This window comes from Trichosurus vulpecula, chromosome 4 (genome assembly GCF_011100635.1).
Source record: "Trichosurus vulpecula isolate mTriVul1 chromosome 4, mTriVul1.pri, whole genome shotgun sequence".
Classification (NCBI taxonomy): domain Eukaryota; kingdom Metazoa; phylum Chordata; class Mammalia; order Diprotodontia; family Phalangeridae; genus Trichosurus; species Trichosurus vulpecula.
The window spans coordinates 160323093-160432144 of NC_050576.1; the positions used below are offsets into that span (position 1 = coordinate 160323093).

Consider the following 109052-nt stretch of genomic DNA (forward strand, 5'->3'; position numbering starts at 1 on the left):
AATTCCTCTCTCACGTGACACCCCTTCAAGTTCTTAAAGACAGCTATCATATTCCCCTTACATTTTCTCTTCCAAGCTACCCCAGAACCTTTCACTAATCCTCATATGGCATGGCTTGCATCTTCTCACATGTTTTATGGATGAACTGCGCCCTATAGACATCTAGGTCCTACCCCAAGTTCTACTGTTCTACATACCTCTCTGGTCCCAGAGTAATAGGTAAGTCCATAATGAAGTGCTTGGAGATCCTCAGAAATAAAGGTACAAGAGCATTTTATTATTAACCCAGAGATAATTTGGTGTGTTAATCCTTCACCCTTGAGGGGCTCAGGGGACAGAAAGAGATGGGCCTTCTTCATCTTTTTTAGTCTTGAGTTCTCGAGGAAGCATTAACTCCTGGATCATGTTGTAGGTCTCACATTGTGGGGGAAAGGAATTTTTCTGATACAGAAAGGGGAGGACAAAAGATGCTAGTTAAACCTTAGTTCAGTATAGCTCCCAGGAATGAAGCCCTGCGATAGGGGAATAGCGGGGTTTGTTTATGGAAGACACCATTTCATTTTTAAAAGTGAGTAGAAATGGGGTAATCCTGCAGCAAAAATAATGGAAGCTACGTCACAAGAAGGACTTCGTGGCATGAATTGGGAGACCTTGAACCGTGCACAAGTAGCCTCTTACTTGGGGTTGGGGAAAAAAGAGAGATGGGCCCCAGTAGACCAAGACCAAGGGTAGGGTTCCAGTATGGGGGAAGTGATTCATATTCACCCCCAGCATCAGTTTTAGCAGTCCTGATGGGCCCTTTGTTGGAGTTTTGGGTTTGGTGTGCTTCACTTGATATCGGACAGCACTGAGGAAGCCTCTCAGACCCGCTTCTGTAATTCGGTTCCCTCAAAGCATAAACGAGAGGGGAATGTTACCTCTCAACGCTGCCTCGCTTGCTAACTGCTCCCTATTTAGGCCCTCACTTCGTCGCATAGGCTTCATTCATCCTCCTAGGTCATCCTTAATCCCAGAGAAATTAGATTGTTGACCGCCCGCCTGTCCCATTCCTAAGCCCCTCTCCTGATTTCCCTCCATGTCCATCCCCTGCCAGCCTCGAGTCTGGATCCAAACATTTGCTGTATCCGTGGCATGCTACCCTGGTTATTCATGAAGGCTGACTCCAGATGGGAATCAGGAGGGGTGGGGAGTGGGGAAGAAAGGATTTTTTGTTCCTCTTGGTGATGAAAGAGCTCTGAGGTGCCAGAGAAAGATGTTGAATCTCTTACTTTTTGGGAGTCAGGAGGGCTGGATATACTTACGAATAAGATTGAGGTGCATAAGGACTTTGTTTCCTGGCAAGAAAACCTTCCCATTTTTATGCTCTGTTTGCTCTAGGAGAGGATTGAGTATCTCAGTGGGCTCAGGGGTTATCTATTCAGACAGGAGGCAAAAGACAGGACCCTCAAGCAGTCCTTTTCACCCATTCCGATTGCCCTCTCTGGGCACAGTTTCATCCTTTTTACTGCTGGAGAGGACTAGAGGAAGGGAAGGTTATGGGGCCCCATCCCTGGGAAGGTTATGCATCCTTGGGAAGTTCAGATTCTACCACAAGAGACAAACACACCCAGACTCTAGAAGGAGGTTAAGGCAGGATACCTAGCCTTTCAAGACAGCTTTGCATATTGGGAATGGGAAGACACGGGGAAGTCAGAGCTGATAAAAGAAGTCAACCCAGAAAAATTTCCTGAAATTAGCGGAGGTAATAAGGAGGAGAATTAGAAAAGGGGATAGAAAAAAAGCGAGGCATTTAGGAGGGAGCCTTCAGGTAGCTAGGGCTCTTTCCATGGTCTTCCACACTCCTATGGATAGCCAGAGACAACAAACAATGGTATGCCCTCTCCGGAAACCAAGGGCAGAGTTTGGATTGTGTTAGCAGAGGTGGGGGAAGGGATTTCATTCTGGTCTTGAAGGAGAATTAACGAGATGATGGAGATCACTGTGTTCCATCTTTATCCACAGAGCAGAGCCAGAGATATGTAGCCAACAGCAAAGAAACTGGTGAAAGGGTGGGAAGATTGAAACTTGAAATGGGGTGGGGTTGGGGGGTGAAGGAGAAAATGGGAGAGTGGTAGTATCTAGTTCTTTTCTCTGCAGAAGGTGTGAGAGAAAATGGAGAGGGTTGGGGAGTAGAAACTGGTTAGTTGGAACTAGGTGCTGAGGGGAAGAAGGGAGGGGAGTTGTGACTGAGCCAGGGGGTTTCTGTTGGTGAGGTGCCAAAGGATGATTGGGTACTTATTTACATTCCTCCCTCTCCCCAATAATAGAAAGCAGTTTCCAACCTTTTTCTGAACCACTTCAGACTCAGCAAGTGTACTTCGCTTCTCCTTGGGCCCTGTCTTGGCCCCCTTCCCCCGACCAGGCTTCTGTTCCGGTATGGTTACCTCTGATGGGTGGGGAGAGGGCGTCAGAGGTGAAGTCCTAGGTCCTTGAAAGCCCCCTCTGCCCCTTTGAGAAGAAGGGGACTTAGAAGTGTCAGACTAGGTTTAGTGGAGACTGAGCTAGGTATATAGTTGAGAGAGCCGTGGAGTCTAGGCCCGGCAGAGCTGCTAAATCATGAGACTTCACAACGTGTCGATTTACCTCTTTGTAGGGAATGATACAAGATGTTCTAAGGTTTCTCCCACATCTACCATGTGCAGCTGATTAAGCCCTGACCATACAGGAAGAGAGCCCCCGACCCTTCCTTCAGGAGGTGAGGTGCTAGTGAAGGCGCCAGACCCCAGACATCCTGTATCCCAGAGAGAATGAACGGGACACTCACTCGCTTTAGAACCCTTGGTGGAATCTTCTTTCTTTGGGGCATTCTGTGTGGGGGATGTCCCAGACCCGGGCTTCTCCTCTTTCTTGGCTGCTTCCTGCTGCAGTTGGGAGATAATAATAAAAGCTTACATTTACATAGTACTTTAAGACTTCAGAATCACTTTACTCTGGACAGCCCTGGAAGGGAGATGGTGTAAGTGTTCTCATCCCCATTTTTAGAGATGAGACTAGGTCAGGAGTGAGAAGCCTTGCCCAGGATTACATTGCTATCAAATGCTGGAGTCAGGCTTCCAACCCAGGTCTCCACTGACTAGTTCAACAGTCTCCACCTACGTCGGGGGTTTCCAACCTTTCTTAGGCCCTTTACTCAGCTTTTAGTAAACATTCGGATACTTCCTATTCAATATGAAAGGAAATAGATTCTAGGACTTAACAGGGCTTACACACATAAGAAACAATTAATTAGGACAGTAGTTAATAGTAGTCCCTGTAACCTCTTGACAAGTTTTGCATCCCTCCTGGGTAGGGGTAAGAATACCCCGGCTTGGGAATCCCTAACTGGGAGGCTTTTTAGTTCCTCAAAGTCTGGGACCCCTTAACTGTGCTGATCCCCCTGAAGGCCTCTTAAAGTTCTGGGGTTTTGCCAGCACCAGGGTAGGGTACTAGGCCAAACTGCTACCTTCTCAAATTCTCTCCCCTGGGACAGACACACACACAAAAAGGCACAATTAGGAAACACCCTTCCTGTCCTCCCTAGTTTCACCCATCATGAGAGACCTTCTCCTTCTTCTTGCCCGATGCACCTTTGGTGGTCTTGGGTGCCTGAAGTTTGTCAATGGCCCCGGTACTACTAGCTCCCAAAAGAGGCCGATCGCGTTCTCCATGGCGGGAGGAAGTGGGCTGTGGGAAGGGGCAGAAAGACAGTTGGTACCCCTTAAACTACTCAGAGAAGAGGTAGCCTCCTTCCTAAGACAGGAACCAGGGCATTTTAATGGGGTCCAGTTAGGGGCTCTGAGATACTGAAGGGTGTGGGGGAGATGGCATAAAAAGGGGGACTAAAACACAAAGGAATGGATGAAGGTTTGGGGGCATAGAAAACTTCCTAAGAAAAGGAAGAATCACATTAGAATGTGAGGGAGAAGGCCCCCAGGTTGAGGCCACCCTGCCCAGAGGTTATGGGAGGCACTAATGGATGACTTAGAGATTTCTCCACCCATTTGCATCCCTCACCGAACCCCTTAATGTTCTCGATCGGTCCTGGGTCCCCTTTTCCAGCATGAGCCGCCGGCGTTCCACCACCTCTGTGTGTGTGAGTTCAAAAGGCTGCAGCACCTGAGGCAGGGGGCAGGTGGTGGGAAGGTCAGGGCTCCTCTGACACCCAACACATTCCCCCCAGGGTGGGACCCCTGCCTCTACCCACCTCAGCTATCTTCAGGGCACCCTGGTCCTGGATGCGATTGTGAGCCAGAGACAGCCAGAGCAGGGAGCGGTTTAGCCTTAGGCCCTGGGGTAGGAAGAAAGGAGCTGAAAGGGCCTCGAGGCAGTCCCCCTCCCTGGCCAGAGGGTTCACCTCTACTTTCCAGGCCCCAGCAACCTCTCTCCCCCACCTCCTGTCTTGTTCCCCACCATGTCCTAGTCCTGCTCCCTCCAGTCTCCAAGAACTCTTAACTCTACTTCCCCATTGTCCCTTCTTCCTTCCTTCTGGTCCCCTGGACCCTTCCATCCCTTCAGTTCTTTTCTTGTGGCCCTACATAAGCCTATTCTCTTTCACTGAATCCTTTTCCAGCCTCTGTTTCCCATGAAGCCCTTCCCTTCTAGTTCCTGTGGTCATTGCCTTCAGTCCTGCCCCCTCCTGCCTTTCCCAGCCCTCCTTCTCCCTGACCCCTAGGCCCCTGCCTACACCTACAACACAAACCCCTTTTCTCCCCTCCCCGTAGCTTTCTGCTCCAGTCTCTGGGTTCCCTCCTCCTGCCTGCATTCCTCATAGCCCACCAATGACTCCACCCCTCACGTCTGCTATGTAGCCAGCGCCCTCATCTCCAATATGATTGTAGCCCAGGTTGAGAGAGACCAAATTTCGGTTGCTGGTACGCAGCGTGGACAGCGCTTGGCCCAGGAGTCGTGCTCCCTGGTCATCGATGTTGTTGTTCCTCAGAGACAAGTGCGTGATACTGGTAGAAGGGGAATGTGGGAGGGTGTGGGAGGCCCAGGACCACCAGGATGAGGGACAGAAAGGCCACAGAGGAATGGGCAAATGGGGTTGGAAGTAGGAAGACCTCAGAGGTCAAGGGATTCCTGAGGAAACCAGACTTAGGGAAGTTCAGGGGATCACAGTGAGGGGAGTTGGACAACAGGGAGAGAGGTCTCTAGGGAAGGGGGCTAGGGCATTTCACTGGGGCTTGGAGGGGTGGGATGGAAGATCAGTGAATTAGGCTGAGGCTATCTGAGGTGATGGGGAACCTAGAGAAAGGGACTGTCCCTCTAGATTAGAAAGCCTGGGACAGGGCAGCATGCCAGGAATGGGAGGAAAGGGAAAAGGCTCACGTGCTTTCTGGAACCATGAGCCTGTGATAAGACTGTTCCGCTATTGGGTTTCCTTCCAGAGACACCTTCCTGATAAGGGATTGGGGAGATGAGTAAAAGATAGCAGCCCAGTGATGGACAGGAGAGACCAAGTCTAGCACTCAAAATGGGAGCAGGGGAAGGGAAAAGGGCAGAAGGAGCCCCGGAGCAGGGTGACTAAGCTGGGATCCTTGCAAGCAACCTGGAAGCACGTTGGGGCACCCTGATGGTGGGAGAGCAGGTGTCCAGCATTTTGCTGACTGATTACAACCCTGTAGTTGCAGCTAAGTGTGAGAGGCACAGATTGACTAACTAGGGCTGAGAATTGCCTAAGCCAACTATAAGAAATTTAAACAACTGTTGACAGTCTGGTCATACTTCATAGGTATGGTCACCCATCTAGGTCCAAACGGGACCTCAGAAAGCCCTCTAATCCAAGCCTCTTGTTTTGCAGATGAGATAACCGAAGTGTAGGGAGATGCCCGAGGTCACATAGGTAGTTGGTGGTATAGGCAGGATTTGAACCCTGGTCTTCCGTTCTACTGTACCACCAGTCCAGATGCAGTCTGGAGGTGGGATGAGAATGGAGCTGCCGGTGGCAAAATGGTGAGTTAAAGTGGGAGTTCCCTTTCAGCAGCTGGAGCAGATTGAACGTCTTTTGGGATTCCCTGGCTACCAGACACTGGCAAAACCCAAACTGTACTGTAACCTGGAAGCTTTAAGATCATAACTGGAGCTAAGAGGAACCTTTGAGACTGTCTAATCCAGCGCTTTATAGATAAGGAAACTTCAGGCCAGAAAGGTTAAGTGAATTGCCCCAAGATCATACAGGTAGTGACAGAGGTAGGATTTGAACCCAGCTCATCTGACTCAAACATTACTGAGACCATGTTGAAAGTGTGGCTGGCTGCCCTGCCATCAGGGCATCTGGGATCTGGCCCCCATGGGGCCTTGTGGATGATGGCGGAGAAATGCTTCTCCAAGTCTAGTGTCTCAGAATGGTTTGCTCTGGGACAGAGGTGGTGGGAGAAGAGGGGACTCCAGAAGGAACGAGACAGGGAGCAATCAGTCCCTCAGCCCGTGCTGCTGGAGGGCTGTGCTTTCCAGGGTACGCTCCTGCCTCCCTCTTCCCCTGGATATTTCTTTCCCTTGAAAGTTTGTCCTCCCAAGGTGTTAAAATTTTTGTATTTGGAGGTATGTGGTGGGGGGCGGGGGGGGAGTTCAGAGCCAGGGTATAGTTAAAACGACCAAGGTGCAATTCCCTCCCCCAGTACCGCTGTGTCCCCAAGGGAGGCCAATTGTCAGCCACTGAGGCGAAAAAGGGTTGGACTGGGAATCAGCAAAAACAGATTGGGCTTCCTACTTTCACACCGACTCCGTTTCCTCCTTTCTAAAATAGGGGTGTCAGACAATGCAGTCTCCACTGCCCCTTCCAGCTCTCAAGCCTACACATCTACACCATCTCAGGCCAGCTTCAATTTCAGTGAGATTCAGGTGAACTTCCCCTGGTGACCGTGCCATGCCCCCCCCCCCCCCGCCCCAGCTTTCTCCTCTGGATTCAGTGGTCTCTAAGGTTCCCCTGGGAGACTTAATCTAACATGATAAATTGAGGGTTGGGGGTGGTTGGCTTCAAGAACTCTTTCAGTTCCATCTATGTCTTTGATGTAAATTTTGTGACTCCCTGTAGTCACTCAGTTTCTCGGATGCCAAATGTGAAGAAACAACTGACCTTAGCATCTAGTTATCAAGGATAATTAATTTAGGGGCAGCTAGAGGTGGCAAAGTGATAGAGCATTGGTCCTGGAGTTAGGAAGACCTGAGTTCAAATTCAGCCTCAGACACTGTGACCCTGGGTAAGTCATTTAACCCCAATTGCCTCAAAAAAAAAAGTTAAGAATAATTAATTTAAATAAGAGGAGACCAAATTACCTACTTCTTCTGAGCTTTCCAGGGATGGGCAGACTCCCTAGCAGCCTTGGGGTGTCCTGAAGTCTCCATCTTCCCCTCTATAGGCTGCTGACCAGCCCCCCTTCCCCAGATGAGGGGGCCTTTCATGCTGACTGTTACAACTGTTTTGTGGTGCTCGGTCTCTGGTACAGTCATTCCCAGGTACAGCTCTCAAGTCAGGAGACTTGTCTTTGTCTTAAGTGATTTGGGAGAAGGGCCTATCACAGGTAGCTAGCCACCTATACCAGAGCCCCTAGTAAAAAGTGATGATCATTTATCAGTTCAGGACTTCTCCAGTTTCTCAAAGGCAAAGGAAGTTGAAGCAACAGAAAATTAGAGTAATAGGGTTGCCAAAGTAATAAAACTAATCTCTCCCTCACATTTTTTGTTTTTACTGTCTTAAAAAAGAAAATCTATTAAAAGACGAATTTTTATGTTTTACTTTCTGTCCTCACATTCATTTTCTCACTGTACTTGGTGAGGCAGTATGTATTGTTATTCTCGTGTTACAGATGAGAAAACTAATATCCAAAGAGGCGTCACACAGCTAGCTTATGCCAGAGCTGGGACAGAACCAAAATCTCCTGCCTCCACAGTAACGATGTTGTAGGCTCTCTTCTCTCTCTTAAATCTGTGGTCCTTAACCTGGGGTCCATGAACACTCAAGTGACCAAATCCTGGGTAGATTTCAGGGGGTCTGTGAACTTGGATGGTAAAAAAAAAAAAATTACATCTTCGTTTTCACCAGTCTCTAACCAAAAAAAAAAAAAAAAAAAAAGATTTCGTTCCATTATCATTTTTAAAAAAATTCTCAGAATGGGTCCAAAGGCTTCACCAGATTGCCACAGTGGCTCATGACATTAAAAAAAAGTTTAAGACCCCTGCTCTAGACTTCTGTGCATCTCATCATCTCCCATGAATTTTTAAGATCATAGATTTAGAGCCAGAAGGGACCTTAGCCCTCTAATCTGAATCCTTCATTTTACAGATGAAGAAACTGAGGCCCAGGTGTGTCCAGTGTCCTTTTCATCACAGTGAGTTGCCATTCTTGTCTGAAAAGAATCAGCCTTAGGTCGTCAGACAGACCACATAGAAGAGGGAAAGGGAAATGGCTGATAGCAGGGAAAGGCAAGACTCTGAGATTCCAATCTGGAAAATTCTCAAGCTGAGGGAAGGATAATTGGGCCTGGAGCCAAGGGGAGAAAACCCCGAGACCCACTCAGGCCTCTGCATGGCATGGGAAAACCAAGGAAAGGGACCTTGGGGGTGGATGAAGGAGTCTGGGATCTAGGAGGAAGTGCAGTGACTGTCTTCTGTAAACTTCCTTTTACCGCAGTTGGTATTTTCTATTTCCTCTCATCTTTTTAGTTAAAATTCTTCAGAACAAAACAAAAAACTTTCAACATCTAACCCCTCCAAGGCCTCATTTTCCTTCTCTATAAAACTGGGGATTGGACTTGAGGTTTTGGGAATTTCCTGTCTCAAAGACATGTGTTGGGGTAAAAGGAAGGAGGGATCAAGGAAGAAGCTTATTCCTTTCAGAGCTAACAGAGCAGGGCATCGACAATTATTTGGTCCAATTAGGTTTTGCACATGAGGAAACTGAAGCTCAGAGGAGAGTTAGGATTTGAACCAGATCTTCTTAGGGGGGAGGGATGAAGGAGAAGTGCCACCAACCCTCCTACCTGCCCATGAGTTCCCAGCCCTCCTTGCCCTATACCCATCCACTCAAGGCCGTGGAGGACAGAACTTCTCTGTGCTCTTTTCTACTTACTTGAGAGTGGAGGCACAAGTAGGAATGAGGGCAATGAAGGTGGTCAAGGTTTCATCCGTCAGCCCCACTTTCCACATGCTGAAGTACAAGGAGAGGCCATAGGAAGACTTAGAAGTTCAGACATTCAGCAACCTAGGACCTGAGCATGGTAGTCCCTTCCCCAGCCCTCCAGGCACAGAACTTCCAAACTACCCTCTAGATGTTCCGATCCATAACTACCCCAGTTATTCTTTCTGTGATTAACCCTCACCAGAGTTTCCCATCCCTCTATATTCCCAGAAAGTGCTCCAGTCCTACCCCCACCCCAGTCTCCTTGTCCCCTAGGAATCTCCCTTTCCTATCAACACTGGGAGGTAGGTGCTATTATGATCCCCATTTTACAGTTAAGGAAACTGAGGCAAACATATTAAGTGATTTGTCCAGGGTCATATAGCTAGGATTACAGGCAGGATTAGAACTTGGGTCTTTCTGACACCCCCTTGCCCAGAGTCTGGCTCCTTTTTTCTCCTGAGATCCATTCTCCCCTTACTCTTCAACACTTCTCCTTCAGCCCTTTCTCCCCCCTCCCAAAAATCTGTCCCTCAGGGGCCCCCCTCACTTGATGGCTTGCAGCTGGGTGAGAGAGGGCAGACACTTGCTGAGAATACCCAGAATTGGATCTGCCAGTTTCCAACCTAGAGGGAGAGAGGAGGCTGAAGCCTGAGTAGGAAGGGTTAAATCCTGGGGCAGGGAACAGAGGAGGGAGGCTTACCTCGGATGAAGATTTCCCGAACTGTCTTGGGGTCCTCTTGTTCCAGCTCCACCTGGATGGTGGGCCGGAAGAAGGCATACTTGGTCTCAATCTGGAGAAGGCTGTTTTGGCTACAGGAGGCAGAGACCCGCTGTTCCTCCACTGTGGACATGTGGGTAGGGGATCTTAATCGTCCCCTCCTCCCCTCCTGCATCTTGTCCTCCACCCCCATCTCACTCTAGCCCTTTCAGGAATGCCCAAAGGAGATGAGTCTATCAAAGAATCCTAGATTGAGGGCTGAGAGGAACCTTAGAGACAACTGAGTCCAATTCGTTTACAGATGAAGAAAACCTCATCTATACATCTGTAAGAGATGATCAAAAAAGGTCAGGTGATCTGTCTGTCTATGCAAGGTTCATACAAGTAGCAAGCATCCAATCTCCAAGCACCTTATTCCCTGGGGTTCTGAACCCCAGGATGTAGAACATTTGAAGACAGAGGGGGGAAAAAACTTAGAAGAGTTGGTAAAAGAGAGCCTAGATGTACCCATCTCCCAGTCTGCATGGGGTTGAGTGACCAGGAGAATGGGGAAATAGCAGAGGAAGAGTACTTCCCTTAGTCTTCATCATCACCAATATTTATGTAGTCCCTAGGGCCCTTGCATTTCCCTCTGGGGACTGTCTCCCGTGCACAGCCCTGGGCCCCAGGATCACTTGATAGGGAGGCTGGTGGAGCAGAGTCAAAAGGGTCCAGGCCTGTCTGAGACTGAACTAGCCAGGGACCCTGGCTACTGTTACTGTTGGGAATGGTGAGAAGGTAGAAGCGGAGTGAGTTCACTCACCCACCGGCTTTTCAGAGGTGGAGGTAGAGCGACCGTGGTTTCGGACAACAACTTTGGGGAAATCTGTGTATCCAGAACGCGTACAGAGTTCAACAAAGTCCTGTTCCAAGATCCCCACGCACTGATACTCCTCTAAGGGAGGAAGGGAGGAAGGGAGAGAAGGGAGAGGGATTAGCTTGGACCCTCTTCGATGGCACATCTTGTCCACCAGGAGGAAGCAAAGACCAGGAATCCCGACTACAGCTCCTGAGGAAACTGGAACACAGATTTGTCTTACCATTTTTTTCCCTGTTCCATTGTGTCTTCGTCTCCCTGCCCTATCCTATCCTGTGGAGCTTCCTCACCCTCTGCCCTTCTATTCCATCTCCTCATCCCTTCCCCTTCTCCCCTGTCTCCCCATCTCCTCCTGAGCCTTGTACAACCTCAGAGCCCTGCTCTGGGTGGGGACAATGCGCTGAAGAACAAAGAGCCCTGGAATAGGAGTCAGATGACCTGGTTCTAGTCCTGGTTCTGCCAGTAACTTTCTGTGGGAAAGTTATATCATCAGGCATTTACTGTGGGCATGCTATGCACCTCGCACTGTAGTGGGTAGAGAAGGAAATGCAAAGGTAACCAAGACCTCAATCAGTCCAACAGCTTTCAGTCTAGTCTAAGAAGTAAGACAAAATTCAAATAAATATGAGAGAGTACAAAGCAGAATGTGAGGTGCCCTAGGACTCCACCAACATCCACTAGGCCCTACTATATTGTACACAGAGCACAGTGCTAGGTGTTAGGGGATATAAAAAGTTTAGATACAATATGATCCCTCCCCTTACGGAGTTTACAGTTCAGTATAACAATCCAGGCTTCTCCTTACTACCTGTATGATTTTAAGCAAATAAACAACTTTGCCTTTCTGGTCCTCAGTTCCCAATCTGTAAAATCAAGGACTTGGACCAGGTAGCCTGTAAGGAAAGCCTTTTCCAGCTCTATCCACTCCATATAGGAGTTCCAAGGATCAGCCCATCTTGGATTGGGGGTAATCAAGAAAGGCTTCCTGGAAAAGATGGCATTTGAGTTGGGCCTTGAAAGATGGGTGAGATTTGGATCACTGCTGGGTGAAGGTAGAAGACAGTGCAGATGTGAGCAGATACATACCAGAGTGGGAAGGTACTAGAAGGATCTGGGAGGCAGTGAAGGAACCAGTTTGGCTGGAAGAGAGGATTCATATAAAGCAGTGATGGGAGATGAGGAAGTCACTTAACCTCTCCGGCTTTAGTTTCCACAAGAGTTTGAGCCAATTAATAGAGGACAGATGGTGAATGTGAATGTTTTGAAAAGTTAAAAGCCTTGAACAAATGGATGATGCTACAGCTGAGCTTTTAGACTCTAGAGCTGACCGTGGTCTCAGACCTCACCTAATCCGAATCCCTTCTTTTACAAAAGAGTCAATGAAGGCCTAGAGAAGTTAAGTGAGTTGTCCAAAAATACACGCCTAGCTATTTAGCGTAAGATTTAGAATTTGAACCCAGGTCCTCAGAATCCAAATCCACTGCTCTGCCCCCTACCCCACACTTCTGGTCAGGAAGCTCTGTGTGTCCTGGTACACTTTTCCTGTTTCTCTTATTTTCCTCCGCTCCCCTTTAAGTCATACCTGGATTTTTTGGTTCCTCCTCGCCCAAAGGTGGTAGGGTAGGTGGCAGCTTCTCCTTTAGCAGCCTGTCCCCTTTCTTCACCATCTTGCCTGAGACATCGGGGGTTTTGGGCACTGGGGAAATGTGGGAGAGGGGAGACCCGGTTGAACCCATCCCTCTTTATCCCTCCTAGGAGTCGAATTCCACTTTGGTCCTAGAGATTTGAGGGTTCTCTCCCCAACCCTCGTTCGCTCCAAACGCTGGTATTTCCCAGCCCCTCTCTCAGACTCTGGGTGTTGGGGGTTAAGAGAAAGGAATGACAGCCAATCTGTCGTATCCCGGTCTGAGCTGGAAGGCTCAGTCGAGAGTCACCTGAAGTGGCTGCAACAAAGCGAGATTGGAAGGAAAGGATGGAGCGGGGTCTAGAGTGGAGGGGAACAGAGTGGGGAAGGGCAGTGAGAAGAGGGGCGGCTGGAAGAGAAAGGAGCTGGGAGGAAAAGCTGAAGGGGAAGGGTCTGGGAGAAAATGGAGGGGGAAATTAGAGAATTCGGCTGGGTGAGGCTGGAGTGGACCTGGCTGGGGGAGGGTGGGGAGAGAAGCCAAGGAGGTTGGGGGAATTGAAGCTGGGGCTGGGGCAGTGGAGGTGGTGGTCGGAGAGGCGTCGGAGACCAGGGTAGAGTCAGAGAGACTGGGGGAAGTGGGACGGAGGAGTTCCTGGGGATTGGGATTTGGAGGAGGGCCACTCCTTGACTCCCGACCTGCACCCCCGGCTCCTGTGCGTCCCTTTTTCTCCAGGACAACGGGATTTGAGCCAGGAAGGGCTGGCTCGCTGTCGGGTGAGTTGGGCCAAGAGACAACTGCGAGTCGCTCGCGCGGTCTGCAGAGGGCGCTGAGGTGCCAGGAGTGCCTGTCGAGCTGCTGTCTCAGAGCGCATGCGTGTCTTTGTGTCTAGGCTTCGGGACAGGGCGGAGCTGAGCACGGGGCTCTCCAGGGTCCCCGAGGCAGCGGCGCTGCTGAGTGACAGGGACCGTGGCAGCCTTGGAGGGTCCAGCCCATGGTGTAGCTCTGAGTATCGATTGATCTCAGATCGATTGATCCATGAAGGGGCTTGGAGACTCAGTTAATTAAACAGTTAATGAGTTAATAAGGTCCCAGCCCCAGGGGACTCCGCCCTCGGGTTCGCAGCCCTCCCTCCCCCAGAGCCCAGGACCATCTCCGCCGAATTAATGACGCTCAGGACCACGAAAAATCCAACGACTTTATTTACAGACACAGGGCAGGGTTCCCCATCCGGGAAATCCAGGGCTTGGGGAGCAGTAGCAGAGCAAGAGAATAGTCATGGCGTCCTGCCATCCAGTCCCCCAAGGTCGATGGTGGTTGCCCTCACACTCCTGGGACCCAGGAATCCTGGCTCCCAGCTCCTTTTCAGCCATCCGAGGGCTTCCTCTAAGGTGAGGGGATGGGGGAGGGGCTTCAGAACCGGGCATCCCCGGACTTTTTCCCTCCAGGAACGGTTTACCCCCTGCTAACCCAAGAGCTACGGAGGGGAAAGTGTGCTGCGCGTTAGGTCCTTAGTTTCTGGGCCTGGCCATGGAAGGGGGGCTATCTCTGAATGCCCCCCATCCCTTCAACGATCCTGTCGCAGTCTCGGGGGCGAGGGGGGATGTCGGACAGGGGGCAAGTCATAGTGTCCCGGAATGTGGCTATTCTTAGGGGAGTCATAATGGCCTGGGGGAAGACTTGGTGGGATGGGGGGCAGCGTGCCCCCTGCGACGAAGTCTGGCAAAAGAAGAAGCAAGGGTTATGTACGAGAGTCCTGTAGCCCAGCTTCCCTACACCCCCCACCCCACTCCCACCCGCGCCTCATCATCCTCTCACTCTTCCTCCTTCCTTCTATTCCTTTCTATTCTCTCCTCTCTCTGCTCCCTACTGGTTCCTGTCTAGGTCGTCTGGATAGCTAATACTGGCCCCAGGGACACACACACACACACAAAACTTCCACCCCCTATCCCGGTCCTCACCCCAGTAATTACTTTTGGTGGAACCATAAAAATCTCAGAGTAAATTCTCACCTTCTTTTCTTTACAGTCTCTCCCCACCCCCTCACTTGATCCTAGGGTGGACCCTGCCTGGCTCAGTACTGTGATAGTTCTCACCAGGGGCTGGCGGGTTTGGCTGTTCATAGGTGCCACTGTCCCTCTGGTGGTCAGGGCTTCGAAATCGTTGACTCTTCCGAGGCTGGGGCACATGCCTTCGAGGTGGACTGGGCTCTCCCAGGGCTTCAGCTGTAGCACACGAAGGACCTTTCATTTCCATGTAGCTGCCCTCGCTGGCAGGGCCCAGCAGGCTGGGCAGGTCCCGGATGGTGGCATAGGGGTTCTCGCTGCACAGGGAGCTTACACTGGCCCTTAATCCCTCTTCTGGGATGGGCCCTGGGGGAGGGGGAGCAAGATCAGGGCTCAGCTGAGGTACCCCAGCCCCCACTCATGCTGCCCTCTCCCCCAAGCCTTTTCAGTTTTCAGATCAGCCCGTGTCCTTTTGTCCATCTGCCAAGTGACTCCCTACTACCCACCCCCTTCCACCTTCCCATTGCATTTACCTTTAGCGTAGGGGTGTCCTAGGCCATTGCCAGAACTGTAGCTGTAACGATCCAATAGGCTTCTCCCTGGGAAAAAGGACAGACCCACTGTTAAGGCCCTGCTTAGAATGTCATAGGAATATCATAGGATTGAGAACTGAACAAGATCATTGCTATCCAAATCTCTTCCTTTTATAGAAGAGTAAACTGAGGCCCAAAGGAAGTTACTTTTCCCTTGTATGGAATAAAGCTAAGATCATCAACCTGACTCAGGTCTTCACCCATCCCACTATCATGGGGAAGGACATCTACACTCTTCTCCTTCAGATGGTGCCAGACATACAGATATCCTTACTCCTCATTCATACTGACTGACACAGAATCCCATGGTCTCAGAATAGGATGCTTTTCCCACATCGACCCTTCCTTCTCCCCTACTTAATACCCAGATATACAAAATCCTATACCCCTTTCCCGATGCCCAGGGGGGAGCTCCTTGTGATGCTTCCAGTCAGCAGGCAGTGTGGCATGGCTGTCTTGCCCATAAGCACTAGGGCGTTCTGGGGCCTGGAGGCTGCCAAAGAGCTGAGTGCCTGGCACCTGGGAGGTGGTGAATTCAGCGTTATGAGAACAACAGAATAACCAGAGAGCAGAGTTAGGAAGGGGCCTCAAAGGTCACCTTGTCCAACCTATACATTTACAGAACTAATGGAACATCTGGGACAAGTGATCATCCAAGTCTCTACTTAAAGATACCCATGGCCCATTCCCCTTCGGGGCCCCAGGTAAGGAAAAACATTGGGCAATCAGAGCTGTCCAAATACTTCTGTCCATTGCTTCTAGTTCTGTTGGGCCAAGCGGAATATATAATCCCTCTTCTACATGACAGATCTTCAGAAACTGAAAGGCTGTAATCACCTTCCCTCTGGGTCTTTTCCAGGCTGACCACCCCTAGTTCCTTCAACGGATCCAATCCTCCCACCAGCCTAGTCTCCCTCCTCTAAGCCTGCTCCTCTTCTCCAGCTTTCCCCAAATCCCAAAGCTAATGATCCTTCCTCCCACTCCCAACTCCCTTTCCCCAGGTACTGACCTTGTTGGGGGGTGGGGGAGTGGGAGAACACTGGGAAAGTGTGTGGTAGCTCGGGTTGGAGTAATAGTGACTGTAGCTTGGCGGGACATCTGGACAAGAGAGAAGAACCAGGGTAGGGACAGGGTCAGAACCCAGGTAGGGGGATAAGGTAGCCTCTGAGGTAGGGAGGGGGCCCTTTCCCTGGGGATGGGGCAGAGGGAAAAGTGAGATCCAGGGCTGTCAGGATGGATGGCAAGTACCCAGATGGGACAAATTCCAAGATCCCATTGTCCAACCTCCCTCTTACCCATCCTTCTCACTCTGCCTTGGCATCTCATATGTAAAGAACAGCTCAATCCAGATTGGTGCAAGAGAGTCAGAGAATGTCAGAGTTGGAAGGGATCTTTGCACATGAGGAAACAGACTCAGAGAATGGAAGTAATCCATACAAAGTCACCCAGTAAGTTTATGGCCAAGACAGGACTTGAATCCAGGTCTCCTGAGCCCAGAGGCTGGCCTTTGTGCCCTCTTCTTGGGCTTCCTCCATACTCAGGACTTCCCATATTTTCCTCTGCCCTCGATTTCTAACCCTCACCTGGGATGACATATTCGGAGCCATCCAGACGCCCACTGCTGTAGGCTACGGCCAGGTGCTGGTGTGCTTTGCCTTTCTGCCAGTGTCGGTAGCCAATGAACAGTGCTACCAGTGCCACGACCAGAGCCCCCAGCACTGCAATGCCAATCACTGCACCCAGTGAGTCATAGGTCACTGGCAATGTGGGCACCATGGTGAAGGGTTGATCCTGGTTCCCTAGGCAGGAAGGGAAAGAGGAAGCAATAAGAGGGGGCACTCTGTGTACTGCTAAGAAGAGAGGGGACAGAAGAATGAACTATCCTTGAGAGCACCTAATAGTGCCTGACAAACAATTAGGTATTGAACTGAATTGGAGAGACCACCACCCATCCCCAACTTTGCCTTGGGTGAGAAAGGGAAGGCTGCCCTGAGTGATTCACCAATTTTGCAGGGGGCACCACTGTGTCCCGGTGGACATATACAGGCCCCTGTTTCAGCCTGGCACTGTCCCTCAGGTCCACACTGGCACAGCTGGGAGCAGTTGGCACCAAACATGCCTGGAGGGCAACCTAGAGGGATAAGCAAAGGGAAGGGTCAGAAGGATGCAAAGAAATGGGGGCCAGGAACACTTGGGTACTTCTTTAAGAAGAAAGAATATTTCTTCCATATCTTGGAGCAGATCCTTGAGCTCCTCAGTCTCTTTCTGAATTAAACATGGATTGGGTATGGAATAGCAAGGTCATATGGACACATCCCAAAGCACGTTCACACTTTCTCATCTGATGAAACACAGTTTGGCACAGAAGGAACTACTCTTAGAGTGGAAAAACCTGGCGTCAAACCTGCTTTACATGCTTTAGGTTTGTGACTTTAAGTAATCCAGCCTCTGAGGTTCAGCCTGTTCACTATTTGTGTTATAGTGTTGTGCAAAAAGTACTTTGGGAGCTGTAATGGGCTGTAGAAACATGGATCATGAAAACACCTTGGAATTATGCAAATAAAGTAACTAAAATGTCCATATCCTTTGACCCAGAGATTCTACTACTAGACTAATACCCCAAGCAGGCCATTGATAAAAAAGTCTCCACATACTCCAAAATATTTATAGCAGCATTTTTTGTGATAGCAAAGAATTGGAAACAAAATACATGACCATCAATTGGGGAATGGCTAAGCAAATTGTGATATGTGAATGTAATGAAATATTACTGTACCATAAATGATGAGGATAATCAATACAGAGAAATATGGAAAGATCTACATGAACTTATTCAGAATGAAGCAAAGACAAAAAAAAACCAGCATGCACAATGATTACAATATGCTGTTTTCACCACATAATCGTCACAAATTTTATGCCAGATTTTTTGCAAAAATGTGGAGCACGACCATTGTGTGAAGCTTGTGCCGGTATTACTTGTCTTTTAGTTTCTACTAGTCTCGAACCAGTTTTTCACTCACTGAAAACTCCTTCCCCAGCTCTGGTTCCATGCTGTGCAGCAAACACAATCACTTTCAGCTTGAAGCCTGCAGAATACTTTTTCTATTTACCCACGATCAGATAGAAATGCTTCCCACATTAACATATGGCTGGCAGATGTCATGTGACTTACTCATGGCAGCTTTGCCTGCCCACCCACTCCCCTTGTACCTATAGCTCTTCATTGAGTGGAGTGACAATTCGTTAGTACTGCAGAGCTCTAAACAAACCACACAGGTTGGCTTTTGGAAATATACTGACAATGCACGTGCACTGAGAATTCTAAGTACAAGGTTCCAAATACCCAAAGGATAAATGCTTATCGCCACTGGTGAATACATTGGTGCTCCCTTAACCTTGTAAGCGGCGTGAAGAACAGAGTTATACCACGTGATGATTACATGATGAAAGTTATAAACCAGGGTGCAACAATTGTGCAGTGGTGACAATTATGCAGTGAGATACGGTACACAGAAAGAACCACAAAACAGTTTAGTGTGAATGTTGCGAAATTACAAAAAAAAAAAAAAGTATGGTTCCAAAGAACAGATAAGAGAAGACATCCCTCTCCATCTCTTTGCAAAGGCAGGAGTTCCTTGGGTGGTACATTACACATATTTTTCAATGTATTCATCAGTTTTATTGGGATTTTTCTTCTTTTTCTTTAAAAAGGTTATTTGTAATAGGAGATGGTTCTTTGGGAGGGAGAGGGGAAAAGTACTTGGGGACATTTGAGAGATGTTTAAAAAAACATCAGTTAGCACATTGCTTGCCTTCTCAATGGCTATGGGAAGGGCTAGAAAGTTTGGAAACCTAGATCTAAAAAAAGAATGTTAAAAATAAATATTTTTAAGAAGAAAAAAGAGATCAATAAAGTTTTTTTTAAAAAAGAGGAAAAAAGGGAGCCATGATTATTTGACCATAACAAGTGCCCTGAGAGGCAAACAGGGCAGACGTAGGGCCCTTCAAATGGGACATAAAGATTGTGTGACCCAAATTCCTCATTTTACGGGCGAGGAAAACAAGACCTAGAGAGGATAAGTGACTTGCAGGAGGTCACACAGCAAGTTTGTGGCAGAGGCAGGTCTCATGCTCAGGTCTCCCGACTCTCAGTTTACTGCTGTCTCTTCTTCCTCACTCTTTTGGTCATTTGACCCATTGTCTGTTGGACTCCACATCCTAATAATCCTTGTTATTGATCGAATAATCCATGATATTAATGACCATGTAATCTATATGTGTTCTTTTTGCACTGCCATATCATCAATTTCCTCTACTGTTTGGTTTCAGGATTTTTCCTGGACTGGATTAGGAGTTCGCTTGAAAGTTGAGACATACACGAGATGATCTCTCCAAAATTACCTCCCTACCCTACCCTTCCATCTTCATTGTCATAGTCCTCATGATCCTAGTCATCAATTATCATCATTGCTGGCATTTACATAGTACTTAAAAGTTTACAAAATGTTTTACACATATTATCATATTTGATTCATCCTATTGGTACCTTCAGAGCAGAGGCGTCCAGTCCAGCCTGGTGGGCAGATGCAGCTTCCCTCCTGGGGTTGGCAATGCCCACCATTCTGGCATTGGCAGGGAAGGGCACAGTTGTTGCCCCAGTACCCCAATGGGCATGCTAGAAGGGAAAAAAGGAACCAGGAATCTGAGTCACACCACTTCCTCCATTAGGTCCACTCCATTGAATTTGGGACCTTTTGAGCCCCCCAGGTTCATTGTTTCTGTGTAGCCTTTGACTAAGGCCCTGAAGAGGGTTCTTTCCTCTGTTCTTCCCCCACCCTTGATTCTCACTCACGCTGGGAACAATCGGGGCCAGTCCACCCAGCATGGCAGTAGCAGCTTCCATCGATGGGGTTGCAGGAAGAGTGGTTGGCACATTTGCAGGGTGCGCAGCGTTTGCCATATCGACCAGGCTGGCAGGCTAGGGAGAAACAATGGAAAGACAGGGGATGCAGTTGGAGACAGAAATACATCCTGCCTCCCGGTGCCTTCTATATTCTATGTCTCCATTCCTCCTCTCTCCCTCTCTGCTGCTGCTTCAGTCAACATTTTGACAAGGGTAGTAGTGGGGAACCAGACTCCTGCTACCCTGACAGAACACATGTAGATTACATAGGCATCAATATCATAGATTATTCGATCAATAACAAGGATTATTAGGATGTGGAATCCAACAGATAGCTCTCATCCCAGGAGACTCCTGGTCCCCTTCTCTGCTTCTCCCTCTCTCTCTCCTCTCTCTCCCTCTCTCTCTCTCTCTCTCTCTCTCTCTCTCTCTCTCTCTCTCTCTCTCTCTCTCTCTCTCTCTCTCTCTCCTTGCCCAGAATCACACAGCTAGTGAGTTTGTACCCTGAGGTCTGATTTGAACTCAGGTCCTCCTGACTCCAGGGTTAGTGTTCTACCCATTGTGTCACCTAGCTGCCCCATGCTTCCCTCTCTTACTAGCCCCCCGCTCATCCCATCCTTCATCAGTCTTTCCCCAACCAGTCTTTCCAAACCAGAGACCCACAGAGATCTCTCTCTCTTCTGAATTCCTACAGTCCTTACAGATCAAGATGAACCTTTGAGTTGTCTCATCCATCTGCCATACAGATGAGCAAAATCATGCTGAGAAACATTAAGTGACTTTTCCAAAGTCACACGGGTATTTTCAGTGAAACATCTGAGATTCAAACCCAGATCTTTTAAATCCAAACCATTCTCTCCACTATATCAATGAGCTGATCCCACTCACTTGTCTTGGTTTGTTATATCCATTTTTCTCTTATTTATTCCTCATTTTCTGATTTGGAGTCAGAAAACATGAGTTTGAACCTATCTCTGTGTGAATGGGAGTGAGTTACTTCCCCTCAGGCTTAATTTCCTTATTAATAACACCTGGCATTCTATAGCACTTTGAGGTTCACCAATCTGTTTAAATACACTACCTCATTGGAGCCTCACAAAAATCCTCGGAGTCACGTACTACAAATATCATCACTCCAATTTTACAGATGAGAAAACTGAGGTTCAGGGAGGTTGCAATTTGCCTTTGATCACACAGCATGTCAGAGGCAGGATTTGAACTGTGGTCTTCCTGACTCTAAGTCAAGCATTCTATAGCTCTACCAGTCGTTTCCAACTCAAACAGAAATAGGGCCACTAATCCTCCATAAGTAAGGATCTCTGTGGGCCATAGATTGACTTAGTTTTAAAGTACAAAGTGAAATGTTTTTATTGTATGTTCGTTGTATCTTTGTTTATTTTTATGTTTTATTTTATCTTTATATTTTATTGTATCTTTATTTTTAAAAATGTTTCCCAACTACATTTTAATCTCATTCAAGAGTGTTCAGTCACATATTTGACACCTCGGAAATACATCACACTACTTCATGTATACTTAGGCAGTTGGATATCAAATCTAGAGATTATGCCTTAGAAGGCATTTTCCAACTAGGATTTTAGGGGTCTGCAGAGCTGGAAGTAAAGCCTCCAAGGGATGAAGGCAGAATATATTCTCCCTCCTTACCTCCACCTCTTAGTTCCCTGATTTCTTTCAGATTTATATCAAATCCCACATTCTTCCCTAGTGCCTTTCCTCTGAAATCACCTTCCACCTGCTCTGTATATCGCTTACATGTACATGGTCACCAGAGCTAGAATGTGAGCTCCATGAGGGCAGGGACAGTTTTTTGGATTTCTTTGTATCCTGAATACTTAGCATCACGTCTAGAACATAGTAAGCACTTCATAAATGTTTGTCGACTGACTAGCTGACTGACTGAATATCTAGATGGGAAGGGGGTGGAGAAATAAGGAGAGTAACTCACTTCTCTGGCAAGACGGACCCCGGTAGCCAGGCACACAGATGCAGCTCCCATTCTCAGGTATGCAGGTCCCCCCATTTTTGCAGGTACAGGAGTTATTGCAGTGGGGTCCCCAGAAGCCCTCAGGGCATGGAAGGTCACAGCGGTGTCCTGTGGATCCAGCAGAGGGTGTACAGGTTGAAAGGGATCCTTCTACCGAGCGGGGACCAATCCCCATCAGCTTTGGGGTGGGACATGGAGGCAGGAGCCCCGGGCCTGGGCGGGGGGGGGGGGAGGGGCAAGGAGAGGGACAGAGTTATTGCTTTCCAAGGACCTTCCCTAAGATCCCCAGCTGGATGGCCTGGATATTTGACTTGCTCACCTGTCCATCCAGGTCGGCATTGGCAACGCCCATGAATAGGGTCACAGCCATCTGCATGTTTGCAATCACAGTGACTGGCACAGCCTGGTCCAAACTGCCCCTTCTTAGGGAAAAAGAAAGGAAGGTCAAGTCAGCAAGGGAGGGCTCAGTTAGCAAGGAATAGGGCTTAACAATATCACCCTCCTAGACCCTTTCCTTACCACTGCCACTCACCAGGCAGGGAAGCTGGCATCTATCACCACGCCAGCCAGGGGTGCAGGAGCAGGCTCCTGTCTGTGGACTACAGGTAGCCCCATGGGCACACTGGCAGCTGGCATTGCAGCCAAATCCCCAGGTGCCCTCAGGGCAAGGCACAGAGCAGTTGCCTTTCTGCCATCCTGAAGGAGAAAGTGGTCCTAGGAATTAATGGCCTTTCCCCTTCTCATTTTTTTCTTACCAAGGACTCTAGGTATGAACTGAATCCCATCAAAGCTCTAAACCCAGGATGGTTTCCTAGAGCCCCCCCCCTCCCCCACTCAGTCATACCAACTAATCCTGAGCCCCACCCTATGACTTCTACCTCCCTTCCTTCTTCCCTCCAGGGATTCCCCCTTCTTAGAACTCTTACCGGTCTAGGCCTGGACTCCAGTCCCCTAGAACCCAATCCCACCTCAAATCTCAAACCCTGTTCCAGTTCTGGCTTCAGTCCTCAGTCCCATCGGATCTCCTCCCATGGCTCCATCTTTGACCTCCTAGCCATGCCCCCCCCCAGTCTGTCCTCAGACCCAGACCCACCCAAAGTTCTTTACAGACCTTCCTTGCAGTTGCACGTGCCATCAATTGGGGAGCAGGCAAGAGCATGCACACAGGAACAACTCTGGGAGCAGTTGACCCCGAATGTGTCCAGAGGGCAGAGGCTGGAACAGTGGGGGCCCTGGCAGAGGCCAGCCCAGAGTCCAATGAGAGAGGAGTGAAGCACCTTGTCCACACAGTACCCCTCCCCCCTTAGTCCCTCAATCTGTGTCTGGGGAAGGCGGTCAGTCAAAAGGAACACACTGTTCCTTTCCTGCCAGATCAGAGAGGTCTGCCTCCAGGAGGAGGAGGAGCATAGGCTAGCCCAGGGAAGCCAAAGAGTCAGACCTGACCAAAAAGGTAAGGGGCTGGAGACTCTAGATTCTTGAGTCTTCTAGGACATGGAAATGGAATTCCCCTTCCTCTCTCTCTCCCTGGAGACTATAAGATGAGACTCCCTGGGTATTCTAGGGGTAGGGCAGCTGGAGGTAGGGGCAGAGGGGAGTGAAGGGGACTCTGGGCTCCCTGCATCTTTTGGAGGGGAAGACAAGCTCTAGAAGATGGGGCTCAGGGTCCCTGTATCTCCTGAAACAAGGTAGTTGGGAGGTGGGGCTGGAGATAAGGCCTCTAGGGTCCCTCTCTCCCCTGCGAGTGAGGTTCAGGTTTGGGGCTTTCTAATACCAACAGGGCAGTGGGTTGGGCAGACCCTGTTGGCTGGCTCACTCACTGTGTAGCCGGGGGGACAAAGACAGTGGCCACTTTCTGCCCGGCAGGTGCCGCCATGGAGGCAGAGGCAAGGTTCTCGACAGCCAGGCCCATGGGTGCCAGGGGGACAGCTTTCGTTGCAATGCAGGCCAGCCCATCCCGGCCTACAGGAGCACTCCCCGCTCATGGGATGGCAGCTGTGAACAGAGCAAGAGGCACCAAGAGTCCTCCAGAAGGTCCAGCCCAGGAAGCTGAGATCCTCCGGGTCCTCTAACCCTGTTCGAATGGGCTCAGGGAGCCCGATCCTAGGCTCTTCCGGTGGAGAAGGGGGCCAGCCCAAGGTCGGGGAGCCGGGGAGGTCCCCGGGGCGAGGACAGGGGTGCAGGAGGCAGGTGTCTCCTTTTCTCCTTTCTTCCCTCTAGTGCTTCCCCCTTCCTGGGACCCTCCCTCTAGGACCCTCTCATGGCCATCCTGAGATTCCCCCACCTGAGGCTATGTTCTGCGTGACAGGTGCAGGACGCCTGGCAGGCGAAACCGTATCTACCGTCCTCGCAGAGGCGCTCGGTGCAGCGATCCCCGGTGAAGCCGTGCTCGCACAGACACGCTCCGTCGGCTGGGTAGCAGCGGGCCCCGGGGGCGCAGTCGCAAGTCTCTGCACAATCTTGTCCGAAACGACCCACTGGGCACTCCTCTCGGCACCTGGGCACCTAGCTCAGTGAGGACAGCCCTTCCAGGCTCCGCCTCCACCCACTGCTTCGCCTAGACTCTGCCCACGCCCCCGCCCACCGGGCATCCTAGACCCCACCCTCTTTCATCATTCACCTGTCTCCGATGTATCCTGGAGCACAGTGACACTGCCCTAGGATGGGGTCGCATTGGCCACCGTTATGACAGCGACACTCCTGGGTGCAACCCCTTCCATAGCGGCCTTCTGGGCAGGGCAGGGAACAAATGGCACCCTGAGAAGAGCAAGGTAGAGGGTATCATAAAAGTCTCCAGGAATTCCCAGAGTCCCCAGTGCTAGAAGAAGCCCTATGGAATCCATTTATTTGGGCAACTAACAAACATTTATTAAATGCCTCCTGTCACCAGGGAGTACTAGGTCCACAACTGTACTACCTCTGCCACTCACACACTCCCTCCCAGCACACTTCCTCAGGAACCTCTCCCCGGCAATAACCTTGACCCCAGCACCCCCACTGCCCTCCACTATGAATTCACCCCAATTCTAGTCTCTAGAAGCCCCCTCCAACATTCTGATAGCCCTTTCCCAGGAACTCCCAGTGTTCTCCCCACTAATTGCCCCCCATCCCTCCTACCATCCAGCCTGGGGGGCAGGTACAGTTCTGGTCAGAGTTGTAGATACCCCCATTTTGGCAGGGATGGCTTCTGGGGCAGGAGAAGCCAACTGTGTCCAGATGACAGGGTATCTCACAGCTGTGGAGGTAGATAAGGCCTGGGTCAGTGGGGAGGGAAGAGAGGAAGGGACGTCTTCACTCTTTCATTCAACCTGTGCTAGAGGGTTTAGTATGGAACAGACTTTTAAAAATACCTATGGATAAAATAGCATAAACAGAATGTTGCTGTTTTATACTTCCATCGGTAAGACCATTAGTTGACAGTAGGGATTCAATTACATTCAGCAAACATTTACTGAGAGGGAGTAGGGGAATAGGAACTCAGGAGAGGGTGTACTGAATTTCTAATCAGAAGACTCCAAATTAATTAGACAACAAATGGTAAGTCCCACACACATCTAAAAACTCAACTGCATAACTACAGGTTAAGGAAAATATGGTTGTAGATAGCTCAGATGGGGAAAAATTAGCAAGGGGTTTTTGGTAAAAATTCGAGCCAGCAATGTGGTGTTACAATGTCCAGAAAGAGGGAGATAAAAGTCACTCTAGATTGTCCAGGTTAGACTGCACTTAGATCCACTTTGTATTCCATTCTAGTCACCATATTTTAGTGGGGAGATCAACAACTGAAAAATAACAGTGGCCAGAATGATGGGGGGGGTGGGAAGCCATGTCAGAGGAAGATCAACTAAAGGAAATGCCAACATTTAGCTTGGAGAAAACTTAGGGAACATGATTGCTGCCTTCAAGAATGTGAAGGTCTGCCATGCAAATGACTAAAAAGCAGAGCAAAAAATACTGGGTAGAGTTTCCAGAAGGACATATTTTGGCTCAAAATAATAAGAGCCAGCCAGACTGGAATGGCCTGCTCCACGAGTTAGTGAGCTCCCAGTTACAGGAAGTGTTCAGATTCAGGGACGTTATATTGGGAGCTCTTCCATTGACTGAGAAATTGGACCATGCAAGGAGTTGGTTAAGTGGGTTCCCTGATCAGCTTATGGGTTCATAGGCTCAAAATTTAGAGCTAGAAGGGCCCTGAGAAGTCATTAAGTCCACTTCTATCATTTTACAGATGAGGAAACAGAGGTTCAGAGGTTAAGTGAATTACCCAAGGTCAGAAAGACAGTAGTGTGGTAGAGCTGAGATTCAAACCCTGGTACCCTAAATCTACATTCAATGCCCCATTCACTGACTAGCACAGCGTCTTATGGAGCTTGAAGGAAAATAAGGCTTTGTTTGAGGACATTTGGGAGCATCTCCCTATGGAGCCCATGGGCTTGTCCATGTATCAGCTATGGACATACTCCTGGGAACAAAAGGCTGGGGTTTGGGCTTGTCCATGACCTCTACAGGGAGACGGACACCTTGTTGAAAAGATTAAGGACAATTTCTGGTTAAGTCTCAGTGACTGGGGTTGCCCCTCTCCCCAATGAGCTACTTAAATCCCTTCCAATTCTCACTACTATAATTCTATTTGTGTGTGTTTATACATGTCTTTATGGCCATATTTGGGCATTGCCTTTGTATAAATGTCCAGGTGAATAGGTACGCGTCTCTAGGTTTATGTCAGTGTGTGTCTCAGCTCCCAAGCTGCTTACCTAGGCCCGGTGCTATTGGCAGGGCAGTGACAGGCCCCCGTCTGGAAGTCACAGGAGGCTCCATGACAATGGCATTGGGCCAGGCAGGCAGGGCCATAGAAACCAGGTGGGCAGGGCTGGAAGCATTGAGGAGGCTGGAAGCCAGGAGGGCAGACACAAGCTCCAGTCTTGGGGTCACAAGTGCTGTTGTTGCCACATTCACAGAAACGTTCGCAGTTTTTGCCCCACAAGTGCAGGGGGCAAGCTGGGGGTAGGGGTGAGGGGTGGAATCACAGGCACAGTCAGTAATCGGGAGATCGTATCCTCACTCACCTGACCTGGGGCTCATGGTTACTCTGCAATCTTCATCCCTGCCTGGGCTTCTACTTTTTCCTGTAACCTCTCCATTTCTTCATCTTTTCCCCTTTGTGTTTCTCAGTCTCTTTGTCTCTTCCTTTATCTCTGCCTCTTTGGGGCTCACTCTCCCTCCTTTCCTCCTCCTCCTTCTCCTTCTCTCTCTCTTTCTTTTCTCTGTCTCTGCCTCTCTCTGCCTCTGCCTCTGTCTCTCTCTCCTCTTCATTTACGCTGCTTTTTGTCTTCCTCTTTCTAATCCTTAGAGTTGCCCAACCCTGCTTTGGGTCCTAGTCCCAACTCCCAGATTTTCCTCACAATCCCCATCCATCACCCCCTTCCCTGCCTCCTGAATCTCCCTGGGGTTCTTCCATGATAGAAAGAGGTTCTGGGAGGGTATGGACAGGAGATGGCACAACTGGGAATACTCACAAGAAGAGCAGTCATCCCCCCTCCATCCATTCTCACATTGGCATCGATGTGGAGCGATGCATCGGCCATGGACACACTCCTGAGAACACAGGGCTGTGGTGGGGAAAGAGTGGTGAAGGGGACAGACTTGCCCCTTGTTCCCCAAAGGTACCAAAGGCCAGCCCCATCTCTAGCTACCTCAGAGAATCAGAATAACCCATTTCTATGCCACTTTCCTCACAATAACCTTGTGACAATGTTGGGCAGGCATCTTTATCCCCATTTAAGGAGCGAAGGAAATGAGCACCAGAGAAGTAATGTGTCTTTTACAAAGCCTCACAGCCAGTGTGTGTCAGAGCCAGGAGAAAGGAGGCCTCCTGACTCTGAGACCTGGGTCATTTCCACTACTACCTCTCATTACTAAGAACTCAGCCAGCATGGGGCTTAGAGAATTGCAGCAATTCAGAGTGAGAACTTGGAAAGACTCCAGGATTTGGACCTTCCCAGTCTTCCCTTGACTCCCCAAGCAGTGGTCTAGAGAACACCTTGCTGAGTGCTTAGGGCAGGGAACACCACTTTTGGGATCTAGTTTGGAGGCTGATGTTGTTCAAGCTGGGCTTGGGGAGAAAAGGGAGAGGCTCTGGAAGTAGAAGAAAGGTGAAGCTGGAGAAAGGAAAAGCAGGACAGGGATCCTTGGGGAGGCTGAGGAACGAGGAAGTGAGGGAGAGATAGTACAAAAATGAGGAGAAAGACAGAGAAAGGGAGACAAAGATGGAGACAGAGAGAGAGGTACACGTGGATAAAAACAGCACATGAAAGAGATACAGAGACAGAAACAGAACAAAAATAGAAAGACAATAATAACAGCCCATAATTGTAAGCTTTCTAAAGTGCTTTTCTCACAACAACCCAAAGAAGTGGACAGTACAAGTAATATTCCCATTTTGCACATGGGAAAAGAGAGTCACAGAGAGGCTAAGCCTCAATGTCATATGTGGCAGAGCCAAGATCTGGCCCTACTCTATCAAAGGATAGAGAGTAAGAGAGAGAGAGGTCAAGAGGGAGGTAAAGGAGAGAGAGATAGAGGCAGAGAGGAAAGAAGGAAGGGGGAGGAAGACAGACAGAGAAAGAGAGAAAGATGGAAGGATGGAGGGAGAGAGAGAAAGGGTAGGGAGAGACAGAGAGAGGGGGAGAGAGAGAAAGGAAGGAAGAAAGGAAGGAAAGAAAGAAAGAAGGAGAGAAATGAAGGAAAGTAAAGAAGGAAGGAAGCAGAGGAAGGAAGGAAGGAAGAGGGAGAGAGGAAGGAAGGATGGAAGGAAGGAAGGAAGAGGGAGAGAGGAAAGAAAGAAGGGAAGGAGAGAGGGAGGGAGAGAAGGAGGGAAGGAAAAAAGAAGAGATGGATGGCCAGAGAAAGTAAAAAAAGGAATCCAGAAAGAAGGATGGAGTGACAGAGGCACCCATACTATGTGCTGGGGAAGGCAGTGGAACTTAGGGTCAACAAGTTAGGCCCCACTGAAGGGCTGGGGCCAAACTTTGCTCACATTCCATAAGTCAATATTTCCCTGTTGCCTTGAACCTCCCACCTCCCTGGCCCATTGCCTGCTAACTCAGCACATCTGGGGATGGTTGGGGGCCAGATGTGGTAGGCAAGGCCAAAATTCTGGGGTGTGTAGGAGGGGGTGGGGTCTGGCTGGACTCACGGACACAAGTTCCACTGCTCTCATAGTAGCCTTGGCAGCACCGAAGGCGCCTCCGGTGATCCACCTTCACCGCCTGTCGATAAGCTATGCGGTACACAATCCTAGGATCAGAAGGAAGAGAGTGAGGAGGCGGGGGAGACCTCCCTGCATCCACAGAGTTTGTAGGATGAAGAAACGCATTCAGACTGCAGTAAGAGCAATTGGAGTTTGATTTGAAAGAGGACTTCCCAACTGTCTGATCCAAGAAGTAACAAAAGGGTAAATGAATCCTTCTCTCTTTCTGGGGGCTAGTTGGAAACTAGGAGAACTGCACCCTGCATCTCCTAATACCAGAATCACAAACAATGTCACAGTTAGACCACACATATCCTTCCCCTCCCAGAATCTTTCTGTCATAAGACAGACTGGGAGTGGTCTTTTCCTAAGGCAGACTGCTAGATGTTATGACTACTAAGGTGAAAGTATTACATTTGGGGTAAAAAAAAATCGACAGCACAAGGACAGGATGGCGAGGAAGATGACTAACTAATAGTTCATGTGATAAAGATCTGACCATTTTAATGGACTGCAAGTTCCTTATGTCAACATATTGAAAGGTTGTATGGATTTAGAATCAGAGGATTCAAGTTTGAATCTTGTCTCTGCCACTTAACTACTTGTGAGACCTTGGGCAAGTCATCTCCCTGGGCCTCAGCTTCCTCAGCTGTAAAATGGGGTGAGGTGGGGGGATGAGACTAGATCAATGGATGAATCATCAAGTATTTCTTAAGTGCCTATTATATGCTAGTCACTAGCCTAGGTATAAGGTCCCTTCCAATCCTGAAGCTATGGTCTTATGATTCTCAGATCTACGCATCTAGCCCCAATCTCTCTCTTCAACTCACCAACCGCCTGCTAGATGTCTCTCCTAGTCATCTTGTTGGAATCTCAAACTTGGCATGTTCAAAAGAGGACTCATCATCTTTACCTTCACCCTTCACTCTCTTGCAAACTTCCCTATTTCTGTCAAAGGTAATATCATCCTTCTGATCACCCAGGAATCTTGACTCTTCTCTCTTCCCCATTGAATGCATTTAATTAGTTGCCAAGGCTTGTCCAGTCTATCTCCCTGGCATCTCTCTCATCCAACCCCTTTTCTTCATATAACCACCACCCTAATTCAGGCCCCCCGTGCCCCTTGCCTGAACTATTAAGATAGCCCCCAGTCTCCCCTACCTCTCCAACCCATCCTCCATACAACTGCCAAAATAACTCTCCTAAATCATAATTATGATCATTCCACTCAATCTCAAAAGTCTTCAATGGCTACTTATTACCTATACAATAGCTTGCTGTTAAAACTCTTCACAACAGGCAGATTTCAGAAAAACCTAGAAAGACTTGTACAAACTGATGCAAAGTGAAATGAGCAGAACCAGTAAAACATTGTATACAGTATCAGCAACATTGTGTGATGATCAACTATAAATGCCTTAGCTCTTCTCAGCAATACAATGATCCAGACAAGTACAAAGGATTCATGATGGAAAATGCCATCCACATCCAGATAAAGAATTGATGGACCTTGAATGCAGATTGAAGAATACTTTTTTCACCTTATTTTTTCATGTTTTTTCCTTTTGATCTTTTTTCACAATTGTGACTAATATGGAAATATGTTGCACATATATAACCTATATCAGATTGCCTACCATTTGAGGAAGAGAGGAGAGTAGGGGAAGGAGGGAGAAAAGTTTGGAATTCAAAATCTTGTAAAAATGAAGCAATAGCACTTCTAGGTCTCTATTGAAAAGAGATCATACAAATGGGAAAAGGACCCACATGTACAAAAATATTTTTAGCAGCTCTTTTTGTGGTGGCAAAGAATTGGAAATTGAGGGAATGCCCATCAGTTGGGGAATGGCTGAGCAAGTTGTGGTATATGAATGTAATGGAATACTACTGTGTGCTATAAGAAATGATGAGCAGGCAGACCTCAGAAAAACCTGGAAAGACTTGAATGAACTGATACTGAGTGAAGTGAGCAGAACCAGGAGGGCATTGTATACAATAACAGTAACATTGTGTGATGACTAATTTTGATAAACCATTCTCTTCTTAGCAATGCAAGGATCCAAGACAACTCCAAAGGACTCATGATGGAAAATGCTATTGACAGCCAGAAAAAGAACCATAGAGTCTGAATGCAGATTGAAGCATATTTGTTCTCTTTCCTTTTTTGTTTGTTTCTTTCTTGTGGTTTCTCCCATTGGTTCTAATTCTTCTTTACAACATGACTACTGTGAAAATAGGATCAATATGAATGTATATGTAGAGCCTATATCAAATTACATGCTGTCTTGGGCTGGAAGGAGGGGAGAGATGGGGAGAAAATTTGGAACTCAAAATCCTATGGAAGTGAGTGTTGAAAACAAAAATAAATAAATAAACAAGAAATTGGAAAAAAATGAATGCTAAAACTTGTCTTGACATATAATTGGGGAAAAAATGAAATAATGTTTAAAAATTTCAATATATATATAATGGATATATATGTCTCCTCACAATCTGGCTCTAGCCTACCTTTCTAGACTTACTTCACTATATTCTTCTTTAAGATCTATAAACTTCAGCTAAAGCGGCCTACTAAATATTTTCCTGGAATTTGGCATTCCATCTCCCACCTCAGGGCTTTTGCATAGGCTGTCTCCAATGTCTGGAATGCTTTCCCTCTTTAGCTCTTCATCTTAGAATTGTAAGTTTCCTTCAAGGCTCACCTTAGGTACCACCTCTCTCTTGAAGCCTTTCTTCCTCCCTGTACTGTACTTATGAGTACTCTCTCTTTCCTCAAATTATCTAGTTTTATGAGTTATAGCTTCTAATAGAAAGTAAATTTATTGAGAATGGGACTAGTTTATTTATTTTTGTCCCTGTATTCCCATTAGGAACAACACCACCTTAAGAGGATAGGGCTAGGTAATGGGACTTCATTGATAGAAGGGAAATCGCTAGAGGAAACTCTCTCTACCAAGGCAGATCAGCCCCTGCTCTGCAGCTTAGAATCTTAAAGCATTGTTTGGGGCACTTAAAGGTTATGTAACTTGCTTGGTCACACAACCAGTATGTGTCAGAGGCAGGAATTTAAAGCTAGGACTTCCTCTGCTGAGGCCAGCCCTCTGTCCATTGTGCTGTTTCCACTGGTCTTGCACTTTAATAGGTACTTAAGTGCTTATCGAATTCAATTGGCCATAGAAACCAGGACCAGAAGCAATAGTTAGAAGTGATTATTTGAAGGCAGATTTTGGTTCAATGTGAAGAAAAACTTCCCACCAATTAGAGCTATCCCAAAACAGGATAGCTTGCCTTGGCCTGTAGTAAGCTACCCAGTTCCTCAAAGGCTTTCAAGTAACAGATGGCCATTGGGTGGGGCTGTAGTACAAAGGATTTTGGCTTAAATATGAGTTGGACTAGATTGGGGGTTTCTTAATCTTTTTGTCTCTCCTAGACCTCTTCATCCGGCTGGTGAAGCCTCTGGACCTCTTCTCAGAATCATGATTTCAAAGAATTAAAAGAAATGCTAAATTTCAGTTAGAGGTTAATAAAAATAAAGATGCAATTAATTTTTTTCCCTTCCAAGTTCATAGGATCCTCTGAAATGGGTCCATAGACCCCAGGTTAAGAACCCTCTTATAGAGGATCTCAAAATGCTTTCTGTGAAATACTTTCTTGGCTCAGAAGGGAGAGCTGGTGCATCCCAGTGGCTCACTGCATGGAGTTCTGGGCCTGGAGTATGGAAGACCCGAGTTCAAATCCTGCCTCAGACACTTAGTAGCTTTGTGACCCTGGGCAAATCCCATAACCTCCGCCTCCATTTCCTTATCTGTAAAATGAAGATAATAATAGCTCCTACCTCCCAGAGTTGCTGTAGGGATCAAATGACATAATAATTGTAAAGCACAAGGCCTGGCACATAGTAAATGCCATATAAATATTAAGCATTGTTATTATCAGAGAAGGGGCACGTTATTCTTTTAGATAGAATGTAAGCTCCCCGAGGGCACAGATTGTAACACTTCTGTCTTTGTATCTAGCATGATGCCCGGCACATCATAGGCACTTAATAAGTGATTTCTGGGGACTCTAGGTGGCACCATAGTGCACAGAGCGCTGGGCCTAAAGTCAGCAAGACTCATCTTCCTGAGTTCAAATCTGGCCTTAGATACTTACTAGCTGTGTGACCCTGGGCAAGTCACTTAACCCTGTTTGCCTCAGTTTCCTCATCTGAAAATGAACTGAAGAAGGAAATGGAAAACCACTCCAATATCTTTGCCAAGAAAACCTAAATGGGGTCACAAAGAATCAGACACAACTGGAAAAAAAATGACAATGAAATGACAAAAAGACAAAAACAAACAAAAACCCAACAACTTGATTGCTGATCAAGTGAAGGAGGCAGGAGCGGGGCTGATACCTCGGCTGCTGCCTCCCATCCCAGGCCCCCAGAGGCTTTCTCCTTGAAGGCTGCTTGATTGGGGGAAGCACTTACTTCGGCTGAGGGCAGGAATGATCATGACCCCAAGGCTGGTTGCAGGGTTCAGTGGGGAGTTGAGTGTAGGGATGGGAGTAGGATTCCTTCATTGTGGTGGTGTAACTAGGGTGGAAGAAAACAGAGTCACCATGGGGTGCTACCCCAACAAGGGCATTAGAAGACCCTGTTACAAGTCCTGGCTCGGTCGATAACTCTGCTGTATGACCCTAGTAAGTCACTTCACCCCCCTCCCCAATCTGAGCTCCAGTTATTTTCTCTTTAAATGAGATTACTGGACTCCCTAAGAAGAGCCTGTGGGGTTGGATTTAAGGTGTGGGCTCGACTGTGAATCAAGGCAACATGTCCTTTAGGTTACAGTTGGGGAAATTTCTCCAAGCTTAACCATTTTTAAAGCTACCCTAACACCTGAAATAATTCATTTGAATTAGCTCCATCATGAACATCAGAAATAGTTACCTAATGTAAGAGATAACAAAAGGATAAATGAATCCTCTATCTATTTGAAAACTTAGAAAACTTCACTTCCCATTCCTCAATCCCAGAATTACAGATTCAAAGAATTTCATAGTTGGATGGGATGTCTGGTGGGGGAGGCGCAGAAATCTAATGTCTCAGACACCTTCCCCAACATCTGGAATACTTAAGGTAGTTTCCCCTCAAAATACTCACATGGAACCGTTCTCTTGATATCTGGACTCCACCCTCTCCCTCCCTCCTCCTACCCTCCCAACACATCTGGAATTCATAAGCCAGGCCCAGGTCAAACTTCCAGTCCCATCTCACACTTGGGCATTTGGAGCCAAACTCTGCTCTATGACCCTTTTCCCCTTTCCTCTTTTCTATCTCTCTTCCCTTAGTCCCTCCCATCGCCTGCCTCCTTTCCTTCTGTGGCCCCAACTGGGTTATGGCAAATTTTAACAAATCCCGCAGTGCCTCCCCCAGTGCCAGAAGGGGGGGGTAGGGAGAGAGAAGTATGGAAGGGAGGGAGAGAGAGAGGAGGGAGGGAGGGAAGGAGGGAGGGAGGGAGAAAGAGAGACAGAAAGAGAGAGAGAGAGAGAGAGAGAGAGAGAGAGAGAGAGAGAGAGAGAGAGAGAGAGAGAGAGAGAGAGAGAGAGAGAATAATAGGGAGGGATAGGATCCAAGATAGGAACAGAGGAGAAATGAGGACAGAAAAGCAAAGTAGATAAAAGGGAGTTGTGGAAGAGTCTGTGAAGTGAAGGGGTGCTAGCACCAGGAACGGGAGGCTTCTTTGGTATTGATAATGGCCCAGGATCAGTCAGGGGTCTTCCTCTCTCACCTTTCCCAGTAGCTGCAGACATTGGGATCATTAGGGTTGAGAGTGCCGCCCAGTCCCAGCAGGAGGAAGAAGACAACAGTCAGTGGTCTCAGTGTCCTGGACAGCATGGGGCCACCTGAGGGTCTGGAAACTTCACTTTTATGACCTTGGATAAGTCACTTAAAGTCTCTAGACTTCAGTTTTCTCATCTGTAAAATGGGAATAATCATACACTCAGAGGACTTATTAACAGTAAAGTCTCATTTGTGTTAGTTTTTATCATTGTCATTACATGAAAAAAAGGGCTAAGAACTGGGGATGCTTAACTTAGACAAGAGAAGGCTTTTGGTGTTTGGGGAGGAAGGACGGCCCCTAACTTCAGTTATTTCAAGGATTGTTTTGGCTCCACAGCATGGAGCTAGGAACAACAAAGGGAAGATGCAGAAAGGATATTTTAGGCTTAATGTACTATAGTAAACTCCCCATTACTGGAGGTATTTAAATAGAAACTGGCTCACCACTTGTTGGATCCATTATGGCCAGAATGCATGTGTTGAGCAGGGGATTAGGTCAGGGGGATTCTAAAGCTCCCTACCCCATCTAAGATTCTAGGATTCTGTGATCCTCGATGACTCAAGCTGTTTGGAGAGGAGAAGTTCCTCAGGGTTCAAGTTTCAGATTTGAAAATTATTAGCCTCGTGACCTTGGGAAACTCATTTCTCCCTTGGGGGTTTGATTCCCTCATCTGAATAATGAGGGAGATGGATTAAATGATCTTTACAATCTCTGCCAACTCCCAGCCCTATGATCCCTCCATCCTCAAAAGGAGCTCAGGCATCTGGCCCTAGAGCTTCATCCACCTGGGACCCAGCCCCTGAGATTTAGCCTTCCTAAGGCTGTACATCTTTCCTTTCCCACTGAACAGTCATGAATAGAATAAGTGGCAAAGTTGAGATTTGAACCCAGGGGACCCTCTGCTGTCCTCTCAAGGCCTTAAACCTAAAAGGCTTAAGTGCTTCAGGGTCATAGAGTTCTAGAATCTTCTGTGCTGTGGACCCCCTCCCCCACACACAGCCTCATCTCCCCACACACATACAAACACACAGCCTCATCCTACCACACACAAAATACACAAACACACAGCCTCATCCTACCACACACAAAATACACACACACACAGCCTCATCTCACACACACACACACAATACACACATACAGCCTCATCCCCCCCACACACAATATATACACACATGCAGCCTCATCACACACACACATACACACACAGCCTCATCCCCCCACCACACATGATATATACACACACACAGCCTCATCACACACGCACACACAGCCCCACCCCATACACCAGTGTGGGAAGAGAATCAGGACCCCCAGATGAGGTCGTTGTCTCAGGAGAACAGCTTCGGGCTAAGAAGGGGATCGGTTTAATGAGCTGCTCCTCGACCCATAGCCCTCCACCCCCGGCCTGGGTTTCAGATTCTGTTCACTGTTGATATAACTCCTCTCTCCATGCCCCCCAAGGCAGCCACATCTGCTTGTAATTTTTTTTTCTGGGAAGAAAGTGAGGTCCCACTTTCAGGCAGCTTATCCCCAAAGAGCATCCCTGGAATGCTGGATGCCCTAATCTCCTTACCCCCACACACTCCCCGAGGGTCATCAAGGCACTCTTCCCATCTCTAAGATGGGCCGCCCTCTCCTCTTCCTTCTTTGGACAGCTAGGTTGGTACAGTCGATGGAACACTGGGCCTGGAATCAGGAAGACCTGATTTCAAATCTAGCCTGAGATACTTACTGGCTGTGTGATCCCAAGCAAGTCACCTAGCCTCTCTGCCTCACTTTCCTCATCTGTCAAAAGGGTGGTTGTGAGGCTCCAATGAGATAATTATAAAATGTGTAGCACAGTGCCTGGCACATAGTAGGCGCTGTAATCAATCAATGATGACGCTGATGCTATCTAGCCTCAGACACTGACCTTGGGCAAGTGATTTAACTTCTGTCTGCCTCAGTTTCCTTATCAGCAAGTATGGAGCTAATAATAGCAACTACCTCCCAGGGTTGTTGTGGGGATCCAATGAGATACTTGTAAAGCCCTTTCCAGACCTCAAAGCACTATATCAATACTCGCCATCGTTACTATTCCTTGGGGTCTCCAGAGAAAAGAAGACGGCCTCTCCCTAATGCTGACTCTACCCTCCTTGGAAAGTCCTTCTTCAAACTTGGGAGTGGCGCACTCCTTTCAGGTTGGTGGGGATGAAAGCTTCCTCCTCCCACTTTTTCCTCAATCCTTTGTTCCAGTGTGTGACACCCCAGCCGTCCTTACAGACTAACATCAACCTTTTAGCTGTGGTGCCAGTCCCTGATTCCCCTCACCAAAGCCCCAGGGTGCAGTAGAGGAAAAAGCATTAGACCAGTCATCAAGAGACTCGGGTTCAAATCCCAGGTCTGCCTATTACCTGCTGCCTCTCTTTGGGCCTTAGATTCTTGACATTTAAAGTGAAGGGGTTGACTGAGTGGATGAAATCTAAGGCCCCTTTCACTTCTAACAACCTATGAACCACCATGTCCTGTAAGCTTTGTCTCCTGTGCATGTCTAGCTAGCTCTGCTCCCCTTTCAGTTCCAGTCTCTCTCTCTTTCTCTCTCTCTCTCTCTCTCTCTCTCTCTCTCTCTCTCTCTCTCTCTCTCTCCCCTTTCTCTCCCCCTTTCTCTCTCTTTCTCCGCCTTCTCTCTCCCCCCTCTCTCTCCCCCTCCTCTCTCCCGTTTCTCTCTCTGCCCCTTTCTCCTTTCTTTCTCTCCCCCTGTCTCTCTCTCTCTGTCTCTCTCTGTTTCTGTCTCTGTCTCTCTGTGTGTCTGTCTCTCTCCCCATCCCACCTCCCCCTTTCTCTGTCCATCCAGAAGTCACTCACTAGCTCCCTGTGATATTAATCTGAGTGGGATGGGAGGCCAGTCTTGGCATGGGAAGAGCCAACCTTGTCTGGGGCAAGTGTGTAGAAGTAGGAGGTCAGGCATCTGAGGTGGGGAGACTGACCAGAATCCCTATGGCCTGGGGCCAGTTGAGCACATAAAAGCTGATGGGGGTTAGGGGGAGGGGGTGATGATGCCTGGAAGAGCAACACAGGATACAGAACCTGAAAACAGGAAACAGAGACTAGAGAGGATGTGTGTCAGGGGGAAGACAGCAGCAGCAGCAGGGACAGAACACTCTCTGCCATGAGATGCTGAGCCCTTGGAGCTCTCCTGCTGGGCTCTGGTTAGAGCCCACCATAGCCAGGTGATGAGATGAGGTCTGGGGGAAGAGTTCAAGGACCCAGGATTTGAGAGACAGAAACAATGGGACCTAGTGATAAGAATGCTGAAATTTTCAGAGTCCTGGGAGCTGGGATCAAGTTCAGATGCCACCATCTACTAGCTGTGTGAGCTTGAGTAAGCCATTCATTGATAGGAGACTCATCTGTAAGATGAAGATAAACAGACCTGTTCCTACCTCACAGGCTGTTGTAAGGAAAATGCTGTCCACATAGAAGCCATCAACAGGGCCAGAGATGAGACTCAGGATTTTCCTGGTATGGGGGCTACCTGGTGAAAAAGCTCCCTCTCCCAATGCAGGGAAATACCTCCATTGCAATTCATAGCCCTAGAGAGTTGTTGGGGCGAGATTAGAGGATAAGTGACTTGTCCAGGGTCACATAGCCAGTATGTGTCAGAGGTGGGACTTGAACCCAGTTTTCCTGTTCTGGGGCCTGCTCTCTATCCACCATACCTCTTGAGCTATTGTTAGTACTCTCTAATAATTTAAAATAGTATTTATTAATAATAACTATCTGTACTGCCTGTGTCTAGACTAGGAGAGACACTTGTCTTTGGCCAGGTCTCCAGGGACTGACCTTATGGTGCAGGGGAGGGTACCTCATTCCCTACTAGGGCGAGGGTCAGGACCAGACTCTGGGCACAGCAAGTCTGTGCCCCTTCCCCTAACAAAAATCCTGGAATATGCTGAAGGTGGGGCAGGGAGCAAAGAAAGAGGCAGAGGCAGAGGCAGGAGGAGAAAGGGGAGAAGGAATTTCGTCGGAGCCCCTTTGCCCAGCAGGCAGGCCTGAGATAATCGTTGGTGTCTCCGCCTCTAGTTGACTGCCTGCCTTTGTCCTTCTGTTAACTCTCTGTCTCTCCATTAGTGCTTCAGTATCACTCCCTGCCTTTTCCTTTCTCTAATTCTCTCCCTGTCTCTTTCTCTAATTCTCTCTCCTCTCTCACATCTCCCATCCCAGAGCAGCTGCTGAGTTTGTTTTGAAAATTCCCAGGACCGGAAACTGGCTAGGCCTTCATCCATTCCTTTCCTAGGCCCCTGGGGCCTTTGGGTCAGGCTAGTGCTGGGCCAGGACCAAGGCTATAGAAAGGATTTTTTTTTTCTAATGGGGCCCTAGAATAGTTATGAGATAAATAAAAATATACTATGATTGAAACAGGGGGCCTGGGTATCTCCCAAATGGAATTATGCTCCCTAATATTCTAGAGCAGTTACAGTCCTGACCTACCCAAGTCATCTCCACGCCCCACAGGAATCGTTAGATCTAAGCCTTGGGTGAAGGGAGAGGTCAGTGAGTAGGTGGGGCAGCTGGACTAGGCTGGGCCTTAGTGGGAGTTTGGTAAATCAGTACTCAGTTTAGACAATATTTGTTGAATGGATGATCAGATGAAGGAATGACCTGGGCCAGAAGGCCAGAAGGTAGAAGTGGGTCAATTTCAAGGCCTTAAGGAAATGTGGAATATTGGGAAAGGGGACTGACCTGAGGTCTACAGAGGCATGATGGTGAGGAGAGACTCTTAGACCTGGTTTCATGACTGTATGACTATGGACAAGTCACTTAAATTTTCAGAACCTCTGTTTCCTCATTCAGAGTCAGCTGGTAGCCCAATGGATAGAAGACTAGGTCTGGAACCCAGAAGACTCAAGTTCAAATCCAGCCTCAGACACTAGCTGTGTGACCCTGGGCAAGTCATTTAGCCTGTCTCATTTTTCTCATTAGTAAAATGGGGATCATAGTAGCACCTCCCTCCTAGGATTGTTGTAAAGATCAAATGAGGTATTTTTAAATCACCTAGCTCAGTGCCCGGCACATAATAGATTCTTAACACATGCTTATTCCCTTCCCTTCCCCCATCTAACAAATGACCAGACATATTTTAGAGGTAGGAATGATGGGATTTGGTAGGATGGGATATAGGGGACCTACAGAGGTCAAAGCAAAGGGTGCTTGTGAGGTCTTGGACCTGGTACACTGGGAGGACGGTAATGCCATTCATAGAGAGAAGGGCAGGTTTAGGGGAAAAGATTAAATTCAATTTTAGACACATTGAAGACTAGGTACTGACATCCCAAGGTTCAAGCCCCAGTCCTGTGTCACCATCTCCTAGCTGGACATCTCCAACTGAGTGTCCAGTAGGCATACGACTCCCTACTGTGTGACTTGTACATAGTAGGTACATAATAAATACTATTGGATTAGATTGGTAGGATATTGAGAGAGAGAGCTATCCAACAGGCAATTGGAAATCCTAGGCTGGAATTCTGGGAAGAAGTTGAAGTTGGTGCTTAAAGAGTAGGGACTGATCTACACAGAAGTGATTTTGAAAGCCAAAAGGTGGGTAAGATCATCAAGGGAGAAAGTGTAGGAAGAGAAAAGGGTCCAGGATAGGACTTTGAGAATATCCCCATGCATTCCTGCCATATTTAATTCACAGGATCATGGTCTTTAGAACCATGAAGGGCTAAGGGGCTTTGGAGTCCTTTGAATGGCAGGGATACAGAGTCATTAATGACTTGTTGGCTTGGAAGGAGGTCCCTAGTAGAATACCCAATGCTATTTAAAATGTTTATCAATGACTTGAATAAAGAAATAGAGAGCAACCTTATCAGATGTTCAGAAGGCACAAAGCTAGGAAAGGTAGGTGGCTAACCACATGATCCAAATATATATTTTAGAGGCTGCAACATTGGACCAAAACTCATAACAATACACTGAATAGGAATAAAATACAAGATGGCAGAGGCTTGGCTAAACAGCAGTTCATCTGAAAATACCTCCAGTTTTAGTGGACAGCTAGGTCAATAAACATCACTGGTGTGATGTAGCATCTGGAAAGCTTGATTTGACCTTGAGCTTAATTAAGAGAATCACAGTGTCTAGGACTAGGGAGATGAAAATCTCACAGTACTCTCTGCCCCACTAAGTCCACATCCTGAGTATTATTTTTAGTTCTGGGCACCACATTTCAGGAAGAACACTGATAAGCTAGGTAACACACAGAAATAGGATGATGGAAGTTTTGAGATCGTGTCATACAAGAAGTGATTGAAGGAACTAGAGAAGTGTGCCTTTCAGAAAGAGGGGGAAGGGAACAAACATTTATTAAACACCTACTGTGTGCCATGAGTTGTGCTAAGTGCTTTTACAAATATTATCACATTTGATCCTTACAGCAACCCTGGGAAGTAGGTGCTATTCCTATTCCTATTTTACAGTTGGGGAAACTATGGCAGACAAAGGTTAAATGACTCACCCAGGTGCTGTTCAGTTACTTTTCAGTCATGTCTGACTCTTTGTGGCCCCTGTGGAGGTTTTCTTGGGAAAGATACCAGAGTGGTTTGCCATTTCCTTCTCTAGCTCATTTTAGAAATGAGGAAACCGAGGCAAACAGGGTCAAGTGCTTGTCCTGAGTCACAGAGGGACAGAGACAGAGAGAGAAGAGAGAGAGGGGGAGAGAGAGATGGAGAGAGAGAGAGGGAGACAGAGAGAGAGAAAAGACAGAGAGAGACAGAGAGGAGAGACAGAGACAGAGGGATAGAGAGAGAGACAGAGAGAGGTAGAGAGAAACAGAGAGATTGAGAGAGAAACAGAGACAGAGAGATTGAGAGAGAAACAGAGACAGAGAGAGAAAAAAAGAGAGAGATAAAGAGAGACAGAGAGAGAGAGGAAAGAAAGAGAGACAGAGAGCTAGTAAGTGTCTGAGGCCAGATTTGAACTCAGGAAGATGACTTTTTTTTTACTTCAGGCCAGGCACTCTGTCCACTATACTACATAGCTGCTGCCATCGCCATCACCATCATCATCATCATGATCATCATGACTAGCATTTATATAGCAGTTTAAGGTTTGCAATGTGCTTTAGGATATTATCTCGTTTGACCTGCACAACGACCCTGGGAGGGAGGGTCCTGCCCTTATCCTCATTTTATAAATGAGGAAAATGAGTCTTAGAGGGTGAAATGATTTGTCAGGGTCACTGACACTATATCCAAGACAGGATTCGAGCCCAGGCACTCTATCCACCACATCCTTTAGCTCTCTTTCGCTCTCTCTCTCTCTCTCTCTCTTTCTGTCTCTTTCTTTCTCTGTCTCTCTTTCTCTCCCTCTCTCTTTGTCTCTCTCCCTTTCTCTCTCTCTTCTCTCTCTTTCTCTCCCTTTCTTTCTCTTTCTCTCTCTGTGTCTCTGTCTCTCTTCTCTCTCTCTGTCTCTCTTTCTCTGTCTCTCTTTCTCTCTCTGTCTCTCTCTCTCTGTCTTTCCTCTCTCTCTGTCTTTCTCTCTATCTCTCTCTCTATCTCCCTCCCTCTCTCTCTTCTCTCTGTCTCTCTTTCCTCTCTCTCTGTCTCTCTCTATCTCTCTCTTTCTTTCTCTCTCTGTCTCTTTCTCTCTCTCCATCTCTCTCTCCCCCTCTCTCTGTCTCTGTCTCTCTGTCTCTCTCTCCCCCTCTCTGTCTTCTCTCTCTGTCTCTGTCTCTCTGTTTCTCTCTCTATCTCTGTTTCTCTCTCTCCCTCTCCCGCTCTCTCTCTCTCTCTCTCTCTCTCTCTCTTTATACGTATATATGCCTTATATTTTTACCATATATCACCTCATCTACATCTCTGTAACAATCTCTGAAAAGTCTACACTTTAAGGCTTATGCAATGCTTTCCCTTTGCAAAAAGGACAACTTTGCCCAAAGTTATGAAACTAGCGTTAGTCAGAGATGGCCCTTGAGACCAAGTCTTTCTGTCTCCAAGTCTAAAACTCTATTTGCTTATGACATCGTGATATCTCTCTCATGTGCCTCCCATACACTAACTAACATGTACCCCTTTCCCTGGTCCCGACCCCCAAATAAGAATTATCTCACTGCAGCCTCAGTCCCGCCATGATATCCCCTTCCCAGACCAAATCAGTTCAGTCTCCTTATCAGCATCCTCCTCATCCCCAACTTGTTTCAGCCCACAAATAATGAGGAAATGCTTACATTGATCTATTTTTTCATTCAGTCAGACTTGCCCAGTCTTTTAACTCTTTCAATTATTTACTCATTCCTTCATCCCCTAGTTCATTCAGTCAAAAAATGTGAGCCTGCTATAAGGACCCTTCACATAGGTTAGCCCTCGGGTTAAGACGCTGTCCTCCATCTAAGAGGACATAATTCACTAGCTTTTAAGTCAGATAGATGTAGGTTCAGATCCTATCTTACACAATTGCTAGCTCTATGATCCTAGGGTGGTCACTTAACCTCTGTCTGCCTCAGTTTCCACATCTGTAAAATGAGGAGTGTGGAGAGATCATATACTCAGAGCTAAAGGGAAATTGAATTCAGAGGCCATCAAAGCCCTATGACAGGGGTTAGATTTGCCAATTTCTGGGTTCCCTTCCAGCTCCAACTCTCTGATCCTATGAGAGGTCTGCTCTACACTTTTCCCCTATGAAGACTAGAATCCTGGACTGATGGACCCACATCTCAGCATCCTGGTTATCCTGATTTGGTGGAAATTGCACTGGCCTTGGTCATCAGTTAGAGTACCAGCTTAGCTACGTTTATAGCTGGAAGGTGTCTCAGGGATCATGTAGTCTAACCCTTGCCTAAATTATAAATTCTGCCTAGAATGTCCTTGACAAATGGCAAACCAGAAATGGTCAATTTCTCTGGGTAGATTGTTCCACATTTGACTTGCCTGGTTTTGTTTGGTCTAGACCTGTGATTTTATCCATGAAAGAAGCTCCTGATGTACACTGGTACTCTTGGTGAATACTCCTTTCCCTTGAGCAGATTCGCAACTCATTTGTAATTCACTTTTATTTGAGACGGTACCCAGGGTTACAATTGATTAAGAGACTTGTCCATTGTCACACAGCTGGTTTGATAGAGGCAGGGCTTGAACCAAACAGGTCTTACTGACTCCAAAGCTGCCTTTCACCACCATCCAGCCTTTCTCCTCTGGGTCATAGATTTGGAGTGGGAAGGGAGCCCATTTCATTGGTGCATCTGCTGGACAGCTGTGATCATTAGGGCATTTTCCTTTCTGTGGAGAAAAAAATTTTCCTCCCTATATTTTCCACCTATTAGTCCTAATTATATCATCTGGAGTCAAGTAGAACAAACATAAGTTTTCTTCCATATAACTTATCTCAATATTTTAGGGAGCAGTGAATTCATTGGTGTGGGATATTTCTCTGAAGAAGGTAATTCCAGTCTTTCTATGCCTTCATATAAGCAGCTAGGTGTCCCAAATGATAGAACAGTGGGCCTCCAATCAGGGAGACCTGACTTCAAATCCAGTTTCAGATACTTCCTAAGTGTGTGATCCTGGGCAAGTCACTTTCCACTTACATTGTAGTTACTGAATGTATTGTTTTCCTCGTTCTCTTTATTCTACTTTGCATCAGTTCATATAATTCTCCTGTTAATACAGCTTAAGATTGTGTTAGCTTTTTTGGTTTCCATGTCACATTGTTCATGCACATTGAGTTTTCAGACCAGTAAAACCCCACAGGTCTTTTTCACATGTACTGACTTTCTACCCACATCTCTTCCGTCCTGTATTTGAGAAATTGATCTTTTTTTACCGAAGCGTAGGACTTTACATTTATCCTTAGGAATCTAAATTGCAACTTCAGCCTGCTTGTTCCAGCCTATCACATCCTTTTGGATACCAGTTCTATCACCCACATAGTAGCTCTTCCTATCAGAGATGGATAACTATATTATCTTTACCTTCATCTAATCATTGATCAAAATCCTGATCAGAGTAGAACCACAGGCAGAAACACTAGGTGCTCCACTAAGTAGGGAGCATGACTTTTACTAGCTACATGGACTTAGGAAAATCACTTGCATCTTCTGGGTCTCAGTTTCTTCATCCAAATCTATCTTTCCAGCTTTGTTGACCATTACTTCTCCTCCCATACTTTGCTATCCAGCCAAACTGGTCTTCTCTCTGTTTCTTTCTTTTTTTTTTTTGGAGTGGGGAAGGCAGGGCAATTGGAGTTAAGTGACTTGCCCAAGGTCACACAGCTAGTAGGTGTGTCAAGTGTCTGAGGCCGGATTTGAACTCAGGTTCTCCTGACTCCAGGGCCGGTGCTCTACTCACTGTGCCACCTAACTGCCCCCTCTCTTTTTCTTCAATATGATGGTCCATATCCCATCTCCCAATAGCTGTCCTCTATTCCTGGAATGCATTTCTCCCCACCTTTCCCTCTTAGACTCCCTCTCTTCTTTCAAGACCTAGCTCAAGAATCTTTTTCTACGAAGCCTGGCACCTAGTAGGCATTTGATAAACTCTTGTTTCCTTCCTTTCCCCTCCATTCCTAGTGTTCTCTCTCTCTCAAACTATCTCATGTGCAAGTCAAGACACGGCCCTTATGTCATGCATTCTCTTCAGGACGAACAACAACAATCTCATATTTAATAACTTTGTATCATTCTCTTCATATTTATTATGTAAGCTCCTTGGGAGCAAGGCTGATTTCATTCATTGTATTTCATTCATTCATTTCATTCATTGCATCCTCAGCCCTTAGAACCGTTACTGGCACATAGTAGGTGTTTAATAAGCTTGATTAATTGAGTCACGCAAATCTAAAGTCCCTTCCAGTAGTAGCATGCTGGGTTCTATGTTCTAACAAGGTCCCTCCCATTTCTAACATTTTCTAGTTTTAGGATGTCTAGAGTTGGAGCCAACTGATTCATCTGTTTTATTCTCAGTCTCAGTCAATGTCTTTGTGTCAAGAAACATCTGAGGAGAAGAGAAGGGTTGTGAGCACCTAGAGCTCAACCTCAGACTGACCTGTATGAGATTCTCTTTATCTTCCAATATAAAAAATATTTTACAACTCATATAGGTTTACAAAGTCCTTGCTTTGTAAAATTTATGAAAGACTGAGTCTCTCCTATGAGAGTGTAAGTTCCTTCAGGGCAGGGATTGTTTTGCTTTGAGCTCCATCCCCAACACTTAGCACTGTGCCTGAAACATAGTAGGTGCTTAATAAGTGTTTGTTGCTTGTGCAAATGCTCTCCCATTCTCCAAGTGAGGAAGCTGTGATTATATTTGCTTGTGCAAATACTCTCATTCCAATTCTACAAGTGAGGAGTGATTTCTACTAGGTTACAAAGCTAATAAGTGTCAGAGTCAAGATTTGAACCATCTCTCCGAACTCTTCTCCCCCTTCCCCCTCACCTCCCAGTCTTCTGACTCTAGAACCATTGCTCTCACCACCAGGATGCTTTCCAAAATTTTTGTTGTCATTCGGTCATTTCAGTTGTGTTTGAACCTTTGTGACCCCATCTGGGATTTTCTTGGCAGAGACACTAGAGTGGTTTGCCATTTCCTTCTCCCTACCTATTTACATCTCTGTCCATTTACCCTCCTTACTGTGCCAGATCCCCCAAGGTACGAACCTCTGACCTAGATATCCCTTCTTAGTCTCAATTTCAACCACTAAAATGAAAGGATTAGCCTAAACTCTGGCTCACCTGGCCTAGATGAGGAAAGGAAATCCTTCTTCTTTTAGACTAATGGACACCTTCTAGAGTTATAGATCACTTTAGTGGAGCACTGAAGAGAGGAACAACGAAAAGCAAAGGAGACGCAAACTCGCTTCCTTTCTTGGTCAAATGGTCTAACCCAGTCTCTGAGGTGTAACCTAGGTACTTCCAGGCACCCACAAACAAATCAGAAATGAGGCATCGTGGTCAAAAGCAATGATTTTGGAATGAGAGAGTTGGAAGACTTTGGTTCCAAATTTGACCTCTAATACTTACTGGGTGGTGCAGTCAGAGCCTGGAGTCAAGAAGATCTGAATTCAAACCTAGACTGACACTTACTAGCTGTGTGACCCTGGGCAAGTCACTCAACCCCTATTTGTCTCAGTTCCTCATCTGTAAAATGGGGACACACTGGAGAATTTATCACAGTATGAAAAATAATTCATTTGGACCCCTATTCCATTCCAATCAGTATTAATCGGTTAAATATTTTACATAAATCAAGTAGGGATAATTAGATGGATAGGTTCTTATGGTGGGATTCAAACTTCAATGTAATGTCCACTACTTGTTTAGTCAAGTTATGAGGCTCACTCGCACAACCATGAGAATGCTGACAAAGATATTTCCATCCTGTTTTACTCAAATTCCATATCCAAACCTAGCATGGATGGGATCTCTTAATGCTTTGGAAAGTCCCCCAATTTATTTATGTACCTCTGGATCATTCTCTTTTGTCTAACATGAACAGATGACCATCTTATGACCACTTAGTCAGTGGAGATACCCCATGCTTCACCCAACCTGTGACCCCCGTTAATATGTCATTTTTGACTCTCAACAGCAAAGTCTATCAGCCAATGAGATTCCATATTTTGCCACGCCTCTTTTGCATATTTGGTCCCAAGAAACTAGGAATCCCTGCACCTCTCCCCCTCCTTCCTCCAGCCCCTCTCATTTGCAAACACTCAGAAATGGAACCCAGAAGTCCAAGTGTCCAGGACTCTTTTGCATATTAAATATTTTGCATATTTTTGCATATTTTGCATATTAAACCCTATAAAAACAAGGCCCTTGAAAAAGGAGGCATCTCAGATTATGAGAAAGATATGAGGTCTACTTGAGTAGAGGGACCATGAATTCCTTAATAAAGTGCCATTGGTTCAGGGATCTGCCTCAGTCTCCTTTATTGTAGGCTGGACCATTTTAGTCCCCACACAACTTCAGTATCTTTGCCAAGAAAACGCTGTAGACAAAATTCATGGGATCATGTAGACTCTAACAACATTTATTCCCTGTGTGGGAAAGTCTCTTCATATCTGAGCCTCAGTTTTTATCATCTTTGAAATAAGAAGCTTATGTTATAATGGAAGGGAAGAAGGGGTAGGTAAAAGGAAATGAGTGAACCCTGTTCTCATCGGATTTGGCTTAAGGAGGGAATAACATACACACTCAACTGGGTATCTTACCCTACAGGAAAGTAAGGGGGAGAGGGATAAAGAGGGGATGACAGAAGGGAGGGCAGATTGGGGGAGGAGGTAATCAAAAGCAAACACTTTAGAAAAGGGACAGGGCCGAAGGAGAATATTGAATAAAGGGGGACAGGATAGGATGGAGGGAAATATAATTAGTCTTTCACAACATGAGTATTACGGAAGAACAATACATGTATAACCTATATTGAATTGTTTGTCTTCTCAATGAGGGTGCATGAGGAGGGAAGAAGGGAGAGAATTTGGAACTCATAGTTTTAAAAATAAATGTTAAAAAGTTATTTTTTCGTGCAACTGGGAAATAAGATATACAGGCAATGGGGTGTAGAAATCTATCTTGCCCTACAAGAAAGTAAGGGGAAAGGTGATAAGAGCGGGGGAGTGGGGTGACAGAAGGGAGGGCAGACTGGGGGAAGGGGCAATCAGAATAGATGCCATCTTGGGATTGGGGGGAGGGTAGAGAAGGGGAGAAAATTTGTAACTCAAAATCTTGTGGAAATGAATGTTGAAAACTAAAAATAAATTAAAAATTAAAAAAATAAGTTTATTCTTGATGGCCTAAACTCCTTTGCAACTCAAAATCACATGTTCTCTCATATCTAAATAAGAGAGGGGAAAAACAGGAGGTATATCAATGGCACCTCCCCAGGGGGATCACGACATGAGTGACTTAGGTCTCTGATCACAACAATCCAAGACAGAAGTGTGATGGAGTTCACTACAAAAGACTTGGAGGAGTAGATTGTTCAGTTTTCCGTTCAAGCATTTGCACTTTGGAAACCAGCAAAAACTACAAGTCAGGCGAGTTTATTGCTTTGTTGATTTTGCAGACTTGAGAATGTTAATAATGCAGATTAAATTTGAAAGTATGTCATGTGTATATTTTCCCCCGAGAGATCAGGCTGTTACACATTTTCCAGCACAACACTGATCTAAGAGCACCAGGAGCACGGCCGGATTCGGAAGACATAAACTCCAACTTTTGAAACAATGAAACTGAGTAGAAACTGCGCCCCCAGGATTCCTGCTCCTTAAGCCGAGTGGACAGCTTGTACGAGTGATATAGTAACCCCAGGACACAGAGGGTGGGGCTTGCATCGAGAAGGAGAAAACTCAGCTGATCTGCTTCCCAAGCTACTAGCGATGGGCTGCGTGGGAGGGAAGCGGAGAGGGGGAGGAGATAACAGAGATCAGTGTGTGGTCCAAAGGCAAGAGAGGGATGGGCTGAGGAAAGGTGTGGCCCAGAGCTCTCCTGGCAGGTCCAGGAGCTCAACCCCTGGTGGTCAGCCTCATCTCCTGGTGCTCTCTCCACTACATAGAGAATGGGGAAAAGGATTCAGACACCACTCCCATCCTCTCCACCCCCGTTATAATCTGCACCTTTGTCTCCTTAGCTGGGCTGGGCTTCCTGAGGGTCTCATGTTCCTCCCCTTAAGAAAGAGGGTGTGAAGGTATATGTACAATCTACATTGGGTTGCATGCGGTCTTGGCGGGGGGAGGGGGAAGGAGAGGGAGGGAGAGAAAATTTGGAATCCCAAAACTTGTGGCACTGAGTGTTGTAAACTAAAAATAAAAAATAAATTTATTATTGAAAAAAAGGAGGGTACCCAGGCATCTCTCTCTTCCCAACATCTCACCCCATACACCATCATTGCTTCAATCTACAGCCACTTGAATGTTCTGAAGAGTAGAGAACAGCAGAAAAGTAGTAGGGTGGATAGGCTGGCTTCTGACTTCCCTGGCCTTAAACCAGTTTTGTGGATCACTCCCCTGAAGCTTCCCTCCTCTTCCAGTGAAAACACTGGGGTTCCAGTCCGGAGGCTTCTTCTAGCTGACTTTGTCACCCTAGGCAAGCCATTTAACCCTTCTGGGCCTCAGTGTCTATCAGTAAAGAAAAGGTTAGGCTAAATAATCTCTAAGCTCGATTCATTAAAAAAAAATCTTTTTGAATCTTAATTTTATTGATATTTTTTTTATTTTACAATCCCTTCATTTCTGAACTCACCTGCCCCTTTCCTTTCCATATATCTCTCCCTCTTCCCCTACCCAGGGAGCCATTCCTTGCAACAAAAAATTTAAAAGAAAAAAAATCAGTTCTGCAAAGCCAACTAACACACATCCACCCGGCAAATGGGCACACTACCCACCCTTCAGCTCTCTGAACTTGACAAGCTTTTCTGATCTTCTCGGTAGGGGTCTGGTCCCAAGAAACTAGGAATCCCTGCGCCTCTCCCCTTCCTTCCTCTGGCCCCTCTCACTGGCAAACACTCAGAAATGGAACCCACAAATCTGAGTGTCAAGGACTCTGGCACTGGGGCCCCCTTATAGAGGAGGCTCCAGGCTAAAGAAAACAAAAGCCACCCATCCACTCCATTCTCTCTCTGCCTGACTCCCTTTTTCTCCTGTGCTTCTCCATCTTACTCTCAATGTTCCTTGTACGGGAATGCTACTCAGGCTTTGGGGTCCTGGCATTCCCCAAGTGCTGAGATTAGGAGTTGGGTTATTTGCATATTGATTTGCATGGCCTGAATTCAGGTCCCAGAGTGGGAAGTGCTCCCTGCTCCAGTCACTAACCCTTCCTTCCCGGCAATCAGTTCCCTCTGGCCTTTCTTGAGTGCCAAAAATGAGGCCCAGGAAGAAGGGAGGAGGAAAGAAGGAGTAAAAGGGTATGGAAGGGAGGGAGAGAAGATGGAGAGAGAGAAAGAAGAAATGAGCAGTGAGAAACTAGGGAGAGAAGAGAGGGGAAGAGGGGAATGTGGGAGAAAATGGGGAGGGGGGAAAAGAGACAGGGAGAGGAATAGAAAGTGGAGAACAGGAAGAGAGAAAAGAGGAGAGAGAAGAATGGAGAGAAAGAAGGGAAGAGGAGAAGGAGGAGAGGGGGAGAAATGAAGGGAAAAGGAGAATGAGAGGGAGAGGAGACAGAGGGAGAGGAGGAAGGGAGAAGAGAAGAATGAGAGGGAGGAAAAGAGAAGGTTGGGGAGAGTGGGGATAGGGAGGGGGTGAGAGGATAAAAAGAAACAGAGAGGGGGAACAGTGAGGGGGAAAAGCTACCACAAGAATGTGATCATCGTGGGAAAGATAGTATTTACAGTCAGATAACTGACACTTTTCTCTTTCCCACCTCCAACAAGAGATCTGGAAATAGCTGGGATCCCTGCCAGGGTCCAAGAATCCCCCCAGTTGGAGCCTAGCTAGTCCCCAGATTCCATCACCACCCACCCACCCCAGACCTGCCCCCTAGACATTGCCTACTGCCCAGCACCCTTTCCTAATTCTCTCCTGCCCTTGGCTTTTCTGAACCCCCTCCTTTAGATCCCTCCTTTACCTTCACTGTTCCTCAGAGTCCCTCCCAGGCCTAAGGGTGAAGGTCGAAACAAGTCTCTGGGCAGGGGAATCTATTTCAGCTGAGCAGCAATAGGGTTGAAGCCTGGCTTACAGCAGTTAGACAGTCAGATAGCAAGAACTTTCTGGTTTCATATCCTTGTTAAGAACCCCAACCTACTGCCCTGTCCCCCATCTCCCTTCATGCCTTCATGTTCCACTGGTCCTAATCCCAAGAAAAGCTGTTTCTCATTATCCTGAAGATACCCCAACCTCCAAGTTGATCCGGGAACAGATCTGGGGCCGCAGACGCTGACAGAGGGAAAGGAAGTGGTGGGGGGAGGGAGCCAGGCTCCCCTAGGGAACCTGATCCCCCCCAAGCATTGGGCCACCCTCCAGGAGAGTCACCAGGCCAAGGGAGGGGCAGGACATAAAGTTCTGGGCCCAGGTCTGGCTCAATCCCACCTGCTCCCCACAACCCCCATCCATAGAATCACTGAGACCTCTGAGTAATGGCACGACTATCTCTGGGCTTCAAACTCCCCCTCTCTCCCCTGTTTCTGTATCTCTGAACCTCTTTCCCTTGCCTCTCTCTCCCTTTGCCTCTGTCTATGTCGCTGTCTCTCCACATTTTTCATCTTTCTCCCTATCTCTGTTTTTCTGTTTTTGACTGTACCTCTCCCATAGCTGTCTCCCTTTTGCCCCTGTCTCCTTCCCAGCCTCTCCATCTCTCTTTCTCTCTCTCTCTCTCTCTCTCTCTCTCTCTCTCTCTCTCTCTCTCTATCTCTCTCTGTTCCCTCCTCTCCTTCTCTGCTCCCACACACACACAAACTCCAGGGGTTCTTCCCTCACATAGACAGACAGGTTTATTTTTGAAGCTTGACTTATGAACTTCTACAACCAACAGTTTGCCTGCCTCTCTGATTCTGCCTTCCCCTTGGGTGAACTAGCATACACAAAGTCACATTCACACACACACACACAAACTTTTGAATTCTCATGATGCTTTTAGCTAACCCAAGCTTCTGCTCAACTGGGTGGTGAGGTAGAGTACTAGATTTGAAGACCGAAAAACCTGAGTTCAAATCCCATCTGTGGCTTTTGCTAGTTGTGACTTCAGAAGAAAAATCACTTAACTTATCTGAGCCTTGATTTCCTCACCTGTAGAATGGGGATACTTCTAGCATCTATCACACAAAGTTGTTTTAAGGCCCAAATGAGACAAAGTGTCAAGTGAATTATAAACCTTAAAATGTCATACCAAGGTGTATGTAAAGGAGCTAGGTGGCTCAGTGGATAGAGAGCTGGACTTAGAGTTAGGAAGACCTGAGCTCAAATCTGGCCTTATAAACTTACTAGTTGTGTGACCCTAGGCAAGTCACTTAAGTTATATTTGCCTCAGTTTCCTTAACCGTAAAATGAGGATAAAAATAGCACCTCCCTCCCAGGGGTATTTTGAGGTTCAAAAGAGATGACACCTATAAAATGCTTAGCAGTGTCTGGCACATAGTGGGTAGTATATAAATGCTAGCTATTATGGTTATTTATTTATATATCTAACTGATTATTATTATTTATACTGTCCCTTCCCATAAACCGATCCCTGTATCAGATCATAGGCATGAGACCAACCAGGAACAAAGCAGCCTCTGACCCACAAGTACCAGGATAGGAAGTGTGAGTGTGAGCTGCTTGATGGTCAGGAAGCATTGGGTGGTGACCAAGAGGGGGTGGGCCTCAGCTTGCTCAGCAGCTCAGGAAATAAGAGCTTGAGGGTCCCTGGCCCGAACTGTTTACTAATCAGGAAATGTGAGAGCTAGGCCTTGGGTGGGCAGAGGGAGACAAGGAAAGAAAGACAGAGGGACCACAATTCTGATCGCCACTGGGGCTGGGGAGCAAGTGTAACCTGTGGCTGCAGGAATATTCTCATTTCCAGTTCTCCTTGGAATGGAAGTTAAACCATCTTAACACACACACACACACACATACACACACACACACACACACACACACACACACACACACCCCGATCTCCTACTGCACACAAACACATTGTAGCCACTTATTGACTACAAGATAAAAACTAAAGTTCTCAGCTCAGCTTCCAAAATCTAGGCCCAAACTTTGTTGTTCAGTTGTGTACAAATCTTAGTGACTCCATTTGGGGTTTTCTTGGCAAAGGTACTGGAATGATTTGCCATTTCTTTATCCAGCTCATTTTGGAGATGAGGAAACTGAGGCACACAGGGTAAAGTGACTTGCCTAGGGTCATATAACTAGTAAGTGTCTGAGTCTGGATTTAAACTCAAGATGAGTCTTCCTGACTCTAGGCCTAGCACTCTAGCTGCTGTGCTGCCTCGATGCCCTAAGGGCAAAACTTTATCTCCCACTAAACTCTTGTAGCAACTTTCTACTTCAGCCAGCCCAGCTCAGTTTCCCGTGTTTGCCTTTTTTGCCTTTGCTCCTGCGGTTCTCTCAAATATCCTCTTAGACAGTCTATATTCTGAAATCTTACCTATCCTTGGTCAAATATTACTTGGTCCGTAAAGCCCTTTGCTGATTACCCCAGTTGGAAATGACCACTCCCTCTCAACTCCGAAAAGCCCTTAGTATCTACATGACTCGTTCCAATTCACCAAACATTTCTTAAGAGCCTATTTCGTGCAAGCCTACTATGTAGTCTCTTGGGGCCCCCAAGGAGCGGACATTCTACGAGGGGGCAGCTCATTTGAGTCAGGAGGGAAATCAGGAGAAGCCTTACATGGGGCAGGCATCTAGGCTGAAGATTGCAGGAAACTCAGAGGTCACATTCAGCCTCATTCTTTGAAGGGAACATTCTCTTTAATGGGAAAACCACTGGCCCCAGAGAGTTCAGGGCGATGACCTTAGGAGGGTCCTGCCTAGGTTAGAGTCAGAAGCCCTGGCCTGACTCTTTAAGGAGTCCTCATCTTTCTGAGGGGCAGCTAGGTGGTGCAGTGGATAAAAGGATCAGGAAGACTCATCTTCCTGCATTCAAATCCGGCCTCTGACACTAGCTGTGTGGCCCTGAGCAAGTCACTTAACCTTGTTTGCCTCAGTTTCCTCATCTATAAAACGAGCTGGAGAAGGAAATGGCAGACCACTCCAGTATCTCTACCAAGAAAACCCCAACAGGGTCATGAAGAGTAGGACTAAACTGAACAACAACATCTCTCTGAGCCCATTTCTTCATCGGTAAAATGGGGATAATATATGTTCACTACCTACCTCATTAGACTATTGTTAGGAAAGCACTTGATAAGCCTTAAAACTTACTAGAAATGTAAGCTATTGTGTTGATAGACACGTGATGCATGAGTGAACATTTCCAGTCTCCTCAGATAAACTGTAAGCCTCCTGAGGGCAAGAGCTGTGTTTCATTCATCTTTCTATCTGCTCAACACCCGGCATAGTTCTGGGACATAAGAGATACCTAATCATATCTGATGATGATGATTTCCACATGGGGCATTGGAAGCAGGGAACTAGAGGAAGAGGTGAGACTGGACTGGAGGGGGAGGGGTAGGAGGGGAGAGATGAATTTGATGACCTTGGGAGGGTCCTACTACTCTTTCAGTTCCAGCTCCAGCCCCAACTGTACTTAAGTATCTCAGGGAGCCAAATCCTCACCTCAATGCCTCAATCCCTGTTCTAGTCTTACCCTGGTCCCCAACTTTGTACTGACCCTACTCAGGCCCAAATGGTCACTCCCTTCAACCCCAATAAATCCCAACTTTTATTACAAGGGAAATGGAGGCGAGGAATTTAGTGGCTTCCCTACTCACTCCCCAGTTCACTAGACCAGATAACAGAAGTGGGGAGTTCAATTCCAAGTTCTCTCAACTCCAAGGCCGCTATTCAATCATCTTTGTTGGGACTGCAAGAGGTCAGGCTGAAGTTAGTACTTCCCAACTATTGTAAAGGACTGACGTCCCCTTTGCCCTGACCCTGGGAACCCCTGGCTGCCCAGTCTTGCCAGAGGAATGTCAGATATCTGAACTTCAAATTCCTTTGCTGTGACTGGTCGATAGTGAGGTGGGGAAGGGAGGGCATTGAGTCATCCGGAACTGAGTCACCTGGGGGGCACGCTCATCACCACCCCCTCCCACCTCTTCATCCTATTAGTCCCTGGATTCTTATTGTCCAGTCCACAATGCCTTCCCCACAAACTTCCAGGACCAGGAATGGCACTCTTGACTATGAGGTCTGGCTTAGAATAGGAAAAGTAAAGACTGACACATAGGGAGAGGAAAGAGAAAGGACCCAGGAGGTCCCAAGACACCCTCAACCCCATCTCCTTTATTTCTCTTAACTTTTTGTCTCTTTGTCTCTCTTGCTGATGTCTCATTATGCGTCACTCTCTACAACTCTTTATGCCCCACCCCTAAACCCCAACCTGTGTTTCTCTTTCTTATTTTTAGCCTTCATTTTTCTTTCTGGGCTCTTTCTGCACCCTGACTCTCTTATCTTCACTTCCCTTTGTGGTCTTTTTGGGCTTTCTTGGCCACCCTGTCTAACCTCTCTTTGTATTTTTTTTAACCTCTCTTATCTTGGTCTTCTCACTCTCTGTCCTCTTTCTTTGCTTCCCTCTTCCCTTCCCCCAGTTTATCTTTCCTCTTTTTGCATTCTTTCTGTCTGTTTCTCTATGTGCTCTTTCTATCCTTTCTCTGGTCTCTAACTTCTGTCTTCTTTGCCTTCTTTTCTCTGAGTGTCTCTCTCTTTGTTTTTGCCCCCTCTCTGCTTCTGTTTCCTCTCTGAGCTCTCCCTCTACCTTCTATGTTTCTTTGAATCTTCTCCTGTCTCCTCTCTTCTCTCTCTCTCTCTCTCTCTCTCTCTCTCTGTCTCCTCTCCAGTTCCTATCTTTCTATTTGCCTCTGCCTCTGCACTCCCTTTCTGTCACCTCTTTTTGCTCTCTCTCTCTCTTTGCACACACTATCTCTTTCTGTTTCCTCTCTGGCCTCTCTCTGTCTCTCTACTTCTCTGCATTCTTTAAGTCTCGTCTCTCTGCCTTCTTTCTGCCCTATCTCCTATTTTGCTGCTCTCCCCAATCGAGCCCCAAGCCTTGTCTCTTTCTTTTTTTATTCCCTTAATTCTTCATTTTGTGCCAGGGGCTAGGAGCTGACCTGACTCGCTAATGAGAACTAATGGTTGCCAGGATAGTCTCTCCAAGATAACCTATGCTCATTTCACTTGAAGCCTTCCTATCTTAACCCCTGAGGTAGATGAGATTTTGTTAATGGCAGAATTTCAGTTTCCACGGCAGGTGAGTGGAGAAGAAATTAGGAAGTGGGACCTTGCTGGCACTCAAATTTATATGCCAGCTGCTTCAGCTGAAGGTCCTGCCTACCCTAAATCTAGCCTTCCTAGTCCTCTCATCCGCTCCCCCCCCAGCCCACCCCACATCAGGCCACAGCCTCTACTCCCTACAAACTGGGAGGGTACGGGGAAAACAAGACCACAAAGCTCTATCTGACTCCAGGTTTCCGATTGGTGGACAGAGCTGTCCAGGATGGAGAAAGTTTCCTTTTCTGGGAGAGTCTGATAGGAGAGGAGGGGAATCAAATACCAACATTCCCCCCACACGCCCTCTTCTCCACCCCATTCCTCAACTCCTAGGAAAAGATGAAGGGAGGGACAAACCCTGGCATCCTAATTTCTAGCCACCACAGAGAACAACTCAACAAACAACTCAATTACAATAGATCAGATGGGAAGTTAGATTATGGGAAGAACTTCCCAGTAGTCAGGGATGGGAGATGTAGAAATAAATGGAGTTTGTTTAGAGGAAAGGAAGCTCTCACTCTCCTACTTACACACACACACACACACACACACACACACACACACACACACACCCCAATCATGGGCCTAGGGGTTTTTTTGACCAGAGGTAGGGGAATGGATGAGATGACCTTTCCAGTTTCCTATCTCCTGCTCCTCTACTACGGCAAATAACCAGGGTGAGGTGAAATCTGGGGATCCTGCGCCAAATCCTAGAAGTGGAGCTGCATACCCAGTACTCCCCTTCCCCCAGAGCCTGGGAACCTCTGTCCAGCACAGGCTGTTCCCAGTCCTCAGGGACCAGGGGTCAGAACCCAGCCCTGCTTGAGAGAAGCTGTCCTTAAACGGTTAGCTCAGAGCATTGGGAAGTTGGACCAGGGAATGAGCTGAGGAAGGAGGAGCTGGGAAATGGTCAGCAGGCTTTGAGTCACGGGAGGCATTGGGAGTCTGAGTGCAATTTAACTCAAGAAACATTTTAAGGGCCCGCTATGTACCAGGCACTGAGCTAAGTGCTGAGGGTACCCACCCCCTCCAAAGGGCAAAAACAGTCCCTGCCCACCAGGAGTGCCCAATATAACAGAGGAGAAGACCTCTTTCTGGTCTTCTTCCTCTTCGCCCCACCTGCTCCTCAGACACATTTATGCTTCACAACTGGGGACAAGGATGTTAGATCCTCAGCCCTCTCCTTGTCTTGTACCTCAGTTTACTCCCAGAAGTGTATTATGGGACTTAGTATGTCTGAATTCTGTCCCTTCCTCTCTTCTTTCCCTGGACTCCATAGCTAGAGATAGTGTGAGAATGAAGGGCCAGGATACCTAGGTTCCTTCTCTTCTCAGTACCTCAGTTTCCCCTCCTTCCCACTCCACCCCTTCACCGCCTCCAAGGTCCAGGAACAAACTTTCTTCCAGGTATTGAGAAACAGACACAAGAGACTGAAAGAAGGGAGATAGATCATTCAGAGCTGGGGGGTTGGATTAGAGTAGCTTTAGATGGAGGCATGAGGAGGATCCCTTCTTTGCTTTACGAGGAATGAAGACAAGGAGGGAGGGGAATCACGAAGCTCTGGGGTTCAGCTACAAAAGCCCCCAACTGTGAACTTCAAAAGATACTTATTTGCATATCATTTACATGCAGAGCCATTATTGACTACAAGTACAAAAAGCCCCCTCACTCTCGCCCCTCTCTTCCCACAGTCTTGCCCAGCCCCTGCCCCGGCTCTCTGTCACTTTCCCTTATTCCTCGGTAGGTCAGTCTCTGTCTCTCTTCCTTCCCTTTCTGATCCTAATTCCTAGGGAGCTCAGAGTTGGAGGATGAGGGTGTCCTGTTTAGGAAAACACATTTGTAGCACCCCTGGGCAGAGTCACGCAAACCTCCAGACCTATCCCTCTGATGCCCAGCCTCTGGCTGTCTCCCATTCCTCTGGTATAGAGTACCCCCATCCCAACCTCCCCTTTAGCCCCAGCACCAAAAGGATCAGTCACCTGCTTCAGGCTTTGGGTCACTTGCCTCTGATGCAGAGTACCCCAATCCCAACCTCCTCTTTAGCCCCACACCAAAAGAATCACTCACCTGCTTCAGGCTTTGGATCTCTTGTCTGACTAGGGTAAGGTCTTTGGGGAAGCTGGAGATACAAGGTCCGGGATCTGGGGCAAAGGGGGCCAAGGGAGTCCTGGCTGAGTCTGAGCCCAACTGTGGGAGCAGCCAGGGGGAAGCGGAGGAGAGTAGGGCGCGGTATGGGGAGGGGGGCAGGAAGGGGGTGGGAACTCTGGCCCTCGACTCAGGCAGGAAGTTTTGACAAGGAAACTGCGAGCAGTATGGAGAGGAGGGGGGATGAGGGAATGGGAGGGAAAAGAGAGACAGAGACAGAAAAGAGACTGATGCGGAGGAACTGGAAAAGGCAGAGGTATACATGTAAACAGAGATTCTGAGACCTGGGAGATTGGCAGTCCCAAGGAGACATCCAGAGCCCCAGGTGAATGGAGAGACTCCAATACAAAAACCAAAGACTGAAGACAGAGACAGAGAAACAAAGGCATAGATTAAACAAACAAACAAACACCGGGAAAGAAAATGATTTAGAGAAGAGCTAGAGATGAGCCCAAAGATTTAATACAGACGCAGTCCACGCTGCCCCTCTCCTCCCCTCCCACCCTAGAAAGGTCAGGGAAGGAGGATGAGGGATGAAGGGCCTGGATCTCCCTCCTTGACCTGCTTGGATTAGGCCAGTGACTGTGGAAGGGAGAAGCAAGGAACATCAGGTCACCTTTTATTTTAGATCTGCAATACCCTATGGTGGGGAAGGGAAAGAACAAGCATTTGTTAAAGTCTATTCTGTGCCTGGCACTGTGCTAAGCACGTTTTATAAGTGTTATACCACTCGGTGCTCACGCACTGCTCTGAGAGCTGGATGCTATGGTTATTATCTTCATTCCTACTTTATAGTTGAGGAAGCTGAGGGTTTTTTTGGGGGGGGGGGGGTGGAAAGGGTTGTTGTTCTTGTCTGTTTGTTTAAGTGACTTGCCCAGAGAATAAGTATCTGAGGCCACATTTGAATTCAGGTCTTTCTGACTCCCACTGGGTCACCAGCCGCCTCTGCTTAGAGAATGAAGGGAAGGACTTGCCTTCCCAAGGAGCAGAAGGATCATGGGATCATAAGATTTAGAGTTCTAGGTGTTCTTTAAAGATCACAAACATCAAGCCTCTCATAAGAGAAGGGGGTGGGTGTCTCCAGGCTGTCCTGTGGTTTTCCTAGAGTCCTAAAGAATGGAACTGTCCCTGAGGGGCCCAGTGGTTGCTGGGAATCTAAAAGCATCTGTCCACATCTGCCAGATGGCTAGCTACAGGGGAATCCAGGAGAGGAGCTCCATCTGGTGGCTCATGAGGCATCCTTCCCCTTAAATAGAAGCATGGGCCAAAATGTACAAGGGTGCAGCTGGCGGGCGGGACTCCTGGGTCTCTGAGCTTGGAGGGGGTGCAAGGAGAAGGGGCAGTCCATCTGTCATCGTAAGAATTGCTCAGTGCTGACTCCAGATGGAAGAGGTTCCATTAGAGAGACAGTTCTTTGTGAAGGACTTTTAAGAGCAATAGAAGTCCCATAAACCTGAGGGCCCTGAGGCCAGGGGGTAGATTGTGCAGGCTTGAGGCTGGGGACTGTTGGGCTGAGCAGGACCTATAGGGGAAAAAAATTGGACTAGGTTTCGCTTCCACTTTTCTCTGCAATGACATAACACACCTCCAGAGGGCAGCAGAGACCTGAAAACCTGCTCCAGGCTGGGCGATCTCTAAGCGCCTTATCTTGAGAAGAGAAAGGACCAACTTTATGGAAGAGCAGGGCATAGAGAGTGGGAAAAGGACCCACTTCCTTCTCCCAGACGACCTTGAAAGGGAGCAAAAGAGAGGATATCTGGACTTGGGACCCTTAGTGAGACTCCTGCCTTCTCAAGCCCTGTCCCACTTGGCCCAATTCATTGTCTCATCCCCATCTCAGGGTCGATGAGTGGGATTAGGAAAAGGTAGCATCATATCTTTCTTCTACCCATTCTCATTTTTTTTCGGATGGCGGCAACTTGTGGCTGGGGGAGGGTGAAGCAAGGAGTTTCACCTCTTTCTGCTTTGGAGTTTTCTACCAAAGACCCAGGCTTGGTGGGGAAAAGAGCCCGATACAGACTTGGAGTCTTCAAACCTTAGGTCAGTTTCAGTGATATAGGTAAGAATACTGGCACCCAGTAATACAAAAGACTGTCTAGAATATCCGAGAGAGAGAGACAGAGAGAGACAGAGACACAGAGAGAGAGAGAGGAGAGAGAAAACATACCATATGTAACACTGCACACAGCACACACGACCATAGATTGCCCATAGCATACCCAATCACATTCAATAGTGTACACTTTTACATAGTCTACACACAACCCCAAATAATATTGCCCAGTCACCCACAGCTATAAGTCAAGTCAACAAATTTTGTTTTTCTTTTTATCTTGTTTATTTTTTGTTACATTTTGAGTTCCAAGCTGCCTCCATCCCAACCTCGCATTAGAGAAGGCCAATGGGTTATCTATCTATCTATCTATCTATCTATCTATCTATGTGTCTATGTATATTATATGTATACATACATGTATGTGTGTATATATTTGTGCACACACATGTGGAACCATACAATACACACTTCCACCCAGCAGTTCTTTCTCTGGAGATGGATAGCATTTTTCTTCATGAGTCCTTCGTAATTGATTCGAATGTTGACGTTATTCAGAATAGCTTAGTCATTCACAGTTATTCTTTGAATAATATCTGCTGTTCTTGGATACAATGTTCTCTTGGTTCTGCTAGTTTCACTCTGAATCAACAAGCATTTATTAAGCACCTACTATGTGCTAGGCACTGCATTATTAATTGTTTTAATGGAGGCAACCAGGTGATGCAGCATCTAGCACACTGGGCCTGGAGTTCGAAAGACCTGAATTCAGATATGGCCTCAGGCGCTAGCTGTGTGATCCTGGGCAAGTCACTTAACCTCTGTCTGCCTCTGTTTCCTAATTTGTAAAATGAGGATAATAATAGCACCTACCTATCAGTGTTGTTGTGAGTGTCAAATGAGACAATATTGGCAAAGTGCTTAGCACTGTACCTGGAACATGATAGGCGCTTAATAATTGCCTGTTCCCATCCCTTTCTTTTCAATTAACCGCACACAATAGTGAGCCTGTACGCACACCTCACATATCATACGGCATATAATCCCATATAACGACACACAATGTGGCACGCGACTATGTACAATGTTGTGCTTAACTCTTATCACCCACAAAATATGGCAAAGAGCCCCAGATGCACCATATGTCATAATCACAGGCCTTGTTGCACTTACCTCCCCTCTTACAAGAAAGGGTTCCATGTATATTCACTGTGGTGCAGGGAGGATTAACACACACATACACACATACGCATGTACACACACCCAGTATGCCTTTCTGCCCAATTAGGCCTTCACTAAATGCTATGGGATGAGAATGCCCACATATTCGTGATCAGACTCATACCCCTGCTTCTCCAACCTCTAACTCTTAATGCCTTCCTCGAACTCCATTATTTTTTTTTCTGACCAGCCTGGAGCACAACCTACAAGAGCCTTGGAGTCAAGCTTCCCAGCTGAGCCCTGCCCGTTTCCATGGAGCTACCTCAGATGACCCCCCCCCAGAAGTGCCAGTTTCATGAACCCCCAGGAGCCCCAGTTTCATGAACCCCCAGGAACCCTAGTTTCATGAACCCCCAGGAGCCCCAGTTTCATGAACCCCCAGGAACCCTAGTTTCATGAACCCCCAGGAGCCCCAGTTTCATGAACTCCCAGGAGCCTCAGTTTCATGAACCCCCCCATACTCCCTTGAGATCCCTGCTTCCTTCTTTCTGTGGACCTAGGCATCCTGCCTCCTAGTGTCCCTTCTCCACGGGGCAGGGAGCTAGACACTCCAGCTCCCCACTGCTACCTTCCCCCCTCCTCATCTCCTTTGCAGCTGTAATCACAGTCCCAGTGCCCGAACCCTCCCCCTCCTCACTGATAATTGGGGTTGATTTAGGGGCTACCAGGGGAGAGAGGGGGGGCTAATGGAGCTAGTGGGGGGCGGGCTGGTGATGAAGGGAAGGATGAGAGGCAATTAACAGTCTTGACATCAATGGGAGTTATCTAATGCACTCTCTATGAATAGCTAAGTGTCTTGGTTTGGTGGTGGTGGTGGGAGGCTGCTCCCCCCAACTCTTCCAGGACCTGGCTTTAGGAAGGATCCCAGCTCCAGGGTCTTATCTCACTCTCAGATTCTGGAGCAGCAGGAGAGATGGGGGATAGACAGCAGGGAGGACTTTCTAACAGGCGAGGGAAAGGAACAGGGGCTAGTGCAAACACAGGGACGAGTGCTGGGGAAAGGGGCTTAAGGGGAAAAGGTAGAGTTAGAAGTTCGAGGGGAACTTGGAGAAGAGGGGTTGGAACAGGGGAGGGGCATTGATCCGTGTAGACTATGAGATTGGAGAAGGGAGAGAGATAAGAAGAGCAGTATTCCCATTTCTCAGCAAGGGCCCCTCCCCCTCAGAGTGCAGGATGAATTCTATCCCTCGCTGGGGACTGACTTCTGATTAATACCAACATTAGATATGAACACTCTCCCCTACTGGCCTCTTGGTCATTAATTACCTCCTCTCCCTGCCCCCTAGGGTAGGGAAAGCAGTGTTCCTTGTGAGGCAAAAGACCCAAGTGTCCTAACCTCTAGCTTAGGGGGACCTTCCTTTCCCCCTTTGCCCCCAGCCTCCTCCTCCTACTTCCAAAGGAAAAGGGAGCAGGAAGAAGGAAGGAAGGAAGGAAGGAAAGAAGGAAGGAAGGAAGGAGGGAGGGAAAGGAGGGACAGAAGTATTCTTTTTTTCTTTTGTCACTCTCTCTTTTGTGTCATCAATTCCCTCATACTCTCAATCCCAGGCTCTGTGCCCTTTCCCCCCATCTCCTTGCCTTCTCTTCCAGAGTCTCTCACTGCCTTGGAGAAGTCCTTCTTGTGTTCTAACTACCATCCCTCCTGCTGCCATCTTATTTATACATGTGTCAAACTAAACAGAAATTAAAGTCTTCAGATTTTAGTCCCAAGGGGGAACATATATGTGCACACACGTATACTCAGATGCAGATACCCACTTAGACACACACACACTCATATACTGACTTAGGTTCTTTTGTACACACAAGATCCCAGATAGACTGCATAGACATATACACATATATAAATACAAACCAAAGGTGTCAAGACAATCTTAGGGTCATCCTGAGTTGAGATGTAGGGTGTGGGGTACATGATATTAAGATATGGATCTTAATGTCCCCCTACAATGAACATCCAGGACAGTGTCGAAGGGGCTGAAATGTCACAGAGAATAAGTGATCTGCTACTAGAGAGATAGATGTTTGGAAGGAAATCTCTGGACATGAAGGTTGGCACTCATGTATCTCTTCTCTGTGTCTAGCTCCTAACATTATTATGTGTATACAGTAAGGGATTAATAGGTGTCTGTTGTATACCAGGTATCTTCAGGCTTGCTGCCCAGGAGTTGCCTTATCTCTCTCTAATCTGTACTCAACAAGGTATAAAATTTCCTAGACAAGATCAACTCTTTGACAAGGTAAGAATTGACCTTGCCCTTGGGTCTTGATTGGCCCTTGTTGTGGTCCTTTGTCCTACCATTAGGATGATGAAGTTCATAGTTAAGGAACTGCAGTATTAATGAAAATCAACAAGTTGATCCCTCGTAGTTCTGAGCTTCGCTCCTGGTGTTGGCCCTGGTCTCTCTCGGCCACTGAAAGAGAGAACCAGAGAAAGAGTGAGGGGAACTGACAAGGACTGCACATGTGCATGGACTACATGACCTGGAAAGAGCTCTGCCCATCTCTTTGACCCCTTCAGGGAATCACTTGCATGTCATGAACTACTACAACAACAACCAGAAACAAAAGCAAAAACAAAATGGCTCCAGCTAGAGATAGAATAGAAGAGAGGATCTCCCAAGAGAGAGAAGCTTCCCAGAAGTTCTTCTGAGAGAGAGAACAAAAACAGAGGGGGCTGTCATTGTGTTGTGAGACGTGAAGGACTATTGGACCTATCCATTTGCTGATATTGTGGATCACGTGGATTCTACAGGTCCAAAGAAAAAATTGAATCTATCAGAGGTTGGGATTGCTTGACTGTCTAGCAACCCCAAGGTTTCCCCTGGGAAGGAGCTCATCTAAGGCAGTATTTTAACTCTGGAGAATTAGACAAAGTCCCTGGGGAAAGCAAAAACTCACTAGAAGTGAGGCAGCTTGATTCTCTAGCAATCCTGACTTATCTTCTCCTCGGGGTGGAAGGGGAGGTCTACCGAGGATAATACTAACAGACTCGAGGTCTATATAAATCCCTGTAGAAGGTATAAACCCACTGAGGGAAGGAGAATTGTTCCAGCTGATTGTTGGCTCAGGTATTTGTTCTTTGGGTTTCCTGCTAAATAAAACTTGTCCTATATTTGACGTTTTGTTAGCCTGAGTGCTTGCTTGGGAACTCAAGACTTTTTTAGACAGGAGTCGAATTCATATATTCCCAGGGTAAAGTGGGTAGAAGTATAAAGCAAAGAGTTTTGAGAGTAGTCCCTAATGTGAGCCCAGTTCTTATGATCACAGAGACTATAACTGAATTGAATGGAATTGAACGGTGCTTTGCGCGTAATTGATGCTTAATAAATGTTGAATTGAATTAAATTGAGTAGAGGCTTTGCCTTGGTGAAGGGAATGAATGCATGTATATAAGTTTCAAGTCTCTCTCAGGAGCTGGTGTCTTTCCCTGGGTTATCTGGGGAGTTAGGCGCAAGGAAGGCTAATAATCTTTGTCCCTTAGAAAGAAGTCTGACACATGGACACATAATATACTCACACTCATCTCTTTCCTAGGAGGGAAGAGGAAGGAACCGCCTGCCTTGCCCCAACACACCTCCAGCTCCTCAGACTGAAATAGAAGTAGAGATCCCCATCCGCCTTCAAATCTGTTCCCATCACAGAATGGGGACCCCTCCACCCAGCTCGGAGTCTTGTAGACTGAGAGCATTCCAGCCACCTCTGTGGTTTTGCTTTTCCACAGAGGCCCCTCTTCCCTTTCTCTTTTCCCACAAACACCCTTCTGCTTCTCAGACACTGATCTCAAAGCCTCTTTCTTAGAGGGGGACCCAGGCATCCTGTTCCACGTGGGGATGGGGGAGGGATGAGCCTACTGAGCTGGTACTGAGCCACCCTCCTTCCCAGCCCGTTTATAAGGCCAAGTGAGTCTGGAGACACGACAATCGATATCCCTCAAAGATGAAGACGCTAATAACTTTATCCCCTCTTGTCCTCCGCCTCTCACTTACATTAGCTCCAACCACAGGCCCCAGGCAGCTGGGACCTGCAGTGGGAGGGATTTGAGTTGATCTCTGGGCAGAGATGGGAGGTAACCCCTTCGAGCCCAGTTGAGGGAAGGGTGAAGGTTAGACTGCAGGAAGGACTACCCAACATTTCCAGAAGGGAGGCCCAGAAATAAAAGGGATGGGGGAGGGGGCATCAAGGGAAGATGGACTAAAGAAAGCTTAGAAAGTCATCTGCTCTACTCCCCCCAACCACACTGAAAGAACCCAACCTTGGGCTCTCTTACTATACACCCCACCTCCTGTGCTCCTTCCCCCCGCCCCCGCAATGCTGACAGGTCCAGCTGGTGTGGTGGGGGTTACTTTGTCCTGTGAGCTTTGATAAGGTAATAACAGTAGTTCATATGCCCGTATTGCTTTAAGGTTAAAAAAGTACAGCAACCTTTCTAGGCAATGCATTTTATTATATCCACTTTGTAGATGAAGAAACTGAGATGAAGTGGGGGGAAAAGGCAACTTTACTCACCCAAAGTCATACAGCTAGTAAAAGGTAGAGCTGGGATTAGAACCCGGGTTTACTGCCTCAAAAATCTGAAGTTCTTTCCCCACAACCTCTCATCCTAAGGAGCTGCCTTCCATCAGGAGGAATGAGATGCACAATTGCAGAGGAAGGAATGGTACTGGGACCTCAGGGGCTCTCTTTAGACCCTAAGTCCATAAATTTAGAACTGAGAGAGACCTTAGAGGTCATCTACTCTGACCCTTCCATTTTATAGATGAAGAAAATTAGGCACAAAGTAGGGAGGATAGCCAGGATCTGAATGCCTGATTCTCTGACTCTAAAGCCAGTAGCAGTCTTTCCACTATACCGTGGAAACCACCTTTTTTCTCTCCTTCCCTTCCTGATCTCCCAACCCCACCCTTCCACGACCAGCAAGAAAAGAATTGAGATGGGAGTCTACTAGGTCTGGGTCTGCTCAGCTTCAAAGTCCTCTATGGTCTTCAACTAAGATGCTTTGAGATCAGCCCCACCACTGATCCAGGGATTCAGATCAATGAGGCTTCAAAAGTTGAAGAACGAATTTCTCACATACTACTCCTTCCCCCAAACAGCAGCTACTCAGGGAAGGTAGGACAGAAAGGAGAGGGGAAGGAAATGGGATGAAACCATGCTTTTCACATACCCCATCCTGCCCCCTACCCATTAGCCGTACCTGTCATCTCCCTCTGACTGGAACCTCAGGGGCTGTAGGGAAGCAGAAAGGGGTATGGGAGAGGAATTGGGGGGGGAGGGGCAGAAAAACAGAAAAGAGGAACCACTTGCAGGTGAAAGGAGAAATATCTTGCTTCAAGGGACCACACCCAGGGGCAAGGGTGTTGGGGAAGGTCTGTGCCTTGTGTCTCTGTCTTTCCCTTTGTATCTCTGTTACATTGTATCTCTGTTGTTGTTTCTGTATTTCTCTATCTCTACATAGGGGTTATGTATGTTGTTGTTCCAGTCTTGTCTGACTCCATGATCCCCATTTGGGGTTTTCTTGGCAGAGATACTGGCGCAGTTTGCCATTTCCTTCTCCAGCTCATTTTACAGATGAGGAAACTGAGGCACACAGAGTTAAGTGACTTGCTCAGGGTCACAATGTGTCTGAGGCCAGATTTGAACTCTGGAAGATGAGTCTTTCTGACTTCAGGCTCAGTTACTATCCACCGCACTGCCTAGCTGCCCCTAAATTTGGGAATAAGAGGACTTGGATTATAATTCTGATTTGCCTACTACTGATTTACCTCCTCTAGTTTCCTTAACTGTAAAATGGAGGGTGATAATAATAACACCTACCTCCCAGGGTCATTGTAAGTATCAAATATGATGATATTTGTAAAAGTGCTCAGCACAGTGTCTGGCACATAGTAGGCACTTAATATATGTTTGTTCCCTTCCCCATTTAGTGGTTGTGTGACCCTGAGAAAGTTACTTCACTTAGATGAGCCTCAGTTTTCTCATCTGTAAAATGAAGGGTCTGGACTAGATGCTCTCAAAGGACTCCTCCAAGTCTAGCTCCTGTGTCTCTGTATATCTCTCTGTTTAGATCATTACTCTCTTTATGTTTCTCCACGTATCTATTTCTATATCTATTTCAGGATGTATTTCTGTACGTCTCTCTCTGTCTCTGCATGTGTCTCTGTATCTCCAGCAATTTCTGTCTTTCTTACATCTCTCTGTCTCCATGGCTCTGCAATGCCCATCTTGATTTGTGTCTCTCCCCCATGCCCAACCTTGGCATCAGATCTGGTAGGCTCCCCTCCTCCTTTTCTGCCCTCCTCAGTTCCCGAAAACAGCTCAAACTTTCCATCTTAGAGCCCAAGTGGAGGAGGGGAGAAAAGGGGGGGCAGGAACAGGAAGGAGGTGATGGGTCTGAGCCCCAGATGGGGAAGAATTTCCACAGGGTGTTCACCCAGAAATATGACATATGTGTCTGTGTCCCCACCAAGTTTGTGATCCTGACTGGGGGCTAGAATTCCTGGGTCCCCATTCCTCTTCTAAAGGTTTCACTCCCTCCTTTCCTAGCTAGGAAGCCTGTCCCTGCTTATTCCAAAGAAAGATACAGCAGGTGCTTAGAGATCCATGGTTCTCATTAGGTTTGGACTTCTTTCCAAGATAGTCTGGCTCCCAGACATGGGGGTGAAGAGGGAGGAAGAAGAGGGGAGGCTGGGGGAAATAAAATCCAGAGAGGGGGATACTCTCCAGGCAGCATTTCTTCAGCCTGCCCGTTCCTGGAAGCCTAAGGCAGGCGGCTTCTCTGATCTCCTGTCGGGAATCTAAGCCCCCAGGGAAAGGGGGGGGCGAGATATGTAGGAAGGAGACTTTGGCTGTATAGACAAGCTGAGGGGAAAGACCTAGGACACTTGGGTCCTTTGTAGAATCTATTCCAGTACTGGATACTCCAGAGACTCTCACACCCTCTCTGTGCTAAATTGTCCTTAGTCCCCTTTCTTTCATGAAAAATCTCTTGATGGGAGGGGAGAAGATTGTTAGCAGATGGCGACAGAGACTGGTGAGGACCTGGGATGTCTAGGTTCAGTTCTCAACCCCTGGTCACCCCTGAAAAAAATCCACCACTTTCTCTGGGCCTCAGATTTCTTACTCCTCCCAACCCCCGCTTCTAGAATGGGAAGAAATAGAGCACAGAAAGATGGAGGCTTAGCTGGGAAAGTAGGAAGACTAGGTCTCCTCTTCCTTCAGTGGCAGCCCCTCTGTTTCCCTCTGATATTCTGAGAGAAAAGGTCTTCTTGGTCCTACAGACTCTGGAATATAGGAGCCCTGAAACTTTCAAATTGCTGTCACTGACTGAGGCTCCATCATCCACCTCCAACCCCTCCCTATGGGGTCCCTAAGGCCTCATCCCCATCGATCCCCCCTGGGCACTTTCTCTGTTTTATCTGGTGTTCTGGCTAGGGGCTAATGGACTTGGCACAGGGAGGAGGGAGAGGAGGTAATTAACCGGGATGGGGCAGAGGCCGCATGGTGCTCTGGGAGGTTAATGACTAGGGAGTCCAGGGGAATAGGGAAATATGAGAGAGAGAGGGGATTAGAGGGTATATCAGTGTCAGTATGTATCAACGTGTCAATTTGTCGTGTCAGTGTGTCAACAAGTGTGCACTGATGTCTGTCAGCACTTGGGTCAATGTGCTGCGTCAGAGGGTGTCAATGTGCAACTGTGTGGGTCTGTGCCCCTTGTGTGTATCAGTTTCTACATATGCCCATGTGTATTGCTGTTTGTGCATGTGCTAATGAGTTGTATCAGCGTCTTAGTTTCAGCTGGTGACCATAACCCGGATGATGCATGCATGATACCCCTTTCCCTCCAAAAAAAATCTGGGGCCACTAATACCAGGCTGAAGGAGGAGCTGGGGGTATTTGGCTGACCAAATCATTTCATTGTCTTAGATCAATGGCCCCTGTCCAGTCCATTTCCCCACTGATCTGGGAATTGTGCCCTTCAATATCCCAATCTTATTCAGGGAACACTCAGCCCTACCCCGCCCCCCAATCCCACCAGAACCTAGGCTTCCCCCCCACCCCTCCCACCCAACCTCCGGACATTCTATAAATGATCTCCAAGCACCAATCACAGTCGAAGGAGGGCAGATAAAGTGATAAGTATTATTCTCATCATCCCTCTTCCTCCAAGAAGGCTCTCCTTTTCTTCAGGGTGTGTAGGGAAGAAGAGCCTGCTCCTCTTCAATGCTCTCCTGTGCCAAGGTCTCCCACTTTCACGGAGAAGCTCCTCCCGCTGTCTAGACACCATCCTTGGCTGCAGTATGGGACCTGATCACTTTCTTTTCCCTTCTGGGAGATTACGCCCAAGACAATTCTCCCCCACCCTCATCCCCAACTCCCATCCAAGCCTCAGAAACCAGTGCTCCTCTCTACTAAGCCCAGCCTCTTCAGCTGTGCCCACATGCTAGGGGAGGGGGACATCAGGGAGGGGGCATTGAGGAAGAAGCAGGGTGGGACTTGGGGTACGAGTGGGAGGAGGAAGCACAGTCATCTCTCAGGGTCTCCAGTATCTGTGTGTCTGCACCTTCTCCTTCTGTCTCCACCTGTGTTTTCCAGCTCTCTGTCTGTCTGTCCCTGACTGTCTTTTTTTCCATTTGGGTGTCTCTCTCTGTCCGTATTGCTTTGTCTCCACCTTTCTGCTCTTCTATCTGTTGCCCTCTCGAACCCTCCATATCTCATTCTTTCTGGACTTCTAAATCTGTCTGTCTCTGCATCGAGATCTCCCTCTCTATCTCAATGTTTCTCTCTTTTTTTGCACCTCAGTCATTTTGGGTTGCCTGTCTCCCTCACTCTACCCACAGTTCTCAATCATTGAGTGAAATTCAAGTTCTCTGTTCTCTCCCACCATACTTTCTTCACTTCCCTCCCCGGTCCTCTAGGTGTTTTGAGATCTTGAAAGATGAAGCCTTAATGGGGCAGGCCACACCTAACAGGAGACTCCTTTGTATGCATCTAAACTTGGGGGTCTCAGGGGACAAGCTCAAGAGGGTCCCCCTCCTCCCCTTCACCTTCCATATCAACCAGCCCCAGGCTGTGGGTCAGGCCTCCATTAGCTCTAACTAGACTGGACAAGAGGCAGATGCCACCATCCTGGCCAGGCCTGGGGGGGCTGATAAGGCAGCAGATCTAATAAAGGCTGGGGGGAGTGGCCTCCCTGGGACAGTCTGACATTTCCTCCTGATAAGCCCCTGAGGGATAAGGGGCTGTGGGTTCTGGCAGGATGAAGGTTGGCCATTAGGAGAAATGGGGCTTCCAGACAAGAAGTCTTGCCTCTGCCTCCAATCTTTCTCCCCTTGCCATTTGCCTCCCCAAAGAGATCTCAAAGCAATTGGCAGGAAGTCTATCTCTCCCTCAGGCCAAAGGCTGGAAGAGGAACTTGAGTCCTTATGGAACATTCGGCTTGTCTAGTCCTCTGTCTCCAGGTACTGATCCCAGAGTACTAATTTACCCTTCCCCAGAAAGGCAAAACCAAGACTTAAGTGTTCTGTGCCTCTCATCCCATTATGGCTAAGCCCTTCTCTCACTAGACCTATTCCCCATTTCCAGGAACTTTTCCATTCATGATCTTGGGTACATCTAACTTCCATTCCCCAGTGTCTCTCCCATCCCATCCCACCCCTCACCCAGGGTCAGCTCTTCTTGAAGCTAAAGGCAAACCTTTAGGAGATCAGAGTCTCAGGGAAACTTCACCCCTGTGACCCTCTCCAGTAGAGATTAAGCCCTCCTCAGCCTCCTCTTTTCCATCTAAACTTGGATTACTAGAGAAGGGAGGAACCCGAGATATCAGAGAGCTAACCCTTAAGTGGCTTCTCCAAAAGCAGGAAGGGACACATGGGATTTGATTCAGGTGGGAACAGACAAAGAGAAAAAGGAGGATGAATTGACGCTGGGAGCCAGGGAAGGCTGTTCCCCCTCACAGGAAGGATGGTCCTGTGCCAGGAACATAGGCATACCCACCCCATCCCTTCCTCTGCCCTCCCTGCCCCCAAGGCAAGATAGAAGGAGACAGTAGAAGGGACAATAAATATATTGAGCAACTGTGCCATTTGAGTAGCATACAAATCCTTCCCCCTTGCCCTTGTCCCACCCCCCTCCCCAACTCCTCATGGGTTCCTGGGATAAGGATGAGTTAAAGATGCTTTGAGATCACCCATGGGTGGTAATAATAAGGGTGGCAGCGGTGAGAGTGAGCAAGGTTGGGAGCCCCTGAGGTTTTTGAGGCCTGATCCTCAGGGCTAGCCCAGGATGTCCAGGTAGACAGGAGGTGCCTTGATGAGGGCCTGGAGCCGGGCATGGATGTCCTTGATGCTGTGGCGTTGCTGGGGCTCTCGCTGCCAGCAGCCCCGCATGATGGCGTACACCTCCGGGGGACAGGCCCGAGGCCTCTCCAGTTCCCTGCCCTGAGTGATGCACTCGATTGCCTGGAGAAAGAAGTAAGGTGTTGTGAGAAGAGGCCTGACCCAGAGAAGTAGGAGGCCCAGGCTGGGTTTCCATGAGTTGGGGCAAATCCTTCTCTGGACCTCAACTTCTTCCCATGTCCATGGGGCTGTACTGGGTGATCTCTAAGGTCCTTCCCAAGTCTGAAATTCTATGAAACAGAATGAGGCTGCAGCAAGAGGGAATGAGGTTAGACTGAGATGTACCACCAGGGTGTGAGGGGAGGCATGTGTAGGGGCAGGGAGGGTTTGCAGGCCGACTTGTTAGATTTTTAGTGGCTGGATTTAGGGGAAGCTACAGAAAGTTAGCAATGAACTAATGAGAGGTGGCACTCATGGATGGACTTTCCAAGTGGGCGGCAGAGGAGAAGGCTCATCACACTTAGCAGCTTGGTGCAGTGAATGGGGTGGGTTCTCCCAATGGCCTCTCTACCCTACCCCCAAGAAGAAGCAAAAACTAGACTATGGAAAGAAGGCAGGAGATATTGGAATGAGAGAGAGTGAAGAGAGAAGGAAATGTACCCCTTTCCTATATCCCTTTCTCACCCTTCTGTGGGAAATTTGCATTCCCTAAAATGCAAAGAAAATGGATTGGATTTGTAGCTGGCAGGATGGAAGGAAGACTGTAGGATGGACTAGCAGGAAGATTAGGGCAGGCAAGAATATGAAGAGGAGAGAAGGGAATGGGGATGAAGGGGCAGGGAAGGAGGAGGGATCAAGGAGGGGGCAGGAGCCTCCTTGGGTTACAGCCCATGAGAGAATGGGGGTGTGGAGACAGGGTAAGGGTGGGGGGAGAGACGCAGTGAAACCGAGACTAATTCCATTCCATCTCTCTGTGCTTGAGAAAATTAAAATCTATAACCCCCTCCCACCGCCTCTCCAGCCCCCAGGGAGCCAACTGCATTAGGAGAAGAAATGGGAACTGACAGCTGTGAGCCAGGAGGTGGGGGAGGGCAGGAAGCTGAGCTGGGGGGCTGGACACCTGGGTCCTTATCACTTTGCTTAGCTGGCAGGTTAGGGCTGGCCATAGGGGACATTGGTCAGGACTGTCCTTCTGATGGTCTAACCTCAGTCCCCCTTGTCTCAATAAATAGGAAGGAAAACTAAAGCTGGGGTCTATAAAATACTTGGAGGGTTGTTAAGAGAAGCCTATGACCTGGATCAGGGGTGGGGAACCTGCAGCCTCGTGGCCCCAGGTTCCTCACCCCTGACTTGGATTTAGGGACCATAGAAACTCAGACTGGGAGAAGAAAGGGGGTGGGAGTGGGGCAGAGGGGGAAGAACTAATGGGAAGGTGATGTGAGACAGGACTGTCCTTCTGATGGTCTAATCCCAGTCCCTACCACTGTCCCCTTGTCTCCATAAGGAGGAAGGAGAGCTAAAGCCGGGGTCTATAAAATGCTTGGAGAGTCATTAAGAGAGGCCCATGATCTGGACTTCGGGGCCACAGAGACTCAGACTGAGAGAAGAAAAGGAGTGGGGGTGGGGAAGAGGGGAGGGACTAATGGGAAGGAGAAGAGAGATAAGGGAAATGGACCAGAGAAGGCCAAGGGTATAAGGGGGCTCTTTAGGACGTCCCCTCTCCCCACCTCCCTGGGGAGAGGAAGGAAATGAAGCATGCTTGATAACAAGAAGGACAGCAGTTAAACTACAGAAAAGACTCCCCATGAGGGTGAATTGGAATAGCAGCGTGTCCTGGGCTCTGCAGAACAGATTCTGGGGAAAGGGGGAGGGCACTGAGCTGACTCCATGAGCTCCCAGACTTGGGGGGAGGAGCTGATGCCAGGGCTAAGGACTTAGGGAGCCGAATGAGCAGCTGGCTGTATTGCTATGCCCCGGGGTAGAAAGAGAGAGTCAGCTGAGCGGTCCTGGGATTGCCTTTGACTGATGTGGGCTGTACAGCTCCAATACCCCCTTTTTCCTGAATCCTGAAATTCTTTTTCCTGAAATTTCTGAAACAAGACTGCTTCCTTATTTCCTGCTCACTCCAAATGCTAGTGCTGTCTCTCCCAAACTACCTTGTATCTGACAACTATGTATATAGTATGTATTTGTAGATACTTTGTATTTATTCACTTTGTCCTTAGGCTGCATATATTTATATGCCTATATTTGCATGCATAATATGCATGTATTAACATCAATCCCCTCCTCTTTTCCCCAGAATCTGCTCCTCAGATCCCAGGACACCCTTCTATTCCAACTTAGGTGGTCTTTTCTGTAGTTTATCCACTGTCCATCTTGTTATCAATCAAACTAACATCTCCCCCACTAAAACAGAAGTTTCTTACGTGTAGAGATTCCTTAATTCTTTGTCTTACATGCCCAGTGCCTAGTGCATAACAGATAATTAATAAATATTTGCTGGTTGATTTATTGACTATAGGGGCAAAGTTAATATCAGCTGTCGAAAGATGGGACCAAGATGGAGGTGGTGAAGATGCAGGGGGGTGGGAGGGAGGTTGGAGTTGACCCAGGTTCAAGAGAAGAGGGAGTTGGGGTGAGGAGAGGAAGGTAGGAGGGGGAGGACCCAGGGAGTGTAATGAAGATGGGACCCCAGCTACCTCGGTGTTGGAGAGCTGGTACCAGGGCTGTTTGCCATAGGTGAAGATCTCCCAGAGTAGGACGCCAAAGCTCCAGACGTCACTCTCCGTGGTAAACTTCCGATAGAGGATGCTCTCTGGCGGCATCCATCGGATTGGTAGCATCGTTCGGCCTCCCACCTATGGGTAAAACACCAGTCACTTGGGCCTTCTCCTTCCAGAGCACTTGACCTGAGAGCAAGCCCCATTTCCTGCTGAAATACTTTGGAGCAGATGGGAGAAGCCCCACTCATGAGCCCTAGGGCCTGAGAGAGGCCGGTCTTAGAACAACAGAAAGGATTCAAACAGATTGAATGGAAATAACTTGGAGCCAAGATTCAAATCCCAGCTTTGCCACTTCCTGGCTCAGGCAAGTTTTCCTACCTTTCTGAGACTCAGTTTCCTCATCTACGAAATAGGGGTGATATTGGCACTAGCTCCCTCACAGGGTTGGGAGGATAGCCCTTAGTAAACTTTAAAGTACCCAGAAGTGAGGTACAATGCTCACCCTGCTGCCAGAGAGGGTCTGTCTGTGTCTGAGTACATGGGTGAGGAGGGGCATGGAACGTCTGGGGGACGCCAAGTACTAAGTGATTCCCCTGCCCCAAAGATCCCCCACCCACCCCCCAATCATTAAATATAGATGCTGGTCCCTAGGCCAGAGCTAAAAGGGAAAAAGTGACGAAGCTTCCATCTGGATGGAGAGAAGAGAGACAAAAGAGTCTTCCCTATGCTGTCTCCCCGCAGCTGCTCTGCTCCTTCACTGGGTCCAAGAGAGCAGTCTTGTCTCCCCCCCGCCCATTTACAGTCTTTCATCTGACCCAGGAACCCACACAAACCTGCTGAAGAACCCTGGAGTTCTGGTTCAGAACCCCTGCCTTTGGGGCCCTGCTATTCTGGGAAGGGGCAAAAGAGTTTTTTTTACTAGGAGGCCACAAGCAAATTTCATGAAAACAATGTGTGAAATGAATATGGCCCTCCTTCTCTATGACCTGTCAGAAAGACTCTGGGGTCATGGAATCCAGCCTGTCCAAACTGGAAGTGGCCTTAGAAATCCTCAAATCTATTTGCACAGATTAGAAACTGGGGCCAGGGAGGGTAAATTATTTGAGCCAGCTCATACAGCCAGCTCCCTGCTCTGGGGGTTTAACATGACCAAAACCTGGCGGGCAAGGGGTTAGAATCTGAGTCTGGGGACCTGGCTGAGCTGGGGGGTGTGTAGAGAGCAGGCCTCCAGAAGTGGGCTTGGGTCTCTTACCCGGTAGTAGTCAGTGCTGTAGATGTCTCGGCTCATGCCAAAGTCTCCAATCTTGACCACAAGCCCCTGGCCCACCAGGCAGTTCCGGGTGGCCAGATCTCGGTGTACAAAGTGCAGGCTAGCCAGGTAGACCATCCCAGCAGCCACCTGGCCTGCCACAGCCAGCAGCTGTCCTAGGCCTAGGGGCCCGGGAGCCGTGCCCACCCCGTTGGCCAGTATCTTGGCATCTGGCCCATGAGACCTGGGTGGGAGAGGAAGATGAATGAGTTCAGGGAGAGGGGAGGACACACTTGTGAGCTGGCAGAGGACACCTGAGGCTGATTAGGGAAATGGAAGTGATGGGCTCCCATCTAGGAGGAAAAAGGATACAGAGATACAGGTGCCTTGACTTTGGAGCAACAGGAGGGAAGGATCAGGAACAGATGAGGGGAAAAGAGAAATCCCAGCCACAGGGAAAGGGAAAAGGTGATCCAGGGATTCCTAGGCTTAAACTCTCAGACTTCTGGGTTCCTTGGTCTGGCTCCTGAGGGAAGGACAGAAACTTTGATTGTAGAGGAGTCTGGCCTAAGAGGGACCTAGCTTTTCTCCAGGCCCCATCCTCCAAGTGAACTTGGGGTTAGATAAAAACTGAGTGGAAGGAAAAGTGGTTGTTCTTAGAATAAAGATGAGGAGATACCAACAGAAACAGAGTCCTGAAGGAGGGGAGGGGAAGGAAAAGGTTTATTGGAGGTGAAGGACTCGTCACAGGGGTGGGGAACCTGTGGCCTCAAGACTTTCTAGGTCTTCAGGTGCAGCCTCCAAGTTTTAGAGAACAAATCCTTTTATTGAGGGGATTTGTTCTGTGAAGTTTGGATTCAGTCAAACGGCCGCACTTGAGGACCTAGAGGGCACATGTGGCCTCAAGGCTGCAGATTCCCCACCAGTGAAGGAAAAGAATAGAGATGAGTCTGAACTGACTAAAAAGACTGACATTTCTGAGGTGGGAAGGCAGTAAAAGAGCCAAATGGAACAGAAGTTAAGAACAGAGATGGTCTGAGTGGAGGGGCTGGTACCAAGGATGTGGTGTATGGATTGTGAGGAATGGAGAAATGGAGTTCATTCCTCAGCTAGGCAAAAAAGGTTTCAAGAGAAGGAGCCTAGAGGAACATGTAGGGGATGGGGGAAGGTGTCCCTTTCAAACTCAACATCTCAGAATCCACATTCATCATCTTCACCCCTACCCTCAAACCTGCTCCCCTCCCCATTTCCTTATTCCTCCTTATTTTTCCTTCTTCCTCCACCTGGCTAGTCAAACTCAACACATCCAAAATCAGGCCTATGATCTTTCCCCCTAAACCTGCTTCTCCTTTCTCCTTCCTCCTTCACAATTTCCAGCTATGGAAGTGCTGTCCATCTGGTCTCCTGTGTTGAGAATTTTACAATGATCTTTGATTTTTTTTGTCTGCTTTTCCTCACCCCTCAGTTCTCAAATCCAATCAGTTACCAGGTCCAGTCACCTCTGACAAATGTCTCAAATCCATCCATCCCATCTGTCCTTATCACCACTGGCCTAATCTAGCCTGGCCTATGAAAATAACCTCTTAAAAAAATAAATCTTTTCATTGATGCCTTCTGTTTTTGCATTACCTTCATTTCCAAATAGTCCCTCCTCCCTCTCCTACCCAGGGAACCACCCCATCTCATAAAGATTTAAACATAAAGAGGGGAAAAAGCAGTTCAGAAAAATTAAGCAATTGACCACATCTAACAGTACATGCACAATTCCATGCATATTGTTCCCCACCTCTGCAATGGATGGAAATGTATTTTCTCTGTTCTTTTGGTCATTATAATTATAAATAACCAAGCTTGTTCATTATAATTAGATAATGTTCAGTTTTGCTTTTTTTTTTTTTGTTCTTCCCATTTACATGGCTGCGGTCCTTCTGGGCAAACCTCCTTAGGAAGTCTTCCCACTTTTACTCTCTCTTCTACTACATTTATAGTTTACACTGCCATCTGACTAATTTTTCTTATGCCAGAATGTGGTCATGTCACTCCTCTGCTCAAAAGTCATCTGGGGCTCCCTATGGCCTTCTGAGGAATGTGCAGATTCCTTCACATCCAAGACCTTCTACAAAATGACACCACCATAGCTTTCTACCTTATCTCATATTACTCCCTTCTACAAACTGCTTTAGCCAAATTAGACAATTCTCTGTTCCCCAAACACACATTTTACTCTTGACACTCTATGCCTTTGTCCATGCTTTGTTCTGTGCCTAGAATGGCCTCTCTCTCTCTTTTTTCCTCTTGAATTCCTTCCCATCCTTTAAAACCCAATCCAAATACCACCTTCTCTTACTCAGTCCTACCACTCCCTTCAACTTTGTTTTAAACTTTCTCTAGGTATTCTTTTGTATTATACTTTTCTGTGTATGGATCAAATGAGATAACATATGTAAAGTCCTTTGCAAACCTTAAATCACTATATAAATGCTAGTTATTATCATTGTCATCATTCTGTTCTCTGGCTGCATGCTCCATCAGGGCAAAGATCACAGCTCATTCAAGCTTTGTATCTCCCTCCCTTGCCTCCATCTAGCATGGTGCCCCGTACACCTGGACTCACTGAATTCTTAATAAATGCTTGCTGAATTGAATTAAATAGAATTATCTTCATTGCCCAGGCATAAAACCTTTGCAGAGGTTCCCAAAGTGGGTGATACCACGCTCAGGGTGGGGGGTGCTGGAATGACCTAACAGGGTGATAGTAGCCTCAGGTACAATTGGGGAGCATTGAATAAAAATAAGGGGGTGGTGGAAGCATAAGTAAAGAAGAAAAGAGAAGAAAAATTTGAAAAATTATTTGTACATGCTTCATTTGTTGTGTAACAGAGTTAAAATTGTAGTGATTACATTATTTTCTGAATAAACACACAAAATGCAAGTTATAACCGATAAGTGGTCAAGACCTCTGACAGGTCTTAACAAGCAAGTGTTGGCAGGCAAGCGTGTCGTGCATTACGGAAAAATCCAGCATGCATTGGCAGGAATATGTGGGTGTAATGACTTGTTTACAATACAGTATTTTACAGTTACATGATGCAATATCGCATCATCAAAATTTCAGTGCATGAAAAAACCCACACATATTTACAATAAATTATTAAATTTAAGATGCATCCTTTTAAAGAAAAAAAATTGTATGTATTCTTTTGAACTATGCAAATTTTAAAAAGCATTAAAGGCTTGAAGAAAGCAGATTTCTAGGGGGGGGTGCTGAGTAATTTTTTTAAAGGGGGATGCCAAATAAGTTTGGGAACCTCTGCCTTAGAGTTATCTTTGACTCATCTCTCACCTCCCATAACAAATCAGTCACCAACTCCCACTAGGTCCTCTTTCAGTATGTGTCTCCCATTAGTCCCTTCACCACTGCTATGGCCACTATTCTGGGACATCATTACTCATATCCTAGACTATCTAGCAGCCTCCTAGCTGGAATCTCTACCTCCAACTTCTAATCTCTTTAATCCAACAAACATTTATACAATGCTTACTATATTCAAAGCACTTCACAGAGCTGCCAGGGTAATCCTTCAAAAGAACCCTTTAGATCAAGTTACTCCTCTGCTCAGAAACCTTTCATGACTCCCCATTACCTACCATGACATATGTTGAACCAATCTGGCCTTTGAATACTTTGGGCATGAAATTAATTAGTGGAACTCAGAAATGTTAGCAAGAAGTGGGTATGGGAATATCTTTAGGATACAGGTAAGGTGAAGTTGAGAAAAATAATTAAGGCTACTCTCATCCCTCCCGTCCCCCCACAAACTACTGCACATGCTTAGCATTGTCGATGCATTCATCATTTTATAGTGAACATAATTGAATGGAAAGGTATCATAAGCATCAAAAAATTTTCTCAAGGAGCCCCTACTCACAACATCTAGGTCATTAGCATTTCTCTAAAGATAGTCTGGGAAAAGCCAGCCAAGAAGAGGCCAAACTGCTTAGCCTGGTCCTCTAGGTCAGTCACCCTCTGACCCCAAACTACTTCTCTGACCTGTTCTCCTTCACATGTCCCATGCTCCCACCAAAGTGCCAACCCTCCCCTGAACTCTTCCCGGCCTTCTAAAATGCCTGGACCCTCCTTCTGTAAGTATTTGCAAATGCTCTCTCCCCCATCACTGCATGTCTCTTCTCACCACTTAGCATAAACCGTCCTTTTCTGCATACAAGGCATCTCCCTGCCTAGGCGGCACATTCCTGAAGGAAAATCTGCATCGTGTATTTCTTTGTACTCTCATCCAGCATCTATCAGAGCATGCAGCACAGTAGACTCAGTACTGATTTACTACATGAATGAATGAGCAAACCGTAGGGGAGGTGGAGGAGAAGCTGGGGAAGGATCTGGAGGGGTGAAGTTGTGGAGGGATCAGGAAAGGTAAGGGCGGGGGGTTGTAGAGCCAGGCCCCCAGAGAGCTACACACCTGAGAAAACGGTTCAGGTCTCCGTGCTTCATGTACTCAAAGACCATGAGCAGTGGGCGGCCCTCTGTGCAGACCCCAAAAAAGCGGACGATGTGCTGGTGCTGCAGGACAGTCAGCAGCTCCGCCTCTCTCTGGAAGTCCTGACGGGCACTCTCAGACACCTCCTTCAGGGCCTGGTGTGGGTGGCATAGGGTGGGTGGACATGAAGGCCCAAGCTGGCAGGCATGAGCCCACCCTCAGATAGGAGGGTATCTCAGGTCTGCCCTCAGAGGCAGCCTCATGCTCATCCCTACCAGTCAGTCTAATGTAATTAGGTCCCCAATCCCCATTGGCTGAAAGGGAGACAAGTCCCACAGAATCAGGCTGTCTGGGGGCACTCACAGAAGCCCTTTGAGCTCACCTTGACAGCCACCAGCATCTTGTCCTGCTCTGGAAGTAGGTTGTGACATTCAGCCAGGAAGACCTTCCCGAAGGCACCTTCTCCCAGCTCCCATTTGAGCACGATGTCTCTACGCTTAATGTGATGGACGCCTGGGGGGGGGGGGGGGAACATAGTGTGGACAGTGACACAACGCAACACAACAATTATTGAGTGCTTTCTGTGTGCAGAGGACAGTGCTAAGGGAGTGGAAGGAGACAAGGAAAGGACACAAAATTTAGAGATGACAAAATTTCTGCTTCCAAAGGGCTTACAGTCTAGACGGGGGATAAGGCATCAACACAGACACCATGTAATATCTCATATTACAGAGAACTGTCAGGAGCTGGGGATATATCATTCTACCAGGGAAGAGCACTGAATCTCTGCCTCAGTTTACTCATTTGTAAAATGGGGATAATAATAACAGCACCTGCTCCCCAGGGTTGTTGTGAGGATCAAATGAGGTAATTGTAAAGCATTTAGCACAGTGTCTGGCACATAACACCATGTAAATGTTAGCTATTATATTTATTATTATTATTAGGGGGACAAGATGACCAAGGACATGGTTGTTTCATAACAAAGGAGAGAATTTGAGAGGTGTTTGAAAAATGCTGCATGAAGGCTGAGAGCAGAAGGTTGTCCTGGGAGGGGCATCAGAGGAGGCTCTCTGGAGGAGGCAGCATTTGAGTTGGAGTTCACAGATTTTGAAGATAGAGATGCTGGGGTAGAAAGGGAGGGGTGACATTCCAGATATAGAGGAAATGTATGAATGTAAAAGTATGAATGTTAGAGATAACAGGACATATGTAAAAAGCAAAGAACTTTGTCAAGAGCATACATGTGTGGAGTGGAGGGTAGTGTTGGGTTCTAGAAGGCCTTGAATGGTAGGATCGGGAGTTTAAGCTACTTGATGGGCAATAAGGAGTCATTTAAGATCTTTGAGTATAGGTGTGACAAACATAAAGATGACTCTGGCAGTCCCATAGATGGACAAAAGGAGGCTAGGCTAGAAGTAAAAAAAAAAAAAAACAAAAACCTGTTAGGAAACTCTTATAGTAGTTCAGTCAGGTAGAAATGAGGGCCTCTACTAGGGCAGCTAGGTGACACAATGGATGGAGCACTGGGCCTAGAGTTAGGAAGACTTGAGCTCAAATCTGGTCTCAGACTTATTAGCTGTGTGACCCTGGGCAAGTCACTTAACCCTCTTTGCCTCAGTTTCCTCATCTGTAAAATGAGCTAGAGAAGGAAATGGCAAATCATTCCAGTATCTTTGCCAAGAAAACTCCAAAAGGGATCATGGGGAGTTGGACAGGACTGAAAACAGAAAGTACATAAAATATTCACCTCCTATCTAGCAACTCATGATGTTAGGATAGGGGGCATGATTTTATATTTTTTGCTAAATTATTGACTGGTAGACTCTCGGAGGCAGAATTTCTCTAGCCTGGGGTTAACCACAGTGGATGGGCAGAGAAGTAGGAGCTGGGTTGAGGAGGGCTCTGTGGCTGCCAGGCTAAACATTAGTGAGTGACGAGGGCCACCATCTCACCAATATGGAGGCTCACTTTCCCCATCCCCCCTTACAGGCATCACTGAAGTATTGTGGATTCTCAATGATGTGTCCCTGTAACCCGGATCCCTTTCCCTCAGGAGATAGGGAGCTGCTTCCCAGAGTCATGAAATGTAGGGACATGGCCAGACCTTCCTCAGGGGCCAGCACCGCAGGACCTAGGGATGGGGAATAGGCAAGTCAAAAGAATACGGACAATCACCATGCCCCAATCTCTTATCTTCCCCTCCCTGTGCCCAATGTCCAGATGCCACCCCCAAGTGCATGGTCATATTAAGGTCAAGAGAGAAATCAAGAGATCCAACCACTTCATCCCGCAGCACAGACACCTGAGCACCTCAAAGTATGCGGGATTGGTATTGAGACTCCAGGGCTTGGGGGCTCTCTAGATAGAGGCAGACCTGGAGGGTGGGGCCCTGGTGGTTGTTCTTGGCTGAGCTCCTGATTAGCCTCAGGCCCCCAAGGGTACTGCAGACACCCCTCTCTCCCTCAGGACCCCAGGTCTCCCAGAATCACTTAGTGCTTGACTCTGATCCAGCCACAAATTAGTGGCTGCTGCTGCTGTGAATACTACCCCCACACACACAAACCCAGCCCCCAGAACACACACACACAGAAATGAAGAGAGAAATGCCTCAAGGGAGAGAAACAAAGAGATGGAGATACAGACACTTCGAGAAACTGAAGTATAGAGGGGTACCAAGACAGTGAGTGACGCTTGATAGACAGAAATGAAAAGATGCTGAATGAAGGAGCGAAATTAACTAAATGGTCCAGAGGGAGTTTGAAAACACAGAGATGCTGAGAAACAGGGACATATAGAAGGACAAGGGACACTCGGTGAGATCATGGAGAAACACAGAGAAAGCAACATGGAGACACACTGAAAGACAGCAAAAGACAGAGAGGCAGAGACAACATCCAGCCTAGGGCCATCCTCTAGCTCACGGTTGATTCCGAACTTGCTTCTCCGGCCACATTTGTTGAGAAGAATAAGTAGGACAGAGAGAAAGAGGCAGGCGAAAACAGCGAGGCCCACTGCCACAGAGACCTGGAAGAGGAGGATAGAGTTGGACACAAGTGGGTCAAAGGTCACCCTCAGGACTGTAATCTCTCCAGACTCTCCCCTCCCAATGGGACCCAATGGCTGGATTCCCCCAAGCCCTCCACTCCCTTCTCCTCTCTGTTTCATGGGGGACCCAGGTATCATGTTATCTTCTCTCTCCCAGTAGCCCCAATAGTACAGCTTTGACCCAGATGGGTATAGTGGGTATTCCTCTCATGAAGCCAGTCTATTGACAAAGGAGGAATTATCAGTGGAAGGAGAGAAGGGCAGAGCTTTGGGGGACATTGACATCATGCAAATGTGTCTGTTATTCTGAGTCAAATTACTTTGACTCCAACGCCCTCCCCCATCCATCCAGCAATCCTCTATATCTTAGCCAGCTTCCCCTAACTCTAACCAACCCTTGTCTCTGTTCTCACCCCAAAAGATGGGTCTTCTTTCTTCTCCACAGGGTCCCCAGAAGTGCTATTGGTTGCTGTGTAAAGATAGAAAAAAGTAGATGGTGACAAGCCCTGTACCTCCCCCTGGAGCCAACTCCCATGCCTAGGCTGAGCTTCCCATTTCCCTAAAGGAGGCCAAATGCACTCATGACTCCTCCACCCTTCCCCGGTCAAAGACCAGGACCAAATGTGCTCTCCTGACTCAGAGGAAATAGGGATGTGATACTTACCTCCTGGGGAATAAGAAACTGCAGAGGAAAAAAAGAAGAAAAGGGGGGAAAGAGGAGTCAGCGGGTTGGGGAACGGTAGTGAACCTCAGCCCTTTTACCCCCTAGCTACATGCCCTCACCCAAAAGGGAAGAGAGGAATTAGGAATGATACCCATCTCAAGGATGAATGTAGGGACAATGAGAGGAGAGGTCATTTCCCAGCTGGGTCACAGTGGTAGCAGAAATGGGGGTGGGGTGGGGTAGAGAATGGAAACATTACAAAATGGGATAGAATAGTTATCTCTATGCCTTCTCTGCTGGGTTACTGTGGGAGAAGGAGAAGGAGAACCCAATGATACAGGGACATGGAACCCAGGTGCATGGGTCCTATCCTAGTCAGGCTGTCGTGATGACAAAGGTGGTGGATATGGTGGAATGGGGATTAGGAGCCCAGACACTGAAGAAAGAGTGAGGGGAGGGGTAGGATCCCTGAGTAAGGAAGAAGAAGAAAGAGATCTCGGGTCATGGGAATAAGAGCTTGAAGGGATTTTAGAGGTCATCTAGTCCAATCCCTTCATTCGACAGGTGAGGGAACTGAAGCCTGGAAGAGGTAGAGGGAGTGACTTGCCCACAAACAACTCTGGAATTTGAACCTAGGACCTCTGACTCCCAATCCAATATTCTTTCCATTACATCATGTTGGGATGCCAGAACCTCTGGGTGCTTTTCCCTGGACAGGCCACACAATAGAGGGGTTGGCCATTCCAAACCTTGAGGAAGGGGTGAGTCCCTGAGGGAAGACTGGGGGGTCACGGTGGGGTTACTCCACTGGGCAAGCTGCGCCCTCCCAGATATAGGACTCCTTTCCCCGGTCAGACCCCAAGTCTGTGTGTGTGTCACAGGGAGACCTGCCTACCAGGGATCGGATCCTCAGGGTTGAACTGGAAAGGATTGTCCATGAAGGAAGCCATCACGGAATCAGTGGCCCGGCCCCCAGGGTTCGAGGCCTCCAGGGAATAATTGCCGTTGTTAACGTGCGTAGGCTGGTTAAGTCGCAGGCATCCGTGCCTCACGGTCTCATTGGCGGCCTGTTCCAGGAACTCCGTGAAGATGAAGGTGGTTTCATTGAGTAAGCGGCCGTTGAAGCGCCATGTGAGGGTGGGGGGCGGCTGCCCGTCCACAGAAAAAGGGATGCACCAGTGGTGCTGGGCAACTGGCTCTTGGACATCCACTCTAGATGGAACTGTGGCCCAGGAGGGAAGGGGGAGAGAGAAGGAGAGAGCCGCAGAATCGGAGAATTCACAGCTAGAAGGGCCCTTAGACATCATGCAATACAATCCCCTCATCTGACAGGTGAAAAATGGGAGGCCCTGGGAAACACAGTGACTCGCCTGAGGTAACAGCTATTAAACAGTAGAGCTGGGGTTTAAACTTACTTTCTCTGCCTTTAAATCCAGAGCTGTTACAATTACCCCATGCCCAGTTGGCCTGAGAGAAACTATATGTAGACTAAGGAAGTTAGGCCTAAATGTAAGATGCTGGGCTTTAGAAAGAAGTTAGATAGGATTATTTTGTAAAAACATTTAGAGTACGGGGCTTCAAGTATAGTAAAACTGCACAGTTGGCCTAAAGAAAACTTAAGCAACAAGCCTTCTTGGAAAATTAAATCTGGAAAAATAAAAAGCAAATAGAATTTTTAAAAATAAAATAATTTGGGGGGGGGAGGGGAAAGAATGAAAGTGGGAGGCAAGCCCAGGAAACCAGAAAAGCCTAGAAAAACTCAAATGGGAAAGGGACTTTAAAAAAAGGGATGAGAGGCCAAGGGTCTAAAAAAAATTGGACAGTAGATACAAAGGAACCAAACATCAAGGAGAAAAGAAACCAGGCTGTGGGACTAAAGAAAAGCTAATTATCTCAATCATTCAAATCTTTGCCCGGGAAAAATCCCATCCCCAGCCCCTTAAATGCTGCTCTCTGTATCAAGTTCTCCTGGGACTTTGAAGGAACAGCTGTGGGGCAGCTGTGGACACCTCCCCCCCACCCCTGCACCACCTCCCTATGCCTCCCATTCCCCATACCACATCCTCCTGGAGCTCAGGCCTAGAGAAGACAGAGGGAACCTGCCCTCGAGAGACCATGGACCCAAGAACTCACAGGTAACGTTGACCTGGACAGAGACCTCAGCCCGGCCCACAGCATTCTCAGCCCAGCATGTCACATTCTTCCTGTTGAGGTCACTGGAGACATTGACCAGAATCAACCATAAGGAAGACAGATTCCCAGATTCCGAGGGCTAAGAGAGAGGAGAATCAGATCAGGGAGAGCTTTCTGAAAGAGGCCAAGATTTATAAACTCTAGAGCTGGAACAGGACTCGGAAAGCTTCTGGCTGAGCCTCTTTATTTTACAAATGAGGAAACCAAGGCACGAAGATTTGCCCCAAGCCACAAAGCAAAGCTAGGATTCAAATTTCTGACTCCAGGTCTTCTGACTCCAAAGACAGGTGGTTGCTCCAATTCTGGGACCCAGGTGAAGGGAAGGTACATTGCAGCCTTAAGGGGGTGGGGAACTAAATATTCTCCAGAACCGGGAACTCTTGTGATCTCTTCTGGCTTTGGATGTATAGGAAGAGGGATTTCATAATCCAGAGGAGAGAGAACTGATGAGGACGAGGAAATAGTCTACGGAAAGTGACAGAATCAGTGAAATGCCTCTTCCTTCTCTTTTTGTATTTATGCCTCTCTGAAAACTAGAACTCTATCAGGGGAAAAGGGTATGGCACATGCCTAACAAATACTTGTTGAATTAATTCAATGAATATATGAATGAAAAAATCTGAGAACCTAAAAGAAAGAAGAAGAAGAAAAAAAAAAAGACGTGTAATCCAGAGATACACAAATCTCCTGCACTAAAGGTGAGGCCTTCATGTCCTTGTTTCAAACCTATTTACTCTTGCTTTGTAAGAGTTCTAACAAACTTACTGATGTATCTCCTCAGTCTACAGCATGCTAAAATGCAAATATACAACATACTAAAATCCAAAAATGGACACAGGAAGGGGTCAAGGTCAGAGGTGATAGCTTTTAGAAGGGGCAGCTGATGGTAAGAGAGGAGAGAACAAAACTGTACAAAGGAAAGAACTGGAAAAGTGGAAGAAGCAAATGGCACCTTTTCAACTTGCCTCAATTTCTCAATAATATATCTATATTCAGGATCCTGAGTCAGCAATGACTCACCATTTCTATGTAACTTTAAGGTAGGAATATGCTAGTAAATGTTTAATAACTGTCTCTCCCTCCCTATTCCACCCCCCACACACACACACACACAAAGTACCCAGGAAACACACCTTTAAGTTTAATTTGCATTATTAACATTTTCTCAAATATAGACAATCAACAAAACAATAAATGAAGCCCTGATTTGTAGACTTGCCTATGGTGCGAATGCCCACACTGAAAATTCCACAGTAGGTTCTGGGATCCTATTGGAGCTGGTTCCAGCACACCTTGGTCTTAAGGTTTACAAACCAATTTTCTTAGAACAACCCTATGAGCTAGTTATTGTATGTTTTAGTTCTCTGTTTTAGTGTTAGTTCCCTACTAGACTGTAAACTCCATGAGAGCAAGAATTAAGTCTCACCCAAGTTTCTTATCTTCTCCAGCACTAAGCACCAATGCTTTGCAAATAGGAGATATTTCATTAGATAGATAGATAGATAGATAGATAGATAGATAGATAGATAGATAGATAGATAGAGACGGATATGGATATGGATATGGATATAGACATAGATATATATGTTGCCATCACATTGCAAATATTCTTATCCGCATTTTATGGATGAGGAAACTGAGGCCCAAAGAAGTCAAACGATTTGTTCTGACTGGCAAAGCCAGAACTCAAACCTAGGCTTCTTAACTTGAAAGTGAGTGATCTTTCCACAACACCCCAAGAACAGCTACATTCAAGGACTAAAAGGTAGTCGTAAGAAAGATAGACTAGACTTTTTCTACTTGGCCCTTCAGGGCAAAACTAAAAACAATGAGGGAAAATGGCGAAGGGGAGGATTTAAGTGTGATTCAAGTGTAATGTGAACTAAAAATTAGAGCTATTCAAGAGTGAAGTGGGCTCCCTGGGGAGGTTGTAGGCTCCCCTTCTCCAGAAGTCTTCAAAGGCTGGATGACCATCTAATCTGTTAGATATGTCACAAAGGAGACAGGTGTCCTCCTAACTCCAAAATTCTATGATTCCATGTCCTCAGAATCACACGATAGCAGAGCAAGGAGGGAACTTGGACCACATGATATCAGAACATAAAGAATAAAATATTAGAACTTGAAAAGACATTAGAGCATAGACATTAGAGCTGAGAGAGACTTGAAGAGAAAGTCAGAACACAGAATGTTAGAACTGGAAAATACCATACCAGCACAGAACACTAGTGCTAGAACATACCTTAAGACACAGATTGTCAGAACCTTGGAGAACACGGAGTCCAAGTGTTTCATTTTCCTAGTAGAGGAAACTGAAGCCAAGACAAGGAAATCACACATTGAGTTAATGGCCAGGAGAAGGAGTCAGGAACTCCCTCCCCCTCAGACAGTCTAGAGCTCCTTTATAAATAGAGCAATAGATGGGTCAGTGTTTTCCAGGGGAACTATCACCAAGAATAAGAAAGAACTGGGGTTCTAGCTCACAACAAGGATGGACAACAGGGAAAATTCTGCAGTGACCCTGGCCACTGTATGTTAACATATGTGTGTGTGATATATGTGTATGTGTGTATACACACACATACACACACACATATATATTATATATACATATATATATAATATATATATATATATATATACTTAAAGTTCAGGTTTGTCTCCATACTAGAAGAGAAAGTAAAAGAGTAAATAGCTTTCCACTCTCCAGGCTATAAGGGAGAATGAAATGTTCCTTAACAAATAGAAGGACTTTAACAAGAAAACAAAAAAAGAGAAAAGGATCTGAAGAAGTAGAGGGAAATCTCGACCTGTGTTAGCAGGTTGAAGTTCATAGAGCAAACCCAGGAGAAAGGGAACATAGTCCACTGAACATTTTGAGCTCAAGAACAGGTGAGGCTCTTCCCAAAGAAGAAGATGGATGAATCTCCTGAAGAAGAGGCCATGCTTTTCCTTAAAAGAAAAAATAGTGTGGACCTACCAGAGCCATCAAGTAAGAGATAAGAAAGGCCTTTTGTATGTATCCAGGACATGACAAAAGACCTTTCAAGAATTGTTAATCCATTTCTGATGATTCATATGGGCCCAAATGATACTGATAAGGAATCTAGAAAGCATTGCTAAAGATCACTAAATCTTGGGCAAGAAAGTCTCAGGGGTATAAAATGATATTTGCCCTTTAAAGGCAAGAAGTTCAGAAGTGAAAGGCAGATTTGGGAAATAAATAGTTAAGAAGATGTTATCTGAGAATGAGATTTGAATTTCTGGACCATGATATAAAATACAGGAATGACAGGCTCCTGGCCAAGGACGAAGTATACCTGACAAGCACTAATGTAAGAATGAATTTGCCTGGAGTCTTGCGAATCTAATAAGAGTGATTTAAATTAAAAAAGAAGGCAAAAGGAGGATATTGCCAACATATATCCAGCAAGCTAGATGCCATAGATAACAGCATCAATGTAGGAAGAAGAACAGCACTAAAGACATGCAAACTTTCATAAGATACAAAACCCAAGAAACAAGATGGTAATAAAATCCATGGCTTCAGGTATCTATACAGAAATGTATAAAGTATGGTTAAAATGCAAGATAAATTGGAGATACTAATATCAAAATTACCTTATAAGCCTCAGTGAGACTTGGTAGCACAAAACCCATGACTAGAATATAGTTCCTTCTTCTAAATGAATAGAATGTGTAAAGAGAGTCAATGGAATAACACTGTATACCAAGGCAATATGGTCATGTAAGGAAAACCAGAGGGAGAAAAAAAAAAAGTAGAGAACACTTGGGTTAAGATCAAAATAAGCAAGAAGAGAAGTAACACAGGTATTGGAGTATATTATAAACCAGATGATCAGGAAGATGAAGTTGATAAGAAATTTGGGAAGCAGATCACAAGTCTGGCATGAAGGCATGATTATTATAACAATAGGTGGCTTCCATTATTTGGACATGGGCTGGGCCTATCTCTACGTCTCAAGGAAGGATAGGGATAGAGACTAGGTTTGAAATTTCACTAGAATAAGGAGCTCTTTGGTAAAGAAACCATGAATGAATGAAGTTCAACTCTTTTTTTTTTGGCAATTTGTAGTCTTAGAGCAGGGGTGGGGAACCTGCAGCCTCAAGACAACATGTGGCCTTCTAGGTCCTTGGGTGCAGCCTTTTAGCTGAGTCCAAGTTTTACAGAACAAGTCCTTTTATTAAGGGGGTTTGGTCTGTGAAGGTTGGATTCAGTCAAAGGGCAGCATTTGAGGACCTAGAGGGCCACATGCAACCTCGGGGCCACAGGTTCCCCACCTCTGTCTTAAGCACACTAAGAAGTTAAGTGATTTGCTCAGGGTCACACAGCCACTATGTGTCAGATTGGAACCAAGGTTATCGTGGCTCTGAGGCCAGCTTTCTATCCACTACACCTTACTGCTTCCAAATAGAGCTGCCAATAATTTCTTGATTTGCTTTGATGATAATTTCATCTTCAAATGGTAAAGGTACCATCAGCTGTGGTAAGTGTCTGAAGCTGCCTCAGTTTCCTCATGTGTAAAATGGGGATAATAAATAGCACCTTCTCCCAGGGCTGCTGTGAGGATCAAGTGAGATAGTATTTATAAAGTACTTCGGAAACCTTAAAGTGGTATATAAATGCTGGCTATTCATATTAACTATCATAACTTCTATCTTGGATATGATTCTTAACAAGGAAAAAACTGTTTCTGGTATAGAAAGCGTGGGAATCTTTGGGGAAATTCTGTCTTAGAATTCATGATAGAGAAGAAGAAAGTCAGGCAGTCCAACAAGCACCCTAGATAATAGGAGGGTAGACCTCAAAACATTCAGAAACAGGATGTATCGGATCTCATAGCCTCAAATTCTACAAGCAAAGTCAGCCAAGGAAGGATGGTGAGCCTTCAAGAACGAAATTCTGAAGACACAAAGAGATACAGTCCTGATGAGAAAAAAAAGGGACAGATGTCTAAAGAACCAATGTGGATCTTACCAAGTAGTTTAGATTTCAAAAATCACAAAGCAGATAGAAGCAAGGGCAGGTAATAGAGGAGGATGAGACCTTTTTTAAAAAAAAAATACAATTGGGGTTAAGTGACTTGCCCAGGGTCACACAGCTAGTAAGTGTCTGAGGCTGGATTTGAACTCAGGTCCTCCTGACTTTATCCACGGCACCACCTAGCTGCCCTGATGAGGCTTTTCTTGATCCTTCCCTCCTCCCAGACTAGCTTCTACTTTCTTCCACAATAATTATTTTGTATATACTCATTCATGTACATATTGTCTTCGCTGATAGGATTCTCCTTAAGAGAAAAGGGTTTCTTTTTTGTCTTTTAATCCCCTGTGCTTAGCACAGTGTCTGGCATATAGTAAAGGCCTGGTAATTACTTGCTAATTAATTGATGAATATATGGTCCACTAGGAACAGTGCCAAAAGTGCTAAAGATTAGAATTTGTTGAGGATGAGGAAGGCCAAGGACAATATAAGGGTTCGATTTTTTTTAGTGATATTGGGAAAAAAATTAGAATGCAAGAGACTAGGACTATTGCTCAAGGTGGTTGGGTTGACACTCTAATGGATATTGGAGAGAAGGCAAGACTACTCAGTTCTGGTTTTGCTTCTGTTTTTTCTGCCAAAGAGAATGAACTTAGAATGGGAAAAGACAGAATAAAAATGACTAATAGGGGACCTGGGTTAGAGGGTCTCTAAGGTCATTTCTAAGGTCTAAGGTCTTCTCTAAGATCCTATAACCCAGCCATCCATGACGAGTTTAAATCACCAAGTTCAAATAAAATGCATCCTACTATGCTGAAATAACTGCTAGATGTGATTTCAAATTAATTTTGCAATATCATGATAACAGAAGAGATAACACAGGATTGGTGATGGGCAAGTATTGTCCTGATTTTTTTTTAACTGAAAAGAATCACCTACAAATTATAGGGTGGTGAGCTTGACTTTGATTCCTGGCAAAATTCTAGAATATATTAATTAAAGGAATAGTTAGTGAACATGTAGGAGTAGTGATCACAAAGGGCCATCATGGCTTAATCAAAAACGGGTCAGGCCAGACTAACATCATTTCTTTTTGTTAGTAGAATTGCTAGGCAAGTTCCTAGATGAGGAAAATTATTTAGGCATAATTTGCCAAGATTTTAGCAAAACATTTGATAAAGTCCCTGAAGCATTTCTTATGAAAGAGATGAATAGGTGTGGGCTAGATGGTAGCAATTAGGCGTATTTGTAGCTGACTTGAGTCACTGAATCCTGGCAGAGGGAGGATTCAGATCTAGGTTCTGGATTCATCTTGAGATTCAGCCCTCTGTCCATGGTGGCATGCACTGATTGCCCCTCTGCTCTCCCATTTCACAAAGTGGCAGAATTTCAGAAATGAAAGCAATGATCAGACCCAAAGACTAATCATTAATGTTTCAATATCAACTTGGATTGAAGTCTTTAGAGAATGCCCCGTGGATCTATACTTGAATTTGTGATGTTTCACATTATTATTGTCATGAACAGATAGCACATTTGTCAAATTTGTTGATGACAAAAAGCTGGAGGGGATAGCTAATATATTGGATATGTATTATTACAGACCATTTGTGCCTGACCTGTGGTAGAGCCTTCCAACCTCATATTGGACACACTATATCTTGACCCCAATATAGTGATGTCATTTTGGTCCTCTTTGAGAACAAAGGACAACAACCAACCAACACCGTATAATAGTCATGATCCCAAAAGACTAAGGTTCAAATATCAGGATGAATCTAGTAAGATGAAACTGAAAAGGTACAAATGTAAAGTCTTACCCTTGGGTTCAAGAAATCAATTTAACAAGTACATGACAGGAGAGGCATGGAGAGATGACAATTTATCTGAAAAAAGATCTCTGGATTTTAGGGAATTGCAGACTCAATATGAGTCAACAATATAATATGGCAGCCAGAAAACAATTATACACTCTTAGCCACTTTAAGAGAGGGATAGCATCCAAGAACAGGGAGATGATAGTTCCACTTAACTTTGCCCTGATCAGGACACATTTGGAATATTTGTGTTCAGTTATGGGTACAACATTTCAGGAAGGACACTGGAGTGTGTCCAAAGGATTTCTTGAACAGCCTAAAATTCTTTAGTCTACAGAAGAGAAGGCAGGGAGAATATGATGACTGTCTTCAAGCATCTGGAGAATTGCCCCATGAATGATGGATTAGAATTGCTCTTCTTAGTCCCAGAGGGCAAAACAGGAGTGATGGTTAGAAGTTAGAAAGATGCATATTTAGACTTGAAAAACTTTAATTTTCTAATAATTATGGAACTATCCTAAACTGGAAGGGCAGTTAGTGGCTTGCCCCATATTGTAAGTCTTCAAGCCAAAGGCTAAGCCCTGTTGGTCAGAGATGTTACAAAGAGGTTTTTTTCTTAAGATATGAGTTGTACTACATGAACTCTGGGTCCCTGTCAACCAGGGGTGTGCTGGAGTCGGTTCACACTAGCTCTCAAGCACTAATTGTTAAATTTTCAGCATGAGCATTTATACCTCAGAAATCAGCAAATGTTACAAATTACAACTTAATTTACTGTTTTATTGTCTAGAAAATGATAGAGAAAATGTTAATAATGCAAAATAAACTTAAAAGTATATCATACGTACCCTTTTCTTTCAGAGAGCTGCTTGTTAAATATTTACCAGCATACCACTATTTCAATTCTGAGATTTTATCATTCTATGGAATGGAAAGGTAAAGAGTCAATGATAGCATGGTACCACGAAAGAGAATTTACTCCAGAGATTAATCTAGAACCAAGATTGGAATCCTGACTGCCATTTACTACCTATGTAACCATGGGAAAGTCAATTGACCTCTCTGATCCTCAGTTTCCTGAAATATCAGAATGACTCAGTTAGACTAAATGACCTCTAAAGTCCCTTCCAATTCCAAATCTATGATACTATGGTTGACTGGAGAGGAAGATGACACCTTAGAAAGGGAAATCAGATTTGGGGTAAGTGCCAAAAACTGGAGACCAGAGTATTTGGGTCAGACACCAGTGAAGAACAGTATAGTCCCCAAGTATGGTGGCTAGAGCTCACTTCTGTCCTCCGTACCTCAGTTTCTTCATTCTAGGATTCTGTGGCTGTTTTAAAGCAAGACCTGGCCATGGATCCTGCAGCTACAGGAATAAGAAAGAAGAGCCAGTGCTTTGTAGTGTGTAATACAAATGAGAGAGGCCACAAGGTATAGTGGAAGGAACCCTAGATGGGGTTGGCTTTGAACTCAGAAATGTGAGTTTATAGGTTCAAAGATTTAGACCTGGAATTGCAAGGGGACCTTAGAGGTCAAAGGATCACAGATACAGACCTGGAAGGGACCCCAGAAGCCAAGAAGTCCAACCTCTCATTTTACAGATGAGATAAGAGCCCTGGACCTGGATTCAGGAAGACCTGAATTCAAATCCAACCTCGGACACTTACTAGCTGTGTGACCCTGGGCAAGTCACTTAACCTCTGTCTGCCTCAATTTGTTCAACTGTAAAATGAGGACAATAATAGGATCTACCTCCCAGGAATGTCGTGAAGATCAAACGAGATATTTGTAAAGTTCTTTGTAAACCTTAAAGCACCATACAAATACTATTTATCTATGATTATTATCATTGTGGTGGTGATGATGATGATGATATGACTTGTCCTAGGTCACACAGTCCAAATTCCATCCCCACCCCCACTTCACAGATGAGAAAACTGAGATCTAGACTGGTTAAATGACTTGACCAAAGTCACAAAGACTTGGGAATAGAATCCAAATCCTCTTACTCCAAATTCTCCTGTGCCAGTGAATTCAAACTTGGCTCCTTCACGATCTAGCTATGAAACCTCAGGTAGGTCACTGTACCCCTCTTAGTTTCCTCATATATAAAAATGAGAATTATTTGCTCTGATCTACCTGCCTCACAGCTAGGTGGTGCAGTGGACAGAGCACTGGACCTGGAGTCAGGAAGACCTGAGTTCAAATCCAACCTCAGACACTCACTAGCTGTGTGATCCTGGACAAGTCAAATCATCATCTTAACTCCATTTGCCTCAGTTTCATCATCTGTAAAATGAGCTGGAGAAGGAAATGGCAAACTGCTCCCGTATCTCTGCCACAAAAACCCCAGATGTGACCACGAAGAGTCAGACACAATCGAAACGACCAAACAACCACCACCCGCCTCACTGGACTTTTGTAAGAATCAAGAAAAATTAACAGACATTTCCATAGTACTTTAAGGCTAACAAAGTACCTTCCCTTCAACTACCCTATCAGGAAAGTTTACAAGCATTATCATTCAGATGGAGAAACTGAGGCTCAAAGAAGTGAAGTGACTTGTCGCATTGACAGTAAATGACAAATGTCAGGATTTGAACCTATGACTTCTGACTATATTTGGTACTTTTTCCACTGCTTCACTACTTCCTATGAAATAAGATATATAAAAGTCTATTGAACTATTGAGCACTATAAAAATGCAAATTATGATTATAATTCTTTAGAATATAATTATTCTTATAATTCTTCACAGGAACATAATCTAGTCCACTCTTCCATTTTGCAGATGAGAAAACTCAGGCCAAGACAGATTGAACCCACCCGCCCAAGGTCTCATAGGTAGTAACAGCATTTGGACACAGGTCTTTTGACTCTCAATCCATTGTGCTTTCTACTATACTGTGTTTCCTCCTAATTATGTTCCTCCTGTTGGACTCATTCACCCTGGGAGTAAACAGAGTTTCTTCCTGCACCAGGACATTGTGAGTCCTGTTAGGGATGGGGATACACAGGATGGGCAAGGAAGCCTAGGAGTTACCTTCTGTCTTAGTTCTCTCTTACCCTTCATATCACTTAGGACGCAGGAAGAATACCCAGAGATGAAACTGGGGATGCTGCGGTACAGATGAATGTTCTCCACCCTCTTCTATTCTGCCACCCATTACATACTACAAAGCACCCAAGTGTGTGGGGGAGTCCACTTAGCATAGCATAAGCACATAATAGGTGCTTAAGAAACACTGATTGATTGATTGGGTTCCAGAGTATGGAGGGGTCTTTCTTTTCATTCTCTCAGTATTTATCTCATGCCTCTGTTTCCACTCCACTGTCACTAGGTTCTCCTTTTTTTGGTGCCTCTTTGGGTGTCTCTGTCTTTGAGTCTCTGTTTCTATTTCTTGCTGCTTGCTTTGTTTCCATCTCTTACCATCACAGTGGCAAACTCAGACAGCTCTTCAATGTTCCAGCCGGTCCAGCTCTGACCCTGGCTCTCCACCTGGCAATGCAGTGTCACATTGTCACCTACATCCACTGTGGTATTGAACACCTCAACCTTCAGCAGAGGCAGTCCTAGCCCAGGGGGTGGCACAGAAAAAAGAAACATCAGATGTAGGGTCCAAGCCTGTGCTCTTGCCCCTGAACAGTTGCCAACCTCTTTAATCATAGAACCTACCTCCCCGGCACCAATGGTGCCCCCCGAAGCCCAGACACTGTCCATCCCACCAACCCCAGAGACTCATCCCTCTCCTCCAATTCCACCTACCACAGGTATCGTTGGGCATGATGGCAGGAGGCCCTTGGCACAGAAACCCCAGTTTGGCCAGCCCCTCATCCTCCCATTGCTGCAGCCATCGAAGGGCACAGGAGCAGTTCAGAGGATTTCCAGTCAGAACCCTGAGAGAAGGCATGAGGATTTATTGAAGAGGAGGGCACAGGCATATGCCACTGCATGTTTATTACATTCAATGAACTCACTCATAAAACAGAAGAAGATAGCAGAATGGATTAAAAAATAGAATCCAACACTTACTTTGTTTACAAGAAACACACTCAAAACATAAATATTCAAACTGAATTAAAAGGGGCTACAGCAAAATCTATTACGCTTAAACTACACTCAAAAAAAAAAATTGGGACAGCAATCATGACCTCAGACAAGGCAAAAGCAAAAAAAGACTTGGTTAAAAGAGATAAACGAGGGAACTACATGATACTTAAAGACATCATAATAGCAATACTTAAAACACATGCACCAAATGGTATAGCATCTAGATACTTTTTTAAAAGTTAAGTTAGTTGTAGGGAGAAATAGTAAAACTATAATAGTGAGAGTTCTCAATGTACTTCTTTCAGATTTAGACAAATCTAACAAAAAAGAAAAAGGAAAGGAATTATATTAAGAACCTGAACATAATCTGAGAAAAGTCAAGTCAAAAAGCATTTATTAAGCATCTACTATGTGGCAGACACTGTGCTAAGCACATTAGCACATCTACATATGATAGCTCTCTGGTGATTAATGAATGAAAATTGAAAAAGGTATATATATTTCTCAGTTGTATACAGCACCTTTACAAAAATGGAGCATGTATTAGGGCATAAAAACCTCACAAACAAATGAAGAAAAGCAGAAATATTAAACACACACTTTACTGACCACAATGAAATGTTAAAAATTTTTGATAAAGGGCTTTTAAGAAAGAATTAAAAATTAATTGGAGATTAAATGTCTTAATCCTAAAGAATTGGTGGGTCAAAGAATAAAATCATAGAAACACTAGATAATTTGGTTAAAGAAAATGACAGAGCATACCAAAATATATAAGATTCAGCTTCATCTCTAAACCTTTTCATCAATCCAACAAACATTTTGAAGTATCTACTCTATACAAGACACTGCAAGTCATTGAGGATTCAAAAACAAAAAGAAAACAGTCTTTGCCCTCTAAGAGCTTACATTCTCCTGGGAGGAAGCACAGGCACAGAAGTAAGTAAATATAATTTATATTCAAAGTAATGAGAAAGTGGTTTCAAGAGACAAAGAGTGCTAATAATTGGTGGTGTTGGAAAAGGCCTCATGTCAGAGGTGGTACCTGAGTTGGGCTCTGAAATATTCTAATAGGCCAAGGTGATAGAGTGATTTCCTGACATGGAGAATCACTTGTACAAAGGCTGAGAATCAATTAACAGTCAATGAGCAAGTACTAAGCACTTACTATGTACCAGGCCCTGAGGATACAAAAAGAGGCAAAAATATGGAATTTGCCGTCAGAAGCTCACATCTTAATGGGGAAGGCAACATGCAGATCACGCTGCACATACAAGCTATGTATTATAAATAGAATCTCCGAGGGAAGGCCCTAGACAGGTGAGGTAGAGATGAAAAGGGAAAGCAGCCAGTACAACAACATGAACTTGGGAGAAGGAATGTCCTGCTCCTGGAACATCAAGCGTAGCTGGATTGTAGAGTTCACAAAGGGGCCTAAAGTATAAGACTGAAAAGGTAGAAAAAGGGGCCAGATTGTGAAGGGCTTTAGATGATAAACACAAGATTTAATATTTGATCTTGGAGATAATATGGAGACATTGTAATTTACTGAGCAGGGGGGTGATCTGTGTTTTAGGAAAATCACTTTGGCAGCTCAGTGAAGGATGACTTAGGAGTATAGCTACGTGGTTCAGTGGTTAGAGTACCATCCCTGGAGTCAGGAGGATCTGAGTTCAAATTTGACCTCAGACATTTACTAGCTATGTGACCCTGGGCAAGTCACTTAACCTCAATTGCCTCCAAAAAAAAGAGGAAAAGAAAAAAGAAGGGTGGCTTGGAGTGGGGAGAGACTTGAGAGCAGGGAGATCAATGAGAAGTCCTCTTGCTATCATCCAGGCAAGAGGTAATGAGGGCCTGAAATAGGACTGTAGCTAAGTGAGTAGAGAGAAAAAGGTATATATGAGAGATCTTGTGAAGGTAGAAATCATAGGATTTGACAATGGATTGGCTACCTAGGATGAAAGCGAGTAAGGAGTCAAGACCAACACTTGAGGTTGTAAGCCTAAGTGACTGAGAGGATGGTAACACCCTCAAGAGCAATAGGAAAGTTGGGAAGAGGGATGGGTGGGGGAAAGATAAATTCTGCTTTGGATATGTTAGTGTTTGAGATGCCTATGGGACATCCAGTTCTAAAAGTCCAAAAGGCAGTTAGTAACACAGGGCTAGAGCTTAGGAGATAAACTAGGACTGCGCATATAGATTTGGGAATAATCCACATAGAGTTGGTAATTGAGCCCATGGGAGGTGACAAGATCAGCCAATGAGATCATGAGGGGAAAAGAGAAGACTCAGGCCTTGAAGGTCACCCACAGTTAGATGGCCATGCTTATATATTACCTGAAGGATGATCCATCAAAGGAGACTGAGATGGAACTGTCGGATAGGTAGGAAGAGAATCAGGAGAAAGCAGAGTCAGAAAACCAAGAGAGGAAAGAGTATCCACAGGGAGATGGTGACTATTGATGTCAGAGGTTTCAGATAGGTCAAGAAAGATGAGCATTGAGGAAAGGCCATTAGATTTGGTTTTTTGGAGGCAATTGGGGTGAAATGACTTGCTCAGAGTCACACAGCTAGGAAGTGTTTGAGGCTGGATTTGAACTCGGGTCCTCCTGACTCTAGGGCTGGTGCTCTATCCACTGCACCACCGAGCTGCCCTCTCCCAAAAAACTGACAATTAATTGACCCCCAGTAATTCTCAAGAGTGTCATTTCAGTTAAATGATGAGGATGGAAGTTGGGTAGCTGAGAGTTTAGAATCAAATGAGAGGAAAGGAAGTAGAGGCACAAATTGTGAAGGCTTTTTCAAAGAGTTTAGCCCCAAAAGGGAGAAAATCTATAAAGGATAGTTAGCAGGGATGAATAAGTCAAGGGAGGGGTTTTTTTTTAAGATGGGAGAGACATAGCTATGTTGGTAGGTAGCAGAGAAAGGTGGCAGAGAGGGAGAGATTGAAGATTAGAAAGTGGAGATGATGATGAGGACAATCTGCAAGAAAAGATGGGTGGACGAAACCAAGGGTGACGTGAAGGGGTTTGCCTTGGCAAGCTGAGATAGGAGTAAAGGAGGAGATATTGGAGGAAGACATCTGAGTGATGTAACATGAGGAGGGAAAAAAAGGGGAGTGTGAATGGAATACAATAATAATTATAGCTAGCGTTTGTATCACACTTTTGAACAGCTTGATGGCACAGAGGATAGAGCAGTGGGCTTAAAGTCAGGAAGACTCAACTTCCTAAGTTCAAATCCAACCTCAGACACTAGCTAACTGTGTGGCCCTGGGCAAGTCACTTTACCCTGTTTGCCTCAGTTTCCTCATCTGTAAAATGAGCTAGAGAAGGAAAAAGAAAAGCACTCCGATGTCTTTGCCAAGGAAATCCCAAATGCGGTCGCAGACAGTTGGGCGTGACCGAAAACAACTGAACAACAAAATGCTACTCTTTAAGGTTTAACAAAGTACTTTATGTTTGTAATCTGCTTTGATCCTCATCATGAACCTGTGGGGTGAGTGCTATGGTTATCATCCCCTTTTTATAGATGAGGAAACTGGAGCCCAGGAAGATTGTGACTTCCCAGGGTCTCCCAGCTAAATAAATGTCTGAATCAGGATTTGAACACAGGTCTTCCTGACTTCAGAATCATGTATGGAGACGTAAGGGGAACAGCTAGCAGGCCAGCTTCCCTGGAACACAGACTACAGGAGGGGAGTAATATAGAATGAAACTGAAAAGGCAGACAGGATCCCAGATTGTGAAATGTCAGACTAAAGATTGGATATGTCGTCCCAGGGGTGGGGAACGTGCAGCCTCGAGGCCACATGTGGACCTCTAGCTCCTCAAGTGTGGCCCTCTGACTGAATCCAAACTGGATTCAGGCCACATGTGGCCTGGAGGCCAAGGGTTCCCCACCCCTGCCACAGACAATAGGGAACCACTGAAATTTTCAGGTAGGTAAGTGACATGATCAAATCTGTGTTTTAGGAACATCATGCCTGTCAAGCAATAGGGAACGAGCTTAGACATCAGTAAGGACTAACCTCCCTGTAGGAAGAATGGTGCCACGGACAGAATACTGCATTTGGAGTCAGAGCACAGCCTTGGTTGAGAATTGGATATCGGCCCTACGCCTTATTACCTCACTCACGTGGTCTTAGAAAAAGTCCTGTAACTTCAACTTTGAAATTAAATAGTTAGAATAAATAATCTTCTAGTTCTAAAGCTATACTCTCCTGGAGGTCATGGGATGGAGGAGGAGAAGGGATGGGGAGCTAATGGTCCCTAAGAGAATATCCCTCCCTAGAGAGTAGGAAGATGGTAATTGGATGTCTGAGATAAATAACACTTGCTGTTGTTCAGTCAATGACTCTCCATGACCCCACTTGGGGTTTCCTTGGCAAAGATACTGGAGTGGTTTGCCATTTCCTTCTCGAGCTCATTTGACAGATGGGGAAACTGAGGCAAACAGGGTGAAGTGATTTTGTCAAAGGTCACACAACTAGAAAGTTATCTGAGGCTGGATTTGAACTCAGGTCCTCCTGACTCTAAGACCAGCACTCCATCCCCTGTGCCATCTAGCTTCTAGTATAGGTTGATGTGCAAGCTCCTATGTCATATCCTTTCCATGTTTATCCTACATTACTCTTCTTCATCTCAACACTCCATCTCTCAGTTCTGGACATTTTCTCTGGCTGTTCCTGATAACCGTAATGCTCTCTCTCCTCAACTCTGCTGCTCACTTCTCTGGCTTCCTTTATTTTGTTTAATTAATTAATTTATTTTTAGTTTTCAACATTCACTTCCGTAAGATTTTGAGTTTTAAATTTTTTCCCCTTCCCCAAGACAGCGTGCAATCTGATATAGGTTCTGCACATACATTCATATTAAACATATTTTCACATTAGTCATGTTGTAAAGAAGAATTAAAATCTGGCTTCCTTTAAATCTCATCTTTTACTGTAAGCCTTTCCCACCCCCTCTTAATTCTTACATCTTCACTCTGTTAATTATTTTCTTTATATCCTGTATATAGCTTATTTGTACATAGTCATCTATATGTTGTCCCCCTTGTTAAATTGTAAGCTCTTTCAGGGCAGGGTTTATCTTTTGCCTCTTTTTTTTATCCACAGTGCTTTTTTTATCCACAGTAGGTGCTTAATAAAGGTTAATTGATTGACCGATCGATTCATGCACTCTATGTTCCTTTCAAACTGGCCTTCTCACTGTTCCTCATACACAACACTCCCCCCATCTCTTCCTATACCTCAGCCTCAGAGAATCCCTAGCTCACCTCAGGGTCAACCTCCCCGCCATGAGGACTTTTATGATTTCCCAAATTACGTTGTATTAGTTTTGTGTATATACTTAAATACAGACATGTTGTCATTCTACGTCCCCTAATAGAATGCCAAATCCTTGAGGGCAGGAACTATTTCATTTTTTAAAAATTTGTATCCACAGAAGACTCTTTAATCGGTCAGTCACTAAACATTTATTGAGACCTGCTATGTGCCAGGCACTATGTGATAAGTATTGAGGATACAAAAAGAGGCAAAAGCCAGTCCCTGCCCTCAGGGAGCTCACAATCTAATGGATTTTTAAGATTATAAATTACACATGCTGTCCACCTCCTGGTAGTCAAGTGGTGGATTCAGAGTGCAGATTGAGATATAAATTATTTTGAGCATGACCAATGCAGAAATTTGTTTTGATTGAGTATAGCATATATGTTTGTAACAGGAGTTTTGTTTTTCTCGTTTTTCAATGGAGGTAGGAGGGAGAGAATTTGAACCCCAAAATAAAATAAATTGAATTTTAAAAAAACGCTAAGTTTCCAAGCAGGTTATTATCCACTCTGATTGAGTTTCCTCATTATTACACCAGTGAAATCATCCAATAAAAGAAGAAATTTCTCAGGTGGTATCCCAGCCTTCCACTACTATAAAGGCCTTACGTGGTAGGGACTGTGTTTTATCTAAATGTTGCAGTCTCTGAAGCACCTAGCCCTAGCCCAGAGCACTGCCCACAATAGATGTTTAGGAAACATTTCTTCATTGAAAATGAACTACCCAACCACCCTCCAGTTCTGAGGAGGAAGATTCTTAGGAGCCGTAGCCCTCCGTCATGTACATGATACTACCACTAACTTGGGAACCACACAGCAAGTCACTAGGAGGCAACAGGCAGCCCTGCTCATCAACACCCAACATACAGCAGCCAAACCCAGGTCCGTCATTGGGTCATACCTGCAGTCACATACTCATAATCACACACAAAGTAAATCCCACCTCCTCAGCAACACCTTCCCAACCACTCCCCCATACATTTACATACAACCTCCTTCTAATACGATCCTATACAAGCCCCGGGACTTACAGTTCCTGCAGGGAAAGACCCTGAACAGTTTTCCAGGAGAGTGAGTTCAGTGCATTAGAAGAAAGATTCCTGTAGGAGAGAAAGAAATCTTACTCCTAGTTGCCCTTCTGAGCCTTCTCTAAATGTAGAATTTAACACCTGGCTGCCCTTCAACACCTTCCTCCCCTCCCCCTCCTTCTACCATACCCCCACCTCCCCCGAACTTAGGCTCTTGAAGAAACAGCTTCTGTGTTAAGAGACTCCTGCTCTTCTCCTGACCAGCACCACAAGGGTTAAACCCCATTTCACTCCCTCCCCTAGACCCCCAGGGAAGGGGGGGATCTGAGGAAACAGCCGGCTCCCCCTCCCCCACCTGGCCCCAGCTGGCAAAGTGCTGAGGCCACAACTGGGGGGTGGGCAGGAGGGGGTCCATCTGTGCTCCCCCTTCCCCCCACCCCACTGTCAGGGACCAGATGGGGAGGGGAAAAGAGAGAAAACATCTAGGTCTCCCCCTGACCCACCAAAACCTTCTCACTAAGTAACTCGAAGCATTCTTGCAGACGGGCATCAGCCTTCCTCAAAGTACACATCTCTCCCTTCCTTGGCCTTAGTCCCTCTGCTTCTAAGAGCCTCGTCCCATCCCCCAACCCCTTCTCTCCACCTGTCTGATGCTCAATCCTGTAAAGGGGAGGATAAGACAGATCTTATGATGCCTCCCTTCAAAGCCTCTGAAACTTTAGAGGAAGGCCAAGGCTGGGAAAACAGCGAACACACACACACACATACACTCTCTCTCTCTCTCTCTCTCTCTCTCACAGACACACACACACACACACACACACACACACACACACACACACAGCCTTACAGGAGACGGTAGAATCTACAGAGAATTTCCTAGGTAAGAAGGGGGACAGCTGAACTCTAGACCTTCCTCCATGAAGCTTCTTTCTCTCTGATATCTCAGATCAGAAGAGGTATCAATATCTCTATCCTCAAACTATGCTCTTGTTAAGAAACACCCCTGGAGAATGGCCTGGGTCTCAGCTTCAGGTGCTGTCCCCCTTCCCACCTGGACCATTTCTTTACAGGGATACCAATGGGACTCTCCTGCCCCTGATCGCCTCTCTTATAGGACGAAGCTCATGGTGGGGAAGGGTGATGGCACAAGCTGAGAGATTTTCTGTGACCACCCCTCATGTATACCTTGGGACTGAAATGACACTTTCCCCATTTGGAAGGCTCAGAGTAGGGGCTGGGGAGACAGAGATTCCCAGCCTGAGAGTCCAGGACATCTATCTCTACCTCTTTCTCCTCCCCCAACCTGGAGACCCAATTAGCTCCTAAAGAAGAGATATGTGTGGAAGGACCCACTTGGGAGCTGATGCCGTAGCTCACAGCTGGGAAACAGGGATTCAGTTCAACAAAGATGTGCAACTGATGGGTAGGCAGGGGAGAGTTTCGGGGATTTCTGTGTCTGAAGGGTATGAAGAAGAGGAACCTCCAAGCAGGGTCATTCAGAACAGAAGTGGAGGAATGGGCTACGGGAGCTAGGGAATCTGAGGGCTCTGATTTGGATGGTCACAGCTATCGGGGTGATCCCTCTGCTCTTTTCCACTGGGAGCTAAAGGCCCATTAAGAGTCCCGACCCGTCCCTCTTCAAGACTCCCTTACAGAAGGACCTAGGTGTGCTGGTACTCACAGTCGGCTCAGCCGAGGGGTGAATCGAAAGGCATCTGGAGCCACTGAACGGAGACCGCTGTGTACGATGGTGCTACAGGAGACAAATCAGGATTAGTCCCACCCAGAGGATGCCTGAGGATCCCCTTTCTCAGCACTCCAGCTCCTCCTGTCTGCTCCCTGACCAGCCCTTCACCCTCAGCCCCTCTCTCTAGAGCCCCAACCCTTCCTTCCCTCCCATTCCATCCCCTCCCCTTACAGGTTCCTCAGCTCTCTCAGGACACTCAGGTCACCCAGGCTCAGATGCTTCAGATCCTTCTGGTTCTCAATATGGCTGTGGGGAAAGAGAAAAGAAGGCAGAATTAAGATCTCTCTCTCTCTTTTCAGATGAAGAGACTTCAGTCCAACTCATGTGTAGTATACGGATTCACATATGTACCTCCCCTTCCAGGCACACATATTTTAGCACACATAGCACACATCAATCCCTCCGATGGAGAGGCCTTAACCCCTCCTTCGAAAGCCTAGGTCCCAGCTTTGTCCTCCCTGATAGCTCTGTACTCCTTTACCCTCTCTCCAGTCTCTTCCAACACACTAGCCTGTTCAAGTTTCAACACCCTCCAACGTGCTTACACATCCCTCTCTTGCATAGGTAAATAACACACCTGTGTGTTGTGTTTATAGGTACTCACCCATGCCTGTACATTTGTATCTGCACAGATGTGAAGACATTGCTTTCAGATAATAAGGACAAGACCCATGATTTAATCAGTACAAGAAAGATGAGAAGCCTCCCTCCCCCAATGCCAGTCAGCACCTTTTTCTGTATTTTCTAGTCCAGTTTTTAGCCTAGTATTTTCCTGGTTAAAGTGACTTGCCCTGAGTCACATGGCCGAAATGTGTCACAGGCAAGACTCAAACCCAGGTCTTCTTGGCGTCAAGGCTAGTTCTCTATCCATTATATACCACATTGCCTCCCTCAAGGGAGGGCAAGAATCATTTTTTGGACCACATCTGTGATTGCATTGGCAAGAACCATGAGTGAGTCAACATTCTCTGCCAATGAAGACTGGCACAACTCTAGTCTTCAAGGGCTGCATACAGCATTTAGAGGCTAAGTGACTTGCCCAGGTTGCTCGGTCAGGATGTGTCCACAGTGGGATTTGAACCCATGTTTTGTTTTGTTTTTTAAATTTCCAAGGCCAGTTCTTCACTTGTTTTTCCATGATGGCTCTTTAATCATAATGGGTACCATTTGTTTTTTAATGCAGCAAAATTATACCTCTATGAGGAAAGGATGGGACTGAAGCTGTGATTCCTCCATTGAAATAGGGAGCTCCAGCCTGGGAACTTTTTCTACCAATGCAAGTCAGTGTGTGGGGCAGAGAGAGGTTAAGTGATTTGCCCAGGGACCATAGCCAATAATGTCACAGGTGGGTCTTGAGCCCAGGTCTTCCTGGCTTCAAGGCCAGCTCTCTATCCACTATTCCATGCTAATTCTCCAATAATAATAATAATAATGCACACAAGGCTTTAAGATTTGCAATAGCAACTTAGCATAATTATTTCATTTGAGTCTAACAACAGCCATCTAAAGTAGATGTAGGTAAATTATAAACGTATCAAACACATAGGTAAAATTATCTCCATTTTACAGATGAAGAAACCAAGACTAGAGAGGTGAAGTCACTTGCCCAGGTCTTCATCAAATGGCTAGACTCCAGGGCCATTGATTTTTCCACTGAACCAGGCTGCTTCTCCTGATCCCCCTCAGGGTGCAACCTCTCCTCCCTGGACAAGTCCCTGGATAGGTCAGTGGGAGTAGAAGGGAAGCCTGCTACCTAGTGCCCCAAGATTGTCCCTTCCCTCTGCCCCTCAACAGAACCCTTCCTCAGAGGGTGTAGGGAGAGACAAAGGAGAGAAAGGGGGACACAGAAAAAGACAATGGACTCCCGGGAAATTGAGGATAGAGGCAGAGAGGAAGACAAAGGGACCTGGCCAAAGGAAGCTGGATTCCAGGTGTCTAGCTTCCTAAATTCCTCTTCACCCTACCCCACCCAGAGAGGGTCCTTGGAATTCATTGTGGCAAAGCATGTTGGTCAATTCCAGAGAAATCCTAATCTCGTCATGAGCCCCTGAGTCACTCTACCCTGAGGCCTGGGGGTGGTTATTCTCAGAATCCTTCCTCACCCTCAGACAACATCCTCCACCCTTTCTTCCCTCAAAGGAGGAAGGTTATAGGGGATAGAAGAGCCCAGAGCTGTCTCCTCTCCCCCAAGAGCTCTCCAGCCCCTTCCCTCTGCCCCTCCATGTTTCCCCAGCCTCACCTCCCCCTAATACTTCTCCAGTCTCTCTTCTCCATATCTTTACTCCCAGTTCCTCCAATCTTTCCCAGGATTCTCCCATTCCACCCCTCACACAACATTCCCCAAGCCCTTGCCCCACCCTCTCTCTCAAGCCCCTGCTCAGTCAGTGTCCCTAATCCCTGTCCCTGTCCCCCAGCCCCATCATACTCACACACACAAACATCTCAGTGCATTTCTCGCTTGCCCCTGGCCAGAAGCCCAGACACCTCGATCCCTTTCTTATCTCACCAGCCCCTGCCTAGCATTCAGAGGAAAGTGGGGGCCCAGAAACAGAGGCTAAGGGCAGCAGGGGATAACTAGCCAGAATGGGGTTGCCAGGCAGCATGAGCTAGGAGGCCCCTAGTTCACTTTTACTTGTATTGTATTTGCCTATTCCCAACAATATCAACTCATGATTAGCTCTGCCAGGGAGACCCAGAAGTTCTGCCACCTAGTACCTCTAGCTTTTCTGAGGGAGGAGGTTTTTCATCAAATTCCAGTCTCCACATACTTCTCCCACAGCCTCTACCCCTTTCCCATCCCTATCTGGGCAAGACGATTAGAAATCGACAGACCCCAGGGGCTGGGTACAGAACCTTCATCTGGGAGTCTGAGTTCCTTGGCTAAAGTGATGAGGACCCAGAAGCCTGGGATTCCCCTTTTGAAGGTCTAAATCAGGATTGGGTTCAAGTCCTGCTCTCCACTACTGTGTGACCTTAATCAACTTGTTTCCTTTCTCTGGGCTTCAGTTTCCCGATTTGTAGAATGGGGGTACTTGACTAGATTATCTTACCTTCGAGGTTCTATGATTGTCTGAGTCCTGGGTACAGCATCACCCTTCCCTCTCTCCCCCACCCTTGGCTGGAGATAGAGAACAGTAAATATGATGCTGAAGAAGAGCTAGGTAGAAGATTCCATTTCCTTCTCTCCCCTT

At 46.5% G+C, this 109052-nt stretch overlaps 3 protein-coding genes across 5 annotated transcripts; all 3 read right to left on the minus strand.

Moving 5' to 3' along the window:
* Positions 1 to 327: 327 nt before the first annotated feature.
* LRRC71 (leucine rich repeat containing 71) lies at positions 328 to 12446 on the minus strand. The gene is made up of 15 exons (XM_036755579.1): positions 12293 to 12446; positions 10657 to 10788; positions 9837 to 9977; positions 9684 to 9759; positions 9086 to 9163; positions 5347 to 5415; positions 4814 to 4973; positions 4223 to 4306; positions 4033 to 4134; positions 3580 to 3702; positions 2804 to 2897; positions 2322 to 2425; positions 1302 to 1413; positions 766 to 887; positions 328 to 441 (listed from the first exon to the last, which is right to left on the minus strand). Exons 1-15 carry the CDS (start codon positions 12444 to 12446, stop codon positions 328 to 330), a joined length of 1665 nt encoding a protein of 554 aa, XP_036611474.1.
* A 1065-nt stretch (positions 12447 to 13511) lies between these two features.
* PEAR1 (platelet endothelial aggregation receptor 1) lies at positions 13512 to 58917 on the minus strand. Of its 2 annotated transcripts, none has more exons than XM_036757903.1 (23): positions 58815 to 58917; positions 34860 to 35047; positions 33560 to 33664; positions 29035 to 29135; positions 27392 to 27448; positions 26594 to 26837; positions 24957 to 25074; positions 24460 to 24596; positions 24124 to 24336; positions 23660 to 23834; positions 22954 to 23074; positions 22375 to 22538; positions 22162 to 22264; positions 21804 to 21950; positions 19787 to 19912; positions 19481 to 19609; positions 16934 to 17062; positions 16515 to 16730; positions 15941 to 16029; positions 15318 to 15450; positions 14872 to 14937; positions 14429 to 14704; positions 13512 to 14051 (listed from the first exon to the last, which is right to left on the minus strand). In XM_036757903.1, the coding sequence occupies exons 2-23, from the start codon at positions 34964 to 34966 to the stop codon at positions 13900 to 13902; spliced, it is 3108 nt and encodes a 1035-aa protein (XP_036613798.1). In that variant the 5' UTR covers positions 34967 to 35047; positions 58815 to 58917; the 3' UTR covers positions 13512 to 13899. The 2 variants fall into 2 exon arrangements, with proteins under 2 accessions (XP_036613798.1, XP_036613797.1); XM_036757902.1 differs by having other exon boundaries at positions 27356 to 27448.
* Positions 58918 to 72296: 13379 nt separating this feature from the next.
* NTRK1 (neurotrophic receptor tyrosine kinase 1) lies at positions 72297 to 106107 on the minus strand (the record flags this gene model as incomplete). Of its 2 annotated transcripts, XM_036754537.1 has the most annotated exon segments (16): positions 72297 to 72623; positions 75203 to 75361; positions 76479 to 76719; positions 80954 to 81126; positions 81354 to 81484; positions 82962 to 83105; positions 83896 to 83998; positions 84433 to 84488; positions 84684 to 84701; positions 85579 to 85905; positions 86817 to 86955; positions 97129 to 97271; positions 97465 to 97595; positions 104115 to 104183; positions 105796 to 105867; positions 106033 to 106107. In XM_036754537.1, coding segments are annotated over 16 exon segments (2167 nt in total), but the record flags the coding sequence as incomplete, so codon positions are not given.
* Positions 106108 to 109052: the final 2945 nt, after the last annotated feature.

Bases quoted from the DNA above. Each gene is read 5' to 3' on its own strand.
- LRRC71 (XM_036755579.1), bottom strand. From the start codon at position 12,446: ATGGGTTCAACCGGGTCTCCCCTCTCCCACATTTCCCCAGTGCCCAAA. The intron at 3,703-4,032 runs GTGAGGGATGCA...CCCTTCCCACAG, and splicing joins CGAGAACATTAAGGGGTTCG to CCCACTTCCTCCCGCCATGG. The intron at 442-765 runs GTGAATATGAAT...TTTCTGTATCAG, and splicing joins TGCTAAAACTGATGCTGGGG to AAAAATTCCTTTCCCCCACA.
- PEAR1 (XM_036757902.1), bottom strand. From the start codon at position 34,966: ATGCTGTCCAGGACACTGAGACCACTGACTGTTGTCTTCTTCCTCCTG. The intron at 26,838-27,355 runs GTGAGTATTCCC...CCCTACCCCCAG, and splicing joins GGGGGATGACTGCTCTTCTT to CTTGCCCCCTGCACTTGTGG. The intron at 19,610-19,786 runs GTGAGTGAGAAT...TTTCCCTTCTAG, and splicing joins TGGCCCCGATTGTTCCCAGC to CATGCCCATTGGGGTACTGG.